This window comes from Procambarus clarkii, chromosome 69 (genome assembly GCF_040958095.1).
Source record: "Procambarus clarkii isolate CNS0578487 chromosome 69, FALCON_Pclarkii_2.0, whole genome shotgun sequence".
Classification (NCBI taxonomy): domain Eukaryota; kingdom Metazoa; phylum Arthropoda; class Malacostraca; order Decapoda; family Cambaridae; genus Procambarus; species Procambarus clarkii.
This window is the reverse complement of record NC_091218.1, coordinates 16,761,431-16,888,357: the sequence shown is the minus strand read 5'-3', so window position 1 is coordinate 16,888,357 and position 126,927 is coordinate 16,761,431. Positions and strand designations below refer to the sequence as shown.

General features: G+C 46.6%; 2 protein-coding genes and 1 pseudogene across 8 annotated transcripts; all 3 read right to left on the bottom strand.

Annotated features, from left to right (window-relative positions):
- Nucleotides 1-13,964: 13,964 nt before the first annotated feature.
- On the bottom strand, nt 13,965-85,918 carry LOC123772272 (A disintegrin and metalloproteinase with thrombospondin motifs adt-1). 5 transcript variants are annotated; one of them, XM_069311086.1, is made up of 17 exons: nt 85,612-85,918; nt 64,790-65,083; nt 63,167-63,297; nt 59,859-60,057; nt 51,746-51,983; nt 48,797-48,879; nt 48,534-48,695; nt 48,020-48,231; nt 47,241-47,435; nt 46,946-47,074; nt 46,434-46,695; nt 43,857-43,952; nt 43,595-43,715; nt 32,806-32,909; nt 19,016-19,133; nt 17,813-17,982; nt 13,966-16,216 (listed from the first exon to the last, which is right to left on the bottom strand). In XM_069311086.1, the coding sequence occupies exons 2-17, from the start codon at nt 64,880-64,882 to the stop codon at nt 16,094-16,096; spliced, it is 2,436 nt and encodes an 811-aa protein (XP_069167187.1). In that variant the 5' UTR covers nt 64,883-65,083; nt 85,612-85,918; the 3' UTR covers nt 13,966-16,093. The 5 variants fall into 5 exon arrangements, with proteins under 5 accessions (XP_069167191.1, XP_069167187.1, XP_069167189.1 ...); XM_069311088.1 differs by lacking the exon at nt 85,612-85,918 and adding an exon at nt 84,786-85,237; XM_069311085.1 differs by lacking the exon at nt 85,612-85,918 and adding an exon at nt 73,182-73,308.
- A 625-nt stretch (nt 85,919-86,543) lies between these two features.
- LOC123772271 (E3 ubiquitin-protein ligase DTX4 pseudogene) lies at nt 86,544-90,398 on the bottom strand (annotated as a pseudogene).
- An 8,859-nt stretch (nt 90,399-99,257) lies between these two features.
- On the bottom strand, nt 99,258-120,394 carry LOC123772168 (crustacean calcium-binding protein 23). Of its 3 annotated transcripts, XM_069311084.1 has the most exons (6): nt 120,232-120,382; nt 113,767-113,875; nt 105,221-105,346; nt 103,787-103,964; nt 103,341-103,550; nt 99,258-99,546 (listed from the first exon to the last, which is right to left on the bottom strand). In XM_069311084.1, the coding sequence occupies exons 3-6, from the start codon at nt 105,343-105,345 to the stop codon at nt 99,445-99,447; spliced, it is 615 nt and encodes a 204-aa protein (XP_069167185.1). In that variant the 5' UTR covers nt 105,346; nt 113,767-113,875; nt 120,232-120,382; the 3' UTR covers nt 99,258-99,444. The 3 variants fall into 3 exon arrangements, with proteins under 3 accessions (XP_069167185.1, XP_045621158.2, XP_045621159.2); XM_045765202.2 differs by lacking the exon at nt 113,767-113,875 and having other exon boundaries at nt 120,232-120,394; XM_045765203.2 differs by lacking the exon at nt 120,232-120,382 and having other exon boundaries at nt 113,767-113,886.
- Between the last annotated feature and the right edge of the window lie 6,533 nt (nt 120,395-126,927).

The window sequence follows — 126,927 nt, the reverse complement described above, 5'->3', positions numbered from 1 at the left end:
TCGCGCGATTTTTGGCCAGTAGCGGCGAAAATCGCGCTATTTTTGCCCGCCAGCTGCAAAAATCGCATAGTTTCTGGCCGGTAGCGGCGAAAATCGCGCGATTTTTGGCCGCTAGCGGCGAAATTCGCACGATTTTTGGCCGCTAGCGGCGAAATTTGAACGATTTTTGGCCGCTAGCGGCTTAAATCGCGCGATTTTTGGCCGGTAGCGGTGAAAATCGCTTTTTTTCCCTCCAGCTGCGAAAATCGCATGGTTTTTGGCCGCTAACGGCGAAAATCGCGCGGTTTTTGGCCGGTAGCGGCAAAAATCGCGCTATTTTTGGCCGGTAGCGGCGAAAATCGCGATTTTTGCCCGCCAGCTGCGAAAATCGCATGGTTTTTGGCCGCTAGCGGCGAAAATCGCGCGGTTTTTGGCAGGTAGCGGCGAAAATCGCGCTATTTTTGGCCAGTATCGGCGAAAATCGCGCGGTTTTTGGCCGGTAGCGGCGAAAATCGCGCTATTATTTGCCGGTAGCGGCGAAAATCGCGATTTTTGCTCGCCAGCTGCGAAAATCGAATAGTTTTTGGCCGGTAGCGGCGAAAATAGCGCGGTTTTTGGCCGGTAGCGGCGAAAATCGCGCTATTTTTGGCCGGTAGCGGCGAAAATCGCGCTATTTTTATCCGGTAGCGGCGAAAATCGCGCAGTTTTTGGCCGGTAGCGGCGAAAATCGCGCGGTTTTTGGCCGGTAGCGGCGAAAATCGCGCTATTTTTGGCCGGTAGCGGCGAAAATCGCGATTTTTGCCCGCCAGCTGCGAAAATCGCATGGTTTTTGGCCGCTAGCGGCGAAAATCGCGCGGTTTTTGGCAGGTAGCGGCGAAAATCGCGCTATTTTTGGCCAGTATCGGCGAAAATCGCGCGGTTTTTGGCCGGTAGCGGCGAAAATCGCGCTATTATTTGCCGGTAGCGGCGAAAATCGCGATTTTTGCTCGCCAGCTGCGAAAATCGAATAGTTTTTGGCCGGTAGCGGCGAAAATCGCGCGGTTTTTGGCCAGTAGCGGCGAAAATCGCGCTATTTTTGGCCGGTAGCGGCGAAAATCGCGCTATTTTTATCCGGTAGCGGCGAAAATCGCGCAGTTTTTGGCCGGTAGCGGCGAAAATCGCGCGGTTTTTGGCCGGTAGCGGCGAAAATCGCGCTATTTTTGGCCGGTAGCGGCGAAAATCGCGATTTTTGCCCGCCAGCTGCGAAAATCGCATGGTTTTTGGCCGCTAGCGGCGAAAATCGCGCAGTTTTTGGCCGGTAGCGGCGAAAATCGTGCTATTTTTGGCCGGTAGCGGCAAAAATCGCGATTTTTGCCCGCCAGCTGCGAAAATCGCATGGTTTTTGGCCGCTAGCGGCGAAAATCGCATGTTTTTTGGCCGGTAGCGGCGAAAATCGCGCTATTTTTGGCTGGTAGCGGCGAAAATCGCGCAGTTTTTGCCCGGTAGCGGCGAAAATCGCGCTATTTTTAGCAGGTAGTGGCGAAAATCGCGATTTTTGCCCGCCAGCTGCGAAAATCGCACGGTTTTTGGCCGCTGGCTGCGAAAATCGCGTGGTTTTTGGCCGGTAGCGGCGAAAATCGCGCTATTTTTGGCCGGTAGCGGCAAAAATCGCGATTTTTGCCCGCCAGCTGCGAAAATCGCATGGTTTTTGGCCGCTAGCGGCGAAAATCGCGCGGTTTTTGGCCGGTAGCGGCGAAAATTGCGCTATTTTTGGCCGGTAGCGGCGAAAATCGCGATTTTTGCCCGCCAGCTGCGAAAATCGCATGGTTTTTGGCCGCTAGCGGCGAAAATCGCTCGGTTTTTGGCCGGTAGCGTCGAAAATCGCGCTATTTTTGGCCGGTAGCGGCCAAAATCCCGACTTTTGCCCGCCAGCTGCGAAAATCGCATGGTTTTTGGCCGCTAGCGGCAAAAATCGCGCTATTTTTGGCCGGTAGCGGTGAAAATCGCTTTTTTTGCCCGCCAGCTGCGAAAATCGCATGGTTTTTGGCCGCTAGCGGCGAAAATCGCGCGGTTTTTGGCCGGTAGTGGCGAAAATCGCGCGATTTTTGGCCGCTAGCGGCGAAATTCGCACGATTTTTGGCCGCTAGCGGCGAAATTTGAACGATTTTTGGCCGCTAGCGGCTTAAATCGCGCGATTTTTGGCCGGTAGCGGCTTAAATCGGGCGATTTTTGCCCGCTAGCAGTGAAAATCGCACGGTTTTGGCCGCTAGCGGCGAAAATAGCGCGGTTTTTGGCCGGTAGCGGCGAAAATCACGCGATTTTTGCCCGCCAGCTGCGAGAATCGCATGGTTTTTGGCCGCTAGCGGCGAAAATCGCGCGGTTTTTGGCCGGTAGTGGCGAAAATCGCGCTATTTTTTTGCCGGTAGCGGCGAAAATCGCGATTTTTGCCCGCCAGATGCGAAAATCGAATGTTTTTTGGCCGGTAGCGGCGAAAATCGCGCGGTTTTTGGCCTTTAGCGGCGAAAATCGCGCTATTTTTGGCCGGTAGCGGCGAATATCGCCATTTTTGCCCGCCAGCTGCGAAAATCGCATGTTTTTTGGCCGCTAGCGTCGAAAATAGCTCGGTTTTCGGCCATTAGCGGCAAAAATCGCCCGATTTTTGGCCGCTAGCGGCGAAAATCGCACGGGTTTTGGCCGCTAGCGGCGAAAATCGCGCTATTTTTGGCCGGTAGTGGCGAAAATCGCGATTTTTGGCCGCCAGCTCGAAAATCGCATGGTTTTTGGCCGCTAGCGGCGAAAATCGCGCGGTTTTTGGCCGGTAGCGGCGAAAATCGCGCTATTTTTGCCCGCCAGCTGCAAAAATCGCATAGTTTCTGGCCGGTAGCGGCGAAAATCGCGCGATTTTTGGCCGCTAGCGGCGAAATTCGCACGATTTTTGGCCGCTAGCGGCGAAATTTGAACGATTTTTGGCCGCTAGCGGCTTAAATCGCGCGATTTTTGGCCGGTAGCGGCTTAAATCGGGCGATTTTTGCCCGCTAGCTGTGAAAATCGCACGGTTTTGGCCGCTAGCGGCGAAAATCACGCGATTTTTGCCCGCCAGCTGCGAGAATCGCATGGTTTTTGGCCGCTAGCGGCGAAAATCGCGCGGTTTTTGGCCGGTAGCGGCGAAAATCGCGCTATTTTTGCCCGCCAGCTGCAAAAATCGCATAGTTTCTGGCCGGTAGCGGCGAAAATCGCGCGATTTTTGGCCGCTAGCGGCGAAATTCGCACGATTTTTGGCCGCTAGCGGCGAAATTTGAACGATTTTTGGCCGCTAGCGGCTTAAATCGCGCGATTTTTGGCCGGTAGCGGTGAAAATCGCTTTTTTTCCCTCCAGCTGCGAAAATCGCATGGTTTTTGGCCGCTAACGGCGAAAATCGCGCGGTTTTTGGCCGGTAGCGGCAAAAATCGCGCTATTTTTGGCCGGTAGCGGCGAAAATCGCGATTTTTGCCCGCCAGCTGCGAAAATCGCATGGTTTTTGGCCGCTAGCGGCGAAAATCGCGCGGTTTTTGGCAGGTAGCGGCGAAAATCGCGCTATTTTTGGCCAGTATCGGCGAAAATCGCGCGGTTTTTGGCCGGTAGCGGCGAAAATCGCGCTATTATTTGCCGGTAGCGGCGAAAATCGCGATTTTTGCTCGCCAGCTGCGAAAATCGAATAGTTTTTGGCCGGTAGCGGCGAAAATAGCGCGGTTTTTGGCCGGTAGCGGCGAAAATCGCGCTATTTTTGGCCGGTAGCGGCGAAAATCGCGCTATTTTTATCCGGTAGCGGCGAAAATCGCGCAGTTTTTGGCCGGTAGCGGCGAAAATCGCGCGGTTTTTGGCCGGTAGCGGCGAAAATCGCGCTATTTTTGGCCGGTAGCGGCGAAAATCGCGATTTTTGCCCGCCAGCTGCGAAAATCGCATGGTTTTTGGCCGCTAGCGGCGAAAATCGCGCGGTTTTTGGCAGGTAGCGGCGAAAATCGCGCTATTTTTGGCCAGTATCGGCGAAAATCGCGCGGTTTTTGGCCGGTAGCGGCGAAAATCGCGCTATTATTTGCCGGTAGCGGCGAAAATCGCGATTTTTGCTCGCCAGCTGCGAAAATCGAATAGTTTTTGGCCGGTAGCGGCGAGAATCGCGCGGTTTTTGGCCAGTAGCGGCGAAAATCGCGCTATTTTTGGCCGGTAGCGGCGAAAATCGCGCTATTTTTATCCGGTAGCGGCGAAAATCGCGCAGTTTTTGGCCGGTAGCGGCGAAAATCGCGCGGTTTTTGGCCGGTAGCGGCGAAAATCGCGCTATTTTTGGCCGGTAGCGGCGAAAATCGCGATTTTTGCCCGCCAGCTGCGAAAATCGCATGGTTTTTGGCCGCTAGCGGCGAAAATCGCGCAGTTTTTGGCCGGTAGCGGCGAAAATCGTGCTATTTTTGGCCGGTAGCGGCAAAAATCGCGATTTTTGCCCGCCAGCTGCGAAAATCGCATGGTTTTTGGCCGCTAGCGGCGAAAATCGCATGTTTTTTGGCCGGTAGCGGCGAAAATCGCGCTATTTTTGGCTGGTAGCGGCGAAAATCGCGCAGTTTTTGCCCGGTAGCGGCGAAAATCGCGCTATTTTTAGCAGGTAGTGGCGAAAATCGCGATTTTTGCCCGCCAGCTGCGAAAATCGCACGGTTTTTGGCCGCTGGCGGCGAAAATCGCGTGGTTTTTGGCCGGTAGCGGCGAAAATCGCGCTATTTTTGGCCGGTAGCGGCAAAAATCGCGATTTTTGCCCGCCAGCTGCGAAAATCGCATGGTTTTTGGCCGCTAGCGGCGAAAATCGCGCGGTTTTTGGCCGGTAGCGGCGAAAATTGCGCTATTTTTGGCCGGTAGCGGCGAAAATCGCGATTTTTGCCCGCCAGCTGCGAAAATCGCATGGTTTTTGGCCGCTAGCGGCGAAAATCGCTCGGTTTTTGGCCGGTAGCGTCGAAAATCGCGCTATTTTTGGCCGGTAGCGGCCAAAATCCCGACTTTTGCCCGCCAGCTGCGAAAATCGCATGGTTTTTGGCCGCTAGCGGCAAAAATCGCGCTATTTTTGGCCGGTAGCGGTGAAAATCGCTTTTTTTGCCCGCCAGCTGCGAAAATCGCATGGTTTTTGGCCGCTAGCGGCGAAAATCGCGCGGTTTTTGGCCGGTAGTGGCGAAAATCGCGCGATTTTTGGCCGCTAGCGGCGAAATTCGCACGATTTTTGGCCGCTAGCGGCGAAATTTGAACGATTTTTGGCCGCTAGCGGCTTAAATCGCGCGATTTTTGGCCGGTAGCGGCTTAAATCGGGCGATTTTTGCCCGCTAGCAGTGAAAATCGCACGGTTTTGGCCGCTAGCGGCGAAAATAGCGCGGTTTTTGGCCGGTAGCGGCGAAAATCACGCGATTTTTGCCCGCCAGCTGCGAGAATCGCATGGTTTTTGGCCGCTAGCGGCGAAAATCGCGCGGTTTTTGGCCGGTAGTGGCGAAAATCGCGCTATTTTTTTGCCGGTAGCGGCGAAAATCGCGATTTTTGCCCGCCAGATGCGAAAATCGAATGTTTTTTGGCCGGTAGCGGCGAAAATCGCGCGGTTTTTGGCCTTTAGCGGCGAAAATCGCGCTATTTTTGGCCGGTAGCGGCGAATATCGCCATTTTTGCCCGCCAGCTGCGAAAATCGCATGTTTTTTGGCCGCTAGCGTCGAAAATAGCTCGGTTTTCGGCCATTAGCGGCAAAAATCGCCCGATTTTTGGCCGCTAGCGGCGAAAATCGCACGGGTTTTGGCCGCTAGCGGCGAAAATCGCGCTATTTTTGGCCGGTAGTGGCGAAAATCGCGATTTTTGGCCGCCAGCTCGAAAATCGCATGGTTTTTGGCCGCTAGCGGCGAAAATCGCGCGGTTTTTGGCCGGTAGCGGCGAAAATCGCGCTATTTTTGCCCGCCAGCTGCAAAAATCGCATAGTTTCTGGCCGGTAGCGGCGAAAATCGCGCGATTTTTGGCCGCTAGCGGCGAAATTCGCACGATTTTTGGCCGCTAGCGGCGAAATTTGAACGATTTTTGGCCGCTAGCGGCTTAAATCGCGCGATTTTTGGCCGGTAGCGGCTTAAATCGGGCGATTTTTGCCCGCTAGCTGTGAAAATCGCACGGTTTTGGCCGCTAGCGGCGAAAATCACGCGATTTTTGCCCGCCAGCTGCGAGAATCGCATGGTTTTTGGCCGCTAGCGGCGAAAATCGCGCGGTTTTTGGCCGGTAGCGGCGAAAATCGCGCTATTTTTGCCCGCCAGCTGCAAAAATCGCATAGTTTCTGGCCGGTAGCGGCGAAAATCGCGCGATTTTTGGCCGCTAGCGGCGAAATTCGCACGATTTTTGGCCGCTAGCGGCGAAATTTGAACGATTTTTGGCCGCTAGCGGCTTAAATCGCGCGATTTTTGGCCGGTAGCGGTGAAAATCGCTTTTTTTCCCTCCAGCTGCGAAAATCGCATGGTTTTTGGCCGCTAACGGCGAAAATCGCGCGGTTTTTGGCCGGTAGCGGCAAAAATCGCGCTATTTTTGGCCGGTAGCGGCGAAAATCGCGATTTTTGCCCGCCAGCTGCGAAAATCGCATGGTTTTTGGACGCTAGCGGCGAAAATCGCGCGGTTTTTGGCAGGTAGCGGCGAAAATCGCGCTATTTTTGGCCAGTATCGGCGAAAATCGCGCGGTTTTTGGCCGGTAGCGGCGAAAATCGCGCTATTATTTGCCGGTAGCGGCAAAAATCGCGATTTTTGCTCGCCAGCTGCGAAAATCGAATAGTTTTTGGCCGGTAGCGGCGAAAATCGCGCGGTTTTTGGCCGGTAGCGGCGAAAATCGCGCTATTTTTGGCCGGTAGCGGCGAAAATCGCGCTATTTTTATCCGGTAGCGGCGAAAATCGCGCAGTTTTTGGCCGGTAGCGGCGAAAATCGCGCGGTTTTTGGCCGGTAGCGGCGAAAATCGCGCTATTTTTGGCCGGTAGCGGCGAAAATCGCGATTTTTGCCCGCCAGCTGCGAAAATCGCATGGTTTTTGGCCGCTAGCGGCGAAAATCGCGCGGTTTTTGGCAGGTAGCGGCGAAAATCGCGCTATTTTTGGCCAGTATCGGCGAAAATCGCGCGGTTTTTGGCCGGTAGCGGCGAAAATCGCGCTATTATTTGCCGGTAGCGGCGAAAATCGCGATTTTTGCTCGCCAGCTGCGAAAATCGAATAGTTTTTGGCCGGTAGCGGCGAAAATCGCGCGGTTTTTGGCCAGTAGCGGCGAAAATCGCGCTATTTTTGGCCGGTAGCGGCGAAAATCGCGCTATTTTTATCCGGTAGCGGCGAAAATCGCGCAGTTTTTGGCCGGTAGCGGCGAAAATCGCGCGGTTTTTGGCCGGTAGCGGCGAAAATCGCGCTATTTTTGGCCGGTAGCGGCGAAAATCGCGATTTTTGCCCGCCAGCTGCGAAAATCGCATGGTTTTTGGCCGCTAGCGGCGAAAATCGCGCAGTTTTTGGCCGGTAGCGGCGAAAATCGTGCTATTTTTGGCCGGTAGCGGCAAAAATCGCGATTTTTGCCCGCCAGCTGCGAAAATCGCATGGTTTTTGGCCGCTAGCGGCGAAAATCGCATGTTTTTTGGCCGGTAGCGGCGAAAATCGCGCTATTTTTGGCTGGTAGCGGCGAAAATCGCGCAGTTTTTGCCCGGTAGCGGCGAAAATCGCGCTATTTTTAGCAGGTAGCGGCGAAAATCGCGATTTTTGCCCGCCAGCTGCGAAAATCGCACGGTTTTTGGCCGCTGGCGGCGAAAATCGCGTGGTTTTTGGCCGGTAGCGGCGAAAATCGCGCTATTTTTGGCCGGTAGCGGCAAAAATCGCGATTTTTGCCCGCCAGCTGCGAAAATCGCATGGTTTTTGGCCGCTAGCGGCGAAAATCGCGCGGTTTTTGGCCGGTAGCGGCGAAAATTGCGCTATTTTTGGCCGGTAGCGGCGAAAATCGCGATTTTTGCCCGCCAGCTGCGAAAATCGCATGGTTTTTGGCCGCTAGCGGCGAAAATCGCTCGGTTTTTGGCCGGTAGCGTCGAAAATCGCGCTATTTTTGGCCGGTAGCGGCCAAAATCCCGACTTTTGCCCGCCAGCTGCGAAAGTCGCATGGTTTTTGGCCGCTAGCGGCAAAAATCGCGCTATTTTTGGCCGGTAGCGGTGAAAATCGCTTTTTTTGCCCGCCAGCTGCGAAAATCGCATGGTTTTTGGCCGCTAGCGGCGAAAATCGCGCGGTTTTTGGCCGGTAGTGGCGAAAATCGCGCGATTTTTGGCCGCTAGCGGCGAAATTTGCACGATTTTTGGCCGCTAGCGGCGAAATTTGAACGATTTTTGGCCGCTAGCGGCTTAAATCGCGCGATTTTTGGCCGGTAGCGGCTTAAATCGGGCGATTTTTGCCCGCTAGCTGTGAAAATCGCACGGTTTTGGCCGCTAGCGGCGAAAATAGCGCGGTTTTTGGCCGGTAGCGGCGAAAATCACGCGATTTTTTCCCGCCAGCTGCGAGAATCGCATGGTTTTTGGCCGCTAGCGGCGAAAATCGCGCGGTTTTTGGCCGGTAGTGGCGAAAATCGCGCTATTTTTTTGCCGGTAGCGGCGAAAATCGCGATTTTTGCCCGCCAGATGCGAAAATCGAATGTTTTTTGGCCGGTAGCGGCGAAAATCGCGCGGTTTTTGGCCTTTAGCGGCGAAAATCGCGCTATTTTTGGCCGGTAGCGGCGAATATCGCCATTTTTGCCCGCCAGCTGCGAAAATCGCATGTTTTTTGGCCGCTAGCGTCGAAAATAGCTCGGTTTTCGGCCATTAGCGGCAAAAATCGCCCGATTTTTGGCCGCTAGCGGCGAAAATCGCACGGGTTTTGGCCGCTAGCGGCGAAAATCGCGCTATTTTTGGCCGGTAGTGGCGAAAATCGCGATTTTTGGCCGCCAGCTCGAAAATCGCATGGTTTTTGGCCGCTAGCGGCTTAAATCGCGCGATTTTTGGCCGGTAGCGGCTTAAATCGGGCGATTTTTGCCCGCTAGCTGTGAAAATCGCACGGTTTTGGCCGCTAGCGGCGAAAATCACGCGATTTTTGCCCGCCAGCTGCGAGAATCGCATGGTTTTTGGCCGCTAGCGGCGAAAATCGCGCGGTTTTTGGCAGGTAGCGGCGAAAATCGCGCTATTTTTTCCCGTCAGCTGCAAAAATCGCATAGTTTCTGGCCGCTAGCGGCGAAAATCGCGCGATTTTTGGCCGCTAGCGGCGAAATTCGCACGATTTTTGGCCGCTAGCGGCGAAATTTGCACGATTTTTGGCCGCTAACGGCGAAAATCGCCCCATTTTTGGCCGCTAGCGGCAAAAATAGCCCCTTTTTTGGCCGCTAGTGGCGAAAATCGCGCGATTTTGGGCAGGTAGCGGCGAAATTCGCGCGATTTTTGCCCGCCAGCTGCAAAAATCGTATGGTTTCTGGCCGCTAGCGTCGAAAATAGCGCGGTTTTTGGCCGTTAGCGGCAAAAATCGCCCGATTTTTGGCCGCTAGAGGCGAAAATCGCACGGTTTTTGGTCGCTAGCGGCGAAAATCGCGCTATTTTTGGCCGGTAGCGGCGAAAATCGCAATTTTTGCCCGCCAGCTGCGAAAATCACATGGTTTTTGGCCGCTAGCGGCGAAAATCGCGTTGTTTTTGGCCGGTAGCGGCGAAAATCGCGCTATTTTTGCTTGCCAGCTGCAAAAATTGCATAGTTACTGGCCGCTAGTGGCGAAAATCGCGCGATTTTTGGCCGCTAGCGGCGAAATTCGCACGATTTTTGGCTGCTAGTCGCGAAATTTGCACGATTTTTGGCCGCTAGCGGCGAAAATAGCCCTTTTTTTGGCCGCTAGCGGCGAAAATCGCGCGATTTTTGGCAGGTAGCGGCGACATTCGCGCGATTTTTGCCCGCCAGCTGCAAAAATCGCATGGTTTCTGGCCGCTAGCGTCGAAAATAGCACGGTTTTCGGCCGTTAGCGGCAAAATTCGCCCGATTTTTGGCCGCTAGCGGCGAAAATCGCACGGTTTTTGGCCGCTAGCGGCGAAAATCGCGCTATTTTTGGCCGGTAGCGGCGAAAATCGCGATTTTTGCCCGCCAGCTGCGAAAATCGCATAGTTTTTGGCCGCTAGCGGCGAAAATCGCGCGGTTTTTGGCCGCTTGCGGCGAAAATCGCGCTATTTTTGGCCGGTAGCGGCGAAAATCGCGATTTTTGCCCGCCAGCTGCAGAAATCGCATGGTTTTTGGCCGCTAGCGGCAAAAATCGCGCGGTTTTTGGCTGGTAGCGGCGAAAATCGCGCTATTTTTGCTCGCCAGCTGCAAAAATCGCATAGTTTCTGACCGCTAGCGGCGAAAATCGCGCGATTTTTGGCCGCTAGCGGCGAAAATAGCCCCTTTTTTGGCCGCTAGCGGCGAAAATCGCGCGATTTTTGGCCGGTAGCGGCCTAAATCGCGCGATTTTTGCCCGCCAGCTGTTAAAATCGCACGGTTTTTGGCCGCTAGCTGCGAAAATCACGCGGTTTTTGGCAGGTAGCGGCAAAAATCGCCCGATTTTTGGCCTCTAGCGGCGAAAATCGCACGGTTTTTAGCTGCTAGCGGCGAAAATCGCGCTATTTTTGGCCGTTAGCGGCGAAAATTGCGATTTTTGCCCGCCAGCTGCGAAAATCGCATGTTTTTTGGCCGCTAGCGGCGAAAATCGCGCGGTTTTTGGCCGGTAGCGGCAAAAATCGCGCTATTTTTGCCCGCCAGCTGCAAAAATCGCATAGTTTCTGACCGCTAGCGGCGAAAATCGCGCGATTTTTGGCCGCTAGCGGCGAAATTCGCACGATTTTTGGCCGCTAGCGGCGAAATTTCCACGATTTTTGGCCGCTAGCGTTGAAAATGGCCCCATTTTTGGCCGCTAGCGGCGAAAATAGCCCCTTTTTTGGCCGCTAGCGGCGAAAATCGGTCGATTTTTGGCAGGTAGCGGCGAAATTCGCGCGATTTTTGCCCGCCAGCGGCAAAAATCGCATGGTTTCTGGCCGCTAGCGTCGAAAATAGCGCGGTTTTCGGCCATTAGCGGCAAAAATCGCCCGATTTTTGGCCGCTAGCGGCGAAAATCGCACGGTTTTTGGGGTCCTACTTCCCTCTACACACACTGTTAGGGGTCCTACCGCCCTCTACACAACCTGTTAGGGGTCCTTCTGCCCTCTGTTCGCACTGTTAGGGGTCGTGCTGCCCTCTGCAAACACTGTTAGGGGTCCTCCAGCCCTCTACACACACTGTTAGGGGTCCTGCTGCCCTCTACGCACACTGTTATGGGGTCCTACTGCCCTCTACACACACACTGTTAGGGGTCCTACTTCCCTCTACACCCACTGTTAGGGATCCTACTGCCCTCTACACACACTATTAGGGGTCCTACTGCCCTCTACACACACTGTTAGGGGTCCTGCTGCCCTCTACACACACTGTTAGGGGTCCTGCTGCCCTCTACACACACTGTTAGGGGTCCTGGTGCCCTCTACACACACTGTTAGGGATCCTACTGCCCTCTACACACACTGTTAGGGGTCCTGGTGCCCTCTACACACACTGTTAGGGATCCTGCTGCCCTCTACACACACTGTTAGGGGTCCTGCTGTCTTCTTTTCACTCTGCTAGGGGTCCTGGTGCCCTCTACACACACTGTTAGGGGTCCTGCTGCCCTCTACACACACTGTTAAGGATCCTACTGCCCTCTACACACACTGTTAGGGGTCCTGCTGTCCTCTACACACACTGTTAGGGGTCCTGCTGCCCTCTACACACACTGTTAAGGATCCTACTGCCCTCTACACACACTGTTAGGGGTCCTGCTGCCCTCTACACACACTGTTAAGGATCCTACTGCCCTCTACACACACTGTTAGGGGTCCTGCTGTCTTCTTTTCACACTGCTAGGGGTCCCGCTGCCCTCTAAACACACTGTTATCGGGCATTCTGTTCTGTCACGTGTAAAACCTATCTCAATTTACTATCCCTGGTACAGTGGTACTTCCCACTGTACAGCACCACTCTACCCCAGGTACAGTGGAAGAGTATGCGACTGTCAATGCCATGGTCGAGGGTTCGCGCCAATGTGCGGATTTTCTCTTTTTAACTAACAGTAAATTTACATCTACAGTATTATCGCCGGTAGTTCAGTATCATCCACGACCTCAGAAACGCATATATCCGAATGTATCTACATGATCATAACTCTTTATAGAATCCTAACATGCCCCTAACCCATTCCGACCCTAACCCATCCCGACCCTAACTCATCACGACCCTAACCCATCACGACCCTAACCCATCCCGACCCTAACCCGCCCTTGAGGTTATCTTGGTTATCTTGAGATGATTTCGGGGCTTTTTAGTGTCCCCGCGGCCCGGTCCTAGACCAGGCCTCCACCCCCAGGAAGCAGCCCGTGACAGCTGACTAACTCCCAGGTACCTATTTACTGCTAGGTAACAGGGGCATTCAGGGTGAAAGAAACTTTGCCCATTTGTTTCTGCCTCGTGCAGGAATCGAACCCGCGCCACAGAATTACGAGTCCTGCGCGCTATCCACCAGGCTACGAGGCCCCTCCACTACCCTAACAAAAGTAAGAGATCAGTCGTCTTGTTTTCAATGTGGTGTGCACGAAGTGAGTGACGACACTGTGACGTCATAACGTCTATTTAAGTGACGTCATAGTGTTCGTGACGTCATAGTGTTCGTGACGGTACGGGTCGTAGATCCTCCTGGAATAAACAGCCGCCTGACCTCCGTTTTCTCTCGTCATACCACATTACTCAGATGGGAAACTTTACCAATTAATCTGTAGCTGTAATTGCCTACTCAACATTTCTTATATATAGTAAAAAACAGATGTATGGTGCACCTACGAATATTCTATCTTACAATATCTCTAATGCATGTATACCATAAATATATGATTATTGTTATTATAAAACCTTTAGGTAAATTTGTCATAGAAAACGAAGTTTCAGTAAGTTGAAGGGTCACACTTATATAATTTTCCTGAGTAACAGACGTGACCCAAGATTATTATATTTCAAAGGTATAATAGCAGGATCTCCAAAAACAATTTCCTTTCAAAATAAATGTTGCACATGTAATTTAAATCTATAGCCTTGTTAATTTTATTTTGTTACTTGCATATACACAGAGGAATAGTCAACACATTATATTATATTATATTATATTATATTATATTTATTATATATATATATATATATATATATATATATATATATATATATATATATATATATATATATATATTATATATATATATATATATATATTTATTGCACAACTATATTCTACCCACCTCAAGACTCCGCTCCAATATAGAAGCATCAAGAAATATGGACCAATAGGCTTTCTACAAACACTTCTATTCAATACCCATTGTTTGTGTTCTGTCTTGTGTTGATACTTTTAATACCCTATTAATATCCCCTCTTGTTCTGTCTTGTGTTAATGCCACATCACCCCTCCCACCTCACTCAAATATTATATATATATATATATATATATATATATATATATATATATATATATATATATATATATATATATATATATATATATATATATATATATATATATATATATATATCACACACATATATACATACATACATACATAAAAAAGAATATTTTAAATCTCTGTGGCCATAAACTGAGAGTTTACCATAGCTATTGTGTTGACCCTTCAGAGGTCATTAGACCTCATAAGCCCAACATCAACCAATTTTTTATAGGAATTTTAACCAGTGATTCTTTTTAAACTTCTAGTGACATTACTCAATCACGAAAGAAATATTTTGAATATTAATAAATGACAATGAAAATTATTACAATCATAAAAACAATAATAATAATAATAATATAGTTATCTTTAACCGCTTTCCCACTCATGGGATGCGGGAGGCATCAATCAAGAGAAATACAAATTTTAGTAAAAATTAAATTTATTACATTCAAGTCAATACAAATAATCCAACAGAAAACAGGAAAATGGGAACGTCATTCCGACTAACCATAACGAGGGGAACTAGGATAAAAAAATAATAATCAGCCTACGTACAAGTAATCAATTCAACTTAAATATCAATGACACAATTATCAGGATAGAAACCTCTGCCCCTCATGACCTCGTGTGGGGCCAAGTGTGGATTATTTACCTACCCTTACCCCCCCCCCTCCCACCTTGGGTCAGCTGTTAATTGTTCCAAGGGTCAGCTGTCGATTATCTCACTTCCCTTTGTCAGCTGTTGTCACAACCAGAGGAGAGGTGTGTGGTGTTTACAACCTGTCTTTGTATAAGAAAATAATTGTCGGTGTTTTTGTTTTAAACGAGGGGAAGGGGGGGATTTAAGCTTGTTTTGCTTATTTTTTTATACCAGGATCATTAACTTGTGTGATGGTGAACGCTAAATATTTTTGCCTTCTTGTTTTTGCTGTTCGTCTTCTTTATCTTCTTCATCCCCTTCTGTACTTGTTCTTGTTGTCTTTGCCTTATGAATCAAGCTTTGCTTTTGTAGGTGTAAAGATTGTGTGCTGAAGGGGGGGGGGGGGAGGCAGGTACAGGAAGGGGGAGAGGCAGGTACAGGAAGGGGGAGAGGCAGGTACAGGAAGGGGGAGAGGCAGGTACAGGAAGGGGGAGAGGCAGGTACAGGAAGGGGGAGAGGCAGGTACAGGAAGGGGGAGAGGCAGGTACAGGAAGGGGGAGAGGCAGGTACAGGAAGGGGGAGAGGCAGGTACAGGAAGGGGGAGAGGCAGGTACAGGAAGGGGGAGAGGCAGGTACAGGAAGGGGGGGAGGCAGGTACAGGAAGGGGGGGAGGCAGGTACAGGAAGGGGGAGAGGCAGGTACAGGAAGGGGGAGAGGCAGGTACAGGAAGGGGGAGAGGCAGGTACAGGAAGGGGGAGAGGCAGGTACAGGAAGGGGGAGAGGCAGGTACAGGAAGGGGGAGAGGCAGGTACAGGAAGGGGGAGAGGCAGGTACAGGAAGGGGGAGAGGCAGGTACAGGAAGGGGGAGAGGCAGGTACAGGAAGGGGGAGAGGCAGGTACAGGAAGGGGGAGAGGCAGGTACAGGAAAGGGGAAGTAGGTAAGGTGAGGGAGGGAAGAAGGTTAAGTGAGAAGGAAATAGGGAAGGTAGACGATTTAATTAATAGGTAAAGAGAAAGGGAGGCGATGAAGTAGGCAAGTATAGAGGAAGAAGGGTGGGGTAGGTAACGTTAGGGAAGGGGGACGTGGGTAAGTAGAGCGAATAGGGAGGTAGATAAAGTGAAGAAATAGAGAATGGGAGCACAGTGACTGAAGACAAAGAGAGGACGACGCATAAAAAAGAAAACAGAGAAACAAGCTTAGAAGAGAGAGATAGAGAATGTAATATATGGAAAACAGGAAGGAAAGCACGATAGGAGAAGGATAACCCAAAGTAGAAGAAAAAGAGAGAGATAAGACACGAACAAAAGGAGGACAAGACAAGGACACACGGAAAAATAAACAATAACAAATGACAAACGGGAAAGATTCAATTACGAAAGAAAGTGTCGCAAACCCAGAGGAATAGAAGGAACGGGAGTGGAACGACCAGGAGGGAAGGATGATAACCAAGGGTGATTAGATGAGGAAAGGACAGTAACTCAAGAGCCTGGAGGGGCAAGTTAAAGATATCAGGACCATAAGGTCGAGATAACAGGAAGATTAAGGCAGAGCCAAACAAAAATGGACGTAAGGGGTAAGCTGTGGAAGGGGAAACTATAGCATTATATAACCTCTTTGGAAGGAACACCAGGGGACTTTTTTGGGTAAGAAAGGGAGATTAGGGCAGGTAGGAAGGGAAAAATAGGGATATATATAGGTAAGAAGGGAGAGGAACCTTGAAAAAAATGAAGCAGAAAGATAAGGAGAACAGTAGGAAACCTGGATGCAAGGGACCTCCGGTAAGGAGTAGAGGTTGTCGACGTCGATCGGGTGACAAGTGGGGGGCCTTCAGGAGAAGAGGTTGTCGATGTCGATCGGGTGACAAGGAGCCCTCAGGAGTAGAAGTTGTCGACGTCGATCGGGTGACAAGTGGGGGGGCCTTCAGGAGTAGAGGTTGTCGACGTCGATGGGCAGGTAGTCGAGGGAAGGCTCCGGCTCCAGGAGCCCCGGCTCCAGCGGCAAGGCGTCACTGCTCCCGGCGGTTCGAGCCTGCATCACCTCCAGCTGCAAGGGGAGACTTGCGAGGTTATAGAACAGAGGAAGAGCTGGTCCATATGTGTATATGGACCAGCACACACACGCACGCGCACACACACACACACACACACACACACATACACACACACACACTTTGTTGATTGACGGTTGAGAGGCGGGACCAAAGAGCCAGAGCTCAACCCCCGCAAACACAACTAGGTGAGTACACACACACACACACACACACACACACACACACACACACACACACACACACACACACACACACAAATATTTGCACTGCAGGCCCAATTAGCAAAGTCATATATACACACATACGCGCGCGCGTGCATATAACTTATTTCCTCAGATCAAACACAAACAAAGTAAGGTAAGGTAATTAACAGGAGAAAGCGTTAAGCATTACGCCTATATACAACACTTGCACAAACAAGGAACAAACAAGGAAACGTCACCAACACACTCGAACCTGTTGTATGTATGATCAGGAATGTACGCAGTGACATTTTAAAAGTACATTACATCACGTACATAAGAACAATTGTTGAGTATGCAGCACCAACTTGGAACCCTAGCGTCTTCAAGCACATTAATAGCGTTCAAAAGCTTACCACAAGTCTAGCACACAAGGTGAAAGACGTGAACTACAAATATATATTAAAACTGAACTTCACGCCAGTGGAGGAGAAACGAATCAGAGGAAACATGATCACTTCATACGAAGTACTAAGGGGCGTGGCTAATGCAATGATGAAATTTAATGACCTAAGGGGTTAAAGGAGGCAGGTTGGTGCTGTGTACATGGACTCAAAAACCCATTTGTGCAAAGGTTAATAGGCAAGACCCTTTAGCTAAAGCTGAAGCTTCCGACAGCTGCTTCACAGTAAACCCCGGACACACACTAGACCCCCGGACACACACTAGACCCCCGGACACACACTAGACCCCCGGACACAAACCTTGGACACACACACACACACACACACACACACACACACTAAACCCTCGGACACACGCACACACACACTAAACCCCCCGGACACACACACACACACACACACACTAAACCCCCGGACACACACACACACACTAAACCCGCCGGACACACACACACACACTAAATCCCCGGACACACACACACACACACTAACCCCCGGACACACACACACACTAACCCCCGGACACACTAATCCCCGGACACACACACACACACACTAACCCCCGGACACACTAACCCCCGGACACACACACACTAACCCCCCGGACACACACACACACTAACCCCCGGACACACTAACCCCCGGACACACTAACCCCTGGACACACTAACCCCCGGACACACTAACCCCCGGACACACACACACTAACCCCCCGGACACACACACACTAACCCCCCGGACACACACACACTAACCCCCCGGACACACTAATCCCCGGACACACACACACACACACTAACCCCCGGACACACACACACACTAACCCCCGGACACACTAACCCCCGGACACACACACACTAACCCCCGGACACACACACACTAACCCCCGGACACACACACACTAACCCCCCGGACACACACACTAACCCCCGGACACACTAACCTTAGACATACAGTGACGATTGAAGCAGACGAACTGGCCAGAGTTGCAGGGAGTGCCATCGGGCAGGTGGGTGGCGATGTGGGGCAGGTCCCTGAACTCGTACCTCGGGGTCCAGAAGCTGGTGCTGTTCTTCCTCTGACAGTAGAGGGCACACGCCTGCCACTCCAAGTCTGAGGGGACAAGGAGGGGTCACTTGCACAGGTCCTGCCCGGGAAGGGGAGGAGGAAGGGGGAGAGGGGTCTGTACATAGATATTCTCCGGGCAGAGAGGGGAACACGGGTAGTAAGGGGAAGCGAGCAAGGGGAGTTGAATATGAAATTTCTATTACGATTGTTTCTCTTAATTTTTTTTCCCTCTTCCAGTCCTTCTTCATTAATTTTCCTTCCCCCTTTCTCTCTCCCCATTCCTTCCCATTCCAGTTATAATGGTATATGTAAGTTATAGTAGGGAGAGACAGGAAATATTGAGACAGGTTAAATAGACAGGAGGAAGTGATACGTTTCCTGTTTCCTGGTTATTTACAACCAGTTACTTGTGCATAACTACCTCTGGCAACACTGCCTGTCATCAACCCTTGACAACCCCAGGCAACCCCAAGGTGTGACCTGGCCCCAAGGTGTGACCTGGCCCCAAGGTGTGACCTGGCCACAAGGTGTGACCTGGCCCCCCAAGGTGTGACCTGGCCCCCCCAAGGTGCGACCTGGCCCCCAAAGTGTGACCTGGCCCCCTTAAGGTGTGACCTGGCCCCCCATGGTGTGACCTGGCCCCCCATGGTGTGACCTGGCCCCCCAAGGTGTGACCTGGCCCCCCAAGGTGCGACCTGGCCCCCCAACGTGCGACCTGGCCCCCCCCCCCAAGGTGCGACCTGGCCCACCAAGGTGTGACCTGGCCCCCCCAAGGTGTGACCTGGCCCCCCAAGGTGCGACCTGGCCCCCCAAGGTGTGACCTGGCCCCCCCAAGGTGTGACCTGGCCCCCCCAAGGTGTGACCTGCCCCCCCAAGGTGTGACCTGCCCCCCCCAAGGTGTGACCTGGCCCCCCAAGGTGTGACCTGGCCCCCCCAAGGTGTGACCTGGCCCCCCCAAGGTGCGACCTGGCCCCCCCAAGGTGCGACCTGGCCCCCCCCCCCCCAAGGTGTGACCTGGCCCCCCCCCAAGGTGCGACCTGGCCCCAAGGTGTGACCTGGCCCCAAGGTGTGACCTCACCTGCGCTGTAGTTGAGTTGGCGACCCACTCCGTCAATGTCCGGCTTGACCTTAGAGATGACTTGACACAGTTCGCTGGCCAGCTGGTTGACGGTCTTCCTGGGGGTCACACCACACACCTGTAAGAGAAAGGTCAAAGGTCAGGTCATAAGGCAGCCACCTTGTCCGAGTAAAACTAGGAATAGTCAAAGGTCAAACATATATTGTGATTATTGAACCGATAAAGTTCAAATTTATATAATATACCAGCAGTACCCTGGCCACGCGTTGCTGTGGCTCAGCAACGCACACAGCAACCTTCCCTGTCCCCCAGCCCTCCCCACCATTCCCTACTCCACCGTCCCCTCTTCCTTCCCATCATGCCCCACTCCCCTGTCCCTTTGTCCTCCCCACCATTCTCCATTCCCCCATCCCCTCGTCCCCACCATCCCAAACTCCCCCATCCCCTCGTCATACCCCACTATTTCCCCTCTCTCGTCCGATGCCTTCACAAATGGTCTGATGTTCCCATCAGAAAATTGGGAACATCAAGTGATCTGATGTTCCCATCACTGAAATATAAGAAAAACAGTTAAAAAATTAAATGAAAATATGAAAAAATACAAAAATAAACTATACTCACGAAATAAACGGTATGGTAAACAATATAGCTCAATTGCAATGCAATTCACATAAAATAAATAAATCAAAATGAAAATAAATCAAAATCTATGAAAATTCAATTTATCAGTGCTATCAGAAACATTGAAATGGAATTTTAACATATTTAGTATAGCATGTGTGTTGCTCTTACATGCAATAGATGGCGCTGTTTTTCAAGAAAACCAGTTTTACCTGTCACAGGTGTGACATCTATACTTACGATATGAACGGTATGGAAACAACACAGCTCAATTCCAACACAATGTCACACAAAATAATTCAATAAAAAATAAAGTAAATCGAAATCTATAAAAATAAAATTTATCAATGCAATCGGAAACATTGAAATGGAATTCGTGACATATTTAGTATAGCATACATATTGCTATTATGTGCAACAGATGGCGCTGTTTTTAAAAAACTTCTGTTTATACTTGTCAGAGGGGTGGCATCTATATAGTAGGTATATAAAAACATGCGCCTATTCGAATGCAACGTTGTGTCAAAATTTCAAAGCAATTGGTGAAGAACTTTCGGAGATTACAACGTGTGTGTTGCTCTTACGTCCAACAGATGGCGCTGTTTTTCAAAAAAGAACATTTTTTCCTGTCACAGGTGAGGCATGTATATAGTAGGTATATAAAAAGACGCGCATATTCGAATGCAACGTAGTGTCAAAATTTCAAAGTAATTTGTAAAGAGGTTTCAAAGATTTCCCTCACATGACAAACACAGTTTTCAGAAAAAAACGTTTTTTTACCGTCACAGACGTGACATCTATATAGCATGTATATAAAAACCTGCTCCGATGCGCATGGAACGTTGTGTGAAAATTTCAAAGCAATCGGTGAAGTAATTTCGGAGATTAGCGATTTTGAACAAACGATCATTTCCATTTATATATATATATATATATATATATATATATATATATATATATATATATATATATATATATATATATATAAAATCAGGTGTGCTGAAAGGTTAAGATTTACATATATGAGGAGTGTTGCAAGGTGTAAGTTCACATATAGCAAGAACCGGGAGATCAAAGGTCACATATATGGAGTACCGGAAGGCTGACATGTATGGGTAGTGGTCACACATGTGAGGGGCGCCGAAGGTCAGTGTTAGCGAGTGTAGGAACAACAGAAGGTCAAAGGTTGACGAGTCTAGTACAAAGGTCACAGATATATAACAAGATGAGGGGAACAGAGCCGGCACCGCCCGGGACCAATGGTCAGAGGTCACCTGTGATGAACCAACAGGGCGGGAGGTGACGTGCAGGGTCGAGCTAGGTACCTAGATGGACACACAGGGTCGAGCTAGGCCCCTAGATGGACACACAGGGTCGAACTAGGCCCCTAGATGGACACACAGGGTCGAGCTAGCCACCTAGATGGACACACAGGGTCGAGCTAGGCACCTAGATGGGCTCACAGGGTCGAGCTAGGCACCTAGATGGACACACAGGGTCGAACTAGGCACCTAGATGGACACACAGGGTCGAGCTAGGCACCTAGATGGACACAGATACAAAAATACAAAATGGTGATACATAAACATCATGTGTCTCTCTCTCTGTCCTGACTCTTCTGGTAAGTCTTGTGTCGTCTGTAAACATTAATGTGGAAGGGTGAGTTTCCCGTCACGTGGGTGACATTAGAAACATGAGTAGGCTCCACCACCGACCCCCTCCTTGTGCTCGCCTCGTTACCTCTGACCACTCTAACCCCTTTGTTTCTTCCCTGAGGGGTTAGGGCTAAACCACCGTGGGACACTCGAGGACTATGCAGCCTGCCTATCATTCTTTTGTTGAGAAAATCCACTCACTAGGCCTATAGGTGGGGGCGAATCTGCGTGCTAGGTTCTAGGTAGAAAGATAGTCTTGGCGGATTTTCTCATTTGATATTTATCACGTTAATGTGATTTGTGTGTGATTCTGTTTGATTTCTTGTTTGGGGGAACTTCAACATGTTTGTCAAGCAGGAATTTTCCTTCTGCTGTGCCCGTGTTGGTGTTTGGAAACTAAATATTGGCGTTTTAAATGTCTGCTAGACTGCTTGAGGGTCAGTCTGTTTAGTAAGGTGCGGGAGATGCTTGTTTGAGATACTTGTCTGTAGTTTAAAGGTTTGTGAATGTCGTGTGTCTTGCATGTTGTCGCCCCATTAGCCATCTTCAAGCAGCTCGGAAGGTCTCTTGTTTCCGAAGGGAAAATAGCAACTATAATAAGGGAATAAAGAATGTTTCAACAGTGTCCGAAAGATGACAGCCAAGACAGCCTTATTCGGAGGAGGTTGTCAACCTGTCCTCTTACAATGACGTCGCCGTTCGCTCGTATGCGCTACGGCCAAAAAATTGCGTAATTGAAAATGGAAATTTATTTTTCAAATTAAATGTTCCCAAAGCAGCAAGTTTTGGGTACATTTCAAGGAAAATTAAATTACCAGAGGGCCCAAAAAGAGGGTTTTGGGCCCTCTGGTAGGTTAGGAGAGCAGTAAGTTCTTCCAATGTTTCAAAACGTCATGAAAACTTAGTATAAAAAGTGTACTCTCCTAACCTAACAGACTAAGCCAGAGAACCCAAAACAGAAAACGGGAACGTACGTCATTTTCGCGAGCCGCGTCCATTTTGTAGCACGACAATTTTTGGCCGTAGTGCGCATACAAGCGAAAAGCGACGTTATTTCTAAGAGGACAGAATGCTTTGTCAGTTTTGTCGATTCCTGTTACTATTTTGTATATAGTGATCATATCGCCTCTTCTTCTTCTAGCGTCGGTATATGTAATACCTCTAGCCTCTCCTCGTAGCTTTTGTTTTTTAGTTCGGAGAGCCATTTAGAAGTGTGTGTGTGAGTGTACCTAGTTGTGCTTGCGGGGGTTGAGCTCTGGCTCTTTGGTCCCTCCTCCCAACTGTCAATCAACTAGTGTACAGGTTCCTGAGCCTACTGGGCTCTGTCATATCTACATTTGAAACTGTGTATGGAGTCAGCCTCCACCACATCACTGCCTAATGCATTCCATCTGTTTACTACTCTGACACTGAAAATGTTCTTTCTAACGTCCCTGTGGCTCATTTGGGTACTCAGTTTCCACCTGTGTCCCCTTGTTCGAGTACCCCCGTGTTAAACAATTTATCTTTATCTACCCTGTCGATTCCTCTTAGAATTTTGTAGGTAGGGATCATGTCTCCCCGAGCTCTCATATCTTCCAGCGACGTTAGGTTCATTTCATGCAGCCTTTCCTCGTAACTCATGCCTCTTAGTTCTGGGACTAGCCTAGTGGCATACCTTTGAACTTTTTCCACCTTCGTCTTGTGCTTGACAAGGTACGGGCTCCATGCTGGGGCCGCATACTCCAGGATTGGTCTTACATATGTGGCATACAAGGTTCTAATTGATTCCTTACACAGGTTCGTGAAGGCAGTTCTGATGTTAGCCAGCCTCGCATACGCCGCAGATGTTATTCTTTTTATGTGGGCTTCAGGAGACAGGTTTGGTGTGATATCAACTCCTAGATTTTTCTCGGTCCGTTTCATGGAGGACTTCATCTTCCATTCGGTATCCTGTTTCTGGCCTCCTGTTTCCACTACCTAGTTTCATTACCTTACATTTGCTTGGGTTGAACTGTAGCAGCCATTTGTTGGACCATTCATTCAGTTTGTCTAGATCATCTTGTAGCCTCATTCCTGTCTTAATCCTCCTCATAATTTTTGCGTCATCAGCAAACATTGAGAGGAACGAGTCTATTCCCTCTGGGAGATCATTCACATACATCAGAAACAGTATAGGTCCAAGGACTGAACCCTGCGGGACTCCACTGGTGACACTTCGCCAATCTGAGACTTCACCCCTCACAGTGACTCACTGTCTTTTGTTGCTTATGTCCTCCCTTATCCAAAAGAATACCTTCCCTTTCACTCCTGCCTGCATCTCCAGCTTGTGCACTAGTCTCTTGTGTGGTACTGTGTCAAAGGCTTTCTTGCAATCCAAAAATACACAGTCTGCCCACCCCTCTCATTCTTGCCTGATTTTTGTTGCCTGGTCATAGAATTCAATCAATCCTGTGAGGCATGATTTGCCATACCTGAACGCATGCTGATGATGTGTTACAAAGTTCTTTCGCTCCAGATGTTCCACTTGTTTTTTCACACAATCGTTTTCATCAACTTTCATGGTATGCAAGTTAGGGACACTGGCCTGTAGTTCAGTGCCTCCTGCCTATCCCCCTGTCTGTATATCGGGGCTACATTAGCAGTCTTCCAAATTTTTGGCAGCTTCCCTGTTACCAGTGATTTGTTATACACTATGGAGAGTGGCAGGCACAGTGCTTTTGCTCCTTCCTGTAGTATCCATGGTGAGATGCCATCCGGGCCTTTGAAAGCCACATCCAACTCTAGCAAGAACTTCCTCGCCTCCCCACTGGTAATCCCAAAGTCCTCTAGCGGTGCCTGGTTATCTATTCCCTCTCTTATCTCTGGTACGTCTCCTTGCTCTAACGTGAAGACCTCATGGAATTTCTTATTGAATTCCTCACACACTTCCTTGACGTTTATAGTGAATCTGTCTGCCCCCGACCTCAGTTTCATTACCTTTTCCTTCACTGTTGTTTTCCTCCTGATGTGGCTGTGCAATAATTTAGGTTGAGCCTTTGCTTTGCTTGCTATATCATTTTCATATTGCCTTTCTGCCTCTCTTCTCACTCTGACGTATTCATTCCTGCCGCTCTGATACCTTTCTCTGCTCTCTAGTGTTCTATTATTTCTATAGTTTCTCCACGCCCTTGCACTTAGTTGCTTTGCTGGCTTACATATCTGATTAAACCATGGGTTTCTCATCTGCATTTCCTTTTTTTTCTTTTTTTGACTGGGACGAACTTGTCTGTTGCCTCCTTACACTTCTGTGTGATGAAGTCCCTCATGCCTTGGGCCAGTCTTTACTCCGAGCTCTATTTCCCAAGTTATATATGTTAAGAATTTTCTTATCTCATCATAGTTTCCCTTTCGGAATGCCAGCTTTTTGTTTTCTGGGCCCTTCCTTGAGTACATTAACCCTTCTTCGACCAAATACTTAAATATCAGTACACTGTGATCACTCATTCCCACAGTCTTCGAAACCAATTTCCCTTATATCAGAGCCATTTAGAGTGAAGACTAGGTCGAGTTTCGCTGGTTCAGCATTGTCTCTCATTCTTGTGGCTCCTCTAACATGCTGGCCTAAAACGTTTCTTGTCGCCACCTCCAATAGTTTGGCTCTCCACGTATCCACTCCTCCATGCGGTTCCTTGTTTACCCAGTCTATCCTTCCGTGATTGAAGTCGCCCATGATGAGCAGATGGGATCTATTTCTACAGGCAGCAGAGGCTGCCCTCTCAATTATATTGTTGACTCATGTTGTTGTTGTACTCTGTACTCATACTCTTGCCTGGGTCTTCTGGCGTTTTGTTTCGTGTGTGTGTGTGTGTGTGTGTGTGTGTGTGTGTGTGTGTGTGTGTGTGTGTGTGTGTGTGTGTGTGTGTGTGTGTGTGTGTGTGAGTGTGAGGACGTTGGTAAACAAGGGACATGCATGATCATTTTTCCTCTGTATCAAGTTATAATATTGCTTGTTAGTTATAATATTGTTATAAACTTGTCCCTGACATTTGGTGAGGGTTGGCGTGACTTATCTTCACGTAAAAGTCTCAAGACAAGAGATGCCCAAATGTTACGCAACAACTTGTATTCTCATGATTCTTACCTCTTTATCATCATGTTAACAATTCTCATTTTCCTTCTGCTTATCCTTATCCTCGCCTTCCCCATTCCTCTCCCCCTCACTCCTTCCCTCACTCCTTCCCTCGCTCCCTCCCTCCCTCTCTCTCTCTCCCTCCCTCCCTCCCTCCCTCCCTCCCTCCCTCCCTCCCTCCCTCCCTCCCTCCCTCCCTCCCTCCCTCCCTCCCTCCCTCCCTCCCTCCCTCCCTCCCTCCCTCCTCCTCCCCAGTCCTCATACAATATTAGCCTTCAACAGGCTGTAACTCGGCCCAGCAATCAATAACACACAACACCTCGGCTTTGTTGACAGGAAGATGGCTGACTGGTGGTGGTGTGGGGGGGGGGGTGACAGGTGGTGTTGAGGGGGGGGGTGACAGGTGGTGTTGTGGGGGGGGGGTGACAGGTGGTGTTGGAGGGGGGGGGGTGACAGGTGGTGTTGGAGGGGGGGGGGGTGACAGGTGGTGTTGGAGGGGGGGTGACAGGTGGTGTTGGAGGGGGGGTGACAGGTGGTGTTGGAGGGGGGGTGACAGGTGGTGTTGGAGGGGGGGTGACAGGTGGTGTTGGAGGGGGGGTGACAGGTGGTGTTGGAGGGGGGGTGACAGGTGGTGTTGGAGGGGGGGTGACAGGTGGTGTTGGAGGGGGGGTGACAGGTGGTGTTGGAGGGGGGGTGACAGGTGGTGTTGGAGGGGGGGTGACAGGTGGTGTTGGAGGGGGGGTGACAGGTGGTGTTGGAGGGGTGACAGGTGGTGTTGGAGGGGTGACAGGTGGTGTTGGAGGGGTGACAGGTGGTGTTGGAGGGGTGACAGGTGGTGTTGGAGGGGTGACAGGTGGTGTTGGAGGGGTGACAGGTGGTGTTGGAGGGGTGACAGGTGGTGTTGGAGGGGTGACAGGTGGTGTTGGAGGGGTGACAGGTGGTGTTGGAGGGGTGACAGGTGGTGTTGGAGGGGTGACAGGTGGTGTTGGAGGGGTGACAGGTGGTGTTGGAGGGGTGACAGGTGGTGTTGGAGGGGTGACAGGTGGTGTTGGAGGGTGACATGTAGTGGTGTTGGGGGGGGGGGTGACAAGTAGCCACAAAGACCTGTATAGCCCCCTGAGAACCTCTTCCTTCCCACCTGTCTGAGAAGGGTCATGGCTGATGATAAATAAATATGATAAATGTAAAATATATAAATGTTTGGATACAAATTTAAGTCTAGCTCCCCCTGTACAGTATTCTGCCAATAGGTCGTCATGAACTTCTAATTGAACAAGTAAATTAGAAATTAGACTGACTATTTTGCAAGCTAGAAAGGACAAAAACGAGAAAGTTTCCAGGAAAATTACAATTTTCTTGAGCCGGTAAAAAGAATTGGACGAGAGAAAACACCAAAGCCATGCAATTTTTTTTCAGTTGTGAGGGGAAACAAATCATATGAGATCCGCGGCGGAAACACGGCAGAAGAATATTATAGGAGTGATCCAGGAGCAGCAATGGTCCAGTGTGTCGTGATCAACGAGACTCTTCCTGCCTGTCATAACACGTCAACATGAGCGAGAACACACACACAAGGGGAGACATGATAACCACCTACAAAATTTTCAGGGGAATTGACAAGGTGGACAAAGACAAACGCTTCAGCACGGGAGGGACACTAACAAGGGGACACAGGTGGAAACTTAGTACCCAGATGAGCCACAGAGACGTTAGAAAGAATTTTTTCCGTATCAGAGTGGAAAATATGGAATGCATTAGGCAGTGATGTGGGTGAGGCAGACTCCATACACAGTTTCAAATGTAGATATGATAGAGCCCAGTAGGCTCAGGAACCTGTACACCAGTTGATTGACAGTTGAGAAGCGGGACCAAAGAGACAAAGCTCAACCCCCGCAAGCACAATTAGGTGAGTACAATTAGGTGAGTACACACACACACACACACACACACAGGCTGAGGCTGCGTGAACTGCACCTCACGTCGCTGGAAGACAGAAGAGCTCGGCGAGACATGATCACCACATACAAAATTCTCAGGGGAATTGACAAGGTAGACAAGGATGAATTATTTAACACGGGTGGTACACGCACAAGAGCGCAGGACTCGTAATTATGGAGCCTGGGTTCGATTCCCAGACCAGGCAGAAACAAAAGGCAAAGTTTCTTTCACCCCTGATGCGCCTATTACCTAGCTGTAAATAGGTACCTGGGAGTTAGACAGCTGTTACGGAGCTGCTTCCTGGGTATGTGTGTGTGGGGGGGGGGAAGGAATGTTCTGAGGACTAAGGGAACAGTGTATCCAATAGGAGCCTTATGATATGGTATTTCAATATGGGTGGAATTGCAAACGCATCAGAGAAAACGGGGGGAGAGTATTATAATAAAAAAGGAACTTGATATAATTGAGTATATATAACTTTGGGTTGTCATTAAGCAGTCTGAGAGCAGCAGTACACCGAGAACTTCAGCAAGATCTTGTAGATCTGAGGCAAAGTGAAATCGACACCAGTAATTCCATCTATCATCATACTATCATGCAAGAGGAGCCACACATCTATGGATCATCCAATAAAATCAACAGACTTCTAGATGTTACTACTGCTCGGCTTAGACTCGGTTACAAGTATCTCTGGGAATTCTCATTATCTGCCGATGTAGACCTGACCAAATGTAAACTGTGTCAACAAAATTATTCGCACATCCTCCATCACTATGTGATAGAGTGCGAAAAGCTACGCGAGTTCAGAGACAATTCTATAACCAATGTTCCAGCGATGTGTAAATATTTCATTCAAAATGATCTGCTACCAGAAATTTTAGCCAAATATCCCCAGTTTGCTAACCGTAGGTAGTAACTAAGTGATTGTACCCTATCCACCGCTGCCCACTGGATGGGGGGGCGGTGTGCAGGACAAACATAAATTGTGACACTAGCTCTTCACATATGTTAGTTGCTTAATTTAGAAACTGTACTTGTGGTCGATCTCGAACCCATTGTTGATGTGACGACTTGAGCTAGTTACAAAACTCAGTACATCAAGATTGTAACTTGTTTAGCTAAATGAATTGTGGGGTTCAGTCCCTGAGCCCATTATGTGCCTCTGTAACCCTTTCCACTACTGCCCACAAGATGGGTATGGGGTGCATAATAAATAAACTAAAAAAAAAACTATGATTGAAATAGCGGAAAGCATGACACGATATGATCTCAGATGCAATATTTCCACGAGTTACCATGTAATAAAAGAAAGCAGCCAAGACACACAGCAGGAGGAGTTGCCCTTCATATGCAAAGAATGCAAAAGCTGCTGCACCCCCCCCCCCCATGGAATACAAATGAATACACAACATGCAGGCGATGAGTCACAACGTGGCTCAAGTATGTTGACCAGACCACACACTAGAAAGTAAAGGGACGACGACGTTTCGGTCCGTCCTGGACCATTCTCAAGTCAGAATACACAATACATCACTAGAATCCCGACAACACGATGGGGGCAACACAGACCAGTGGCCTTGGCAACACACCGCCTCCCACCTGACAACACAAGACAAACACGAGGACACAGACAGCGCCGGAACACATGAACTACAAGGAACACAGAATGAGAACCAAACCACTAACCACGGGGACCTAAACCACGAAGAAATAATGTGGCAGCCTAATTACTAGGAAGTTATGGGAAAGGAACTCCTCAACACCACATTAAAGAAGATACAAGAGAGATAACAAAAAAAGAAAACGGGCTAGGAGATACGCCAAGGGTACCAGACCCTGATCTTCCCCCACAATGAAAAAGATATCAACATCATGGAAGATGATATACCACAATAAGACTGCGACCAGTGAGGAACGGTCTTTGACTGTATGATTGACTTATAAGGAATGGCCGTAAGTCAAGGAGTCACGGGAAAGAACGCAGGCCATAGAAAAAGGAAAGTACATGAAAGAGTGTCTGAGGCATTTGGAATGGAAGGAAGAACATAGAGGGGGGGGGGGGATACCGTCCAGGAAATGATGGATCAGGTCAGACGGAGATACACACAGGCTGAAGATGTCTACCAGCAACATAACTAACAACTTTTTTTTTTTTTTTTTTTTTTTTTGAGATATATACAAGAGTTGTTACATTCTTGTACAGCCACTAGTACGCGAAGCGTTTCGGGCAGGTCCCTGGAATACGATCCCCTGCCGCGAAGAATCGTTTTTTCATCCAAGTACACATTTTACTGTTGCGTTAAACAGAGGCTACAGTTAAGGAATTGCGCCCAGTAAATCCTCCCCGGCCAGGATACGAACCCATGACATAGCGCTCGCGGAACGCCAGGCGAGTGTCTTACCACTACACCACTACACCACTTCGAAGGAATACAACGACTATATGGTTCAATAAGTAATGCCAAGAAGGGTGGAGTGTGGAGACACCATAACAGTGACGTCACACTTGTTTATGAGGAGGATTAAGACGGAGGAAGATAGTATGAGGCTACAAGATGGCCTAACCAAACTGACTGAATGGTCCAACAAATGACTACTAAAGTTCAACACAAGTAAATGTAAGGTAATTAAACTAGGGGGCAGGAAATAGGAGGCCAGACACTGAATACAGAATGGGAGATGAAGTCCTTCACGAGACGAACAGAGAAAGACGTAGGGGTTGATATCACACCAAACCTGTCTCCTGAAGCCCACATCAAAATAATAACATCAGCGGCGTATGCGAGGCTGGCTAACATCAGAACTGCCTTCAGAAACTTGTGTAAGGAATCTTTCAGAACCTTGTATACCACATATGTAAGACCAATCCTGGAGTATGCGGCCCCAGCATGGAGCCCATACCTTGTCAAGCACAAGACGAAACTGGAAAAAGTTCAGAGGTATGCCATAAGGCTAGTCCCAGAACTAAGAGGCATGAGTTACGAGGAAATGCTGAGGGAACTGCACCTCACGTCGCTGGAAGACAGAAGGGCTCGGAGAAACATGATCACCACATACAAGATTCTCAGGGGAATTGACAGGGTAGACAAGGATGGATTATTTAACACGGGTGGTACACGAACAAGGGGACAAGGTGGAAGCTGAGTACCCAAATGAGCCACAGAGTCATAAGAAAGAACTTTTTCAGTGTCAGTAGTTAGTAAATGGAATGCACTAGGAAGTGATGTGGTGGAGGCTGACTCCATACACAGTTTCAAATGTGGATATGATAGAGCCCAGTAGGCTCAGGAATCTGTACACCAGTTGATTGACAGTTGAGAGGCGGGACCAAAGAGCCAGAGCTCAACCCACGCAAACACAACTAGGTGAGTACTCTAACAATGACGTCACTGACACCGTAACAATGACGTCACACTGCAGCCATGACGTCACTGTCACCGTAGAAAGAAATAATCATGAAATTTAAAAAAATTCAACAAATAACAGACTGACCAATGACTACCTCCAGCTCGAACTATTTCATCAACTCCTACGAAACCTGTACATCGTTCCGTACTTCTATATATACTTCGTTTACAGTTATTAAACAACTTATAAGGCCTTCGACAACTCACAACCCAAGGTTATTATTGTAAAATATAACCTCCCGGTGCCTCGGAGTTCATAAACGGCTTAATAAACGTAGAAAAAAGCCGCCATGATTCAGGACGGATGTAAAGGTTTCGTAATGCTGATTTTCGACGGGTTTGGATAGGAGGAACAGGAAGAACAATGCAGGTGGATTTCCTTCCTAATTAAAGGGTGTTGTGTTGTTCAATATGCGCCCGCGCGCGCGCTGTCACCACGCACAAATAACCTAATTTAATATAAATCCTCCGACCTGGCGGGGCTGGCTCTTGAATATCCCAGCGGCTACACCGGTGACACTGGTCTCCGTGACGGGGTAGGAGACGGGGGGGGGGGGGACACTGGTCTCCGTGACGGGGGAGGAGACAGGGGGGACACTGGTCTCCGTGACGGGGGAGGAGACAGGGGGGACACTGGTCTCCGTGACGGGGGGGAGGAGACAGGGGGGGACACTGGTCTCCGTGACGGGGGAGGAGACAGGGGGGGACACTGGTCTCCGTGACGACGGGAAGGAGACAGGGGGGGACACTGGCCTCCGTGACGGGGGGTGGAGAGAGAGAGAACAATAGTCTCTGTAAATGTATTTACAGAACTAATAAAGTGTTTACTTTTCACACCTAGTTCCAGTTTGCGAAAAACTGATTATTAAAACCAACAAAATGCACAAATCCCCCAAACATGCTACTAAGACAATACCAATGTACACATTCGTACTCCAGGGGCAGCCGTGTAACACCATAATTGTGTTTTGTACATTATTTTACATACGAGAGTCAGTTATACATGATATGTGAGGCGCCAGACTGTCTGTCTATAGTAATTAAGAAGTTACACCTTGAGATTTAATGGTCAGAGGTTGCTTTGGGGTCGTGTGAAGTGACCTTGCTTTCTGCTAAGACGATAACTGCAGACTGTTGGTGGTGTTTTCGTATCAAACAAACCGCTGTTCAGGCGTGGTAGGTAGGTGGCCTGAGGCTATCTACTTAGTAGGTGGAGCTTAACTCCCGGTTCCTCCCCATAAATACCTAGGGAACTGTACATGCGACACAGGATTGACATTGAGCAGGACAGAGAGATAGATCGCTTGTCGCGAGGCCGCAGCTAGAACAAGCTGTCAGGCCGGCTGGCAACTGTCTCAGACACACACACACACACATCTATATCAAACTTAGGCTCAAAGACTTTGATGAGTTGAGCTTTAAGGTGTTTCTACTACTCTATTATCTTCTACTTTCCTCGTTGTTTTCATTCTCTCCCTCTCTCCCTAACTTTCCCTGTCCCCTGGCCATACTCCTCACTCTTCCCTTCCACCTCTACACAACTCCCCACACCCCCTTGAGATTCTAAAGTTTTCATTCATTTTCATTCAATATTTAAATACGTTACAGCGGGGGGTCTGGTAAAGAGGAAGGTGGCGGGGAGGAAGAAGAGACGAATGTGGTGTGTGGGGAAGGGAGAGGAGAGAGTAAATAAGGAATAGGAGAGAGAGAGGAGAGGGAGGGGGTGGGGACACAGCACTAGCAGAGGTGTAATGAGTTTTTGCTTCTAATTTGCAGCAGTGTGTGTGGGGGTAGCTGGCAGGCGAAGAGGTCAAAAGATCAGCTTCCGAGTCACGGCTAAGGTCAGATGTGTAACTCTACCTGGTACCAGGTGTGTGGCAGCCTGGGAGTGTGAGGACTGGTCCAGATCACCCTGGGAGAGTGAGTGAGAGGACGAATACAGGATATCACCCTTGGAGAAGGACTGACACCTGATATCTCTTTTAAACAAGAATAATGAAGGATAGAGAGACAGAGACAGACACACAGACAGAGAGACAGAGAGAGAGAGGGGGGGGGAGACACATCACGGAGACTGACCTTGTCGTCGGAGCAGAGGGAGACTCGAACCTCGACCCCTACGCAGCCCTCGACGGAGTTCCTGGCGGGAGGTTGATCACAGAGGCGGCGGGACTCCTGGTACCCTGTAACACAGAGGCTCTGTCAGCGACGCACGAGGGAGGACGGCACGGTGACAGGTACATTGACAGAGAGAGAGACAGAGAGAGACAGAGAGAGACAGAGAGAGACAGAGAGAGACAGAGAGAGACAGAGAGAGACAGAGAGAGACAGAGAGAGACAGAGAGAGACAGAGAGAGACAGAGAGAGACAGAGAGAGACAGAGAGAGACAGAGAGAGACAGAGAGAGACAGAGAGAGACAGAGAGAGACAGAGAGAGACAGAGAGAGACAGAGAGAGAGAGTCTGAGTCTCAGGTGGGCGGGAGAGAGAGGGAGGACGACAAAGTGTTAGAGAGAAAGAGAGAGGTGAAAGATAAAGCAATGGGAAGAATGAGAGATTGGGAGGGATAGAAACAGATTTAGAGGGAAACAAGAGGGAAGGGGAGAGAGAGAGAGGGAGAGAGTGAGGGACAAGAATAACAAGCCCGAGCCCGGCGTCAACACGCCCTCAGTCAAAACATGAATGAAGGATTATGTTGAATGACTCGAACGCGTCTGAATCTAACTTTAAAAACATAACATTTGAGGAGCACTTAAGTGCCTTCTGGAGCACTTACACTACGGACATTCAGACGTAGTATAAGTGAGTAACTTACACTTATCTAATGAAGAAATTGTGAAGAAGCATCGAGTCGTCCTCATAATACTCAAGAAAATGTATAATCGAACTCTATTCAACATAAAATCAATAGCATAAAATAAGGAATTAAATAGAATTCAACCCCATAAAAACAAAAAATTTATTGCCTCAAAATGGCATACCAAAAACTCAATCACTTATAAACACACATTATGAAAAACGGAAAACAATTAACTCTTTGAATACGACTTCCAAATAAAAAAAAAGAACAATGAACCTGGGTATGAACTCTTGTTCCACACCAGTCCTGTAAAACAATGAACAAACAAATACAGCACGAAAGGTCATGCGTTACATAGAGATGTAAGCTGAATTGTTCCGATATTTTTGTGGGTGGTTCGCTGTCGTTGTTGATGACGTCATTGGAAATGTCATCCAGGCACAGCTTAGCACAACACTGGTGAGCCCCCCTGGCCCTGTGGTCAGCCCCTGGCCCCTGTGGTCAGCCCCTGGCCCCTGTGGTCAGCCCCTGGCCCCTGTGGTCAGCCCCTGGCCCCTGTGATCGGCCCCTGGCCCCTGTGGTCGGCCCCGGGCACTGTGGTCAGCCTGGTGTAGTTGCTTAGAGTTACAGAAGATTCAGAAGTATGCCACCAGACTAGTCCCAGAATTGAAAGGTATGAGCTACGAGGAAAGGCTGAAGAAGCTGAACCTCACAGCCCTGGAAAAGAGAAGAGTAAGGGGAGACATGATAACAACCTAGAAAATTCTCAGGGGAATTGACAGTGTGGACAAAGAAACACTTTAGCATGGGGGGAACACTAACAAGGGGACACGGGAGGAAACATAGTACCCAGATGAGCCACAGAGAAGTTAGAAAGAACTTTTTCAGTGTTAGTAGTTAGTAAATGGAATGCACTAGGAAGTGATGTGGTGGAGGCTGACTCCATACACAGTTTCAAATGTAGATATGATAAGAGCCCAGTAGGCTCAGGAACCTGTACACCAGTTGATTGACAGTTGAGAGGCGGGACCAAAGAGGCAAAGTTCAACCTCCGCAATCACAACTAGGTGAGAACACACACCCAGGAATGAACACATGTTCCCAATCACATTAAACCCCAATAACATGATCTATCTATAAGAAAGCAGTACAGCAATTTGTAGCACTTAACTAGCGTCCCAGGACCAGAGTTCATTGAGTATTAATCCGAACACTGACGAAACCACTGCATCTTTCCTCGTTCATAACGACTTGGAATTAATTTATTAGACCGGTGTCAAGCTCCACAACATCACAATCTGAGGTTATTATTGTTATAAACAACCTCGTAGTGCTTCGTAGCCCACTGTTTAATAACGTGGTAAATGTGGGGGGACCTTTGACAAGCAGCTGGCTTCCTGTCCTCATCGAGGCCACTAGAGTGTTAGTGACCCTTCAGGTAAATTCAAGTCAATATAGGCCAAGCAAATCGCAATAATTGAGTAAAGTTTAAGTTCAAATTTCACCCCCCGAGGGGCGAGTTTATTGGGCAGCGCCACTCATCCTGTGAGTGGACACACCACCATAGTGACAGTATTGGGCAGCGCCACTCATCCTGTGAGTGGACACACCGTCATAGTGACAGTATTGGGCAGCGCCACTCATCCTGTGAGTGGACACACCGTCATAGTGATAGTATTGGGCAGCGTCACTCACCCTGTGAGTGGACACACCGCCAGTGACAGTATTGGGCAGCGCCACTCATCCTGTGAGTGGACACACCGCCATAGTGACAGTATTGGGCAGCGCCACTCATCCTGTGAGTGGACACACCGCCAGTGACAGTATTGGGCAGCGCCACTCATCCTGTGAGTGGACACACCGCCAGTGACAGTATTGGGCAGCGCCACTCATCCTGTGAGTGGACACACCGCCAGTGACAGTATTGGGCAGCGCCACTCATCCTGTGAGTGGACACACCGCCATAGTGACAGTATTGGGCAGCGCCACTCATCCTGTGAGTGGACACACCGCCATAGTGATAGTATTGGGCAGCGTCACTCACCCTGTGAGTGGACACACCGCCATAGTGACAGTATTGGGCAGCGCCACTCATCCTGTGAGTGGACACACCGCCATAGTGACAGTATTGGGCAGCGCCACTCATCCTGTGAGTGGACACACCGCCATAGTGATAGTATTGGGCAGCGTCACTCACCCTGTGAGTGGACACACCGCCATAGTGACAGTATTGGGCAGCGCCACTCATCCTGTGAGTGGACACACCGCCATAGTGACAGTATTGGGCAGCGCCACTCATCCTGTGAGTGGACACACCGTCATAGTGATAGTATTGGGCAGCGTCACTCACCCTGTGAGTGGACACACCGCCATAGTGACAGTATTGGGCAGCGCCACTCATCCTGTGAGTGGACACACCGCCATAGTGACAGTATTGGGCAGCGCCACTCATCCTGTGAGTGGACACACCACCATAGTGACAGTATTGGGCAGCGCCACTCATCCTGCGAGTGGACACACCGCCATAGTGACAGTATTGGGCAGCGCCACTCATCCTGTGAGTGGACACACCGCCATAGCAGCATGTATAACACTCCCCAAAACGAAGAAAACCCGCTTGGTTGTTCATCCTGTCACTTGTACCCAGTTGAGTAAAGATGTACAGGTTTCGCAAATGGATATTCTTATGTGCGCGATGGATCCCAGACGTTGGGAAATGTGTCTTTCAAGTGGGACTTTAATGGCACGAGTTCAGCCCTACTCGCTAACGTGGTTATACTGACTAGCCCAGACGAGAGTGTGGGAGCCATGGTGACAGCATCAGATGACAGGGAGAACCGAAGAGATAGCGAGACAGAGCAAGAGAGCGAGACCAAGAGCGAGAGCGAGTGACGTTAAAACAAGTGAGAGCAGCAGCAGAAGAGTGAAACTTAAAATAAGAGTGGAAGAGTGAGAATGAGATTAGGAACAAGGTTGAGAGTGAATGAGACAGTAGGAGTGAGCATGTATATAGAGAGAGATTGGTGGCATGAAGTCTCGGGAATGAGGGTAACGGAGGACGCTGATTGGTTCAGGCAGAACAAAGAGGACTTATGTTTGGCTCTGAGCCCCCGATGATGATTGGTGGCCTTCCTGGACTAACTGGAGAGAGAGAGCGAGAGAGAGAGAGAGAGAAGAGAGAGAGAGAGAGACTATCTTTGTTAAGGTCAAAGTTCACAGCCTCACAATTCTTTCCACCGTCAACAGCCTCAAATATGTTAGAATGTAATGAAATCAAATTTTCCAAACCTGAGCGACCATCGCAAGATCCAAGTTGTGAATCATTTATTAATTTATGTTTTCACCGTGAGTCTATAATCGCAAAAACCTCTCGTTTACGAAACAAATTTCCTACAATGGACGTTAGGCTAATTGTCTGATACTCTGAGGCAAGAGATCGTAACGATGCTGCTAAACTGTCCAAGATCGTTAACTCAGTTACGGTCGAGTGTAATGATATATTAAATAAGAACGTTTAAGGGGTGACTTAGCTCTTCCTTACAGTCGTTTAGGAGCCTGACAAAGCCATCACCTGGTCCGGCAGGTCTGTTTGGCTTTAATTGTCCTATCTGATGAATGATGTTTTCCCTGGTGATGATTTAACAGCTTAACTTGCTTTGTGTGTTTGCTTGCTCTTTATGTGTTCCTCTGGTGACAGTTTACTGTAGAAAATCACCATTAGGACTCTCTTTTAGAGTTCTGTAACTGCTCTCCATATAATTTGTCAGTTGGTCTATTTTCTCTGATAACACATTCTATAACATGGCATTTATTTATATTGAATTCTATTTGCCACTTGTCACTCCAAGCACTTATTTTATCTAAATAAATTTGAAGGACACTACAATCGTCTGCCACCTAGTTCTGTATTCACCTAGTTGTGCTTGCGGAGGTTGAGCTCTGTTCTTTCGGCCCGCCTCTCAACTGTCAATCAATCAACTGCTATTAACTACTATTCCCCCCCCCCCCCCCATACACACACACACACACATACACACACACACACACTTAGGAAGCAGCCTGTAACAGCTGTCTAAATCCCCGGTACCTATTTACTGCTAGGTAACAGAGGCATCAGGGGTAAAAGAAACTCTCCGTTTGTCTCTTCCGGCGCCGGGAATCGAACCCAGGCCACAGGATTACTAGTCCCGCGCGCTATCCACTTAGCTACCAGACCCCCTGTAATGTGTGTGCGCGTAAGCACGCGCGTGTGTGTATGTTTTAGAGAGAAATATACGTAGTAGATATAATAAAGGAAACAAAGATTGGTTGGAAAGGCTGGGTCCAAAAGCTCGATTCTGCAGACAATAAATTCACACACACACACACACACACACACACACACACACACACACACACACACACACACAGGTGGAGACGGAGTACCCAAATGAGCCACAGAGACGTTAGAAAGAACTTTTTAAGTGTCAGAGTGGTTGACAAATGGAATGCATTAGGAAGTGATGTGGTGGAGGCTGACTCCATACACAATTTCAAGTGTAGATATGATAGAGCCCAATAGACTCAGAAACCTGTACACCAGTTGATTGACGGTTGAGAGGCGGGACCAAAGAGCCAGAGCTCAACCCCCGCAAGCACAACTAGGTGAGTACAACTAGGTGAATACACACACACACTCCAGGACACAACACAAGAAGCCTCGTCAGAGAAATATCGACTAATGAGAAAGAGCCATATAAAACAGCTGGGCGTTAATTAAGACCGTCAATTGCTTCCTGTCGTTCAGGTGTAATTGGCCAGTCACCGGCATGTCCCCAAAATTATTTTTGTTTTTTTCTTTTTTAAGTGAAATCGACCCGGGGTTATTTTGGGCATCGGCACCTCTGACAGTCGGGAAGCTGGCACTCTTTGGGCCCTTGCTGGGAGATGACGTCTCTCAACTTTATATTCATTATATTGTCTTTATTAATGCTGTGTTTGAATGTTGGTGTGTGTGTGTCTGTGTGTGTGTCTGTGTGTGTGTCTGTGTGTGTGTCTGTGTGTGTGTCTGTGTGTGTGTCTGTGTGTGTGTCTGTGTGTGTGTCTGTGTGTGTGTCTGTGTGTGTGTCTGTGTGTGTGTCTGTGTGTGTGTCTGTGTGTGTGTCTGTGTGTGTGTCTCTGTGTGTGTCTCTGTGTGTGTCTCTGTGTGTGTCTCTGTGTGTGTCTCTGTGTGTGTCTCTGTGTGTGTCTCTGTGTGTGTCTCTGTGTGTGTCTCTGTGTGTGTCTCTGTGTGTGTCTCTGTGTGTGTCTCTGTGTGTGTCTCTGTGTGTGTCTCTGTGTGTGTCTCTGTGTGTGTCTCTGTGTGTGTCTCTGTGTGTGTCTCTGTGTGTGTCTCTGTGTGTGTCTCTGTGTGTGTCTCTGTGTGTGTCTCTGTGTGTGTCTCTGTGTGTGTCTCTGTGTGTGTCTCTGTGTGTGTCTCTGTGTGTGTCTCTGTGTGTGTCTCTGTGTGTGTCTCTGTGTGTGTCTCTGTGTGTGTCTCTGTGTGTGTCTCTGTGTGTGTCTCTGTGTGTGTCTCTGTGTGTCTCTCTGTGTGTCTCTCTGTGTGTCTCTCTGTGTGTCTCTCTGTGTGTCTCTCTGTGTGTCTCTCTGTGTGTCTCTCTGTGTGTCTCTCTGTGTGTCTCTGTGTGTGTCTCTGTGTGTGTCTCTGTGTGTGTCTCTGTGTGTGTCTCTGTGTGTGTCTCTGTGTGTGTCTCTGTGTGTGTCTCTGTGTGTGTCTCTGTGTGTGTCTCTGTGTGTGTCTCTGTGTGTGTCTCTGTGTGTGTCTCTGTGTGTGTCTCTGTGTGTGTCTCTGTGTGTGTCTCTGTGTGTGTCTCTGTGTGTGTCTCTGTGTGTGTCTCTGTGTGTGTCTCTGTGTGTGTCTCTGTGTGTGTCTCTGTGTGTGTCTCTGTGTGTGTCTCTGTGTGTGTCTCTGTGTGTGTCTCTGTGTGTGTCTCTGTGTGTGTCTCTGTGTGTGTCTCTGTGTGTGTCTCTGTGTGTGTCTCTGTGTGTGTCTCTGTGTGTGTCTCTGTGTGTGTCTCTGTGTGTGTCTCTGTGTGTGTCTCTGTGTGTGTCTCTGTGTGTGTCTCTGTGTGTGTCTCTGTGTGTGTCTCTGTGTGTGTCTCTGTGTGTGTCTCTGTGTGTGTCTCTGTGTGTGTCTCTGTGTGTGTCTCTGTGTGTGTCTCTGTGTGTGTCTCTGTGTGTGTCTCTGTGTGTGTCTCTGTGTGTGTCTCTGTGTGTGTCTCTGTGTGTGTCTCTGTGTGTGTCTCTGTGTGTGTCTCTGTGTGTGTCTCTGTGTGTGTCTCTGTGTGTGTCTCTGTGTGTGTCTCTGTGTGTGTCTCTGTGTGTGTCTCTGTGTGTGTCTCTGTGTGTGTCTCTGTGTGTGTCTCTGTGTGTGTCTCTGTGTGTGTCTCTGTGTGTGTCTCTGTGTGTGTCTCTGTGTGTGTCTCTGTGTGTGTCTCTGTGTGTGTCTCTGTGTGTGTCTCTGTGTGTGTCTCTGTGTGTGTCTCTGTGTGTGTCTCTGTGTGTGTCTCTGTGTGTGTCTCTGTGTGTGTCTCTGTGTGTCTCTGTGTGTCTCTGTGTGTCTCTGTGTGTCTCTGTGTGTCTCTGTGTGTCTCTGTGTGTCTCTGTGTGTCTCTGTGTGTCTCTGTGTGTCTCTGTGTGTCTCTGTGTGTCTCTGTGTGTCTCTGTGTGTCTCTGTGTGTCTCTGTGTGTCTCTGTGTGTCTCTGTGTGTCTCTGTGTGTCTCTGTGTGTCTGTGTGTGTCTGTGTGTGTCTGTGTGTGTCTCTGTGTGTCTCTGTGTGTCTCTGTGTGTCTCTGTGTGTCTCTGTGTGTCTCTGTGTGTCTCTGTGTGTCTCTGTGTGTCTCTGTGTGTCTCTGTGTGTCTCTGTGTGTCTCTGTGTCTCTGTGTGTCTCTGTGTGTCTCTGTGTGTCTCTGTGTGTCTCTGTGTGTCTCTGTGTGTCTGTGTGTCTGTGTGTCTGTGTGTCTGTGTGTCTGTGTGTCTGTGTGTCTGTGTGTCTGTGTGTCTGTGTTCACCTAGTTGTGCTTGCTGGGGTTGAGCTTTGGCTCTTTGGTCCCGCCTCTCAACCGTCAATCAACTGATGTACAGGTTCCTGAGCCTACTGGGCTCTATCATATCTACACTTGAAACTGTGTATGGAGTCAGCCTCCACCACATCACTGCCTAATGCATTCCACCTGTTAACTACTCTGACACTGAAAAAGTTATTTCTAACGTCTCTGTGGGTCATTTGGGCACTCAGTTTCCACCTGTGTTCCCTAGTGCGTGTGCCCCTTGTGTTAAATAACCTGTCTTTATCAACCCTGTCGATTCCCTTGAGAATCTTGAATGTGGTGATCATGTCCCCCCTAACTCTTCTGTCTTCCAACGAAGTGAGGTTCAATTCCCGTAGTCTCTCCTCGTAGCTCATACCTCTCAGGTCGGGTACTATTCTGGTGGCAAACCTTTGAACCTTTTCCAGTTTAGTCTTATGCTTGACTAGATATGACTCCATGCTGGAGCCGCATACTCCAGGATTGGTCTGACATATGTGGTATATAATGTTCTGAAAGATTCCTTACACAAGTTTCTAAAGACCGTTCTTATGTTAGCCAACCTGGCATATGCTGCTGATGTTATTCTCTTGATATGAGCTTCAGGGGACAGGTTTGGCGTGATATCAACCCCCAGGTCTTTCTCTCTCTGACTCCTGAAGTATTTCATCTCCCAAGTGATACCTTGTATCTGGTCTCCTGCTTCCTACACCTATCTTCATTACATTACATTTGGTTGGGTTAAACTAACAACCATTTATTCGACCATTCCTTCAGCTTGTCTAGGTCTTCTTGAAGCCTCAAACAGTCCTCTTCTGTTTTAATCCTTCTCATAATTTTGGCATCTTCCGCAAACATTGAGAGAAATGAATTGATACCCTCCGGGAGATCATTTACATATATCAGAAACAAGATAGGACCGTGTACAGAGCCCTGTGGGACTCCACTGGTGACTTCACGCCAATCGGAGGTCTCACCCCTCACCGTAACCCTCTGCTTCCTATTGCTTAGGTACTCCCTTATCCACTGGAGCACCTTACCAGCTACACCTGCCTGTGTCTCCAGCTTATGTACCAGCCTCTTATGCGGTACTGTGTCAAAGGCTTTCCAACAATCCAAGAAAATGCAGTCCGCCCAGCCCTCTCTTTCTTGCTTAATCTTTGTCACCTGGTCGTAGAATTCTATTAAGCCAGTCAGGCAAGATTTACCCTCCCTAAACCCATGTTGGCGATTTGTCACGAAGTCCCTTCTTGAGTTTTTTTCTCACGATCTTCTCCATCACCTTGCATGGTATACAAGTCAAGGACACTGGTCTGTAGTTCAGTGCCTCTTGCCTGTCGCCCTTTTTGTATATTGGGACCACATTCGCCGTCTTCCATATTTCTGGTAGGTCTCCCGTCTCCAGTGACTTGCTTAACACTATGGAGAGTGGCAAGCAAAGTGCCTCTGCACACTCTTTCAGTACCCATGGTGAGATCCCGTCTGGACCAACAGCCTTTCTAACATCCAGATCCAGCAGGTGTCTCTTTACCTCCCCTCTCGTAATTTCGAACTCTTCCAAGGCCGCCTGGTTTACCTCCCTTTCTCCTAGCACAGTGGCCTCACCTTGTTCTATTGTGAAGACCTCCTGGAACCTTTTGTTGAGTTCTTCACACACCTCTGTCATTCTCTGTATACCTGTCCTCGCCTGTTCTAAGTTTCACTACCTGTTCTTTCACTGTTTTCCTTCTGATGCGACTGTGGAATAGCTTTGGTTCGGTCTTGGCTTTGTTTGCTATATCATTTTCAAAACTTTTCTCTGCTTCTCTTCTCACCCTGACGTACTCATTCCTGGTTCTCTGGTATCTCTCTCTACTTTCTGGTGTTCTGTTACTCCGGAAGTTCCTCCACGCCCTTTTGTTCAGTTTCTTCGCTTCCATACATGCCCTATTATTCCATGGATTCTTCTGTTGCTTCTCGGATTTTTCCCTTTGGGCCGGGATGAGCCTGTTTACTGCCTCCTGACACTTTTGGGTAACATAGTCCATCATACCCTGTACAGACTTATCTCTGAGGTCTGTGTCCCAAGGTATTTCCTTTAGGAAACTTCTCATCTGTTCATAATTCGCCTTTCGGTATGCCAGCCTTTTGATTCCTTGTTCTTTTTTGGGGGAGATAATTCCTAGCTCTACCAGGTACTCAAAGTTCAATACACTGTGGTCACTCATTCCCAAGGGCGCTTCCATCTTAACTTCCCTTATATCCCACTCATTCAGGGTAAATATCAAATCAAGCATTGCTGGTTCATCATCATCTCTCATTCTTGTTGGTTCATTCTTGTGTGTGTGTGTGTGTGTGTGTGTGTGTGTGTGTGTGTGTGTGTGTGTGTGTGTACTCGCCTAATTGTGCTTGCGGCGGTTAAGCTCTGGCTCTTTGGTCCCGCCTCTCAACTGTCAATCAACTGGTGTACAGATTCCTGAGCCTACTGGGCTCTATCATATCTACATTTGAAACTGTGTATGGAGTCAGCCTCCACCTCATCACTTCCTAGTGCATTCCATTTATTAACTTCTCTGACACTGAAAAAATTCTTTCTAACATCTCTATGGCTCATCTGGGTACTAAGTTTCCACCTGTGTCCCCTTGTTCGTGTCACACCCGTGCTGAAGAGTTTGTCTTTGTCCACCCTGTCAATTCCCCTGAGAATTTTGTAGGTGGTTATCATTGTGTGTGTGTGTGTGTGTGTGTGTGTGTGTGTGTGTGTGTGTGTGTGTGTGTGCGCGCGCGCGCGCGCGCACCCCCCCCCCCCCCCCTCGTGCACGCCCGCCCCCCCCCCTGCTTATCAAATTGAATCTCATTTCCCTTCCCCATATATAACAAACAATAAAACAGCAACCTGAGAGTGGTGTGTCTGACAAAGCCCCACCGGCCGTACCTGGCTCACTGTATAACTCCACCGCGGGACAATGGCCCAGCGGGATGCCAGCCTCCCGCTCTCTTCTTGTTGACGGGGGGACTCACCTGTGGCCCCTTCCACGCAGCCGGAGGTGCAGTCGCCGTGGGTCCAGGGCCCCCAGCCGCCAGCCACCACCTCCTGCGGTCTCTCGGGCCCCCAGGGCACGCATTCTCCGCCACGACACCACTGGTGCGGTAACGGGAGGAGACGGAGGAGAATGTGTTCAGTCTTGTTTATTTTGATATGGTACAGCAGGTTAAATATGGTAGATCTTACATCTTATATATCTCTCTCTCTCTCTCCCTCCCCCCTATCCCCCAAACTTACATTCTCTCCACCGCAGTGAGTGCCCTCTAGCGCCGGGCCTGTTAGGTAAGAGGATATGCGCCTAGGAGACGCACAGGTAACGCTGCTACACACTTCCTGGGGGAAGAAAATTCTCAGTCTTTACACACACACGCACACTATATTATATTATATTATATATATATATATATATATATATATATATATATATATATATATATATATATATATATATATATATATACACATATTATATATAAACACACACACACACACCATATCTGTGCATGTGTATGTTAAGTTATATTGGGTGTATAGGCTCTTGCCATTATTTATATTTGACGTTCGTGGATGCACCCTGTCCTCAGGCCAGGCACGTTAATGCGGCGGCCGTCACCTTCCCAAACGCTTTCGTCCATTGTAACATACTGCATATTGGTTTATTCTCATTTAAATTAATATTATACAATAAAATTATATGTATTGTTTACCATAGGTTAGGTTAGATGTTTATGTTCGTTTGGCGATTATTTGTATTTGAACAACCGGTCCTAAGACGAAGTCCATTCCATCCAGCGGTCGATCCCAAAGACACATTCGTCAATTTTAACATGCTCTTTATTCATAATAGGAATTTTCTCCAATATAAATTAATGTTATTATTATATATTAGCATGCTATGCATATTTAGACACTAGTTAGGTTAGGTTAGGTGTTTAGGTTCTGTGTGCGATTATTTGTATTTATAGTACGTGGGTGAAGCATTCATAGAATTGTGGTTCGAACAGAGGACCTGAGCGAAGCACTTGTTCCGGAAGTGTTCGGACGTCATCAGTTGTGAATCGTGTGTAACAGCCCGTCCTCCAAACAAAGATCCAAAAGTGATTCCATGCACCCGCCAAACCCCCTGTTTATGAATGAAAAACGGTTTACACACGACTCACAACTGCTGACGTTCGAACATATCCGGACCAAGTGCTTCACTGACGAATTTTGTTCGAACCACAACGCTGTAAATGCTTCACCCCCGTAATACAAATAATCGCCAACAGAACCTAAACACCTGACCTAACCTAACCTATGCCTATTTATACACAATATGCTATTATAATATTAATTTATACTTGAGAAAATTCCCGTTTTGAATGAACAGCATGTTAAAATTTATGAATGCGTCTGTGGGGTTGACCGCTGGATGTAATGGACTTGAGTCGAGGACGGGTTGTGTGTAAACCGTTTTTCATTCATAAAAATGAAAACAGGGGGTTTGGCGGGAGCATTTAATGGACTTTGGCCTTTGTGTATGAGGACGGGCTGGTTTGAAGTACTTGGGTGAAGCATTTACAGCGTTGCGATTCGAAGAGATATCGTCAACGAATTACTTTTCGTAAAATGTTCGAACATCCTCAGCTGCGAGTTTTGTAAAACGTTTTTCATTTATAAACAGGGTGGTTGGCGGCTGAATGGATTGAACATTTGGGCTTTGTTGATAAGAACAGGCTGCGGGCTGATAAAGGTGAAGCATTTGCAAGCGATTCGAACATAGGAAGTGAGCGAAGAAATGTTTGAGAAAGGTTCGAAAATTGCCATTTGTGAGTCATTCATTCAGACACTTGGGACGGCTGCTGAATTGGTGAACATTTCATCAATGTTTATGAGGACGGTCTGTACAGTCCAGTCCGTCTTTATAAACAAAGGCCAAATGGTCGCTAATCCGGCCGCCAAACCCCCCCCCCCCCCCCCCCCCGTTTATAACTGAAAAACTATTTACCCACGACTGAACTGATGACGTTCGAACACTTTCGTAGCAAGTGCTTCGCTGACGACTTTTGTTCGAACCACAACGCTGTAAATGCTTCACCCACGTACTACAAATACAAATAATCGCCAACAAAATCTAAACATCTAATCTAACCTACGCCTAACTTTACACTGAAATTTAATATATAATAGCTTTTACCTATACATGAGAACAAACACATTTTTAATTCACAGTATGTTAAAAATTGATGTATCCGTCTGTGGAGGAGGGCCACAGTTCTTACGAGCCTGGCCTGAGGACAGGTTGGTACACTAGCACACAAGACAGAGACAGACAGACAGAGACAGACAGACAGAGACAGACAGACAGAGACAGACAGAGACAGACAGACAGAGACAGACAGACAGAGACAGACAGACAGAGACAGACAGACAGAGACAGACAGACAGACAGACAGACAGACAGACAGACAGAGAGAGACAGACAGAGAGAGACAGACAGACAGAGAGAGACAGACAGAGAGAGACAGACAGAGAGAGACAGACAGAGAGAGACAGACAGAGAGAGACAGACAGAGAGAGACAGACGCAGAGACAGACACAGAGACAGACACAGAGACAGACACAGACACAGACACAGACACAGACACAGACACAGACACAGACACACGTCACCTTAGTCCTGAAAAATGTACAGGACTCAAGTATATATGCCGGTTGATCAGCAAGATATTATGTTGGTTTTAATAGCCCTCCAGCAAGTGATAGTTCCAAAAGCCCAACACCCAACCATGGCGCTCACATGCGACTTCGAACCCAAGTGCTGGAAATACTCACGTGGATGAGCAGCACATCCGCCAGGACAGCATCGGGGTCCTTCAGGAACAGTTGACATTGTGCGGTGGCGTCCCACCGCTGACCCGGCAGGCCCCGGGACCTGGTGCGGTTGTTCGCCTGCTCCCCGCTCCCCACGGCTGAACCCACACCCATGCCTGCGCCCACGTCTGCGCCCACGTCTGCGCCCACGCCGGCAGCCACGCCGGCAGCCACGCCGGCAGCCACGCCAGTAGCCACGCCGCCCTCGTGCAGACATTCGCCACTGGAAAGGTTAGATGTGGTTGGGGTCATTCGAGCGGTGGAGTGGTTATAACGATGCTGTGTTATTGTTCAGTATTGTGAGTCTTCACATGCTGGGGTCTTATCCTCCCTATCTTCTCTCCTAATATTTATTTGGTTATTTTCTCTCTCGTTTTTCTTCTCTACCATTCATTTTATGCTCATTATCTCTCTTTCTCCTTTTCTTTACCCCGTTCGCCCCCTCCCCTTCCCCCTGTGCCCCTGCCACTTACTCTTGCATGAGGATCTTGTCCCTGGCGCAGGAGGACCAGGTGGTGGCGCCCTTCCGACCCCTGCCGGCGGCCATGATGAACCCGCTCGTCGCGCACTCGTTGCTGACCCCGTCGTGGCGCAGACCCAAGCTGCGCACCTCGCGGAACAGGTCAGAGGTCATAGACATATACACGAGGTCACATGTAAGGCGCATAACAAAATCACGTCGGAGGGGAAGGAGAATCAAATATAATTATTATGCATTTACAAATTCAAATTTTGCGGGGTTCCCTCGTCCGATTTCTCCACCCTCACCTGTGTCCGATTTCGTGGGCGAGGACGTAGGAGCTGAGCGCGCCTGTGGACGGGTAGGGACGCCCGCGGTAGTTGACGGCCCCGAGTTCGTTGATGACGCAGGAGAGGTGAGGCTTGCACACGCCCCCCGTGTACGCCAGACCCATCGTCACCGCGTCGTCTGTCCCGTCAGGGTTCTTCACGAAGAAGTCGAGGCTGCGGGATTGTGGTGAGGGAGAAGGTGGGTGAGAGGTAACTAGTGATGGAGGTAGTGAGGGAGGGAACTAGTGAGGGAGAAGGTGGGTGAGTGGGAACTAGTGATGGAGGTGGTGAGGGAGAATGTGTGAGAGGGAGGGAACTAGTCAAGGAGGGTGTCAGAATGACGTATAATGAGATAAACAGAACCAGAATTGGGAGTGAATGAGAAGCTGAGCAGAGCGGACAGTTAAGACTATCGGAGGAAGAGGACAACAGCCTGGGGGAGGGGAGGGGGAGAGGGAGAGAGAGAGAGAGAGAATGGGAATCTAAAGAATGAGGTTAGCAACTGAGGATGCTGCGCAGGATCGAACAGGTGGTTATCAATTACCCACAAAGTAACACAATCAGTGCTTATATTATTATTATAATTATTATAACCTCCAAATTCACATAACAGCCACAAGACCGGCTATAGGCCATGACGGTAGTTAATCACCCCCCCCCCCCCCCGCACAGTCAACCAGCACCTACAGTGCCCATGATGGTAGTTAACACCCCCTACAGTCAGCACCCACATACCCACACAAGAACCTAGTACCCACCCTGACAGGTAGACGCCAATGTCCCAGTGGTCGGGGTTGGCGTCGTCTGGGTCATTGTTTCTCTGGTTGTACTCGCAGAAGGACTTGAGGAGCTGCGATCTGTCGCCATTGTGGGTGTCGAAGCCCTTGGGCTGGGAGTTGAGGAGCCGCAGGTGGGTGATGGTGAGGTCCACCCGGCGCCCCAGCGATGGGTGCCGGTACAGCGCCTGGACCTGCGTCAGGGAGAAGGGACCACCTATGAATATCGTTTAAAAACGGCAAGGTTTTTAGATAAAAAATCTCTTATCAAAGAGACGTCGCTAAGCCGGTCTGACTATATAACACTTGGTTGGAATTTGAGAACAGTACTGAGAGCTTGGATATGACGGCGTGGAGGGACGGTACACCTAACTATTTAGATCTTTGGGAATCGAACCCTGCAGAAAACGTGACCGTTTCCGTAGCTACCGTCTAAGTGGTGCTACCGTCTAAGTAGACGGTAATACCACAGACGGCTCCTAACCAAGATTCTTACATTGTTAACGAGGGCGAGGACGAGGTCGACCAGCTCCTCCTCGGACGACAGGTACTGTGAGAAGAGTTCTATGAGGGCCTGGTCGAGGAAGAGCCCCAACTCCACCGTCAGCGGCCTGGCCCCGGCTCCTGTCACCTCCGCCACCCGCTTCACCTCCTGCTCCTTCACTCACAAATATACAGAATTATATATTTATTTATTTAGCATTTTATTATTATTATATTACTATTATATTATACTCACCGTGGGGTCAGGCAACTCACCGTGGGGTCCACCATGACCTGGCTGAGGTCTGGCAAGCCAATGGGGTCGGGGACGGTCGGAGTCCGCGCGCAGCTGACGTGATCTGAAGGGAAGGTATTGAACACAACTTTTATACTGGGTTTCTAAACCAGCAGTTGCATCATGTGAGCAACAGGAGCAACAGGATGGGGGAGGAGAGAAATAGCATGTTGCGAGTGCAATGAACTGCAAAAATAATGGTTTACAGACAACTTAACTTTGAATGTTCAGGTAAGAGGATAATCCGGATGGATACGCCGGTTATGTTCTCGATATCCTAGTTCCTGGCTGTCTCTCTCTTCCTCCCTCCCCTCCCTCCCTCCCTATCTCTCTCCCTCTCTTTCTCCCTATCTCTCTCCAGCGGAGGGGTAGAGAAGGAAAGAGGGAGAGAAAGTCCAGAGGCATGCCACTAAACTAGTCCCAGAGCTGAGAGGCGTGAATTACAAGAAAAAAATGAAACCTTATGTCATTGTACTGCCTGGCTTGGGGCCTGGCTTGGAACAGACATTTAATAACCATCGTTTCGTGGATAACATTTTATTCACTTCGACCATTGGAGCCTTGAACCCCAGACCACAAAAGCAGCAGCCCGCAGCTCTGTGGGTGCGGGTGTCTCAGAGGATTGCTCCATCTGTGATTTGCGGTTTGCTGTTCAAGGCTCGAATGGTCGAAGTGCATATTATATATATTATATATATATTATATATTATATATATATATATATATATATATATTATATATATACACACATATATTTTATTTATATATATATATATATATATATATATATATATATATATATATATATATATATATATATATTATATATATATATATATATATATATATATATATATATATATATATATATATATATATATATATATTATATATAAACAAGCAGTACCCGGCCATGCGTTTCTGTGGCTCAGCAACGCATGTGAGTTGCTGAGTCAAAGCAACCTTCCACCGTCCCCTCGTCCTCCCCACCATTCCACACTCCCTCGTCCGATGCCTTCCCAAATGGTCTGATGTTCCCATCAGAAAATTGGGAACATCAAGTGATCTGATGTTCCCATCACTGAAATATAAGAAAAAGTTAAAAAATTAAATAAAAATATGAAAAATTAAAAAATAAACTATACTCACAAAATGAACGGTATGGTAAACAACACAGCTCAACTCCAATGCAATTCACACAAAATAATTAAATCAAAATGAAAATATATCAAAACCTATGAAAATTAAATTTATCAGTGCAATCAGAAACATTGAAATGGAATTGTAACATTTAGTATGGCATGTGTGTTGCTCCTATATGCAACACATGGCGCTGTTTTTCAAGAAAAGCATAGTTTTACCTGTCACAGGTGTGACATTTATACTTACTTACGAAACGAACGGTAAGGTAAACAACACAGCTCAATTCCAAGACAATGTCGCAAAATAATTCAATAAAATAAATCAAAATCAATGAAAATAAAATTTATCAATGCAATTGGAAACATTGAAATGGAATCCGTGACATTTAGTACAGCGTGCATGTTGCTATTATGTGTAACAGATGGCGCTGTTTTTAAAAAACGCACGTTTATACCTGTCAGAGGGGTGGCATCTATATAGTAGGTATATAAAAACACGCGCCTATTCGAATGCAACGTTGTGTCAAAATTTAAAAGCAATCGGTGAAGAACTTTCGGAGATTAGCGGTTATGCACAAACGAACATTTTAATTTTTATTTATATAGATGTAAATGTTCGTTTGTTCAAAATCGCTAATCTCAGAAAGCTAAAGTGATTGCTTTGAAATTTTGACAACGTTGTATTCGCATATAAGCGTGTTTTTATATACCTACTGTATACATGCCACACCTGTGACAAGTAAAAAAAATTTTTTTACATGCCACACCTGTGACAGGTAAAAAAATTTTTTTTTAACCAGCACCATGTTGCACTTAAAAGCAGCATACGCTATACAAAATATTTTACAATTCCAGTTCAATGTTTCCAATTGCATTGTTGAATAGAATTTTCATAGATTTCGATTTATTTTCATTTTCATTTAATTATTTCATGTGACATTGCGTTGGAATGGAGTTGTGTCGTTTACCATACCTTTTATTTCATGAGTAGTGTTTATTTTTTATTTTTTTTTATTTTTCATTTTTTTAACTGTTCGTATTTTTCAGTGATAACATCAGATCATTTGACGTTTTCATTTTTCTGATGAGAACATCAGATCATTTGGGAACGCATTGGACATGAGAGCGGGGGATGGTGGGGAGGACGAGGGGATTGGGAGGGGGGGAATGGTGGGGAGGAAGAAAGAGTTGCTGTGGCTCAGCAACGCCCACACATTGCTGAGCCACAGGAACGCATGGCCGGGTACAGTTAGTGTGTGTGTGTGTGTGTGTGTGTGTGTGTGTGTGTGTGTGTGTGTGTGTGTGTGTGTGTGTGTGTGTGTGTGTGTGTGTGTGTGTGTGTGTGTATGTGTGTATGTGTGTGTGTGTGTGTGTGTGTGTGTGTGTGTGTGTGTGTGTGTGTGTGTGTGTGTGTGTGTGTGTGTATATGTGTGTGTGTGTATAATATTGACAACAGGCCATTCACCAGCTCAGACACAAAAAGGGGTAAGGAGCTTGTTATTCTATTCTGTATTCATGTCATGTTCCACCTCCCCCTCACCTGCTCCCTTCACCCTCACCCCTCACTAGTCCAACCACTTGGACTGGACGGTACAACAACGGTCTCGCTTCATGCAGGTCGGCGTTCAATCCCCGACCGTCCAAGTGGTTCCTTGGACGCACCATTCCTTTCCTCCCGTCCCATCCCAAATCCTTATCCTGACCCCTTCCCAGTGCTATATAGTCGTAATGACTTGGCGCTTTCCCGCTGATAGTTCCCCCCTGATAGTTCCCTCCGTCACCACTCACTCTGACAGTCCTGGTCCATGAGGGCGGGGAGTGGGTGCCGCTTGACCACGTGTGTGAACCCCTGGCTGTGTCCCCCCTCTGCCCTCTTAGAGGCTGAGGGCGGCGGAGAGCTAGACACCGCCTCCTGAAGGGGTCCCTGAGCCTCCTGAATGGGCCCCTGAGCCTCTTGAAGGGGCCCTTGGTCTTCATGAAGGGGCAGCAGCTCCGCCATCTCGTCTGCAATCATCAGCAACACTCGCTGTGGGAGAAATTGATCGATAAGTCATTGATCACAGTATATAGGTATCTGGCGATATATTTATATATTCGGTTAGATTTGCAGCTTTGGATCGAATTCGTCAACCCGGAGAAGATAGCGCTCTGAGGCCCAACAGGTCCTCACGGTTTATTTCTGTATGATGCAACACTCTTAGTTCGTTTTCCACCATAGTAGTGCAGGGCAGACTCGAGCCAGGTGTGACGCAGGTGGTGTAGGCGTCACACTAGCCAGGTGTGACGCAGGTGGTGTAGGCGTCACACTAGCCAGGTGTGACGCAGGTGGTGTAGGCGTCACACTAGCCAGGTGTGACGCAGGTGGTGTAGGCGTCACACTAGCCAGGTGTGACGCAGATAGCGTGAGCACCCGAGGTAGAGTTACAGGTGTGGGGGGGGGCGTGTTTGTCTCCTCGAGCATGTCATCCCACACACCTGTACACCATCCCTGGTGCATGTCATCCCACACACTCCTGTACATCATCCCTGGAGCATGTCATCCCACACACACCTGTACACCATCCCTGGAGCATGTCATCCCACACACCTGTACACCATCCCTGGAACATGTCATCCCACACACACACACACACCTGTACACCACCCCTGAAGCATGTCATCCCACACACCTGTACACCATCCCTGGTGCATGTCATCCCACACACCTCGATAAAAGCCAAAAAGATGTATGAATACACCCTGGCTTCCTGTCCCCCGACACAGCGAACTATCAGTTGAGTAATGCAGGGACACGATCTTCACTTGTTTCTCGACTTGTGTTAAAACTATATATATATCGAATTGTAATCTCCAGTCTCTGCCTCCTAGACGCTCGCTGCTCATCTATTTCTAACCTCCCTGTGACTTAAGTGGGCCTCAAGTGTCAATCCCCGCCTTTCCATACTCATTCCTCCTCCCCCACTCATTTCCATTCCTCCACTCATTCCCTCTGGCGACAATATTCCTTTGGTATTCGTCTTCCGCAACACCGGTTCGTATAAGTGTTCCCAGATTATGTTGTTGGAACCAAGGAGTTATCTCTATCATCTCCTTGTGGTGTTATGTAGCGCTTATGTTTGTTTACGACAGTTGACGGTCAATTAGGCGCTAAATGTAGCGAGTCTGAAGAATAATGCTAGCGCTTTCTGCTCGATCGGCGCTCTTTGTATAATAGATTAATTTATTCTGTCATCAGAGATCCAGTTTGAGTGATATTCTGTCTCCCTTTTTGTCTCTTGTCTTTTCTGTCTACCATGGAGGAGGACAGACAGAGACAGACACAGAGAGAGAGAGAGACACAGAGAGAGAGAGAGAGAGAGAGAGAGAGAGAGAGAGAGAGAGAGAGAGAGAGAGAGAGAGAGACAGACAGACAGAGAGAGAGAGAGACAGAGAGAGACAGAGACAGAGACAGAGAGAGAGAGAGAGAGAGAGAGAGAGAGAGAGAGAGAGAGAGAGAGAGAGAGAGAGAGAGAGAGAGAGAGAGACAGAGAGAGAGACAGAGACAGAGACAGAGACAGAGACAGAGACAGAGACAGAGACAGAGAGAGAGAGAGAGAGAGAGAGAGAGAGAGAGAGACAGAGAGAGAGAGAGAGACAGAGAGAGAGACAGAGACAGAGACAGAGACAGAGACAGAGACAGAGACAGAGAGAGAGAGAGAGAGACAGACACAGAGAGAGAGAGAGAGACAGACACAGAGAGAGAGAGAGAGAGAGAGAGAGAGAGAGACAGAGACAGAGACAGAGACAGAGACAGAGACAGAGACAGAGACAGAGACAGAGAGAGAGAGAGAGAGACAGAGACAGAGAGACAGAGACAGAGAGAGAGAGACAGACACAGAGAGAGAGAGAGAGACAGACACAGAGAGAGAGACAGAGAGAGAGAGAGAGAGACAGACACAGAGAGAGAGAGAGAGACAGACACAGAGAGAGAGAGAGAGAGAGAGAGAGAGAGAGAGAGAGACAGACACAGAGAGAGAGAGAGAGAGAGAGAGAGAGAGAGAGAGAGAGAGAGAGAGAGAGAGAGAGAGAGAGAGAGAGAGTGTCAGAGACAGAGTCAGAGAGAGAGAGAGAGAGAGAGAGAGAGAGAGAGAGAGACAGACACAGAGAGAGAGAGAGAGAGAGAGAGAGAGAGTGTCAGAGACAGAGTCAGAGAGAGAGAGAGAGAGAGAGAGAGAGAGAGAGAGAGAGAGAGAGAGAGAGAGAGAGAGAGAGAGAGAGAGAGAGAGAGAGAGAGAGAGAGAGAGAGAGAGAGAGAGTGTCAGAGACAGAGTCAGAGAGAGAGACAGAGATGGGGGGGAGAGGGAGGGAGTTTATAGCGACATATTACAAGCATTATCTCCACTCACATCAACGCTACAATAATAATAATAAAACACTTTAAAGCGGCGTCAATAATGAAGGAAATATAACATAGCTCATGCTAGGCTGGTTAAGGGTGAAGTGGTTGGTACGTAACCAAGAACAAGTGTTTTCTCAATTACAGTTTACTTATTATTATACATTACAGTATACCACTCATTGCACACAACCCGTCCTCAGATCGAGTCCATTCCATCCAGCGGTCGACCCCAAAGACACATTCATCAATTTTAACATGCTGCTCATTCAAAACAGAACTTTTCTAAAAAATTAATTAATATTATATATTAGCGTATTGTGCTTATTTAGGCATTACTTAGGTTAGGTGTTTAGGTTCTGTTGGCGATTATTTGTATTTGTACTACGTGAGGGAAGCATTTACAGCGTTGTGATTCGAACACAAGTCGTCAGTGAAGCACTTGTTCCGGAAGTGTTCGGACGTCACCAGTTGTAAACCGTTTTTCATTCCTAAACAGGGGGTTTGGCGGGTGCATGGAATGGACTTTGGGCCTTTGTTTATGAGGACGGGCTGCGTCTTCATAAACTGGAACACTATATCTTATGTTGCAGAGACGAACTAAACCAACCTACCCTCCCTACCTACCTATTCTCAGCCCTAGGGAGCCGGTCAGCCGAGCAGACAGCACACTGGACACGTGATCCTGTGGTTCCGGGTTCGATCCCGGGCGCCGGAGAGAAACAATGGGCAGAGTTTCTTTCAACCTATGCCCCTGTTACCTAGCATTAAAATAGGTACCTGGGTGTTAGTCAGCTGTCACGGGCTGCTTCCTGGGGGTGCAGGCCTGGTCGAGGACCGGGCCGCGGGGACACTAAAAAGCCCCCGAAATCATCAAGATAACCTAACCTCAAGATAACCCTAGGCCTAACACGATATCTGAGGCCTAATATAGTACATATGTGTGCTATACTAGGCCTAGGAATATTTATGATTGTTTTTAGCTCCTTTTAAAATTAAAACTCATTAGTCAGTATAGTACTATCTTAAAGCTAAGTACGTACGAATTCGTGACTATTGACGACTGTCACAATAGGTACTGTCTAAACAGGAGAATGGGTTGATGCGTCTGACAAGTATATGGTGGCCAGGGCGTGGTTGTTGGGTCAATTTGCGGTTGTTGGCCCAGACTACGGCTGACCATATTGCTAGTAAGTTCTTTATGGAAGATAAACTATCTTAAACTATCTTAGGCACATCCCAGGCTAACATGAACGCTAGTTCATCCTAACTATATTTGATTATCATTAAAACAAACTTTGTCGACCTGTTTTGTGTACAGTTTAACCAACAGCCAAGAGATATTTTATATATATATATATATATATATATATATATATATATATATATATATATATATATATATATATATATATATATATACATTTAGTTTTTTTTTGCACTTTCGTTATACGCAGAGTGCCATACGCCAGAGGCGACCCACTGGCCTCAATCCTGGTGAAGGGAAGGAAGGGAACTATCAGGGGGAAAAGTGCCAAGCCATTACGACTGTATAGCACTTGCAAGGGGTCAGGATAAGGACTTGGGATGGGACGGGGGAAAGGAATGGTGTCCCACCACTTGCACGGCCGGGGATTGAACGCCAGGAGTGAGAGTGTATAACTCACCAATGAGAAATATGAGAAACACAGAAAAACGATGAATGAGTTAAGTGGAATGAAAAATAAAGAGTAATGAGACAATGATGAGTGTCGATGAGTAACGATGAGTGTCTTGTGGCCCCCAGGTGTGTAGTGGCCCCCAGGTGTGTAGTGGGCCCCAGGTGTGTAGTGGGCCCCAGGTGTGTAGTGGGCCCCAGGTGTGTAGTGGCCCCCAGGTGTGTAGTGGCCCCCAGGTGTGTAGTGGCCCCCAGGTGTGTAGTGGGCCCCCAGGTGTGTAGTGGGCCCCCAGGTGTGTAGTGGGCCCCCAGGTGTGTAGTGGGCCCCCAGGTGTGTAGTGGGCCCCAGGTGTGTAGTGGGCCCCAGGTGTGTAGTGGCCCCCAGGTGTGTAGTGGCCCCCAGGTGTGTAGTGGCCCCCAGGTGTGTAGTGGCCCCCAGGTGTGTAGTGGCCCCCAGGTGTGTAGTGGCCCCCAGGTGTGTTATCTCTTATACATATATATATCCTCGCCCCTGCCTCCCTCCCCCTGCCTCCCTCGCTCGCTCTGCCTCTCAGAAAATCTGCTCAAAATAAATCCTTTCTCCCTGCCCAACATATTGCTATTTTTTTGTATTGGTAATCATTGTGGTTATTACTTGGGTAATTGTTGTGGAGGAGAGGGGAGGTGGGAGAGGTGGAGGAGAGGGGAGGTGGGAGAGGGGGAGACAAAAGGGGAGAACAAGGAAGGTGGAGGAAGCAAAACCAATAACTGTTATGGTGCCGAGTATACTCCCACGCCTTCTATTCTTTCTTTGTCTCTCTCTGTCTGTCTGTGTCTCTCTCACTGTGTCTCTCTCTGTCTCTGTCTGCCTCTCTCTCTGTCTCTGCCTTTGTCTGTCTCTGTCTGTCTGTCTCTCTCTCTAAATCTGAGAGAGACAGAGAGAGAGAGAGACAGAGAGAGAGAGAGAGAGAGAGAGAGAGACAGAGAGAGAGAGAGAGAGAGAGACAGAGAGAGAGAGAGAGAGAGAGACAGAGAGAGAGAGAGAGAGACAGAGACAGAGAGAGAGAGAGAGAGACAGAGACAGAGAGAGAGACAGAGAGAGAGACAGAGACAGAGACAGAGACAGAGACAGAGACAGAGACAGAGACAGAGACAGAGACAGAGACAGAGAGACAGAGACAGAGAGACAGAGACAGAGACAGAGACAGAGACAGAGAGACAGAGACAGAGAGACAGAGACAGAGAGACAGAGAGACAGAGAGACAGAGAGACAGAGAGACAGAGAGACAGAGACACAGAGACACAGAGACAGAGAGACAGAGAGACAGAGAGACAGAGACAGAGAGAGAGACAGAGAGAGAGACAGAGAGAGAGACAGAGAGAGAGACAGAGAGAGAGACAGAGAGAGAGACAGAGAGAGAGACAGAGAGAGAGACAGAGAGAGAGACAGAGAGACAGAGAGAGAGACAGAGAGAGAGACAGAGAGAGAGACAGAGAGAGAGACAGAGAGAGAGACAGAGAGACAGAGAGAGAGAGAGAGAGACAGAGAGAGAGACAGAGAGAGAGACAGAGAGAGAGACAGAGAGAGAGACAGAGAGAGAGACAGAGAGAGAGACAGAGAGAGAGAGAGAGAGACAGAGAGAGAGACAGAGAGAGAGACAGAGAGAGAGACAGAGAGAGAGACAGAGAGAGAGACAGAGAGAGAGACAGAGAGAGAGACAGAGAGAGAGACAGAGAGAGAGACAGAGAGAGAGACAGAGAGAGAGACAGAGAGAGAGACAGAGAGAGAGACAGAGAGAGAGACAGAGAGAGAGACAGAGAGAGAGACAGAGAGAGAGACAGAGAGAGAGACAGAGAGAGAGACAGAGAGAGAGACAGAGAGAGACAGAGACATCAACCAACACAAGTGACGAAGAAGTACAACAGCGAGTCACAAACAATTAGTGAGGGGTTCGAACACAAGGAGGATCCCAGAAGCTGGTTGACCTTGGCTTTGGAGTGGCTTGTCTTCCCGGGTCTTAAGCCCAGGTGGAAAACCGAACATTGTTCGGTTCATTGACCCGTTCGGATACGGGTCGTCATCCTGCGGGTGTTCGATTTAATTATAACGATAACAAAGGCTACTAACCTTTTGTATATTATGAATAATGAATTAGTCTGTCGGTGTCTCCCCAGAGCTGACTGTGGTGGTGGTGGTGGTGGTGGTGGTGGTGGGTGTCTCCCCAGAGCTATTTGACGCGCAAAAAATGCTGTTGACAATTATTTTCTGCGACAGGCACAGTTCAGCGATAAAAAAAATACACGAAATCGACCAAACAAGATCTGGCCACAAAGAATGACGCAAGCAGGGACGTTGAGGCTGACGTTAACCTCCCCCCCCCCCCTCCAGTGGGTACAATTACCAAAAGTAACGCCAGTTCAACGCCCAACAAACCCCATCGGCGTTGATTCAACCTCCAACCCACACGACTCCTGGTTTTGTGCTCGCTGGGTCTGAATCCTCATTTTCAGAGCTACATAGACTCTCCGAAAACTTATTTTGAAAATAACTTGCTTCTTTTTCAGAAAATGCACAAAAATCCAATCAGAGCCCTTGAATGTGGCACATGTATATGATGCCACATTGTTGGACTTGTAAACGATTAAGGGAAAACCAAAAACCATAGTGTACTCAGAGGTTCGACTCTGTTTCAAGCTCTCAGTCTTTAAAATTGTACACAGCCTATTGACAAAAATCAGATGTCAATAATTCCACCACATCTGCACTCTGAATTGCAATATAAAAGTATTCAATTATAGTGTGTAGTGTTGCAATAAATGGCAAGTTAGCTGCATCCTGCAAAGAAAGAAGTATCACTGTGTTCCCGTCAACTTTTAGCACCAAGTTGAATTTGGGACGAACACATCTCTCATTTACCGCAATTTTTCAACAGGAGATTTTTTTGTCTTTTGTGGTATCCAAGCGGCCAGTTTAAGGTGGTGAGTGAGAGACTTCGTTTCCTTAGGTACGTCTTGTTCCCGCCCTCACTCAAACGTTAATCGACGTAGACTGTTATACAGAAAGTAGCCTCACCCAACTTTCCATTATGAAACATAAGGGGGGGGGGGATGGAAGTATCATAAGCTAGTCGGGGTCGGCCCAAGTGCCATGCTTTAAAAAAAAATATTGGCAGCAACATCGACCACCCGGCAGTTTAGATGAAATCTAATATGAAATAGCGGATGTGTGTAAGTTTTTTATGCGTACTCCTGCCGTTTACCCGCTCATTAGTATGCTTTAATCGATAACGATAAATGTTAAGTCATAAGGATTACAGTATTACATTTTCTGGCAGAGATAGAGAAAGAGAGGGAAAGTGGGTTGGATAGGATGAATTGGGGAAGGAGGAAAAAGGGAAGAGAGGGGGGAAGAGGAGGGGGAGAAAACGAGGAGAATGGGGAAGGGGAGAGGGAAATAGGAGACGAGAGGAGGAGATAGGGGAAAAGGGAGGGAAAATTGGGAGAGGGGGAAAAGAGTTGGAAAGGGTGGGAGAGAAAGCGAGACCCGGGCACTGCCGGGTACCCCACCTACTGTCAAATTAAAATATATATTTGTTCTTACTGAATTGGCTGACACCACATACATTACTGACGTTGCTGAGGCGATACAACACTCCTCACGCTCTATTTCCCCTCAATAAGAACTGCAGTAAAGTATTTTAGCAGTTGATGAACTTGACATTTCTCAAGTAATTCCGCAATTGCCTATATTTGTTTGTGTTTAAACTGAGGGAGTATAGGACTCTAGGAAAAAAATGTTGAAAAATGAGGGATAATCTCTCTAGCCCTTAGAAGGCGAGGCCCCGAAGCTGAGACTCGGCCTGCAAGCACCTACAGGCAAGTACACTCACCGGTCCATCGCGGTGACAGAGGGAGACGGTGCCCGACGCGTCCTGCACGCCCGCGTCCTCAGCGTGGGCCAGGTACAGGCACGGACGGGGCTCGAGGGGCAGGTACTCGCTGCCACCACCCACGCCCTCGCCCACGCGGGTAATAGTGGCTTCCGATGACACAAGCCATTTCGTGGGAGTCAGCTTTAGTTGATAGTTCCTGTGAGAAGTGACGGATTAAGTTACATTTGTGTTATTAAATTGTAACCAATAAATTATATATATATATATATATATATATATATATATATATATATATATATATATATATATATATATATATATATATATATATATATATATATATAATTTATTTATTTATTTATTTATTTTAGTCCAAGGTTCCAAGGGTTGTTATAGCCGGGGGAAGGGTTGTAGAGATAAGCTCCCACAATCTGTAAAGTGCCCCTGATGGCGTGCGTCTCAAATAGTTTCTGACAACCAAGTCCAGCTCCTGGAACTGCTTCTACCAACAGGAAAAGGGGCAAAGGCGGGCCTTTGGCACCTTAAAACCAGTTGCTTCGGGCAGATGAGACTCATTAGCCTGGGAAGGAAAACCCAGAATTCAAAACTCTGGTGTCTTGCGGATAAACCTACTCATGGGAAAGGCTTCGGGAGTCAATCCTGAGGGAAAATCCGGAGTCGGAGTCCCTAAGGCGGTTTGCAGCTGTTTACAGCTACATTCTGGCAGCTCCTGCGACGACACTGGTGCCAAGAGTATTGGCATCTGCCTTTCCCTTGGACCACATCGGTGGCGTGGAGAGGGTGGATCTGCTATATGGACCACAGCCGGTTCTCCATAATTACTGCCCTGGCCTGTGCCCTGGAGAGGACAAGGCGATGGCTCAACACGGGAAGCGACAGTCACCGGTGATAAGCCTACCACTCAATTGGCGTAGAGTGAGGCGCCAGGGGTTGCTACAGCTACCGCCCACCTCAATCTGGGCAGCCAATAAGGTGCTGTCCCGCCATGGTCCGCCTGCTCCATTGGGTGCGTGGGGCTTAGGCCACAATCCAATAAGCGGATCGTCAACTCATGTACCAGGCAAAAGAAAACAAACACAGAGCCACCCAGCTCTCAAACTGGGCACATTGAATGTAAGGACCATGACACCGGGTCTCAAAAGATCTACTGGAAGTGAACGACGCCCGCAAGACAGCTGTGATCAACAATGAACTACGCAGGCTCCAGATGGACGTAGTCGCCCTGCAGGAGACACGTCTGCCCGCGACCGGCAGCATATGAGAGAAGGACTTTATCTTCTTCAGGCAGGGCAAACCTCTAGAAGAAGTAAGGGAGCAAGGCGATGACTTTGCCATCAGGAACAGGTTGTTAGGGTCCATAGTACAGCCCACGGAGTGGTCTGTAAGGATCATCAAACTTCAGCTTCATACAGCAGCAGGAAGGGTCAGCCTCATCAAAGCTTATGCACCAACACTGACCTCCTCTACCGAAGCAAAGGACGAGTTCTATGATGACCTCGGCCTAGCTCTCAGACATACCTCAACAAGAGTCAGTCTTCCTCCTGGGAGACCTTAATGCAAGAGTTGGTTCTGATCACAGCTCCAGGACTTCCTGCCTGGGCCAGTTTGGTTTTGGGAAGATGAATGAGAATGGGCAGCGCCTCCTGGAGTTCTGCTGTCGCATGAATTCTGCATCACCAATTTCTTCTTCGACACCAAGCCCCAGCACAAGGCTTCCTAGAGACACCCCAGGTCTAAGCATTGGCACCAACTAGACCTGGTGCTTACTAAGTAGCAATCTGAGAAGCCTCAAACTGACCTGCAGCAACCAAAACAAACCTGATGATAATCTACAAAACCAAGAAGACTTCCGAACTCCTTATCAAAAACAGCCCGAAGCCGACGGAGAACCCTCTACAGCAGTCAAGCGTTGTATACATGTACACTTGCCCCCACGAAGGATGTAACCTTCAATCTAAGTACATAGGTATAACGTCGACCAAGCTGACGAGGCGTTTGACATGCCATCTTCAATCCGGTGCCCCCAGGAATCACATGAGACAAGCCCATGACATCACCCTAACAAGAGAAATGTTGAACAAAAATACCTGTATAATAGACAAAACCCAAGATGCAAGAAGATTACAAATTCTTGAAGCAATTCACATAAGAATAGAACAACCTACCATGAATACCCAAATCAAATGAACTATTTACTCTACCCACCATGAGAGTAAGGACAAGACCAGAGCATAACGATGCCAACACAGAAGACAATGTTCAACATAACAGGCCAATTACACTTTATTAATCTTTGTGTTTAGATAGGAGCTGCCTCGTATGGGCCAATAAGCCTTCCGCAGTTACCTCTATTCTTATGTTTCACCTCACATTTATCCCTTATGTATTCCCCCATGTTTTCACCTTTATTGTCTTATCACCTGACCCAGTGCGGGTATAAAATCAACCAAACCTGGAAATTCTTTTCACTTGAGAATGAACCATGGAGGTTCGAAACGTTGTGCAAATTGTATAAATAAGTGTAATACATTCTATAGTAATTCACTTCTTTTCTTCACCTTGAAATTGCGAAAATGAGTTTTGGAGAACTCCTATTTCAGCTAAGCCCTGATGCTAAGAAAATAGTTAGAGGGATAGAAGCCCTAAATCAGAAGATAGTAAATACAGAAATTATTATATATATATATATATATATATATATATATATATATATATATATATATATATATATATATATATATATATATATATATATATATATATATATATATATGTATGCAGAATAATCACATGTGAAAAATAGAATACTTTTTACTTTGTATAAGTAAATACATATACAAAGGTTATTCTGCATATTTGGATCAGTGTTTTTGTGATCATTGTTGCATTGCATATATATATATATTATATAATGTACCTTTGCAACAAGAGATGCCAACTAGATGTCCGATTGTTCAGGTGCAGCCCAAACATTAGTTTATAAAGCTATATGCGCACATATATTTAAGTAAATACATATACAAAGACATAATTTAAGATAAAATATAAAGTCTTAAAATTCTCAAAGGCAATAAAATATTACAGCGTGCAAAGTTGATATATAAAGTGAAAAATTATATAAGTTCTACAAGTTCCATACATCTTGTACAATGTAAAACAGAAGTTCAAATTAAAAAAAATACATCCTTCTAAGCCTCGTAAAATCCATATAACGTCCATAGAATTTAACAGGAAATAATAAATTAGTTTTAACTGAAAAAAATGTATGGGCGTCTTTGTCTTACCTATTCTCCATGGTAACCTTGAGAAGGCTGTTAGGGGCGTGGCTTCTGATGTGGGCGTGGCCGTACGTGTCAGAGTGGGCGTGGTCGGAGTTCAACGTCACCTCCACCACCGCCTCCGACCACTTCACCTCCTGCAGGTGTGGGAAGGGCAAGGTGTTAGTATTGGGACGAACCATCTTGATAGTCGTAAATCATCTTGATAATCGTATCAATTCTTACTGAATGACCGAGTTAGATCGATAATTTCAGCATCAAGTCTTCTGTGTTATTAATTCCTGCAATTTCTGTGTTATTACTCAGTAAGGCAGTGAAATAATCCGTTCCTAAAGTTCACTTATTATTTTTAATTAGCTTGTGCATATTGCTACTGGATGTGTTTCGCCAAGTCACCTTTTATCATCTTCAGAGGTCGGGGTAAAGCAAATATATAACGGCAAAGACAACAGTCTATCTTCCATTCATGTGGGAAGAAAGGCGATAGATCGTTACATATCCCTGTCAAGAGTATTGAGCAATCTTGTACTGCACTCTAGTTGATCAGCTGGGGCAGTACTGTACACTAGTTGATCAGCTGGGGCAGTACTGTACACTAGTTGATCAGCTGGGGCAGTACTGTACAATGTTGATCAGCTGGGGCAGTTGGTCTGATGTAAACTGGAAGTTCTCTCCTGGTCTTGCACGTCTGAATAGGTAGAGCGCACCTATGTTTAAACTGGCTGTTGATAACTGGATGGGAAGTGTTTGATAGGAAGTACTTCGGATATGTTTAATCTCTTATTGTCACTATCTGTCGATTATTTTGGTGTTGATGGTCAGGATATCTCTGGTGATGGCCTGGCTGGGTATAGATATGATGTGATCTATAGGACCATGTTGTTTGTTCAGTGTCATTCACCTCAAAAGATGTGTTGTGGGGATGGGATAAACGTGTGAACAAAACAGGTAATTACTCCAATAATCACGCAAAATGGACGGACTCGTGTATCAAAATTGACTTTAGCAAGACTCGGGTCCACCGTCCGAGCGTCACGGAGGGAGCCCAAGGTGTGAATATCCACACAGAATACCGTCCTCCTATGGTTTACCAACGTCAAGAAACTGTCGTACTAACGTACCGTTATCCTAACCTACCAGAGGACCCAAAACAGAAAACAGAACAGTATGTCAATTTCGCGAGCTGCCACCATTTTCCTAGGACGACAATTTTTGGCCTTAGGTAGAGTATACGTCAGAATGCGATGCTCTATTAGGAAGTCGGGTCGGACCATGGCCCTGATTTTCCCTAATGTTCTTACTGTAATCCTGATAATCTTTTCAATGCCTGTCTCCAAAGGAGTTTTATTATTCTGGAGAAGTCGTATAAGACAATCATTTGGTCTTAGGGTCAACACATGAAACAGCACGGTCCTCGGGCACTTTAACTGCCGAATTAACCAATTGAAGGAATTCAGTATGAATTTCAAGGTCACCAAGAACATCTTCATCTGAAAATAAAGTTGAGGTTAAAGTATTTAGATGACGTTTGAAATTCAAATAAGAAATGGGCAGTTACGTTATTACATCTAATAAAGTGTGGTCAATAGCTGTCACAAAAGTAACATGTAATACAAGGGAAGGTCTCACCTGGTACAAGGGAGGTGTTGAGAGGCAGACTGTGAGAAGGACAGCCAGCAACACCAGCAGGTAGGAGGCTCCTCCGTAACCCATCATCACCATGGCAACTGATTTCAATCTCAGTTCGTAAGGTTCACAACCTTCAACTGCGGTTATTTTTATTTCATCTGCATACAGTTCACCTTTGAGCTGCCCCCAGTGTTTTTTTCCTTTAACTGCTTCAATCCTGCCTACCAACTGGGATGATTCAGGTGTCGACTGTCAAAACACTAGTTTTCCGTCCACCCGCGTCTGCACCGTCGCCTGTAACGCCAGAAAAATATATAATACTCAACCATAGACATGTCTTACGTTTAATTAATTATGTATGGCTATTGATATCTAGCTAATATTGCTCTCTACTGTGTTCTTCGCGCGCGCGCACGCACACGCACGCACGCGCGCACACGCACGCACACGCGCGCACGCACGCACGCACGAGTGGTACGCGAAGAAGGGGACAATGGTGGAAACTGAGTACCCAAATGAGCTACAAGGACGTTAGAAAGATGTTTTTTCAGTGTCAGCGTAGTTAACAGATGGAATGCATTAGAGAGTGATGTAGTGGAGACTGACTCCATACACAGTTTCAAATGTAGATATGATAGAGTCCAGTAGGCTCCAGAATCCGTACACCTTCTTGATAGTAGGGGCAGTTTGCATGACGGGCATATCCTGTGGTGACAGCACCAGGACAGATGTTAGGAGACGCGCGTATGTGGAGAATAATAAGGGTCAAGAGTCGCGAGGATCCATAGACAGGAGTGGCGAGGAAAACAAAGGTGGACAGGAGACGAATTTATGTCGCACTGGAGGGCGGCACGTTGTATCCATGACGTCGACTAATATTTACCAAGGAACTCCCGCATCGGAAAGCTGATGGTTTGATATTGATGGTTGATAGACAGGACCAAAGAATCAAAGCTCAACCTTTGCAAGCACAACTAGGTGAGCACTCACATTCTCATTCTCTCTCTCTCATTCTTTCTCTCATTCTCATTTTCTCTCATTCTCATTTTCTCTCATTCTCATTTTCTCTCATTCTCATTTTCTCTCATTCTCATTTTCTCTCATTCTCATTTTCTCTCATTCTCATTTTCTCTCATTCTCTCATTTTCTATCATTTTCTCTCTCTCTCTCTCATTTTCTCTCATTTTCTCTCTCTCTCTCATTCTCATTTTCTCTCTCTCTCTCTCTCTCTCTCTCTCTCATTCTCATTTTCTCTCTCTCTCTCTCTCTCTCTCTCTCTCTCTCTCTCTCTCTCTCTCTCTCTCTCTCTCTCTCTCTCTCTCTCTCAATCCATTAAACACCATCAGAAGCTCTCATCCGGGAGGGCATATGGGGGGGGGGAGGGAGGGGGAAAGTTGAGGTGGAGGAAGATAAGAGACAAAACAAAAGAGCCTGAACAACAAACTTTTCAAAGGCTGCGCCTGCCGACTGTCCATTAACCAAACCAGAGTCGTAAGAGGAGAGTGCGTGGGTCGTGTCGTGGGTCGGGTCTGGGAGTCCCTTGGCGCCCTCTGGCGTCCTGGTGCGCCCCCATGGTCGTCCCGGTGCTCTAACCTCTCACTGGAGGCGCCGACGGAGGTGTGTGTGAAGGTCAAAAACTTACTTTTAACCTTCAGGGAGAGGAAAAAAAAAGATTGAGGATTCTGAAGTCATTACGACTGGACTGGATCCCTTTTTTTCTTTAATGCGCGGTTTCGTCAGAGGTCAATTGGCAACGGGAACCACTTAAAGAGTCGGTAAGCACCTCGAAGATACCAGGGATGGTCTACTGGCGACTCTGGTACCACTGTGACCCAACAGAAAGGTCGCTGGAGGCACCGTGGGGGGGGGAAGGGGGGAGAAGCACAATGGTCTGTACACCGGGTGGGCGTTCATGGTGAAGGTCAGAGCGCCATGCCCCGGGGACCACAGCCGATAGCCAACGTTGGGAGAGTATTGTGCTGATGCGTATCGTGGGGGGGGGGGGGACACGATACCGTGCGTGTCGTTGGGGAATGTTAATGGCTCTGGAGGAGGTGATGGTGGTTATGGTGATGGTCATTACGGTAATGGCTGTGGTGATGATGATGATGGTGACGTCGAGCGCCGAAGGAACGGTGTAGTTGGCAATGATGATGATGGTGACGTCGAGCGCCGAAGGAACGGTGTAGTTGGCAATGATGATGATGATGATGGTGACGTCGAGCGCCGAAGGAACGGTGTAGTTGGCAATGATGATGATGATGGTGACGTCGAGCGCCGAAGGAACGGTGTAGTTGGCAATGATGAAGGTGCCGTGGTGGGTCTCTGGCTGTCTCCCCCAGCCTCGTCGCCTGGGGGAGGGAGGAAGACTAGTTAGAGAGTGTGGGGGGCCTCTCTTCTGGGTGGGGTCTGCCGAGGAAGATCTGCCGGGTAACAAATATAAAACTAAGAGCCTCGTTAAGACAGGGACACCATTACAGATGGCGGCATTGTTATTAAGTGCTCTTCAAGTGCTGTAATTCCACTAGTTTTGTTTTTTCGTGTACAGGTTTGAGTTTCAATAGTTGAGTCTGTGATCCTTTTCCCGTTTGTGGAGAATAAGCAAAGCTCCTGGTCCCCGGCATTAAGCTTAATTATGTATGCAGCCAATATGCACTTCCTCTTGCTAATCAGGTAATTTGCTCACTAACTGTACAGTAAAGATGTTTTTATTATCTTTCTGGCTCCTTTAAAATTCCAATTTCCGCCTTTCTTCTCTTGTTATGTTCCAACTTTTGCTTAACACTTCTCATAGTTATCTTGCATTTAGTAAGTAATCAAATATCAGGATTTAATAGACATTGACCCATAAGAAGACATGATATTATACCTTATTCTGGGTAAATATTATGTCAGTGTTATTAATATATCTCCTCTCATCTCATTAGGTTTCTTGACTTAATGCACAAGGAAATTTCTTTCTGCATTCTCTACTAGTTTTACACCCCATGTCTGTGATATTTGTTCCAATTTAGTTATGCCATATTGAAGTCTCCTAGTATTAGGAAATATATGTTCATTTTGTTCACTCACATGGCTGCCGTGTTCTCAAATGTAATGGTTGTGTTATTTTTGTCAGTACTTCCTGGGTACTGCTGCCTCTAGTACATCCTGGATACTGCTGCCTCTATCCTCTACCTTCCTGTTATTATCATTAGTGTTGACGTTTGACAAGACTGAGTTGGGCGGCTGTTGCCTCAAGCAGCCTGCATGCACATTAAGGCTGCCCTGCTCTTACCTCCAGTCTATTTTTATGTGATAGACCTCTTGCTATAATTGATCAGATATTGTTTCTATAATTGTTTATCAACAATTGTTTTATGTCTGACTTCCAGACTTTCACCCTCAACTCTCCCCACACCCACCATTCTTCCCGCCCTCTCCGCTCATAGTCCTGTCTTCCCAAAATTTAACCCCTCATCCCCGCCCCTCCCACTCTGTCCCCTTCCACCCCCACTCTTCCACCCAGCTGCCAGGTCAGATCATCCTGTCACACACCTGGCTCCCGGCACACAAACACACAACATGGCTGACCTTCAACATAAACATTAGGCTTCACCTCGCGCGCCCCGTCATCTGGGTCGTCACAAACATGCGGTATTGCGTCTGTGTGGTGATTTGAAATCAAATTTATCGAAGGTCATTGTCGAATGTTAAATATTTGATTGAATAATTGTTAATGGTGTGCGCTGGTGTACATGACGACCATAGTGAAGTGTTGCAATTCATTCTCTCAGGTTAATACTGATCAACCTTTCCTCAGGGAGGGGATCTGCTCGCGGGAATGGATTGGGAATGACTATATAATTTGTGCTATTATCTGCTCTTTCTTTTAATGGTTTGGTTAGGTTAAGGTTTGGTTAGGTTAAGGTTTGGTTAGGTAAGGTTAGGTTTCATTATATTTGATTACGTTAATACGATGTATTATTAATAATAATGTGAAATAGGGAATGTGAAAACTATGAGTGTACCCGCGAATTCCGTTTATAGAATATAAAAATTTTAAAGAAAACGTTTTCAGCAGTCACTTTTTTATATTTTAAACAAATTATTTATATTTCATTAAAGTTATAACTTAGGGATAATCTGTTCAGGACAAAGATCTTTTTGCCAGTTTACATGTAGACTATTACTGGAACCGTAATATGCCTTCAGACAGTCACAAATATCTAGATAACTATCCAGGTGGTTTGAGGGAAGGATGTAGATTCTTTTGGTAATTGATTTGGCCTGAGGACGGGCTCCATATCAGTCAAGATAAGGATGGTTGGATCTGGGGTGTTACTGGATGGATGACCGCGCGAACAGACGTGGCCTTGGCTTAGGATAACTCAGAGGTGTGTGTGACTGGTTTGCCCGTCCCGACTATGGTCGACTTTACCAATGACTGTTGACATCAGTTAATATATGCTAATTATAATAAGCGAACGTAACACACTTGGCTTTGTTCTCAACTCACAATCACAACCCCACAACCAGCTGGCTAATTCCTGGGTACCTATTTACTGGTAGGTAAACAGAGGCATTAGGTGATAGGAAACACGCCCAACCATTTGTCCCACTCTGGATTCGAACCTGGCATTCTCTACTGCGAGAATTTACTACAGTCAGGTTCGTTTTCGACGCACAATCGAGAATTTCTGGTTCGAGTTCTGGGCGGGACAGAAGTGGTTGGGCACATTTTCTTTCACCCAATGCATATGTTCACCTCCATATGTACTCGTGCAGGAGTTAGCCAGCTTGTTGTGGGGTTGCATCCTGGGCGGGGTCAGTAATTCGGCCTTGGTGGGAGGGAGGGGGGTGGCCCTCTATACAAGTCTACCGTATATGAACACACTCTGGCATCCTGTCCCTCGACACAATGAATTAAATTGTGAATTACGATATAGCAACAGTTAGATTTTATGCATTAGTCAGCCCTCGTAACTGACTCGTTTTCTGTAATTGGTCTTTTCCTAAAATTTTCTCTGTATACAAAAGGCCTAACATCGATATATTGCAAATAATTTCCATGTTCAACAATGCCTTTTACGTACGTTAACATCTGCTGACAGTACAGTAAGAGGTCCTTGTGGAAGTTGTCATCTCCCATTGCTGTATAGGACAGTCAGGTTAAACCCCCTTGGGTGGGACCAGTAACTGAATGGGTGACTGCATATTAAGGGTTAAACACCAATCGGTCAGGCTAGCAATTGGACCGGTGACTAGATATAACGTTATAATGGAAGTTGTGATGTAGGGGTTGTAATCGGTGTTGTTGTATTAAGATTTGTGATCGTATATGTGATGATGTGGGTTGTGGTGGCAGTTGTGGGTTCTGATGGTTGCCAGTAGGAATGCGGGTTGTAATGGTTGTTGAGGGATTGGGGGGACGTGGTGGTTGTTGGAGGGCATTGTGGGGTTGTGAAGGTTGTTATGGGTTCTGATGGTGGTTGTGGGTTAACGTAGGTCGGGGCAGGCATAAGTTCAATGGTTTAAGAAATATTAGTAGTGTGAAATATTGTTTGAGTTGCCCCAAGACTTTCGTCAAAACACAAATGTTTCCTTAAATCCATACAATAGTGTCATTGGTCTGTAATATTAAATTTTATGAAAAGGAAAGGGGGGGGGCTAAACAAGAGGGTTTGAAGGGGGGGGAAGGGTTTGAGTAGGGGAGGACGAGGTTAGGGCACCTGCATGGGCACCTGGGCACAACCTTCTAGTATGCAATAGGAGAATATGTGTATCAATCCGTCTGTTACGGGTTATTCATGCCCGTACCACCTCTTGGGTGGCTTAAGCTTCAATTATTATCCCGTCTGTCCAAAGTTGGGGGCCAGAGTCTTGGGGCTAGTCTCACCCAAACTAGGCAGGGGAAACGGTCTGGGGAACGGGATGGACATAGGCTAGATAGAGGAAGCCTATGTTAAATGCTTCAATAAATATAGCCTGTAATGATCCCCCCCCCCCCCCTTCCTCTCTTGTGCAGTTTTCATGAAGTTTGATGTCAAATTTGACGTGTGGTTTCCATGGAGTTTACCGCGAACATTCATGATTTACTGGAAAATATGACCTGAATTGATTCAGGTTACAATGAAGAAAATAGTGAGTTGGGAAGATGATAATGCTGATAATAGATACAGTGACGATAGTATGTAGTGAAGGTGTAAGATGAGGGGGAAGATGAGGGGGACAGCGGTGGGGGAAAGATGAAGGGACAAAGAAGACAGATTGAAAGAAATAGATAAACTCAGATAAATATAAATAGTTAAATATATAGATTGATAAAAGATGGAAATACATATAGATATTTAAATATCTATATATAGTGCCGGGTACCCCTCCTGGTATACAATAAGAGAATGTCTGTCTGTCCAAAGTAGGTGGTCAGACACCCAAATTTGCAGAGGGAATGGTATGAGGTACAGGACGGTCATAGGCTGGGCGGGGTCACCATAATTCAAGGTGGAACAGCATGCCAGAGGTCACATTATGACACCCACGATGATTTTTGACACTGCTCGCCTGCTACACCTATCAAAATATTTATAAAATTAACATTTCATAACTAATTTTGTTGTTCTGATCGAGAACATTAGCCTTACTAGAGCCATCAGTAACCTAAAGTAGCCTCCATAGTGCCATCAGTAACCTAAAGTAGCCTCCATAGTGCCATCAGTAACCTAAAGTAGCCTCCATAGTGCCATCAGTAACCTAAAGTAGCCTCCATAGTGCCATCAGTAACCTAAAGTAGCCTCCTTAGTGCCATCAGTAACCTAAAGTAGCCTCCATAGTGCCATCAGTAACCTAAAGTAGCTTCCTTAGTGCCATCAGTAACCTAAAGTAGCCTCCTTAGTGCCATCAGTAACCTAAAGTAGCTTCCTTAGTGCCATCAGTAACCTAAAGTAGCCTCCTTAGTGCCATCAGTAACCTAAAGTAGCGTCCCCTTAAGCCACAAGTGACCTGAAGTAGCATCTTTGAAGCCATCAACTGCCACATGAGTGCACTGGAAGACATCAACAACTGAAGAAACGTCCTAGAGGTCACCCACAGCTTGAAGGAACATCCCTAAAACAATCATCAATCCTTAGAAGCATCCTAGAAGTCCTCAACGACCATGGAGCACTCTAGGAGCCACTAGCATCTTCAAATAGCATTACTAGAAGCCATACGCTTCCTGAAGGAGCATCCGAAGAGCCATCAACAACCTGATAAAGGGGCCTAATGGCCAGTAACACCTTGAAGGAGTGTCTTCAACCGAGGTTGCCATACATGGACCACCATCCACCATACATGTTGCCATACACAGGGGGTGTATGAACAAACAACGAAACAAAGGGATATGCGACATCCCTATCAGCAGGTAATGTGTGTCTCATATATATATATATATATATATATATATATATATATATATATATGTCGTACCTAGTAGCCAGAACGCACTTCTCAGCCTACTATGCAAGGCCCGATTTGCCTAATAAGCCAAGTTTTCCTGAATTAATATATTTTCTCTAATTTTTTTCTTATGAAATGATAAAGCTACCCATTTCATTGTGTATGAGGTCATTTTTTTTTAATTGGAGTTAAAATTAACGTAGATATATGACCGAACCTAACCAACCTTACCTAACCTAACCTATCTTTATAGGTTAGGTTAGGTTAGGTAGCCGAAAACGTTAGGTTAGGTTAGGTTAGGTTGGTTAGGTAGTCGAAAAAACAATAATTCATGAAAACTTGGCTTATTAGGCAAATCGGGCCTTGCATAGTAGGCTGAGAAGTGCGTTCTGGCTACTAGGTACGACATATATATATATATATATACACACACACACACACACACACACACACACACACACACACACACACACACACACACACACACACACACACACACACACACACACACACACACACACTGTTCTAGAGTCCCCTAGCGGCGATTGAAAGGGGAAAGTTGGGCTTCAGCTCCTGGCTCTGAATGACTCCTTGCTACGGCAGTGGAATATCCTGTGAGCAGCGGTGTAAACTGTGTAAAACAGCTGTGTGTAAACTGTAAATATGGCCCTGTGAAATGCGTAAATATGAATGGTATTCTATGAGGTGTGTATTCACACATGCTGTGATTTACATCATCCTGTGAGCAGCCGTGTACACAGGAATGTTATGCTAGGGGGAGATCCTCTTACATGCATTTAATCGTTTAGACAAGAGTGTAGAGTGGAATATCATCCTGTAAGCAGCACTCTAGACAGGAATATCACACCTGTAAGCAGCAGTCAAGACAGCAATACCAGCCTGTAAGCGGGTGACGTGCGAGCACCCTGCACGTACAAGCATGGCGCCCATGCAGCAGACACCAAACATGGCCTACCTGTCCTCTGTGGGGCAGCACGTTAGCTCATATCCGCCACTGTCACCTGGAGCCCAAGTAACCAGTAACCACATCCAGCAGCAGCAGCCAGCGTCCACCCCCAACACTGGCGACCTCTGGCGGCCAACTGGTGTGTATAGCAGCCTCTCATTCCACATAAACACCCCGTGACCTCACCCCCCCTCCCTCCCTCTGCTGCCTTCCTAATCTTTCTCTCCATCTACCTCCCTCTCCCCCTCTCCCCCTTCCCTCTCCCCCACTACCCTCATCCAGTACCGCCACCCCACCTCACCTCTCACCCTCATGGAGGTGAACGAACCACGTTGCTAATAGATCTTCCTAACCGAACACTTGTACCTTCTCCCTAACCGAACCACCTTCTTAACCGAACACCTGTGTCTTCAACACTTCCCAACCATTAAAGATCAATAAACTAACCATATATAAAAAAGCTACTTTACAGGTCCTCGATACGTCTAATTTCCTGGTACGAAAGGTGGGCTTCCGCAGATGAATATTCAGAGTGCCGGTATTATTATAGGGATGCTGGCGATACTCATCTCTGAGAGCATCCACTCATCTCCCGCAGCTGGGAGCATCCCTGTGGTGCTGCCGCCACCTGGCGGACCCGAGGGTGAAATAAATAGAATTGTGTAACTTTAGATAATTTATGGATAATTGGATTGGATAATTCATTGGATAATCTTACTGTGAGAGATTATGGTGGCTAAATCGACCAGGATAAGCCGGTGTACTAGTCGACCAGGATATGCCGGTGTACAAGTCGACCAGGATATGTCGGTGTACAAGTCGACTTTGACTTGGGTTCGTATCCTAGCCAGGGAGGATTTACTGGGTGCAAATCCTTAACTGTAGCCTCTGTTTAACTCGACAGTAAAATGGGTACTTGGTTATAACGACGATTCTTCGCGGGGTCGTATCCCAGGGAACATAGTATTATTAAGGATTTGCCCAAAACGCTACGCGTACTAGTGGCTGTACAAGAATGTAAGAACTCTTGTATATATAAATAAATACAAAAATTAAAAAAGGGACCCACAACAATGAGAGGCAATGACGAACCAGCAAGACACTACCTGATATTCACCTTGAATGAGTCAGAAATAAGGTAAGTCAAATTTGAAGCCCCCATAGGAATGAGTGATCACAGTGTATTGACATTTGAGTATCAGGTGGAGGTAGGGATAACCTATCCAAGGATGGGATTGGAATGGAAAAAGACTAAATTACCGAAGAGGAAAATATGACGAGATGAGGAAATTCCTAATGGAAACCTCACAATGGGAGATTTCCCTCAACATGGGATGGGGAAACAATTTAGAGAGAAGACTCTGCAGGATATGATGGATTATGTCACCCAGAAATGCCAGGAAGCTGCATACAGATTTATCCCGGTCCAAAAGGAGAAAACGAAAAGCAACAGAAGAATTCTTGGTTCAACCAGGAATGTAAGGTAGCGAAGCAACTGAGTAAAAGAACATGGAAAAACTACAGGAATAACAGAACACCAGAGAGCAGACAGAGATACCATAGGGCCAGGAATGAGTACCTCAGAGTGAGGAGAGAAGCAGAGACAGTGAAAATGACATCGCGAGTAAAGCCAAGACTCAACCAAAACTGCTCCACAGCCACATCAGGAGGAAAACAGCAGTAAAGTAACAAGTGATGAAACTGAGAAAAGGGGAGAATAGATTCAAAGAGAATGACAAGGTGGTGTGTGAAAAACTCAACAAGAGATTCCAGGAGGTCTTCACAATAGAACAAGGAGAAACCCCTACACTAAATGAGAAGGCAAACTAGGCATCCTTGGAGGAATTTGACCTCACCAGTAATGAGGTTAAAAGGAATCTGTTGGAGCTGAATGTGACAAAGGCTGTTGGGTCTGACAGAATCTCACCAGGGATACTAAAAGAAGGTGCAGAAGCACTAAGTGTGTTACTATGTTGTATAACAGGTCACTGGAAACAGGAGACAGCTAATGTCTTCCAACCCAATATACAAAAAGGGTGACAGGCAAGAGGCACTGAACTACAGGCCAGTTTCCTTAACTTATATACCATGCAAGGTGATGGAGAAGATCGCGAGAAAAAGAAATAGCTTAGTAACACACCACCAGCATGGGTTCAGATATGGTAAATCGTGCCTCACAGGTTTAATAGAATTTTATAACTAAGCAACAAAAATTAGGCAAGAAGGAGAAGGGTGGGCCGACTGCTGCAGACCTGGACTGCCAGAAAGCCTTTGACACAGTACTCCATAAAAGACCGTTACAAAGTTCGGAGCAACAGGCAGGAGTAAAAGGTAAGGTGCTCCAGTGGATTAACACCTACGAAATTCTCGGGGAATTGATAGGGTGGACAAAGACAAACTCTCTAACACAGGTGGAACACTAATAAGGGAACACAGGTGGAAACTTGTGTCAGAGTAGTTAGCAAATGGAATGCATTAAGGAGTGATGTGGTGGAGGCTGACTCCATACACAGTTTCAAATGTGGATATGATAGAGCTCAGTAGGCTCAAAAATATGTACACGCACGCGCACACACGCATCTAGATAGCCTTGCTCCAAATAAGGAGTCAGCTTAGGTAATCACCGACTTCTATTACAAAGCTTGTATGTGTTTAACTTTTTATCCCGGACACCGTGGTTGCCGCCTCTGTGGTGTTGGTGCGTCTAATGTCACCACGAGACCGCCTCCCACCAACCAACTTTATTCGTGCAAGCAACTTTTGCTTCATATTACAAAGAGTTTGCGAGTTTGGGAACATGTTAACAGTCTACGCGTTCTCACCTATGCTGGATCAAGCTTCACCTCTTGGGTCCCGCCTTTTCAGCCGCCGGTTGTCTAATTATATATTTCACAATCTTTTGTTTTTTGTTCATTTTATTCCGTCAGTTCAGTCTATATGACTACTAGGCTTACGTTAAGAAAAGCAAACTTTTCAATATCTTGGCTCGTCTGTTTCTCAAGCTTCCTTCCCAGACCCTCTTCTGCTGCGTCCTAACCACTTGCCTGGATGGTAGAGCAACGGTCTCGCTTCTTGCAGGTCGGCGTTCGATCCCCGACCGTCCAAGTGGTTAGGCACCATTCCATTTCTTCATCTTATCCAAAATCTTTGAACTTATATCCCTTCATTGTGAACATTTCCTACTTTTCCATTCTGTATATATATATAAATATACTTTTGTCTTATCGTGACCAAGTGGGTTAAGACAAGTGTCTGGTTGATTGCTTGATTCTTTCCTTATTATGCACCCCATACCCATGCCGTGGGCGGTGGTGGAAAGGGTTACAGAGGCACATGGTGGGTTCAGGAACTGAGCCCCACAAGTGTCTGGGATCATCACAACTCTGGTTCTAATCACCCTATTGCCTCAAAACGGTTTTCTTTTCGTAAACATTATCAACAATAAGTATTGTTCCTAAAGTAGTAGTAGTAATAATTTCACGTCACTGTCAAAGCCATTCAGCCCAGGACTCCCAACTACTATCCTCAGCTACTAACCACTAACTATCCTCAGCTACCACACCACTAACTATCCTCAGCTACCACACCACTATCCTCAGCTACCACACCACTAACTATCCTCAGCTACCACACCACTAACTATCCTCAGCTACCACACCACTAACTATCCTCAGCTACCACACCACTAACTATCCTCAGCTACCACACCACTAACTATCCTCAGCTACCACACCACTAACTATCCTCAGCTACCACACCACTAACTATCCTCAGCTACCACACCACTAACTATCCTCAGCTACCACACCACTAACTATCCTCAGCTACCACACCACTAACTATCCTCAGCTACCACCCCCCCCCCCCCCACACCCCTCCGGAACGCCTGGCCCACCAGCCACTGGGGGGAAAAACTGGCCCCGGCGTTGATCGACTGGGAACCACAGATGCACTGACGGATTGTTGCACAGGTGATTGATGGGTGTTAGTTCAGGTGTTGAAGCCACGGGGTGGGAGGCCGCTTATATACAGCTGACCTACCCCAACCCCAACATGGAGAATACATCACATACGCTGACGATGTCACCCAAATAATCTGCCAACCGGGCCCATCAAAGCCGCTACTAGCCGACAAGACCAAGGCGGCAATTGAACTCATAAACAACTTTGAGAAGCAATGGAAAATTAGCACCAGCAAACAAAAGTTTCAGATAATACACAGTGCGAAAAGAAACCCGGACCCCATCATCCTTGACAACCATCCGATCCAATATACGGGAGGTAGGCAGAATACTGGGACTTATGATAAATGGAACAGGGATACAAATTCATGTAAAGGACCGACTAAACAAAGCCAAAGCAGCATTAGGAAAACTGAGAAGATTCCGAAGCCTCAGTACTAACATTCAGATCCACCTATATAAGGCTCTAGTTCGGCCGCATCTAGAGTATCCCCCAGTACCACTACACACCATAAAGAAAACTAACATGCAGAAACTGCAAGCAGTACAAAATAAGGCGCTAAGGAGAGCAGCAAAACACCGTCCACCATATGATCAGACAATCCAGGAGCTCCACGAACTCCTGAACATGCAGCCACTAAACATCAGACTGCAGCACCAAGCCATCAGGGTGTGGAACACCATCGAAATGTTAGAGGACCCAATGTTAGAAAGATTACTCCAAGATGAGACGCCCCGCTCCCACAGCTGGTGGCCCAAGAGCCTCGATTCACTAGATGAAAACTCCGCCCCACAATACATAATTCCCAGATGAAATACTGACCAGATATTCTTCCCCCATACATACACCGTCACGACACTACACACGAAATATATGTATGAACAACTCAATAAATAATAATAAAGGGCCTTAAACAGAACATGAGTGGAAGCATCGGAGTGTGTATATATGAATGCTACACAGTATTCATCTATGGACATCCATATATGATGAAACACATGTGAAGAACCTCTCACACACTCACAGCTCCCTGACAAGAGGGAGCCAGCTTAGCTGAGCTGCCAACACCCACACATGGTGTCAGCAAGGCGGACAGCCCGCCTGCTTTCATACCTCTCACTGTATTTCCCACTTCTATACTTCCCTTCACCTATGCCTCTCCTTCCTCTTTACTCCCCTCCAAAAAAAAAATGGGAGGCCGACGGGGGTGGGAGGCCGACGGGGGTGGGAGGCCGACGGGGGTGGGAGGCCGACGGGGGTGGGAGGCCGACGGGGGTGGGAGGCCGACGTGGGTGGGAGGCCGACGGGGGTGGGAGGCCGACGGGGGTAGGAGGCCGACGGGGGTGGGAGGCCGACGGGGGTGGGAGGCCGACGGGGGTGGGAGGCCGACGGGGGTGGGAGGCCGACGGGGGTGGGAGGCCGACGGGGGTGGGAGGCCGACGGGGGTGGGAGGCCGACGGGGGTGGGAGGCCGACGGGGGTGGGAGGCCGACGGGGGTGGGAGGCCGACGGGGGTGGGAGGCCGACGGGGGTGGGAGGCCGACGGGGGTGGGAGGCCGACGGGGGTGGGAGGCCGACGGGGGTGGGAGGCCGACGGGGGTGGGAGGCCGACGGGGGGGGGAGGTCGGCGTGACAACGGGCAGACAGACAGGAAGGAAGAGCTCATATAAATATTCATAACTGATATTCACCAAAGATAACTGGCAGCACTGTACGAGTGGACGCTTTGTGCTCGCCTAAATGTTCCATTGGGTCGGGCGCTAGCTCCTGATCCCCCGCTCGTGCGTGTGTGGAAGTCAGAGTTGTGACCCCAAGATCACACATACCTGGCCATCGTCTCAGGGACCAAGATATGGTACCCGTGACCCAGGGATGGTACCCCAGGTCAGGGAGCAAACACGGTACCGGGAGACGGTACCGTGTATACATTATTCCAAAACTAAATACTCAGAGTGACTGAGTTGATAAAAACAATCAGTTATCTCTTCCCTTGGCGTGTGCTGTTGGGGGTTGATGGTTGGGGATAAGCCTCCCAACTCTCAACCCTTTTAACATTCTGTCATGGGGTGGTTGGTATTGTACTGGTTATGTCAGTGTGTGTGTGTGTGTGTGTGTGTGTGTGTGTGTGTGTGTGTGTGTGTGTGTGTGTGTGTGTGTGTGTGTGTGTGTGTGATGTCACCTGTTTATCTAAGGTTCGAATCCTTCACGGAGATGAGTTAAGCAAGTTAGTGCATAAAAGCATAAACAAGGTGATCTCTCATATTAACAGGAGCTTGAAAAAAAGGCCAAGCCATTACGACTATATAGCACTTGGAAGGGATCATAAGTATTTGAGATGGGACGGGGGGGGGGAAGGAATAGTGCCCAACCACTTTGACGGTCGGGGGGATTGAACGCTGATTTACATGAAGCGAGACCATCGCTCTACCGTCCACCCCAAGTGGTTGGCAACCGTCAGGAATAAGGAACCCAGGACCATACCAGTGGTATGGTCCTGGGTACCTCACCTTCCGGACGAAGGTACGCTGCCTACTGGCAGTAAGCCGGTCGACAGATCGACCAGTTCACGCCTGGCAGCGTCAGCCTTATGTAAATGTCAGCAGGGGGAAGTATGCGACCTGACACACACACCCCGCCAGGGTTAAGCTCCTCTTGTTGCTGCTTCTGTCGTTTGTGATCTCTCTTGTTGCCGACTTATTTTTTTTTTTTATTGATGCCACTCGTTGCTGAGTGTTATTGATGTCTAGTGCACAGAATATATTTGGTATAAATATGTTTTTTGAGTTGCAAGTTTTGGTTTTGCTTTTCTGCCTTTGTTTCTCCTGTTAGTGCAGTTGTCTGGTGGTGAGGGAGGCGGCCTCCACACACACGGTGGTGGTGGTGGTGAGGGAGACGGCCTCCACACACGGTGGTGGTGGTGGTGGTGGTGGTGAGGGCCTCCATACATGGTGGTGGTGGTGAGGGTGAGGGCCTCCATACATGGTGGTGGTGGTGGTGGTGGTGGTGAGGGTGAGGGCCTCCATACATGTTGGTGGTGGTGGTGGTGAGGGTGAGGGCCTCCATACATGTTGGTGGTGGTGGTGGTGAGGGTGAGGGCCTCCATACATGGTGGTGGTGGTGGTGGTGAGGGTGAGGGCCTCCATACATGGTGGTGGTGGTGGTGAGGGTGAGGGCCTCCATACATGGTGGTGGTGGTGGTGAGGGTGAGGGCCTCCATACATGGTGGTGGTGGTGGTGAGGGTGAGGGCCTCCATACATGGTGGTGGTGGTGAGGGTGAGGGCCTCCATACATGGTGGTGGTGGTGAGGGTGAGGGCCTCCATACATGGTGGTGGTGGTGAGGGTGAGGGCCTCCATACATGGTGGTGGTGGTGAGGGTGAGGGCCTCCATACATGGTGGTGGTGGTGAGGGTGAGGGCCTCCATACATGGTGGTGGTGGTGAGGGTGAGGGCCTCCATACATGGTGGTGGTGGTGAGGGTGAGGGCCTCCATACATGGTGGTGGTGGTGAGGGTGAGGGCCTCCATACATGGTGGTGGTGGTGAGGGTGAGGGCCTCCATACATGGTGTTGGTGGTGAGGGTGAGGGCCTCCATACATGGTGGTGGTGGTGAGGGTGAGGGCCTCCATACATGGTGGTGGTGGTGGTGGTGGTGGTGGTGAGGGAGGCGGCCTCCATACATGGTGGTGGTGGTGAGGGAAGCGGCCTCCATACATGGTGGTGGTGGTGAGGGAGGCGGCCTCCATACATGGTGGTGGTGGTGAGGGAGGCGGCCTCCACACACACGGTGGTGGTGGTGAGGGAGACGGCCTCCATACATGGTGGTGGTGGTGGTGGTGAGGGTGAGGGCCTCCATACATGTTGGTGGTGGTGAGGGTGAGGGCCTCCATACATGGTGGTGGTGGTGAGGGCCTCCATACATGGTGGTGGTGGTGGTGAGGGTGAGGGCCTCCATACATGGTGGTGGTGGTGGTGAGGGTGAGGGCCTCCATACATGGTGGTGGTGGTGGTGGTGAGGGAGGCGGCCTCCATACATGGTGGTGGTGGTGAGGGAGGCGGCCTCCATACATGGTGGTGGTGGTGAGGGAGGCGGCCTCCATACATGGTGGTGGTGGTGAGGGAGGCGGCCTCCATACATGGTGGTGGTGGTGAGGGAGGCGGCCTCCACACACACGGTGGTGGTGGTGAGGGAGACGGCCTCCATACATGGTGGTGGTGGTGAGGGAGGCGGCCTCCATACATGGTGGTGGTGGTGAGGGAGGCGGCCTCCATACATGGTGGTGGTGGTGAGGGAGGCGGCCTCCACACACACGGTGGTGGTGGTGAGGGTGACGGCCTCCACACACACGGTGGTGGTGGTGAGGGTGACGGCCTCCACACACACGGTGGTGGTGGTGGTGGTGGTGAGGGAGACGGCCTCCATACATGGTTAAAATACAAATATGTTAAAGTTCAAGAAGGTTCGGGGCGCCCCAGGCCATCCGGTCGAAGGGTCACAAGAAGCATCAACTCCTGAGGTGGGTGAAGGAGACCTTACTGATCACTGGAGACCAGAGACTCGTCTACACGTGTGAGGTGTCAGGCGTCACCACCACCGTGACAGGTGACTGGAGAATGAATGATACAAGAACATATACCACCCTTATTTCTGTCATGTATTAGGTGGGCACACTATCAGGTGGTGGTGGTCAATCTCAATCCTCCCCCATCCCTTCCACATGGTGACGGAGATACACCCTCACCATCTCTTCTAGCATACACCCCTCACCATCTCTTCCAGCCTACACCCCTCACCATCTCTTCCAGCATACACCTCTCACCATCTCTTCCAGCATACACCCCTCACCATCTCTTCCAGCATACACCCCTCACCATCTCGCTCTATCACTGAAACTATCTTCACTACCCACTATCAACATCGCTGTAACCAAAAGGGTTGGGCCCGGAACGCAAGTCTGTCATCCGAACATACCTTTTGAAAATCAATATCTGAATACACTAATATTTAACGAATGATAAACTCTACGGACGTTTGATTGCATATTTCATTTCCTCTGACCTTGTGAAGGGAAGGTGCAGAGGCTGATGCCTCTTCAAGGAGGGGACGAAGGAGCTGATCCACCACCTTATGAACCGCTCAACAGATCAACAATCACTGAAAAGTTGTGTGAGGCTAGCCACAAGCTTCTGACTCCAAAACTTGAAAAAAAAAAAACTTTTAGACAGATTACATAATATATTGAGGCATCGAACACGCATCCCTTAAGGCGAACGCATTACCGACCGGACCATGATGATCTCGAGAGTTTCTCAAGTAGGCAGTTTATCAGACTTGGCGGTGCCCAGAGTATGTGTCCTGAGTAGCGGGCAGACACCCCCCCCCCCCCCGCACGCACTCGGGTGGCGGGCAGATACCCGCCCACACTACCCTCACCCGAGTGTGGGCGGGTATCTCGTAAAACTTAGAATGCGGGTTCAATCCCACTCAATAGCTTTTTGTGGCTTTACTACACATAAATTACATAAATTGACTCTAAATACCTATTAAGTAGTTTCTGAAATTTTGTAAAAACATCAATTATAAGATGTCAATCTAGTGTCTAATTTTCATTCACGACAAAATTTTGAACACCGAGACGTCATTGACGAATTATTGACAAATTAAATTCTCCAAAAATATGTGATGATTCCTGAGAAACTTGTGGGACCTGAAGCGTTCTTCAGGAGCTGTTCTGGTAATGGCTGCCCGCAGGAGGGCAGGAAATTCTTGAGACTCCGCCTTGAGCGAGTGGTGGTGGTGTGGGTGGGTGGGTGGCGAGTGTGGTGGTGAGTGTTGTGGTGGTGGTGAGTGTGGTGGTGAGTGTTGTGGTGGTGGTGAGTGTTGTGGTGGTGGTGAGTGTGGTGGCGAGTGTTGTGGTGGTGGTGGTGGTGGTGAGGTGGTGGTGGTGAGTGTTGTGGTGGTGGTGGTGAGTGTTGTGGTGGTGGTGGTGAGTGTTGTGGTGGTGGTGGTGAGTGTTGTGGTGGTGGTGGTGGTGGTGAGTGTTGTGGTGGTGGTGGTGGTGGTGAGTGTTGTGGTGGTGGTGGTGGTGGTGGTGGTGGTGAGTGTTGTGGTGGTGGTGGTGAGTGTTGTGGTGGTGAGTGTTGTGGTGGTGGTGGTGGTGAGTGTTGTGGTGGTGGTGGTGGTGGTGGTGGCGAGTGTTGTGGTGGTGGTGGTGGTGGTGAGTGTTGTGGTGGGGGTGGTGAGTGTTGTGGTGGGGGTGAGTGTTGTGGTGGTGGTGGTGGTGAGTGTTGTGGTGGTGGTGAGTGTTGTTGTGGTGGTGGTGGTGAGTGTTGTGGTGGTGGTGAGTGTTGTGGTGGTGGTGAGTGTTGTGGTGGTGAGTGTTGTGGTGGTGGTGAGTGTTGTGGTGGTGGTGGTGGTGAGTGTTGTGGTGGTGGTGAGTGTTGTGGTGGTGGTGAGTGTTGTGGTGGTGGTGGTGAGTGTTGTGGTGGTGGTGGTGAGTGTTGTGGTGGGGAGTGTTGTGGTGGTGGTGGTGGTGGTGAGTGTTGTGGTGGTGAGTGTTGTGGTGGTGGTGGTGGTGAGTGTTGTGGTGGTGGTGGTGGTGAGTGTTGTGGTGGTGGTGGTGGTGAGTGTTGTGGTGGTGAGTGTTGTGGTGGTGAGTGTTGGGGTGGTGGTGGTGAGTTGTGGTGGTGGTGGTGAGTGGTGGTGAGTGTTGTGGTGGTGGTGGTGGTGAGTGTTGTGGTGGTGGTGGTGAGTGTTGTGGTGGTGGTGGTGGTGAGTGTTGTGGTGCTGGGTGTCATGTGGGGGAGGAAATGCAAGGTGGCAGCCTCACCTTGTCACCTCTGTAGTCAACTAGTTCTGTAACATCATTCAAGATCAAGAAACCAGTTCTGCACCACCGCACGACAATTGTGCTGGAGCTCTGCACAAAAAAATATGGCTGGAACAGTCGTGTGCGGTTGTCTCCCGCCCCGAGCATCGCGTCACATCTCTTCGCTTCAAATTCTCCCACAAAATTTGCATTTTCTTCAGACCGATTATTATTTCGGAGTTGGTGCTCATAATGGGATCAAAATATAACGATCACACTCATCAACAAAGATCAAATGCTCGTTAACCCACCAACAAAACCCCATTGTTAATGAATAAAAGCGGTTTACACACGACAATTGGTAGCGTTTCGTTTCCCCCCAGTCACTTCCTTAGCAGGGTCGACTCCTAAGTCCCCAGTGGTGACGCCCTCGTCCTCTGTAGTGATTTTATCTTTGATTGTTACAACTGCGCCTTTGTCTCCCACCCCACCTTACTGGGGGGACGGTGTCTTCCTCGCATGGAACACGCGCATGGAAGCGATGATTCGGTCCATGACCTGGAGGTGGGGGGGGGGGGGTCGTACCATAATCTAGAGGTAGGGGGGGTCGTACCATAATCTAGAGGTAGGGTGGGGGGGTCGTACCATAATCTAGAGGTAGGGTGGGGGGTCGTACCATAATCTAGAGGTAGGGTGGGGGGTCGTACCATAATCTAGAGGTAGGGGGGTCGTACCATGTTTGACCCCCACTGTGTGATCTAAATATATTGATATATCACCATGACCTCTCCTACACTGATGATTTGCACATATCACCTTGTTAACTCTGGATATGGACGTTACCTTTAATTCCTCCCTGGCGGGCACACGCATCTTTGAGCCTCCATTTAAGGCCTGGCTGCTGCCAGCCCCCGCCATTGGTCACACCCTCTCTTCACGTCTCCAAAACTCTCCAATTGAATGCCGGCTCCGACACCGTCATCCTGCCGCCTCGGGTTGCGACTGGGGGCAGGGACCGCTGTGCAGATATTAAACACGTCTTCGAACCCCGAAGTTGTCGTGTCCTCCTGGTTGGTGCATTCATCTGGCCCCCTCGCGGTCGTCGTCGTCATTCCCGTAGAGTTGTTAAGATCACTTTTGCAGTTTGGGCACTTTGCTTGGACAGGGTGGTTTGCATTGTGTTTATCAATGCATATTTGTGTGTCGTGGGGCTGGCTGCAGACTCTGCACCTCACTGGGCGTTGGCAGCCATCTTTGTGATGTCCAAATCTGACATCTGAAGCATCTTAGGTGTTTTGGGGTGTAAGACCTGTGTTGGAACACGCCCCAGATTCCACGGTCAAGTTTCTCCGGGATCCGTCCTCTTACTGTGAGAAGGACTTGTCGGGTTTCCTGCTTCGTGGTTTTTACCCGTCATCTCTCTGCTGACACCACATAGTTCAGCTTTTCGAGATGGTCAAGGGCCATATGCAAGGGATAATGTAGGACAATAATTTTTCTTATTTTATCTGGCTCGAGTTCCTCACATTTTGTGTAATTTTTCAGACTCGTTGCGGCTGACTCGTCTTTGGGCCTCAGAATATATTCCCGGGACTCTGAGATTTGGCTTTGATCCAGAGCTGGGGGTACTCTTTTTCGAGGTACACTACAGTGGCGTAGGAAGACTTACCTTCGGTATGCTGGACCTTGAAGATTGGCAGTGCAGATTTAGTCAGAGGAGCTGGAGAAGCTGTAGTGTTTCTCGGTAGATGGGTCGTCATGGAGTGGCTTTTCCTGTTTGATTTAGTCACAATGCCAATAGCCGTCACTTTCGGAACTTGTATCTAATATAGATTTTCTTTTACGATACTGAGCAGCAACGCTGGTTCTATCAATTCATTTCGTATTCCATTCTATTAGTCAAATGCTCACTGTGGAGTGATGTCTGTCGAGTGAAGGTGGTGCTCTGTGGTACAAGAGACAGAGTCAGCGTGGAGTTGGCTCACTGGGTGAACTGTGTGTGTAAAAAAGCGTATTTTGTCTCATCGTCCCTTTTATAACCCAGCAGCCAACCCAACCCGGCCGCTGATTGGTTGACATTCGCCCTAAAACTCACCCCGTTGGTTAACATTTTGCGAGTCTGAAGTGTCAATTATCAATGGCCAACAGTCACTCCTTCACTTCCCCAAATACGAACGAGTCTCCAATGAACCAATAATGGTCCTTAGCGTGAATGTTTGAGGTTGTTAATTTCAAAATCAAATTCACAAACCAAATACAACATTCTATTGTAACTGTTGCAACAGAGCAACAGGTACAACAGAGCAACAGGTACAACAGAGCAAAACTTGCAATAGAATCGGCAGTGAAGTTTTTGTTATTAAAGTATTTTATTACATTTATCTACATTACTCTTAAAAGTTCTTCTATAATCACCTAAATGTAAAGTAGTGAACCTTCAAATAAAGTTACACTTTCTCTGTTACACTACTATAATATTCCGTATAATACACAGTATATTGTGCTCATTATTAAGGCATTGTTCATTATAATTTGTCTCTAGTACTGTTTATGCACGAAGAGATGGCTCTAATAACTGTACGGTGTATAATGAACAGGAAGTTAATAGACAACAATTTATTCTAAGCTCATGTTAACATTTGTGTTACCACTGTACACGGAAGCATTGCTTTATGTGGTCATGTAACTGTTTTTATGTACATTAATAAATAAAATATTTAAAAGAATTCAGCATTTAAAACAATTAAATATTTAAAACAATTAAAACATATTCAGCGAGAAAATAAAGCCTTACATCATTTGTGCCTGAATTTTTTTTTTTACATACAGTATAGTAAAAACTTGCAATGCAGCATACACAGATTGGCCTGAATTCTGTACCGTATCGGATAAAGGGATTTGGAAAATCAGCACACTTTGCTAGACTTCCCACAGACCGTGACCATGTTTCTATAAGAATAAAATTTACCAATTAAAATCACTGCCTTGGACTAGCATAAAAAATCCTCTTCTCCTCGTCTTGCATCACTTCAATGACCTTACACTCACACTCCAGTCAACATTGTTCTATCTCATGAACCAACTTACTGTATCATAATACACTGCTGACTGTCACAGTACCTATTAATTTAGAAAATCTAGCCAATTTTTTACTATACCATCCGAAACACGGGCCAAACTTCTTTTTTTTCTTTTTATTTGGTACACACAAATACAGCGATAACAAAAAACATCAACATCAGCATTAACATTAACAAGGCAAGAAACACATGAACAGAACTCAATAACAGTATTACAAGCACAAACAAAAGTCATGTAATACACAAAATGGAAACAATGTTAAACACCTAAACACAGTCATAAAAGAAAAAGCACTAGAGCACTATAAACCAACAATAACAAGACAAAAAATACAAGAACAGTATAACATCACACACAAACAAAAGCTGTACAGTACACAAAATTAAAACATTAACAAAGAACACTGGACCACAGGGAACCGGCAGACCACAAGTAAGAGCAAAAAATAAATTACACATCATGCATATGCGGAAACTCGGCAATTCAAATCAAGAACCACACAGTTAATCATCATATTTATGCGGATACAGACGACGAAGGTACTTCTTCCTGTAGGCATCCCACCGAGCCCACTCCTCTGCAGACGACGAAACGTGACGACGCGATCGCCTCGGGCGATACATAGTCAGGTACATCCATCACGGCGCACTCAACCTCAGGGACGGAATTCACGCAGAGAGGCTGCACAGAGCGTGGCCGCGCAGGAAGTGGAACCACAAGGGGCTGGAGCACAACAGCCGGCCATACAGAGGGTGGTAACACAACGGAAAGAGTCGCAGGGGACAAAGTAACAGTGGAAGATGGCGCAGGGGCCGACACCAAAAGGGCCGGAGTGACAAAAGCGGCTGAGCAGAGGACAGCCGCGCAGCGGCCGTCATCACAGGGGAACAGACATGGATGCCAGAGGCACGAGGGCCACCGGAACAGAATCTTTGTTAAGAATCATCACCAAGTCCCCCCCCCCTCCCCCCACCAACTCTCCCGCAACCTCGGCCGGTGCCACAACCCCCCAGCCCGGGGAACCAGCAACCGGTGATGCAGAGGCAGCCGGAGAGGACACGGGATCAGGCGACAATCCCACCACGGGACCCATCGCCGCCGCAGGCACCCCAATATCGTCGCCCACATCACCATCCACAGAAGACGAACTCCCGGAGTCCCCAGAATCCCTGACGTCGACCCAGGCCTCACAACGAGGTGGAGACAGACTCGAAGCTCGCCGCGACCGCTTAGACCAGGACGCAGGTCGTCGGAACTATCACCCCCGCTAGGAGGCACCACAGCAGAATCTCTGGTCGGCCGCGCAACTCCACCCAGCGCACATCACTCAACATCGCAGCCTCAACAACCTGGGAAACAAGACCACACACCGCGGGAGACATCACCGCGTGCACGTCGACACGGGCCGAAGACACAGCTTCCAGAGACAGCTCAGTCCGGGGCGCTGCCTCGATGACTGGGGCACTAGATCACACACCACAGGAAACACGATTGGAGACGGGGCGGGCAGGGGTGGCTGAGGCGGGGAAGCCGGGATCGCACTACCGCCTCGACATCCACACCTTCAACCACTCCTTTTAGGCGGGCATCAGAGACCGGCAACCGGACTCCAAACTACCGAGAAGCAACATTCATCACAGCATAAAGCACCTGGAGACAGGTCCGGGGCCGCCAACGGGGGAAAAGTCCTCCTCCCTGAAGAGGTTCACAGGCCCAACCCGGCTCGCATCACAACCCGCAGCCTGATGGCTCGATAGTCCGCACTGGAAACAGGTCCGGCTCTGACCCACATACAATACTCGTACCGTGAAACCCTGAAGCAGGAGAGATGAATTGATAAGGTTCTTTAGTCGCAACGCCACAGTGTGGGTCCCATTCAGGATACCCTTCCACCGCCCGGAGGAGATAGCATTCACCCGGACACTCAAGACCCGCCCATACCGGGTAAAGTGACGCCGGAGAAAGGAGTCAGGGAACTCAAGGGGAGCACTGTTGTTGTTGTTTTAGATTTAGCTACTCAACGAAATGTCCATGTAGCACGGGCTCTGGTGTGCCCGTAAAGATATCACCATGAACAGCCACATAGGTAGTCTCACTGCACCTGTCCAACACTTCCACCGAACTACCACCCTCAGGCAGAGTGAGGGTCCTCCCGTCATAGCAGTCCACAAAGTCACGATACACAGCCGTGGAGCTGAAATTCACAACAGCTCGATGCCCGGACACAAGTTGAACGCCGCACACAGACGCCACATCAACCCGCAACATATCAATCATGAACATCTCAACTTCCGGGTAAGACGCTAGTCCAGTAAACTTCAGGTCAATGGTATCCCTCTGCTTCACAGGAGGGAGGGGGCCGCCATCCCTCCAGCCCGCACTGCCCCAAGGCCCCACTTACAAGTACTAACGTCCACTAGCCAGCAAACCAGGAGCTCACAGGTGGCACGTCTGCCTCCGCCAAGAGCCAGGCGAGTATTCCTCAAACTTCTTGTCGCCAGTTTGTTGGGTTCCCACGCATGATTACTCAGTCGTTTCATCTGTAACCATAGCAATTTCCAGTTCCATAAGTACAGTGTCCAGGTAGAATTCATCTGGGTAGCCATGACCATTGATATTAGAGGAGAACTCTGTTTTATGGTTGAACGTCATTCCAAACTATTACATCCCTCAACTCAGAGGTGGCCGATGTACCCACTGTGAAGATCAAGCGCCATTTCCAGGCCTCTTGTAACAATTTCCATACCTTATTTCCTTTGTCAGGAAGAAAGGCAACCTGTGGGAAAGCATGTGCTCTGTACGGTTCTCCAGGATTAGGATGCTCTGGTCCCTGAATACCATCCTGAAATCTATACTTTATAATAATTTTACCACAGTCAGAATGCCCTGGAAGATTGTAGGGTACCTTCTCAATATTCATAGAACCTTGGGGTTGGTTGCCTTGTCTAATCCCATATATGGTTTTGCAGTAAGGATGCTGCAAAAACTTTGGTGAAGCTTTAACCATCTCCTTCACACACACAAAATGAAAGATGTGTTTACAGCGGACCAACTACACAGTACCAAAACCGTTTAACCATTGTGAACAAGATGCATTCCCTGGAGAATCTTCCTCCATGTTTTATATCCTCATTAAACCCAGACTGATGCCTTAGGCTCATTTAGCATATTGAACATATTTCATCTGGAAGTGATAAATACCTTTCGGGTGTACTCTGCCAACAGCTTGTCTACTGTAGTTAATGAAATACGTTCTGGATAGGAATTTTGACTACCATCCTCAGCACCTTCATGCAGCTGGATGGCATGTGGAGGCAGACTACTGGTACTATTGCTCGTATTGCTGGATATATTAGTACTATTGGAACGGGATGGTTATCTGGTATTCATTATGGCAGGATAACTCAAGAGGCGACACTTGATACCACCGTCACGCATGACACCGGGCGGCCTCGACTGACACTCCGGCAGTGAAGTAGTAATCGTCCGTCAGTCAAGAACTGTTAATGGACGCTCAACAACTACAAAATATATGCAATAACAGACTAAGAAACCCAACAACCCAAAGTTCGTGTCACAATCCTGGATGATGTTAAATATTTGCTTTCAATTGACTTAAGATATTGCTTGTTAATGACAAATTAAGTGATTTTTAACCATTTTGCATCCGCAAGATATCGTAAGCTTTTAAGGATTGATAGATGTTAATCTTCTTGTTTGAGGAGCTGTTCACTTGAGACAGTTAAGCAAGTCCCAGCTGTGTCTGGGTACAAGTGACAGGATATACAACCCAGCGGGTTTTCTTCCTATTGGGGAGTGTTGTACATGCTGCTATGGCTGTGTGTCCACTCAAGATGAGTGGCGCTGCTCAATAAACTCGCCCCTCGGGGCAAAATTTAAAATTTAAATTTAAATTTAACTTATTATAACGCATAAATGTCCACACTTCAATAACTATTAATGTCCAGGATGTCATTGTTCAGAATATTATTCTGTAATATTCTGTATATCCTGTAATAATAGGATATAATACCACTACCTAGGAGGTAGTGAACCCTATAGCCATCCTGTTTCCAGTAGTTTACCCCATGGACATTCCAACGTCACAACGTTTTCTCTTGACGTTCCAACAACTCATTCTCTAAACCTTTTCAAAGCTTACACTATTGTATATAATGTTTATCGAAGGCATCATTATTGTATGTAATAATTTATGGTGTGCTTATTATAATTTACTGAGAAGCATTAAGATTTCTCCTAAGTGCTAACCTTTAACAGGATGCACTATAGAATAGTGGTTTAAATCATGGGTTGAAACATTAGTTGATACAGAATGGAGACTTGTCATAACTTTTTTTTATTATTTTCAGTAAAGAATAAACTATTTTAGTAGAGAGTATTCATCCGTCAACAGATATCTTCGCTGACGATTTAATTATTTTTATTCATTATTTAACGTTGCCTCAAGTCAACTAGATTTTCTCGGAATATTGGTGCCGAATATTGGTGCCGTACCGGTCAACACCCCACCTTGTAAGACCATCACCACTGAACAGAAGTGTTCAAAAAAATGGCTTTGATAAAAACGTGCATAGAATGCAACATGAAGGTAGATTACCAACAGAGCTTTCAATGCCAACTCTGTTCAGCAGCCATACACAAAAAATGTGCCAACATGACTAACAATTCAAGGAGAAATGGTCCCAGTGACCACTCTGTGTACTGGCTCTGCAAAAAGGATGATGTAACTTTTTTGAAATTGATGGAAATCCTGGATAAAACTCCCGCCGAAAACAGAGAATTACTAATTAATGCCTGCATAGCAATTTCTAATGTCTTCAAACAAACTGTACATGACACCAAGGTACAACCAGCTGTAGCACAGAGCTCTGTGGCAGCGGCGCCTGAGCAGGGCGCGGAGTCGGGGATGCCTGAGCAGGGCACGGAGTCGGGGATGCCTGAGCAGGGCGCGGAGTCGGGGATGCTTGAGCAGGGCACGGAGTCGGGGATGCCTGAGCAGGGCGCGGAGTCGGGGATGCCTGAGCAGGGCACGGAGTCGGGGATGCCTGAGCAGGGCGCGGAGTCGGGGATGCCTGAGCAGGGCACGGAGTCGGGGACCCCTGAGCAGTGCGCGGTGTCGCAGGCACCGGAGCAGAGCGCGGTGTCACAGGCACCGGAGCAGAGCACAGTGTCGGGGGCGCCGCAGCAGAGTGCGGTCCCTGGCAGAGGGAAACAAACAAAACAAGGCCCCAAAATCTGTTGGTATTACAGATGGGCTACCTGTAAGCATGGGGAATCGGGAAGAATAAATGGAACATGTACACACAATCACCCTAGAAAGTGCAGAAACCTCCTCAATACAGGTAAATGTACCAAAAGCTGTGAATTCTTTCACCCAGAAATTTGCAAGAACTCTTTGGACAGGAAAGAGTGCTTCAATGCTGAATGCCCAGCTTTTCATATAAGAGGTACCAGGCGAATAAAACCGACAGACTACCACTATGAAAACAGCCACTACTCCATCAACCGGGATAATTTTTTAGCAAGAGGAGGAGGAGAAGAATGGCTAAAAATGACCAGACTCTACCACCAACTCGGTCAAATGCTAGAGAGGACGCAAACACAGTGGCCTCCTTACCAGAGCCTCAGATATTAACACCAATTAAAGCATCCAGCACTTCCACTAACACGATAACATCATTTATATTTGCCAACATCCAGGGTATAAAAACACGCAAATCCAACAAAGTTCATTTTATAGATGGTCTCCTTCATGAGGCAAATGCAGTGTTTGCAGCCCTAACGGAAACTCACACAAAGGACTACCTTGATGGTGAAATATGGATCCCAGAATACAATCTTTTCAGATGTGATAGGAAACACCGGCTTCAGGGTGGGGTCAGCCTCTACATCAAAGACACACTCATCTGTACTGAGCTGCTAAACACCTCAAATGATATGGTGGAAGTGCTGATAGTCAAAATAGAGATCCTAAATGTAGTTGTTGTCCTTGTATATAAGTCACCGGAGGCAAACCCTCAGCAGTTTAAAGACCAACTAATGAAAATAGAGCACTGCTTGGAAAACCTCACAAATCCAGCTCCGAACATCATCCTGCTTGGGGACTTCAACCTACGGCACCTGAAATGGAAGCACCTGGCTAATACAGTAATATCAGAAAGAATACCAGGAAGTAGCCTAAATGAGCAGGCACATGCAAATGACCTGCTACGGATGTGCGATAGGTTTGCCTTAAACCAGCAAATAGTAGAACCAACTAGGAAGGAGAACACGCTGGACCTCATTTTCACTAATAATGATGAGTTGATCGGGAACATAATGATTACAAATACCTGTTACTCAGATCACAACTTAATTGAGGTACTGACAACCATGGGGAATGGACCTCCAAAACCAGTCCAGATTCCCGGTGGAGGAGATTTCAGCAAATTCAACTTCAATAATAAACGGATAAACTGGGAGCAAATAAACCAGGACTTCACAGAAATAAACTGGGAAGAACAGCTAGGAAATGCAAACCTGAACCAGTGCCTGGAAAAAATAAGCTCAGTAGCACTAGAAATATGTTCAAACCGCATACCCCTAAGAAAAAAGAGAAAGAGATGCAGATTGGAACGGGAACGTCGTTCCTTATATAGGCGAAGAAAACGAATCGCGGAACAACTTGAGAGTCGCACCCTATCTCAAGAACGGCGAAGAAGGTTAGGCAGAGAAATAGAAACAATTGAACTCAAGCTACAAGAATTATACAAAACCCAGGAGAGGCAAAGAGAGCAAAAGGCCATCAGTGAAATAGAGAGAAATCCGAAATATTTTTTCTCCTATGCAAAATCAAGATCAAAAACCACATCTAGTATCGGGCCCCTGCGAAAGGGAGATGGAACTTTCACAGATGACAACAAAGAAATGAGCGAGTTACTGAGGAAGCAGTACGACTCTGTTTTCAGTGAGCCATTAAATGCACTAAAGATTGATAACCCAAATGAATTTTTCATGGATATGATACCAACATCAAATCACATATCAGACGTCGCCCTATCCCCACTAGATTTTGAAGAAGCCATAAACAGTATGCCTATGCACTCTGCACCAGGCCCGGATTCTTGGAACTCCATATTCATCAAGAACTGTAAACAACCACTATCGCAGGCCCTTCACATTCTGTGGAGACAAAGCCTAGATACTGGCGTTATCCCTGACATACTAAAAACAGCAGAGATAGCACCACTCCATAAAGGAGGAAATAAGGCAGAGGCAAAAAATTACAGACCGATAGCACTAACATCGCACATCATAAAAATTTTTGAGAGAGTGCTAAGAAGTAAGATCACAAAATACATGGAATCACAGCATCTCCATAACCCCGGACAACATGGTTTCAGAACAGGGCGCTCTTGCCTGTCGCAGTTGCTGGACCACTATGATATGGCATTAGATGCTATGGAAGACAAACAAAATGCTGATGTAATTTACACAGATTTCGCAAAAGCTTTTGATAAATGTGACCATGGTGTTATTGCACATAAAATGCGTTCAAAAGGAATTACCGGGAAAATAGGCAGATGGATCTACAATTTCCTGACTGACAGAACCCAATGTGTAATAGTCAACAAAATAAAATCCAGCCCATCAACCGTGAAGAGCTCAGTCCCCCAGGGTACTGTGCTTGCTCCAGTACTTTTTCTCATCCTCATATCGGACATAGACCAGAACACAACCTATAGCACTGTATCATCCTTTGCAGATGACACTAGGATTTTCATGAGAGTTGGCAACATAGAGGACACGGCAAACCTCCAATCAGATGTTGATCAGGTCTTTCTATGGGCTACAGAAAATAATATGGTATTCAACGAGGATAAGTTTCAGCTCATGCGCTACGGAAAAATTGAAAACATAAAAACAGGAACCACGTACAAAACGCAGGCAAATCATAACATAGAACGAAAAGGCAATGTAAAGAACCTGGGTGTACTCATGTCGGAAGACCTTACCTTTAAAGAACACAATAAAGTAGCCGTCACAACTGCAAGAAAAATGACAGGTTGGATAACAAGAACTTTTCACACTAGAGATGCTATACCGATGATGATACTTTTCAAAACGCTTGTGCTATCTAGAGTGGAGTACTGCTGCACAATGACAGCCCCTTTCAAAGCTGGAGAAATTGCTGACCTAGAGAGCGTGCAGAGATCCTTTACTGCTAGAATCCACTCAGTAAAACATCTAAATTACTGGGACCGACTAAAGAGCCTAAATCTGTACTCCCTTGAGCGCAGGCGGGAGAGATACATAATAATTTACACGTGGAAAATAATTGAGGGGCTGGTCCCAAACCTGCACACAGAAATAACACCACATGAGACCAGAAGACATGGCAGGATGTGCAGAATACCCCCGTTGAAAAGCAGAGGTGCAACAGGTACTCTGAGAGAGAACTCTATCAACATCAGAGGCCCGAGACTGTTCAACACGCTTCCACTACACATAAGGGGCATAACTGGCAAACCCCTCACAGTGTTCAAGAGAGAACTGGATAAGCACCTCCAAAGGATACCTGATCAACCAGGCTGTGACTCATACGTCAGGCTGCGAGCAGCCGCGTCTAACAGCCTGGTTGATCAGTCCAGCAACCAGGAGGCCTGGTCGACGACCGGGCCGCGGGGACACTAAGCCCCGGAAGCACCTCAAGGTAGGTAGGTCCTGTGCTCAGTCCCACAAGGTCTCCGTGCCGTCCTCTGTACTCAGTCCCACAAGGTCTCCGTGCCGTCCTCTGTACTCAGTCCCACAAGGTCTCCGTGCCGTCCTCTGTACTCAGTCCCACAAGGTCTCCGTGCCGTCCTCTGTACTCAGTCCCACAAGGTCTCCGTGCCGTCCTCTGTACTCAGTCCCACAAGGTCTCCGTGCCGTCCTCTGTACTCAGTCCCACAAGGTCTCCGTGCCGTCCTCTGTACTCAGTCCCACAAGGTCGAATTACTTACCACTCCCAGGATGCACGAACTGTTTAATAAATTGATTGCTTTGGTAATTATTAATTAATAATTTTTTCACAATTTGTTTTTCTGTTTGAGGATGGGGTACAGAGTACATGTGGTGGTACAAAGTGTATGTGGTGATACAGGGTACATATAATTCATTGTGTCGGGGGACAGGAAGCCAGTGTGTATTCATACACGATTGGCTAATATCGAGCTCCCTCCCCCCCCCCCCCCCCTCAAACAAGCTGAATAACTCCTGAGTACCTACTCACTGCTAGGTGAACAGAGGCACTAGATGAAAGGAAAAGGTGTCCAACCATTTCTGTCCCGCCCATGATTCGAACCTGGAATTCTCGATTGTGCGTCGAGAACGAACCCGTCTGTACTATCGGGATCCTAGCACAGCACAGGGTGCACGTGGTGGTACAGAGTAAATGTGGAGGTAAAAAGAGTACATACACGGTACATATTTTTATTATTTATTTATATGTACAAGAAGGTACATTGGGTTTATGAGAGTACATTGCAATGATGTTTTTACATTCTTGTAAAGCCACTAGCATGCATAGCGTTTCGGACAGGTCCTGAATCTCCATTTAGCCCGGAATACCACCCGCCAAATCGTTTAGCAACCAGGTATCCACTCACTGATGAGTGAATAGGCGCTACTGTTAAGGAGTGCTGCCTAACCAACACTCTCCGGCCAGGATACGAACCTAGGCAGCGCTTCGGATTCGTAGTCCTGAGGTTCCGGGTTCGATCCCCGGTGGAGGCTGAGACAAATGGGCAAAAATGCTTCTTTCACCCTGATGCCCCTGTTACCTAGCAGTAAATAGGTACCTGGGAGTCAGACAGCTGCTACAGGCTGCTTCCTGGGGGGGGGGGTAACAAAAAGGAGGCCTGGTCGAGGACCGGGCCGCGGGGACGCTAAGCCCCGAAATCATCTCAAGATAGGCTAAATCGCTTGCGAAGCGCGGGGCGAGTGTCTTACTACGACAGGCTACGGGAGATCTACAGGAGTGCCATCCCTCTGGCACTAACGATGGCACGTAGGTGAAGGTGGGACACCTTCACTACAGATGTGAAGGTGTTGAAGTACCCATGTGGGTGGGTGGAGACGTTCATACGCAAGCTTTGGTGGAGTCGGAGGATGCTACACGAGACGTGGTTGTGTGGTTGCTTCCGGTATAGGTTGTGCTGGTGGTAGGTGTGAGCACCATAGTGTACGGGTTATTGGTCCTGTCAAGGATCATAAGATGGTGTGCATAGACCGGTGTTGAGGGTCCGCCTGTGGTGGTGACAGACGATCTTTTAGAGCACTACATGATGCGGGTGGCACAGGTGCCTCCGTCCGTTGTATACGTCACCTCCAGGAGAAAACAAGTAATTGGGGGAGGGGGATCCGAAATGGCAGTCGAAACGCCGTCGAATAAAAGGGGTCATGGAAAGTGGCGGAGAAGACGTGGGTAGTGTTGAGAGAGATCTGTAGAACATATAGTTAAAGTTGAACGCACAGTTAAAATCACCACCGACCAACAGACCCTGGTATCATGCCGTAAGAAATTCAACACAGCCCTGGACAACAGTTGTAGCCCTGCTCTTGTGTCCACGACTCACAACTGATTTCGTTCGAACACTTCCGGAACAAGTGCTTCACTGACGAATTTTGTTCGAACCACAACGCTGTAAATGCTTCACCCACGTACTACAAATACAAATAATCGTCAACAGAAGCTAAACATCTAATTTAACCTAACCTATGCCTACATGTGCATAATATGCTAATATTATAATAGCTCATATTTGAGAAAATTCCTGTTTTGAATGAACAGCATGTTAAAATTTATGAATGCGTCTGTGGGGTCAACCGCTGGATGTAATGGACTTGAGTCGAGGACGGGTTGCCTCTTGCAAATTTGTCCTCTTACAAATTACGTCTGAATTTGGCCATTTGCCCGCAAGGCCGAAAATGAACGTAATTTGAACATGAAAATACATTTTAGATTTTTTTTATTTTCCAAAACAGCAGGTTGAGGGTCCTCTGGTAGGTTAGGAGAACAAGACGTTCTCCCAAGGTTTCAAAACGTCATGAAAACTTTTAATTGAAAGTTTACTCTCCTGACCTAACCCAGTAAGCCGGAGGACTCAAACAGAAAACGGGACAGTACGTCACTTTCATGAACCGATTTCATTTAAAATTACGTCCATTTTCGGCCATAGCGCGCATACGAGCGAAAAGCGACGTTATTTTAAGAGGACGGGTTGTGATATTAGCGGGAAGGAGAGCTGATTTCGAGTGCATCATTGATGGGTGTTCTTTATCTCTATTGCAGAGACATGCAACTGACTGGTTCGGCCAAATGAATGTATCACAGGCAAGGATGGTCCATTTATACTCCCTTGTGGATGCTGGAGTTGATAAATTTGAGATCAAGTTGTGTAAGGAACAAAATGTTAAAGTTGGATAGGAACTCTGCATTCATGGATAGGTCGAGATTACCTGATGAGTGGGTGCTGTCCAGTACGGATGATAGGCTTCATTATGCTAGTGAGGAATTAGGAGATTGATTTATATAGGAAGGTGAATGGTGTTATGTTGTTTTCTGGACCATTGTCCTCGGGTGTTGTCGCCTGGACACAATCGTTACTTTCTGAAATTGATCTTGCCGAGGTTTTGGGTGCGAGCGTCTGTTGAAGAAAAGGTATAGCCCCAGACAGCGATGATCTGCCTGCAGAATTGTTCTCCTTTTGGAATGTGATTCGACGAATCTTAGGTTAGTGAAGATGTTGCCGAAGGGCGATTTGTCTTTTTCCATTTGGCGCACTCTCGTGAACCAGTATTACAAATCATTCCCGGTTAGGTCTTCGTGTGGCAAGAGCAAGGAGGGTCTACTATACTTTACGATAATTTAATTAGAAATGGTGTTTTTTGTTTCCGATACGAGATCTCCGGCGGCTATGCTTAGCCTGGATTGGTCCCAGGCACTTTATAGAGGGAATGTTGCATTTGTTTTAAAGGTGTTGGAACAGTTTGGTGTGGATCTTAGGTTTATGAATTGGGTCCATTTGCTACAACCCCAATACTATGCTGCTAGTATAGGGGGTTGTAGTAGTAGTGTTTGTATAACTGTAGTGGGGAAGTTCACATTATTAAATCACTTAAAATTTTTAAGTCAAATATTAGTACAAGCGGGAAAGGTGGGGAAATTGCGATAGGTTTGAATAAACACAAAGCTTTACCTGGACGTTCTTTAATTGAAGCAACATAAATGGATGGGTAAAGCATGGCAGACCTGCACCACCACAGGGGACAATCGCCGAGAGCCAGGAGCTATCACCCTGCAGTACCTCAAGCACCTCTGGTCCGGATCAGCAGTAGTGGAACACCAGGAGTCCTAGCAGAGTGGGGAGGACTATCCACACTACAGTCCCCACATTATGTTGACCATGGAGACGAAGTACTCGTCTTCATCGATGGCCTTGCTGAGGCCAGAGTAATAGTCGAAGAACTCTTGCTTTGTGACCTGAAACAAGGCGTGTACATGTGATGTCAAGCGACAGTGAAATAGGAAGCGTTAGAATGTTTCCACCCAGAAGAAATTATAGGATGATACTACACTAACACTATGCATTCATATTCCGGATGGAAGACTCCAATTTGTGGCTTAAAGTGTGTTAGCAAGGGTTGTGCAGCCATGACCTTGAAAACGACATTAGGGTTGCTGCTAGAAAGTTACTATAGAATTTTTTCTGCTTTATTGTTTTGTATGATTTCTATGCTAATGAGTCCTTGGGGGTTTAAGGTACCAGAGTTGGGCACTACTGGTTTGGTTTATTGTGTATATGGTATAGTATATTCGTAGATTACTCCTTAGCCCTAGTCTCTAACTTCCTTATAGAAGATCTCATTACCATAACATTGGCAGAATGGGTTAAACTGTAGGCTATGGTGACATAGCAGTAGTTGCCACTAGGCCTTCGCTATTAAAATGCACCAAGGATACTAGATCAAGTACCATCCGAATGCAGCATCTCGGGGCTAGAATTATCGGAAAAGAAATCAAAGGCAATGAAACTGTGGCAACGCTCCAGACGTGTACTCACGCATTCAAGACTTTAATCTTCATTGACCCGAGTTTTGTGTAACACAGTGTGTGTAATATATTATAGATTCTAAAAGGGCATTTGTAGTAACTTCAGTACCCCCTACAACACATCGGCCTTCGTGAAGCGGCTTCGGAGGACGATGTCGCAGAGTCGCCCTAGCCCTACCTACGTACCCCAGGACGTTCTCTCCACTAGCCATGTGTTTGAGGGTTGACACGGTGCGTCAGCAGCTACAGCACCCATATGAGGAACCTTTCCGGGTGCTGTGCTATTGAGGATTCTGAAAACCATTACCATCGACCGTCGGGGTGCTGAAGTGATTGGCTCGATCGATCGGGTGAAAACGGCACATTTCGATGCCACGCTAGCAGTGGCGATCCCAGCTGCTTCTGTGGTGGTGGTCTGGTACCCACACCAACAAACCAAATCCCCACCGGCAGCGGACCCTCATTCTGAAGATGTACCTACTGATTTTTTTCATCTATCAGTACCATCTCCAGATCCGAGCCTTCCAGCGCCTGCTGCTGATGGCATGGACGACAGTGATGGTGAAGTCAACATGGAGGGTTGCACTACTCGTACGGGACGCACAGTGCACCGACTTGCCCGATTCCTGGACTCTGCTACCTCCGTCTGGAGAGGAAGGGGGAGTACTGTATTTACTTCAGTACCCCCTACAACACGGCGGAGGTCAGAGAAAACGGCAGAGGAGCAAGAGAGGCAACCGACCAACAAAGGATCAACAAGCAGACAAAACCCGAACAGATGCTCTCTCGCACCCTCCTTGAGTTTGTACAGCTTTAGAATATATGTGTGTGGATCAGAGACTTGCGTTTGCTTAACCCTTGTCTGGTGGATATAAGGGCACTAAACATTCAACAGACAAATTCAGTATCTCAAGAAAGCAACATCCAAACTGGATATAATGACAGCAATCTCAGGGCCCCGTCTATAAGAGGGACAGTGTTAAGAATGTTTTACAGACATGCCATTCGTCCCCTCGTCGATTACACAGGGACTGTCTTGCCCATTCTTTCTCCTGGACAGAGGAGAAAAAGGTTGAGATTATTTAAAACGATGCATAGCGAGTCATACTAGAAGCACCCAGATGGACTAAAATACTAAGCTTATGGCTGGAAACCAAACTAACAGCGGTTGAAATTAGGAAAAACAGGGTTTGCTGTAAGAAACAATTCACTTAAAGATAAAATCAATGGAGCACTATCACGGGACGGAAGAGCTAATAGCGGCATGTGGACTCCACTGTAGAATAAACAAACACAATAGCGATCACGAATACAATCACAAGAAGGGCGACGAAATACATGTAGACTTAGTTATGTAAACACTGTAGAAATTTAGCATCATATTAAGATTATGGCTCTTCAACGAAAAACGTCTCATCACTGCACAAGGTGAATATAGACGTAAAATTAGCATTTAACAGCTTCACGGATGGAACGGTAGACCGGAAGAGAAGAATATGGAGATAAAGTTAACACAGGAAGTTTGAGAAAATCAGTAGAAACTATAAGAAAGATTCGAACCTATGTTCTGGGTATTTCCAAGCAAACTACTCAGACCACTACACCACGACATGATCAAAAGCAATGCAACCTGGGATTCAACTGAATCCTCTAGGGTTCCTGAGGCTTACACTGAGGCCTAACCAGGGTTTCACACATTGCCTGCATTCCCTCTGGTTTGTAGTCTAGGAAGTCTGTCTTCTATGTTTTTCTTCAAATGCACAAAGGCGTTTGCTTGGGAGTACCTAGAGTATAGGTTCGAATCCTCTTCACGGCTCCTACTTATTTTTTCTTCGATACATCACGTTAATGAACAAGACGTTTAATACAGTAGGTAGTTGGAGAGTCAAACGGGTGTTAACCTTCACAGACATTACTGCTAACCATTCAAAAACTTTTGAACATGCTCCTGCTGAACATCAACAACACATTATCACACAGATTCGAGAACTGCCAATGTAACCTTTTAACAAGAGCACATGTGTGAAAACATCCATCTGACCACAAATGATATGACAATACAAATACTCAAATCTCAAGGTTGTCGAATACAAATCAGCTGGGTGCCAAGTCATGTAGGAATACCAGGGAATGATATTACAGATGAAGCAGTAAAACTTCTCAACCAAGAGGAGGAATGTAGGAATTCATATACCAGAGACTAGCATAGATTAACAAAATGAATAGAGAACAATGCAAGAGGTGTACAGTGACCACAACACAGCAGCTGCAACATTAGCATCTGAGGTGGCACACGATTTCAACCAACTATGAACCACTTTGATGAAAGGAAGCAATAAAGCAATAACAATTTCATTTACGCCACACTAGGCTTGGATACTCATACATGGCAGATATGCTTACAGGTTCCATAAGAGGAAATGTCAGCACTGTGAAGGAATGCCAGACAATCGGGACATTACCAGAGTGTAGAGTTCCAAACCAAATCACACAACACCACTGAGATTTAACAATGAAGAAGTCTTTAAAACACATTGAACATAACCTTACTAAAACCAACATACGAGTCTAACACATTTATCACTCAAGTCAGATTGAAATGAGTAGCACTTAAATGGAGGTGCCAGGTAGAGAAGGTTTTGGGGTTTTACATGTTGCCCTTTCCAGGGATAACAGGCATTGTATCAAGAGCTCGGCTGGTTGAGGAATTCGCTGGTACATTGGCTGTAAGGGTGTGTTGGTGTTTGGGTGGGATGCCAGACATTTTATTGCTGGTATTGGGATGGATTATTGCAGAGGGAAGCGGTGTTGATAGGTGGTTCAAGACCCGTAACTTTATTCAGCGAGACACTCCCGGAAGCCTCGCCTAGTTGTGCTTGCAAGGGTTGAGCTTCGGCTTTTTGGTTCCACCTCTCAACTGTGAAGCAACTGGTGTACAGATTCCCGAGCCTACTGGGCTCCATCATATCTACATTTGAAACTGTGTATAGAGTCTACCTCCACCACATCACTTCCTAATATATTACAATTATTAACTACTCTGCCATTGAAAAAGTTTTTTAATTTGTCTGACTCATTTGGGTATTAAGTTTCCACCTGTGCTCCTTTGTTCTTGTTCCACCTATGCTAATCTTTTGTTCTAATGTCAATTCTATTTTAACGGGTTTCACACACCAAGATACAACAATTCTCAGAAATGCCTAAAAAATCAACATGTCCCAAACCTTGCCATCGACGGAGGTGTTCGTCTCGAACAAATTGAGGAACTTCTTGAGAATCTCGTCCTCTGTGGCTTCGCCTTTTATGACCTTCGGATGGGTCTTGGCAGAGTACTTCCTCTTGATGTCCTCCAACCCCACCACGCCGTCACCCGTCTTGTCCAAGTGCTTGAATGCCGCCTCCACGGCCTTCTTCCTCGGCTCCGTCATCTCGGGCTAGGAAGAAAATAGTCTATTAGGTATCTGAAAATTAATGTTTAATTGATCTGTCAATTTAGCTTTTTCAAAATTAAATTTCCTCAAATGCAGTGACACATGGCAACACAATACATGTGAATTATTAATCTGAAATTATGAAATGACCATTCTGTGCTTCCGTTTATATTCTTCCACTTTTCCATCTCGGCGCTTTCTCTGTATTCATTCTTTAACTTGCAGTCGTTCTTCCTTACCCTCAGACTCTCCAGGAACTCCTCGTAGTTGATGCCAGATTGACCATCCTTCTCGAAGCTGGAGAAGAGCTTGTTGATGTCCCCATCAGAGAGGTCCAAGCCAAACTGACCGACTCCGCGGCTCAGCTCTTCCTTGGACAGCGTCCATGAGCGGTCCTTATCCAGCCGGCGGAACAACCTGGAGGAGAAGAGTTATAAGATGTCAATTTTTTGCCGTTGTCGCGGAAGGAGACTAGTTGTACCGCAAATTGCATTCAGCACCCTTACTGAAGTCCCTGAATATGCTAAATATCAAATTACTTCACACGCATGTTTGAAACAAACTATAAACTCTGAATTACAATACTAATCCTGACCTAAACGCACCCTAGAGGGTTGCAACAGCCGTCATGGCCACCAAAATAAAAAATATGAATTTGATATTCCTTGAGAGGAACTCAATTTGTATTAAATGCCTGCTTTGGTTAAGGGTCCCAAGCTGTGGAATTACCTTCCAAATATGATTAAATGCTGTACTTCTCTCAACCAGTCTAAGAGTAAGAGATATTTAATTTTGTAACAAATTTCATTTATTTCCTCATCCATTTTGTACTTTAACGTTTTTAAGTGGTAAATACAATATCTTTTGTAGCTAAAACTAGTATAAATCAGCCAATGCCCTTCTTCATTATACATCACTTGAAACCATTAGTACTTCAATTTTGTATCAAGCGTTCACCAAGTGGTTGGGCAGGTTTGCATATACTAAATGTAGCAATTTGTTAATATCAAAACTCCCACCTAAGGCTATTCATAACATTTGACCATTATTTTTGTTATTTTTTTTTTAGACCCAACAGCAGAGGACATGCTTCTATTAAAAATATTAGAATTTATGTAGTGGAAAAACAATCTTATGATGAACTTTCAGGCCAGCCTGCCAGTATCAAGTCACTTTAGGCTTGGGTGACAACTTTTCCATATGAACCTTCCCTGGCTTTGCGCCCTGGAGAGGTCACTCCAGACCGACAACCAGAGCACAGCTCCATAGTCTCCTGAGACTGATGAATGCCTAATATATATATTTCATGAAATTTATTTCATGACATGTCAAATATCACAGTAAGAGTAACAGCTACAACATTATATAGTTAGCAAGACTGCTTTGCAGACGGAGATTCTCTACGGTTCCGGGTCGTCCTAACAAGAGTGACTAGTGAAGCTGTTGAATTGTGGCGTGACCGCCAAGAAGCTGTCTAACTACTTGAACCCTTCCAGTGGCTTATTAAAGTACATCGACTTACAAGGAAAGAATTTACTTCTGCTTAAATCAAATAAAACAATTATTTTAATGTCGCAGCTAATACATTAGGCTGATTGGAAAATATTGTCCAAGAACATCGTGCATACTGAAATCAAACAATTGTGCAATTCAAAAGTTGTTCTGTAACTTACCTGCCGAGGGAGAGGATGCCGGTGTAGCCCTGGGAGAGGCAGTGGCTGCGGAGCTTCTCCAGCGGGTCTGTCGTAGTCTTCAGCGTCTCCTTCGCCGCCTCCTTCAGCTTGGCTTCCTTCGACATGCTGGCGGGCGAGAGAGAGAGAGCGGCTGGATTATTTTAATTTTTGTCATTTTATTACGGTTGATAAGGTTTATGGTGAAATTATATTTAATCTATTAATAATCTTTAAGACTTTTATGATGAGATCAAAACATTTAAAGCAGAATTTCCGCTTCAAAACTTTTTGGTCCTAGGTTGTAGTCTTATTTTGCAGATTTTCGGCAATTATTTTTGTAATGTTGCATCTTTATCATCAGTTCTCTGGTTAACTTTTTTGTAATCACCTACACCAGTAATGTTAGGCTTTCATCAAATTTCGTATTTAGTGAGTTTTAGCTGAAAATTTAAAATTAAGACCAGTATTAGCAGGGAGAATTGGTCTTAATTTGTAGTGGCCGAGTCGAGTGCCAGAGTGAGTCACTTGGCCAAGCCAGTAAGAATATACCAGATCCAGATGACGTGGGAGGAAAGTTCAAGAGGTTTATAAACATGTGAAAGCAGCAGATTTACGTCCTAATAAGAGCTCGTATGAATCCGTCAGCCGGTGGGAACGGCATTTTGCGATTGGTCAACCTACTGCACGAAGGAAACTGCATGTTGACCGTGTGGGCGGTGGGAACATGTTTACAAGGGATGAGACAATACTGTCCAGCCACTGGAATGGATGTTAGAGGCCTGTGTTTACACCAGGAAGCTAACATCTCCACACTTCAGGTCTGAAGTGGTGGCCAGTCTTCCCGAGCTTGCCTGTCCTCTTACAAATTACGTCTGAATTTGGCCGTTTGCCCGTATGACCGAAAATGGACGTAATTTAAAAATTTAAAATAAAATTTGGATTTTTTTCTTCCAAAACTGCAAATTAAGGGTCCTCTGGTAAGTTAGGAGGGCAGGAAATTATCCTAAGGTTTCAAAACTTCATGAAAACCATTAATTGAAAGTTTCCTCTTCTAACCTAACTCGGTAAGCCGAAGGACTCAAAACAGAAAACGAGACAGGACGTCACTTTCGTGAGCCGATTTCATTTCAAATTACGTCCATTTTTGGCCATATGGGTAAACGAGCGAAAAGCGACATAATTTTAAGAGGACGGGTTGGACGGAATATCATCGGTAGGGGAAACTCCGGTAAAACTACATCGTGATTGCCGGAGCGAATTTTCCACCAACGCCACTTTTAACATACCGTGAGATGATCACACAAAGTGGCCCGGATTAGGCAATCATCCCCCTTGTGTTAGTTCATACCCCATCTTATTGGACTTCGAACTAATGACCCTATTACCAGCATCAAGGATTATGGGCCTCGTCACGCAAGACAAATCGCCCCGATTAACGATAGGAATTAATCTAGAAGTCTCTCGTGTTAGCCTGTTTTAGAAAATTAAGTGGGTGTTGGCGCGGAGGTCAAGATGATGTGTAACCTTTAAACCACAGTGGTGCCACACATATAGGCAGTAGTGCCATCCCTCAATAAGATTACGGTGCTTGGGTAAGCCTGTTCTAATTGGATCGTTAAAGAACCATGAACCCTGCTACTGTACATGAATAGCGTCTACTTTTCAGTGGCCAAAAGCTCTGGTGCTCATACCCAAGCCCAGTCCGCATCAAGTTAACAGTATACCTATAGTCAAGACGCTGCCCCTGAATCAATAGTCACACTCCACATCTTTGGTCCATGCAAGCTAAAGTAAGATTTTTGCTTTGTAGAAGATCGAGCTACTATCCAGGCGGTGTAAAGCCTTAGTGGTGAGTATGAGCTAAGTGTAGGTGTGTCACCCCCCCCCCAGCCGCCCACCACCCAAGTGTGGAGCCCTCGCACGTGGGTGGGGGCCCTACCTTATCTTGAGATGATTTCAGAGCTTAGTGTCCCCGCGGCCCGGTCCTCGACCAGGCCTCCACCCCCCATTCCCTCCCCAGGGAGCAGCTAGGTGCCCGTTTACTGCTAGGTAACGGGGGCATCAGAGGTGGAAAAACCATTTTGCCCATCTGGGTCCTCGTAGCCTGGTGGATAGCGCGCAGGACTCTTAATTCTGTGGCGCGGGTTCGATTCCCGCACGAGGCAGAAACAAATGGGCAAAGTTTCTTTCACCCTGAATGCCTTTGTTACCTAGCAGTAAATAGGTACCTGGGAGTTAGTCAGCTGTCACGGGCTGCTTCCTGGGGGTGGAGGCCTGGTCGAGGACCGGGCCGCGGGGACACTAAAGCCCCGAAATCATCTCAAGATAACCTCAAGATCTGTCTCCGCCTCTACCGGGGATCAAATTCGGAACCTCGGGACTACGAATCCGAAGCGCTGTCCACCCAACTGGCAGGTGCCCTTCCCTAGACTATATGAAGGGGATGGTTAGACTGTACTGGCAACCTTGGGATGCATTTTGAAGACATCGAGAGCACTAGTGTGAATAAATAACAATGGTCGAGTAAAAATCCCAAAATCAGAAAGAGAGAGACGGTAAAATAAGTATATGAAGAGCGGTACTGGTGTTTCAGTGCTACTGTGAGAGGCAGCTACTGCCAGGTGGCAACGTAGCCAGGTGACAACGTATAGGTACTAGCGCCCTATGAACTACTGACGGCGCCGCCGCCGTCAGTAGGCGCACGAGAATTTATCTCCAGTACTTAGAGTAAACCAACGTATGTCAAGGAACACACTACCGCTGCAGTAATTTAGTTATACGAGTAAAGGTAAGCCGATTGATGTCTTCTAATTCATTGTAAATTGGTGTTTGGTCATTCGTCCTCAATCACCAGTGATTCAGATCTCATTTGTTGGTAAACAAAATTCATGGGAAAGTTATCTAGAGTGATATGTGGTGTTGTGAGGGGTATACAAATCTGAATTATGAAGCCAGGCCCTCGTTTGTAAATTGGTTTGAAGAATGGATACTTCGTACAGCGAGACGAGGGATTATTAATACTCTTAATAAATTATTTGACCCTCAGGGATTTGAGAAGGATTATTGTGGCCTCTCATGAGGCAACCAACTATTTTGGTAACAATGCCAGTATTTGGAGTCTGTTATCCTTAAAGGTGAGAATGTTCACTTTGTATCCGTGGGCGTCTCGCTTCATCTGACCCAAATTGGCAGAGACCGAGAGCACTCGCTCGACTCATCGTCAACAATAATGTCTGCGTTCGAGCCCATATTCACCTAGCAGTAATTCGGACTTAAATTTACCCGAGGGCCGCTAACACTAGTGGCCTCGACGAGGACAGGAAGCCTGCGGCAGATGTGAAAATTTAAGAGAGTTTTGGCATTTAGTTACGGAGAGTAGGCGGTTCCATAACCTTGTGGATGAAGAAGCACATCTTGTTCTCAATCCTATATTGTGGCTTGTTGAGCTTTAAACCTTTGTTCCTTGTTTGTGTTACATCTGACGTTCAGAAGAGGTTGTCTGGATCAACATCCTCCAAATTGTTCAGTACAGTATTTCTAAAATTTCGAAGAGATCCGCCCTATCATGCTGGGTTTGCAGTGTAGTTAGCCCTGTGGTCCTCAACCGTTCCTGGTATAAGAGAGTCGACGTTGTTCTCGAATGACTCGTTGCCTGGTGTTGAACCTTCTCCCAAAAAGGCTGTCATTCTAAAGAAGAGGTCTCCATGCTTGGATACAACAATCCAAGTAGGTGCTCAGCACAGATTTATTTATACAGTTGAATAACCACCTTTTCCTTAAAGACAAATGTACGCTTTATTGTTCCCAGGGTTTGGTTAGCTGCTTTTTTTTCCTTTTTGTTAACTGTCGCTCCCACTTGTAGCGCAACTTTTAGTGAATGATGGATTCTGACCAAGGTCCTTTTCCGCATCATTCTGCTGCCAGGTAATGTTAATTTGGGAGGTGTGACGAGGGTTCTTATGCCCCATATGCAAGCTCTTTAATTTGTCTATGTTAAAAAGCATATGCGGTCTTCAGACCATTTGTGGAGCTTATGTTCATCTCTTTGTAAGGCCTCAATATCTTTTTCCATTTCCCACTTTTCCATAAATCTTAATTAAGTGTCACCTGCAAATTTGATTGTGGAGTTTGTAAACTGATGGTGAGGGCGTGAGTCTATTTGCGGATGTTTCAGGGAAAACTGGCAGTGTCAGGCTTATATAAAACAAAACAAAAAGATGTGGAACGAATTTGAAGCCTATTAACAAAAGACAAAAGTTTTCAAATGCACACTGCTAAGTACATATTTCCCCGTGAGCCGCGGAGTGCTACTGGCTGTGGAGACGAGCAAGTATCAGTGGACAACCATACAAGTATTAAACACCATCCCTCGTCTCAATAGCTTTTAATGTATTTAAAAACATATTTCACAGAAGTCAAGAGATCAAGTTTACACGCTACAGTGCCGTAAGTTTTGAATACAAGACAGAAGCATCACTTAAGTGTTTCTTAGTTTCACCACGGGCTCACCATGGCCCGTGCTACTTGCAGCCTCGTTCCCAGTAGCTGAATCTTCAACAACAACAACAACAACAACAACGAGTATTGCAGTAAAAGACTGTAAAGAATGTATTTGGCGGCCAATGTGTTAAAAAGCTTCCGCTGTTTAATGTAACCGTTTTCTTGTACAAAAATATTGCACAACCCAACGTGCAGGCATAAGGGTTTTGCCACCTCCCTTCCCCCCCCCCCCCCAATTAGATCACCACACTGAATATCCCATCATAGTCAAAAGTTTTGTCAAGTGCGCAACACTCCCACTTGACATTAAGTGGCAGTATTAAATTCAAAATGGAAATATTTTTTCCAATTAAATCTTAGATTCCCCCCCCCCACCCTTTCCCAAAGAAGGAAAAAACTGGGCCTTGGGTCCTTTGGTAGGTTAGGAGGGCAGGAAGTTTTCCAAAGGTTTCAAAAATCATGAAAATTGTTAATTAAAAGTTTCCTCTCCTGACCTAATAGCCTAAGCCAGAGGACCCAAAACAGAAAACGGGACAGTACGTCACTTTCGTGAGCCGATTTAATTTTGAATTAAGTATTTTTAACCCGAGTGCGCATAGGGGGCAAAAATCGACATTATTTGTATGAGGGCGTGATGTTGCTGCAGCTCAACCCCGGAGTGAATCTTCGCCGCGCATACATGATCAATCAGGTTTTCTTAGCGTGGTCAACGTGCACAAAATTTAAGGTGAGGGAGTGGGGCGGTGGACGATGTGACTCGCCTGTCTGAGAATTCACCAACAAGGTCTAGCTCAACCTCCCACCTCCTAGTCTTTCATACCCGGTGTTTATACGTGTGTGTGTGTGTGTGTGTGTGTGTGTGTGTGTGTGTGTGTACTCACCTAGTTGTACTCGCCTAGTTGTGCTTGCGGGGGTTGAGCTCTGGCTCTTTGGTCCCGCCTCTCAACCGTCAATCAACAGGTGTACAGGTTCCTGAAATGTTCCTGTGTGTGTGTGTGTGTGTGTGTGTGTGTGTGTGTGTGTGTGTGTGTGTGTGTGTGTGTGTGTGTGTGTGTGTGTGTGTGTGTGTGTGTGTGTGTGTGTGTGTGTGTGTGTGTGTGTGTTTGTTTTAACAAATTTGTTTGTAGCGACCGCTTCAAGTTGTGAATGTGGGCGATCTCGGTCTATAAATTCACCCAAACGCGTACAGAGATGGATGAAGTTAATCTCGAGAACTGGGAACCTGCTTAAGAGAAAGAAACGTCTTTTTACATTTTCTATAAAGACCGAGAATAAGGTGTGACGTGACTGAAGAATATAAATGGACGGAAGAGTATAACGGGGGATATAATAGTTTTAAATATATCCACACAAAATAGAACTCTAATACAAGGGACTTCAATTTAATAAGTTTAGATTCAGGAAAGACTTGGGTAAATACCGATTTGTAAGCATGGGTGTTGATACATGAATCTGATTTACCGGTTAATATAATAGAGGTGGGATCACTTAATTGTTTACAGCGTAAATTAGACAGTTATGATTAATTTTGAGTACGTATAAATATGAGCTGCCGCGTATGGTCCATTAGGCCTACTGTAGTTGCCATTATTATTGTGTTCATCCTGTTTTTCTAACCACCAGTGAATGAGTAATAGTAGTTAGTTACATTTATTAAGACGAGTTCACAATTTCCACCCATGTCCTTTTTTCAATTTAAAGAGGCTGTTTCCACCTTTATTTTCTGCCTCAGTATGTAGCCATCACATCATCTCTGCGGCTCCTCTTGGACTGATATTTACTTCATTTAACTAGACGATCATCTTTATTCAGGTGGAGGAGGCAGAGATGACAAGGATGCGAAAGATTGTGTGATGGTGGATTTAATGATTTTATAATTTATCTGGTTCCATAAAGCGAGCTCATTCCCGCTGCCTAAACCAGTATTGACCTAACCTTTCAGCTGTGTTAGAACCTCTGCACTACTTCACAAACCGGAGGAGAGAGGCTCTGTAGCCTAGCAAACCCACACACACACCCTTTGACGCTTGAAGATGACACGCCGTCTTTTGAAGTGGTGGGAAAATGAGGAAGGTCGTCCCTCCCTCTGCCGCTTCTTCGTCCCCGAGTGAGGGAAGAGGAAGGGTGAGGAGAGGGAGCTTGCTAGACGCGTGTGGCAGCGGTTGGGGATGTGGGCGTCCTTCAAGGATAATGGCTGTCGCACACCACCTCCACCTCCCTGAGGTTTATGGCTGTTACAATACTTTCATGTATCCTATGTTGTATGTATAGGAATGTATGTTTGTATGCATTATGTATAATTCAGTCATATCAAACATGCGGCCCTTCGCAAGCACACCTGCGGCCCGCACAAAGGGTACTGTAATTTGGTCATTCAACTCTCAAAATTGCAGTTTATATAATTTAAACTATCACCTTTTAATAGATTTCAAAGTCACAAAAGAAACATGAATGCAGCTGTGAGAATACAATTCATTGATTGATCGAATATTAAGCCACCCAAAAGGTGGCACGGGCATGAATAGCCCGTAAGTGGTGGCCCTTTTGAGCCATTACCAGTATCAAGAGCTGAGACTGGAGATCTGTGGAGGTGCGACTGCACCCTGCGTGACGGGAGATGTCTCCCCCGTCGGAGAATACAACACTTGTCATTTCTGATCAAAGTGGGAACGGCACAGACATTTCAGCCAGACAGCAAAATATATCATTAAAAAGAGGTGTCAAGCCTCGCAACAAAATACTAAAATTGATTGAATATTCATATATAAATGTTAATTTTGAACTGTTGTATTTTTTGTTGTTGCATAGAAGTCTGTTGTCGTTTAAAATTTGTTTCTTTTTCTTTTGTTGAACCACGTCATTATTTTGCATTCATGAATGTGGTTAACCGCTAAACCATTTGTATGCATATTGTATGTGTCTAAGTTTAAGTAACATAAATATTCTGCAATAATTTGTATTAAAGGACTACAATTAGTTGTGGTGTGTGGCCCTCATGACAACACAAATGTGATCCACATAGCCCCGGGGGGGGGGGGGACCCCCAGGTATCATGTGTGTCACAGTCCCCGTGGCTCAGTGGTAAACACTCCCCGGCGCTTCGCTAGCGCTTTGGCCTGATAAGCGTATCCTGGCCAGGTTGAGGAGTGACTGGGCGCCAATCCGTAACTATAGCCTCTGTTCCCCCAGCAGTGAATGGGCACCTGGTTGTTAAACGATTTGGCGGGTCGTATTCCGGGGAAAATTAGGATTCAGGACTTGCCCGAAACGCTGCGTGTTTCTGGCTTCACATGTAAGAGCTCTTGTATAGATAAATAAAATTAAATAAATTCTCCCCGGCAACCAGCTCCCCTGGCGACTCTGTCCGACCATCACTTGGTCCTGAACTCTGCATTCTCAACACGCGCCCCTTATACCCCACGCCCCGTGGCGTGGGGTATACCCCAGGTATACCTGGGGTGGGTTCTGGGCCACTACGTATGGGTGGAGTGTTACTAGTTTCTTTACTCAAGCCCTTAGCTCCCATTACTCTGAAGTATATACTCTAATTAGCTTCAATGCTAAAGGCGCCCCCACCACCCAAAGTCAGAGGCAACACCCCACACCACCCCAGACAGGAGGGGGGAGACACACCACCCCAGACAGTGGGGGGGGAGACACACCACCCCAGACAGGGGGTGACATCCCCCCACACCACCCCAGACAGGGGGTGACATCCCCCCACACCACCCCAGACAGGGGGTGACATCCCCCCACACCACCCCAGACAGGGGGTGACATCCCCCCACACCAGACAGGGGGTGACATCCCCCCACACCACCCCAGACAGGGGGTGACATCCCCCCACACCACCCCAGACAGAGGAGAAGGGATCATAAACTATAATTTCCAGCTTCACAGAACACCCCACCATTCCTCCGTCCATCCCCCCCCCTCACCTCACCCCTCCCCTCCCCCCTCCCCTCCCCCCTCCCCTCCCCCCTCCCCTCCCCCCTCACCTCCCCCCTCACCTCCCCCCTCACCTCCCCCCTCACCTCCCCCCTCACCTGGTGAAGGTCAGACGAGTCGTCCTGTGAGAGGTCGTCAGCCACAGTCAGTACGGGCACGCATGCGCTCGCGCACTCTTATCTCAAGATACCTCCGTACAATTTAATACTGAAAGTAAAATGACCAAGTCTCTGGAAAATTAAAATCTTCCTGAATCAATTCTAGAGGTTAAAAATTTCTAATTATTTTTCGCATATTTATTATTAATATATTGAATACTTTGGTTACGCCTGCCAAATAATTTTTGTTCATTTAAATTATTTACCCTTTCTTTTAAAACTCATAATTTTAAGAACATATTTCAGATTAAAAATAATCCTTTTTTTTCGGGGGAGGGGGACGCCTCCTAGGCAACATTATCCCGACTTTTAAGGAGAGTTTGGTCGGCCGAGACGGAGGAGAGATCCGACTGTCTGGGAATGTTGACGTCCATCACCACAGTGACTCACGGCCTACACACACCCGTCCGTGTGTGACCACCAAAAACCCACAATACACAAAAATCGCCTAAATACAAAAAAAAGACGTAGCCTCAATGCACAAAAAACCACGAGGATACACAACACAAATGGAATTGTGTGCAGTGACGACCCTCAACACAGATCTACTCCCGATATACTACACAAGACATACCTCCACAAACTAGAACTCTCAATTACACAACGTATGCGAGACCAACATTTGAGTATGCAGCGCTAACGGTGAGGTCAGCCCTTCGTAAACACAGGATAAAGAAGTCAAGATACATGGCAACAATGTGGTTGCCGACATAAAGAGCCTGAGCTACAAGGACGGGCTCAAGCACCAGGAGACACAAGGAACATGGTGCCTGAGCTACAAGGACGGGCTCAAGCACCAGGAGACACAAGGAACATGGTGCCTGAGCTACAAGGACGGGCTCAAGCACCAGGAGACACAAGGAACATGGTGCCTGAGCTACAAGGACGGGGCCGGGCTCGGGCACCACCAGACAAGGAACATGGTGAGAACGCACACGATGTACCGAGTAATTAACGACGCGGACAGACACGGTGGTGGGGCTCGAACTCTCGAGATTCACACTGACTATTTTTCCTCTTAACTGGAAGGTAATGGTGGAAGAGCCTTGGTCCAGTAGAATCTATACAACGCCGACAGCATATCTAATCAAATGTAGGAGTGTCCGAGAACACCGGAGTTTCAAATGGAAGTTACGATTCGTCCCAGTCACGGAGGCCTTGAGATAACAACCAGAGTGTTGTGGAACACACGCCTCGCCCTTCCTCTCCCAGCTCACCCTCACCCTCCAAACATTTTATTCTCCCCCTAACATTTCCTCCTCTCTCTCCTCCCCCTCGCCCCACATCTCCTCCCCACCTCGCCACATCCTGTCAAACAATTCTTACCGCGGACTCTCCCCGAGAATGAACTAGTGCACAAGTTTGCACCTTGCTCTTACAAAAGGTCTTTTTAAAGCCACAACATTGTCGACTATCCGGATTTATCGTATTACTGAAAAGCCCACTCATAAACAAATGCTTGGGCCATTAATAAAGATGGGACACTTGAAGGAAGGGCGGACGGGGTGTAACTACACTTGAGAGATGAAGAAATGTTACTATTAAAAAACTGAACAAATGTTACTATTAAAAAACTGAACAAATGTTACTATTAAAAAACTGAACAAATGTTACTATTAAAAAACTGAACAAATGTTACTATTAAAAAACTGAACAAATGTTACTATTAAAAAACTGAACAAATGTTACTATTAAAAAACTGAACAAATGTTACTATTAAAAAACTGAACAAATGTTACTATTAAAAAACTGAACAAATGTTACTATTAAAAAACTGAACAAATGTTACTATTAAAAAACTAAAAATCACCACCCATTTCCAATCAAACCCAATGAAAACAATCCCTACACGAAGCTACACCTAACAATGATCTGTTTTTTTTCTATAATCTATATTAAATATATTACACGATGGGGTACCCGGTGTCCTCCCCCTCTCTCCATCTTAAACGACACTCCCATACCCCATCTTAAGGGGTATGGGAGTGTCATAGGTTAGGCAGGGTCGGCCCAAGTGCCACCATTTAATAAATATCGGCATCTGAACTGGGGGCGTCCCCCCCTCCCCCCACACTCGTAATTTTCACGAAGTTTGAAATAAAATAGGTTGTGTAGCTGTGATGCTCCCGCCGTTTACCCGCGCATTTTTCATGCTTTATTTTTAAAAAATGTGCATGAACTAATTCGTGTTACAGTATTACATGTTCTGAGTCAGAGAGAGGAGAAATGTGAGGGGGGGGGGAGTTGAGTGAGAGGGGGAGCACGAGCCAGGGGAAGAGGGCCGAGGTTAGTCGAGTAGGCTACAGCCACACGGCACACTACGGGCGCCACCTCAGGTTAGGTTCATTCCATGCAGCCGGCCACCCCAAAGAATAACATGCTGTTCATTCAGAATATGAATTCTCAAAATTATATTAGTATACTAGCAATACCCGGCCATGCGTTGCTGTGGCTCAGCAACGCATGTGCGTTGCTGAGCCACAGCAACCGTCCCTGTCCCCCAGTCTTCTCCAGCATTCCCCCCTCACCCGTCTCCTTGGCCTCCCCACCATTCTCCATTCCCCCATCCCAAAATCCCCCGTCCCCTCGTCCTTCCCCACCATTACCCCCTCGTCTTCCCCATCTCACTTCCGTTCCCTTGTCATCCCCACCATTCCCCACTCCCTCGTCCGATGCCTTCCCAAATGGTGTGATGTTCCCATCAGAAAATTGGGAACATCAAGTGATCTGATGTTCCCATCACTGAAATATAAGAAAAAGTTAAAAATGAAATGAAAATATGAAAATGAAAAAAACTATACTCAGGAAATGAACGGTATGGTAAATAACACAGCTCACTTCCAACGCAATTCACACAAAAAATAAATCAAAATGAAAATAAATCAAAATTATGAAAATTCAATTTATCAATGTAATCAGAAACATTGAAATGGAGTTGTCACATATTTAGTATAGCCTGTGTGTTGCTCTTACATGCAACAGATGGCGCCGTTTTCCCAAGAAAAGCATAGCTTTACCTGTCACAGGTGTGGCATCTATACTTACACTTACGAAATGAACGGTATGGTAAACAACACAGCTCAATTCCAACACGTCACAAAATAATTCAATAAAAAATAAAAAATAGAAATCTATGAAAATAAAATTTATCAATGCAATCGGAAACATTGAAATGGAATTCGTGACATATTTAATATAGCGTGCATGTTGCTATTATGTGCAACAGTTGGCACCGTTTTTCAAAAACGCATGTTTTTACTTGTCAGAGGGGTGGCATCTATACACTAAGTATATAAAAAGACGCGCCTATTCGAATGCAACGTTGTGTCAAAATTTCAAAGCCATCGGTAAAGAGGTTTCGAAGATTTCCCTCACATGAAAAACAGTTTTTCAGAAAAAAAACTTTACAGTCATAGACGTGACATCTATATAGTTAAGTATATAAAAACCTGCTCGGATGCGAATGGAACTGTGTGAAAATTTTAAAGCAATCGGTAAAGAACTTTCAGAGATTAGCGGTTACGCACAAACGAACATTTCCATTTTTATTTATAGAGATTGTGGAAATTTAGGTCTGTTAGATTAGGGATTTAGATTGTGTTAGTAATTATTTGTATTTGCAGTACACTGGTGAAACATTTATATAGATGCGACTTGAACACAAGTTTTCAGCTGTTAGAGAAGTGTTTGAACGTCATCATTTGTCAGAAGTTTTAAGCGTTTTTCATTTATTTAGAGAGGATTTGGCGGCTGCATGAACATTTGGCCTTGGTGCATCAATTATGGAGCTCCTTCAATTATCCTGGATGTCGTTCTTGCAGGAGAATGCGCCACTCCAATATGTAAAGTAGCTCACCGTATGTGTAAGTTGCTTAGCTGGCACACTACTTGTCGTCGTTCTCGAACACATTGTCGATACAATTTATTAAATTATAACAGGCTTATGAAGACTAACTTGCTTTGCTAAATGAATTTTGTGGTTCAGTTCTAGAGCCAATTATGTGCCTCTAACATTTTCCACTACCGGATGGGTATGGGGTGCATAACATGACTAAAGGACCGTGATTAAAAATGTAGAAACCAGGGGCCAGATTCACGAAACCACTTACGCAAACACTTACGAACCTGTCCATCTTTTCTCAATCTTCGGCGGCTCTGTTTCCAATTATTAAACAGTTAATGAGCTCCGAAGCACCAGGAGGCTGTTTATAACAATAACAGTTGAATGGGAAGTTTTCATGCTCGTAAACAATTTAATAAATGTAACCAAAGCCGTCAAAGATTGAGGAAAGATGTACACGTTCGTAAGTGCTTTCGTGAATTTGGCCCCAGTTCTACATTACTGTAACTTGCTGGAGCCCAGTGTGTTAGCGCACTCGTGTGGAGCAGATCCCACATTGTTGCTCCCACAGTGTAATGTTAAGACATTGAGTCTCATCTTGGGTCGTGTTGAACGATTGGTCTCCATTAGTTTCCCCCTGATCATCCAGTAATAACTGGACACCTGGATATAAAGAGACTGGAGGATCGTGTTCGGAGGGAAAAGATGGCGCCGAATCTTACAGGTTCCAGTAACTAGTAAGGGTTCCAGTAAGTAAGGGAGCCGGTCGGCCGCACGCTGGACTTGTGATCCTGTGGTCCCGGGTTCGAACCCGGGCGCCGGCGAGAAACAATGAGCAGTTTCTTTCACCCTATACCCCTATTACCTAGCAGTAAAATAGGTATCTGAGTGTTAGTCAGCTGTCACGGGCTGCTTCCTAGGGGTGGAGGCCTGGTCGAGGACCGGGCCGCGGGGACACTAAAGCCCCGAAATCATCTCAAGATAACCTCAAGATAACTGGTCCAAGCTTCTCTTGCGTTAAGACGCTCTCATCGTCTGCCTGAACGTTCACACCTCCTACACTGAGGCACACAACTTGAGAGAGCGGGATATAACAGGTTAATAATTTACGAAAAATTTAATGTACAGATTTAGTATAACTATATAGCCTTAAAACTATGATCAGCGTGTTCCAGGATATCACTGACGATGTCAGTACTTGAACATCTAGGGAGCGAGTCACCGAGGATGTCAGTACCGGAACATCTAGGGAGCGAGTCACCGAGGATGTCAGTACCGGAACATCTAGGGAGCGAGTCACCGAGGATGTCAGTACCGGAGCATCTAGGGAGCGAGTCACCGAGGATGTCAGTACCGGAACATCTAGGGAGCGAGTCACCGAGGATGTCAGTACCGGAGCATCTAGGGAGCGAGTCACCCAGGATGTCAAGGCGTGGGGGAGGGAGGGGGGGGGTTACAGGACAATGATCCGCTTCGTCATTTACAATGATGAACATTAGGACATTCAATAAGGAAAGGACTAAGAAGTGGAAGAATATAATTACGAGTCAAGGGCAGGAATTTGTGAACAATGTTAGAGCAAAATAGGTCTACTATCAGTGTTATTTACCACTTAACTTTCACCCATAATTTTTGTGTAACGGTTATTAAAATTGTTATACTATTTAAGGATGTACAGGCACTTATATCTAGGCCAGCATTAACCAGTGGCCAAGACTGACTGATGAAGATTAAGCCACCCAAGAGGTGGCACGGGCATGAATAGCCCGCAAGTGGTCGATTTTTGGAGTGAATGATTACTGGTGGTGACGGTGGTCTGTTCTCTAGAAGGGAGGGGGAGCATGACTTTTGCTTTAGTTCAGACCAAATAGGTTCTACAGTGTATAAGATCAGTTTTTAGTTAATGTGTTACAGGTGTGAGGCGTGGCAGCGGGTTACCTGTGATTGTAACCTGGGGCTCGAGGCATTATACTGAATTCCTACGAAATCTTGCCCGACACGCAGTTAACCAGCCCCCTCCCCCCCTCCCCTGGCTGTATCCACACCTGCTTTATCTTTTTCACAAACCCTCAACGGGCGCCTTGCCGCTAAAAATAAATATTTTCATAAGTCCAACGCTGCAATGACCAAATTTGTACCATAAGCATAATCTGTATATATATAAATTTAGAGAGCAATAAGCAATTACAGTTGTGGAAGGCGAGGCAGACAGCTCATCACAGAAGGATCCTTCATTGACCAACAACTAGTCCCGTGTTCTGTAATTATCTCTAAGGTACCATCAGTTCATGCCGGAGTGTGACTACGACTCTCAGAGCGGGTCCTTATACCTCCCTCCTCCCTCACTACACCGCTCTAATAATTCACTCTTTCACTCTCATGTGCAAAATGATAACGGTCTTCCCTCTTGACTACTCGGCCGGTAATTAACTACATGGTTAAGCAATGTAGCAGCCCTCTGGCCACTATATCCAAGAGCTACGTTAATACAATTTTGAATTAACGTTACTCTTGGAGACTGGGAGGTTAGTCTCCAGAAACTATAAAGACGACTGTGTGCTTACTCTGGTGCTGGTGTCAGCCGGCTCGGGGGTGTGGATCAATCAGGTGGTTGGTGTCAGAGGCGGCGGCGCCAAGTGGTGTCAGCAGGAGGAGCGGCGCCCAGAGACTGTGGAAGGGCTTACTATCCCAAGCTGCACGAGCCAACGCCTACCCCCATCCCTCCCTCACTCCCCTCCCCCCAGCCGTAACTACACCCACATCACCGGAGATTTCAACACCATCCGGACGATTTCCACTTGTTTGTTAAATTGTTTACACTTACTACCCGTCCGTAATCAAATCAAATCTCACCCTGAAGGGCAAAAAATAAATACAAGGAGTTTATTTTAAGATCCATGATACAATATAATCCAATATCGGTCTGAAAATATTTGATTTTGACTTGAAAAATAATATACAAGGCCTCTTGTAAACTTTATAGCGATGTTTGTCATGTGGAATGACATCACTCTCTAAGAACTGAGAGAACGCTTAGGAGGTGACCTCACCCTGGAGGCTTGTGGATGTTGATGGTCTACGTCAACTTTGCGACCTTTGGCAGACTTGTCTTATGGAGAACAGATTCTACATCAGCCACTACGGGCTCACCATAGCCCGTGCTACTTGGAACTTCTTGTTCCAGATAGCGAATCTTTAACAACAACATACATCACCCCACACTATACGCCTATTTGCTGACTCACTGACTCGTGGTGATTGATTGATTGATGAAGATTACGCCACCCCAAGAGGTGGCACGGGCATGAATAGCCCCTAAGTGGTAAATTTTTATGAAGTGAATGTGATCTTTAGTCGTGAAATGACTCATGGTGATTGATTGATAAAGATTAAGCCACCCAAGAGGTGGCACGGGCATGAATAGCCCGTGACTCATGGGTAACTCGCTGCCATATATACTCATAACCTCGCCTCACTCACTTCTTCCAAATACACACTCCCGCAACGTATTGTTTTTTCATAATATTATTTTTATTGCAAAGGCCAAGTTGCCGACTCAACATGAAGAAAGAGTGAGAGAGCATCGTCAGCACTGTTGTTCAACACTGATGAGTAATACATCTGCCATGGCATATAACCCTGGCTGCTGCTCTCTCCTACTCATCACACACTCGTATATAAGGGTGATGAATATGGGAGTTCATCTTAATGGCTATTCATGTTCGTGTCACCTCTTGGGTGGCTTAGTATTCATCAATCGAGAGTTCATTCTCGACCACATTCATCACACATGAACCACAATCATCATACATTAACCACGAAGCTGGAAAAAGTTCAGATGTATGCCATTAAGCTAGTCCCAGAACTAAGAGGCATGAGTTCCGAAGAAAGGCTGCGTGAACTGCACCTCACATCGCTGTTAGACAGAAGAGCTCGGGGAGACATGATCACCACATACAAAATTCTCAGGTGAATTTAAAGGGTAGACAAGGATGGATTATTTAACATGGGTGGTACTCGCACAAGGGGACACAGGTGGAAGCTGAGTACCCAAATGAGCCACAGAGACATTAGAAAGAAGTTTTTTTAGTGTCAGAGTAGTTAGTAAATGGAATGCACTAGGAAGTGATGTGGTGGAGGCTGACTCCATACACAGTTTCAAATGTAGATATGATAGAGCTCAGTAGGCTCAGGAACCTGTACACCTGTTGATTGACGGTTGAGAGGCGGGACCAAAGAGTCGAAGCTCAACCCCCGCAAGCACAACTAGGCAAGTACATTCATCACACATGATCCACATTCATCACACATGGCCACATTAGTTGAATAAGGGAGCCTGATAGCTGAGTGGACAGCGCTCTGGTCTCGTAATCCTCGGGTCCGGGTTCGATCCCCGGTGATGGCTATCTTGAGGTTATCTTGAGATGATTTCGGGGCCTTTAGTGTCCCCGCGGCCCGGTCCTCGACCAGGCCTCCACCCCCAGGAAGCAGCCCGTGACAGCTGACTAACACCCAGGTACCTATTTTACTAGTAGGTAACAGGGGCATAGGGTGAAAGAAACTCTGCCCATTGTTTCTCGCCGGCGCCTGGGATCGAACCCAGGACCACAGGATCACAATTCCAGCGTGCTGTCCGCTCGGCCGACCGGCTCCCTATGGCAGACACAAAATGGGCAGTTTCTTTCACCCTGATGCCCCCTGTTACCTAGCAGAAAATAGGTACCTGGGAGTTAGACAGCTGTTACGGGCTGCTTCCTGTGTGTGTGTGTGTGTGTGTGTGTGTGTGTGTGTATTCACCTAGTTGTACTTGCGAGGGTTGAGCTCTGCTCTTTCGGCCCGCCTCTCAACTGTCAATCAATCAACTGTTTCTAACTACATTTTTTTTCACACACGGGAAGCATCCCGTAACCGCTGTCTAACTCCCAGGTACCTATTTACTGCTAGGTAACAGAAGGCATTAGGGTGAAAGAAACTCTGCTCATTTTTGTTTCTCGCCGACGCCGGGAATCGAACCCGGGCCACAGTTTTATGTGTCCAGAACAACCACCGGCCCCCCTGTGTGTGTGGGGGGGGGGATAGTATTTAGTAACAGTTGATTGATTGACAGTTGAGAGGCGGGCCGAAAGAGCAGAGCTCAACCCTCCGCCAGCACAACTAGGTGAATACATGAACCACAATCATCACATAAACCACAATCTCACACAAACCACAATCATCACATAACTCACAATCCTCACACATGAACCACAATCACAATCAAGACCATGTTGTTGACATATGAACAAGACGACAATGTTGACATTGTCAACATATGAACAACCAGACTCGTTCCTTAGTTGAAGGGCTTAAGCTATGAAGAAAGACTGAGGAAACTGGACTTTACCACACCGGAAGAAAGGAGAGAGAGGGGGAAGGGGACATGATAACAACATACAAGATTCTAAGGGAAATTGATAAAGTAGACAAAGCACCATTATTCAAAGCTAGGAACAGCAGAACGAGGAGTCATAGGTGGAAACGCGAAACGCCAATGAGTCACAGGGACATCAGAAAGAACATGTTCAATGTCAGAGCTGTCTATAAGTTGAAGACGTTAGATGTACAGGATTAGTCATTGAAGCTAATTTGATTCAAAGTTTTAAATGTAAATATGATAAAAAAACGTGAGAAATGAGTCATTGCTTTAATCTAAAAACGTTCAGAAGGCGGGGCTAGGAGCCTAGCTCAACCCTGCAAACAAAACTAGGTGAGTACAACCATCACATGAACCACACTCATTATCCATGAACCACTGTAACTCATCACACATGAACCACCATAACTCATCACGCATGAACAACAGTCACTCATACGGTAACCACAATTAATATTCATGCATATCCATCAAGATGATCAAAACCTTCCTAAATCACCGCCCAACCACTTGGGCTGGACGGTAGAGTGACGGTCTCGCTTCATGCAGGTTGGCGTTCAATCCCCGACCATCCAAGGGGTTGGGCACCATTCCTTCCCCCCTCCCCCCCCCCCCCGTCCCATCCCAAATCCTTATCCTGACCCCTTCCCAGTGCTATATAGTCGTAATGGCTTTGCGCTTTCTCTTGACAGTTCCTTTCCTTCCTAAATCACCTTGAGGCTAAACAACTTAAAAGCATTGATCCAGTTCACAAAAAAATGTTTAGTAGTTTTCCAGCTTCATTCAGTTCATGTGATTCAAAATTGATACTTGAAGTACAGTACACTTTGAAAACTTACAAGACCTACATGAAGGTCCCGTAAGAAGGACCATTAAATGAAGGTCCCGTAAGAAGGACCATTAAATGAAGGTCCTGTAAGAAGGACCATTAAATGAAGGTCCTGTAAGGAGGACGATTAAATGGCGGTCCTGTAAGGAGGACCATTAAATGAAGGTCCTGTAAGGAGGACCATTAAATGAAGGTCCTGTTAAAAGGACCATTAAATGAAGGTTCTATAACAAGGACCATTAAATGAAGGTCCTGTAAAAAGGACCATTAAAATAAGGTCTTGCAATTTCTCGAAATGTACTTCAAGTACACTGTACTGTATTAATTTTGAATCACACGAGCTGAATGAAGCTGGAAAACTACTAAAGATATTTTTTTTATTTACAAACTGCTTTAGAGGTCACTCGGAACATGACTAAAGCATCCTCAACCTTCAAAACACCATTATTCAAACTCCGTTCAATTCTGGTCAGCGTTCTTTTCTATTGGTGATATACTTTTACTTCTCACCAATAACTTTTCATATTTATTTTCTTATTTGAAGAACCTGTTAAACTATATCCCCCCCCCCCCCCCCGATGCATATTTTCTGATATACAGTATTGTACAGTCTAATGGCATAATTTGACCGAGATGCATAGGTTTTATCCTGTACAGCATTTCTTTTTGTTGTGTATTGTAAATTTCTATGTTTTTGGTCATATATATCTTTTTCTTAAATCTGTTGTCAACTGACATTTTTTGACATTTATAAATCCTTCTCATTACCTTTTTCGTGATCATTCATAAGCTTTAGGTGTTTTACGAAAAAGTAATCTGCGATAAATTGTTTAAACTGATCTACTGTTCTATACAGATTAGAGTTCATTATTGTACTGGACATTATATTTAAATACCTCTAAAATGGCATAAACAATTCAAGTTTGCCGACACTGTTCCTGCTTCTTGCAGTCATACACCTGTACCTCACGCCGGTCTGTTTTCATGTTAAATGCTTTCATCTAAATATCTTTTGACTTCACAGCTTCCCTTATTTTATAATTTTGTACAATGACATTCTAAATCATGTATAATAAACATTCTAGTGCATTCACAATGTTACACCAGAAGCCCCCAAGGTGTAGGATTACAGCTTATGTTGCAAAAACAACTGTGAAGGAATAAAGGTGGCGGTTAAAAAAATTTAATGCAAAATGCAATAAAAGGGATGCTGTACTCAGTCGAGGGAGATGGATCCACTGTCAACTATGACTGTCCAAATCAAATGTTTGGGAATTACTACTGTGATTGAAAAAAAGTCAATAATCAAACTGCTAGAATTTTTCACATTGCTTTGCCTATTTATTATTTTAAAATTCATATTCTCTCAGACCATATGTGCCTGATCAGACAATTTTTTTTTGCTCACAGACGAAATTCACATAATTACTACAATTCAACTGATACAGCTGTTCCTTACAGGCACCTCTCCAGGTCAAAACATCCCTCTAATGATCTACAAAATACTGTACAAAACAAATGCTGAAAGGCAGTCTATGTGGTTTAGAAGGTGCTTAGTTTCTGGACAAGTAGTAAAAACTTAGAGCATTTTCTATCCTATCTTGAAAGATGAACCTCTCAAGGGGCCAATTACTTGCAAATTATGTTGGCGCTAGTCTTCCCAGCTTGGTACCTCCTCTTGATAACTACTTATTTGTTAATTATGTTTGTTCTTTATACTATGTGAATGAAAATATTAATGGTATATTGGAAGAGACTTTTTGAACATTTTTGTTGTATCCATACAAGATTTTGTTTAATATAACACTAACCTGTTTGTTCTAATGTTTATTATCTATCTCCTTACTTGGTATTCCTTTAACCCTTATTGCATATGCAATCAATTCATGATTATTATTCTAATGGAGGTTGTGATAATATATTTTCATTGCAACTTCTGCCTGCAGATGATATATAAAGAAAAACAACGAATTATCTATAAAAAAGTTCTTACCTTGTGTTGATTCCTGTGATTAATGTCCCCACAGTCAAATTGTGAGGATAAGCCAGAGATTTTTATGTAAAACACACGGTCCTGCAGTGGGAAAAGCCCTAGAGAACAAATGGATTCCCAAATAAAAGGAGAGAGATTGGTATATAAAAGACTTTTTTCAGGTTGTAACATTTCTTCAAATAAGAGTACATTCATGTGTGAAATGAACATTAGTTCATTATATGCACTATTATTTCACAGAAAATACATGACAAATGGTATCAAAACTACATGATCCTTTTATGATAAGATAATGAAAATATTCCTATCTAAGATGAGTATGAGTGGCTACAATGTTGAACATTTCAGTAATAAAAAGTGATCACATACAAAATAATGAAAGAACACAAAACACTAGATGGTCCAGTCAAAGCTGAAAATACTGGATAAATATTTAAAATATATAATTTTAATAAGAAAGTCATATTAATGAAAACTACCATACATACTACAATTTCAAGTTTAAGAAATCAACTAAATTACAGAAAATAATCTCCATTAAGTGCAGCGCTACTTTTCTGCCAAAAACTGATCTAATATCAGATGCACTTATCCTCTATATCTACAACTCAGACACATCTAAACAAGTTATAAAAAATAAGTGGTGTGGCTAGGTCTGAGACCGGGCCACGAGGACATTGACCCCGGAATTAACGGCAAGGTAACCGGCAAAAGGTTAAAAGCGAGGCTGCAGAGAAGAGCTCATAGCTAGAAATCCCAAGGCAATAACTCATGCCACCACATCACCCAGATGCTCCTCTTGGCATTACAGCAATAGTCACAGATTTTGGATACAGAAAAAAATCTAAGCAAACCAAAACAACAAATCTTTTGAAACAGGGCTGTGCTGTCTTACTTGCTCTGTTGGAGAAATGTAAGTCGGACTCGAAATAATAAAGTTTCATGCATTTAAGCTAATTGCAAACATATTTTTACAGTAGAAGACAATATATTAGTGCAATATGTAATGAAGTTTAGACTTGAAT

What these genes read in the sequence shown, in the direction of transcription:
- LOC123772272 (XM_069311086.1), bottom strand. Translation starts at nt 64,882, where the DNA reads ATGGTGATGATGGGTTACGGAGGAGCCTCCTACCTGCTGGTGTTGCTG. An exon ending in TCTGTCACCGCGATGGACCG is followed by an intron (nt 51,984 to 59,858) that starts GTGAGTGTACTT and finishes TTTCTCCCACAG; the next exon opens with CGAGTGTTGCTGATGATTGC. An exon ending in CTGCGTGGAAGGGGCCACAG is followed by an intron (nt 32,910 to 43,594) that starts GTGAGTCCCCCC and finishes TCTGTGTTACAG; the next exon opens with GGTACCAGGAGTCCCGCCGC.
- LOC123772168 (XM_045765202.2), bottom strand. Translation starts at nt 105,345, where the DNA reads ATGTCGAAGGAAGCCAAGCTGAAGGAGGCGGCGAAGGAGACGCTGAAG. An exon ending in GGCATCCTCTCCCTCGGCAG is followed by an intron (nt 103,965 to 105,220) that starts GTAAGTTACAGA and finishes CTTCTCCTCCAG; the next exon opens with GTTGTTCCGCCGGCTGGATA. An exon ending in AGTTCCTGGAGAGTCTGAGG is followed by an intron (nt 103,551 to 103,786) that starts GTAAGGAAGAAC and finishes TTTTCTTCCTAG; the next exon opens with CCCGAGATGACGGAGCCGAG.